Source organism: Silene latifolia, chromosome 11 (assembly GCF_048544455.1).
Source record: "Silene latifolia isolate original U9 population chromosome 11, ASM4854445v1, whole genome shotgun sequence".
Taxonomy (NCBI): domain Eukaryota; kingdom Viridiplantae; phylum Streptophyta; class Magnoliopsida; order Caryophyllales; family Caryophyllaceae; genus Silene; species Silene latifolia.
This window is the reverse complement of record NC_133536.1, coordinates 200,756,687-200,878,789: the sequence shown is the minus strand read 5'-3', so window position 1 is coordinate 200,878,789 and position 122,103 is coordinate 200,756,687. Positions and strand designations below refer to the sequence as shown.

Below are 122,103 nucleotides of genomic sequence, written 5' to 3'. Positions count from 1 at the left end.
CTTGTACTGAATACTGATTGATAAACTTATTATTTACATATCTAGTATACATCAGATCAAGGTGTAAACAACTCAAAAAAAAACGAGTATACAAACTATATATTAATATATAAGATCTTACTAAATGTTACAAAGACCATGTAATTGCTATCCTTTAGGAATGAGAAGTGATCATTACCATAACAATGATATCAGTCACAAAATCTTATTATAGACGGCAACTATTCGTCTATAACTAAAGACGGGCCAAGTAACATACCATATTGCGCATAAGACAAACAACAACTTGCGTGGTGGGGCCCAAAAATGGCACCACTTTATGGGTATTTGACCCATCTCTTACTATAGACGGATATATCTGTCTATAGCAAGACTTGCTGAACATCAGTAAGCATTATAGTGCAACACCAAACATTATGAAAATCTGAAACTAATAATAAGAATTTGGAATAATTCAAGGAGATCTGAAAATGAAGAGCGTAGTAATAACTAAGCACCGGCGAGGACGACAGTTTCGAAGTTCATGCTCTTAGCGAGGAACGCTGGTAGGCGAGAGAGGGGAAAATATCCGGTGTGGCGCGGCGTTGCGAGTCGTGGCCTTGTGGGAGTTGAGGGAGAGAGTGGTCGAGATTTGTGTTTGATGATTATTGTTGAGAGTATTCGGCGCTCCTTGTTAACAACAGTGATTTGACGGTTTTTCAAAGAAACCGGTTTTAACGTTAACACATTTCTTATATTTTGATAAGAAACCAGTTTTAAAAAATAAACGGATTCTTACTCTAAGAAACCGGTTTACGAGTAGAACCGCTTTCTTATAAATGGTCTCTTAGAGGTTTTTTGTAGTAGTGACATATGGTATAAATTGAGAGAATGAGATATAGTATAAAATTGCAAGCTAGTGGCTTTATCACTGGAGTTGTCTATATAGATCAGCTTTGCTCAAATGGACCCACAAAATTTTTGAGCTGAGCTACTTGGTCACATGAAAAATATAACCAATAGGAAAATAGTAATCTCATTAATAAAATTTGAATTTTATGTTGGATATTTGAAAATTGAATAAATAAATAAAGGAGTGTTTTAAGCGACCCCAATCAAGCCAGTGTAAGTTGGTTAAACCATTAAATTATAGCATGACATTTTTTTAGCTTAAGAAAATGATGTGGCAAATAACTTCGTGTATGTTTATTAAGCGGGGATGTAGTAAATTACCCACATAACTTATGTACAATGTGCAAATCAAGCCTTTAAGTTTCACTTGTAACAAATTAGCCCCATAAGTTTTTAAAAATGTGCAATTAAGCACAAATCGAGTTTTCTACCATTTTTTAACTAACCTATTATTTTCATTTATAAAACCATTTTAAATATATCAATTAAAAATTAAATGCAATATTTACATATTCAACGAAAAATGTGAACCAAACTTAATATAAACAAAAATTTGGTCTTGTAACATTTCATTATAATTTCACTAAAAATTCTCATATTATGAATATTTTTTCACCGAAATAAATTATAAAAAAAAAATATTTGAACATGCTTCTAATAATTAGGAATTTAATGATTAATATTTGATCAATAATTTTGACTTTCAATAATACTAAAATATTTAATTTAATAAATTATCCCACACAGTACATACTTTACCTTTTTTTTCCATCACTACTCTTCATTTAAAAAAAAATAAAAAAAAAGTTGGTTATCTTATGTGTAACACCCCAAGACATTGAGAGAGAAGTTGTCCCACATCGGGAAAATAAGAGGCTTGAGATATGTTTATAAGGAATTCCATGCACCACTTAGTAACATGGCCTTGTGCTTTTGGGCTTAAGTGAGGACAAATAATGGGCTCAAAGGTACACATCCCATCTTATTGGGATTGTGTTAGGACAGTGGCGGGTCGGGTTGTTATAAATGGTATTAGAGCAACTCTGCGACCGTGTGGTGAGCCTGTAGTTAGGAGTACCCGGGTCACCCACCTAGCGGGAGAGGATTCTGGTCTTGGCTGCGGTCAGCCTCCGGGGACGTTGTGTTATTTAAGTGGGGGAGTTTGTAACACCCCAAGACAATGAGAGAGAAGTTGTCCCACATCGGGAAAATAAGAGGCTTGAGATATGTTTATAAGGTATTTCATCCACCACTTAGTAACAAGGCCTTGTGCTTTTGGGCTTAAGTGAGGACAAATAATGGGCCCAAAGGTACACATCCCATCTTATTGGGGTTGTGTTACGACAGTGGCGGGTCGAGTTGTTATATTATGTCTCAAATTTGGATCGAAGTTTAAGTTGGTTATCTTAAACTAAAACCTATTATTTGTAGTGTGTAATATTTTGACGACATGGTTTTGGGGAGGGATGGTTCGATGGTGCGAGGGTTGGTTGTCGGGGATGGCGGACGGGTTGGGTCATCATTGTTGTGAGTCAGTATCAACATATATGTTATTTTATGTCTCAATTTTAAATTGAATTTTAAGTGAAAACATTTAAAATGAATGTCAAAATGATTTTATTTTGAGCAATTATTAAACAATTTTACCATTGGTTTATCTATTAGTTGGTTCTATTGGGATAAATAAGGATGATATTAGCTACCGTTGGAACCTCGGGTTGAGTCAGCTCCTCAATTCTCGGGTTTAATTGAGCTGGGTTTCGGGTGATTCAGAGTTTGGTCAACTTTTGTCAGCTTTACTTTGACTCTTAAAACTCTCCCTCACTCCAATACCACCATCGACACCTCTCCTTGTCCCCTTATCCACGATTCGCCTTCCCACCCTCTTTGCCTTGTCGAAACCTAGTCACACGCCTCAGCCACCAAAATTGCCACCCTACTCTAAAACCAATCTCACCCACTCCTATATATTTATCCCAGTGTTTAGGATAAGTAACATGTTCGTTTATTACGGTTTAGTTTCAACGAGGAGAAATAATAGGAGGGGGCGGGTGTGTCCTTAGCAAGCTAGTAGGCACAGGCATAGGCGGGCCGCACTGTTGAATAAGATTTTTCACATGTAACAATTTCTAATACGATTTTATTGTTAAAAAATAATTTATTTATTAGCATTAAATAAATATTGTGAGACTGTCTCACACTATAATTTGTGTTATTTCATACATTTAAAAATATGTAATGTGGTGGTCTTTGGCATGCAAAAATAGAAGGGTTGACCCATTATTACTTGTTATTCTGTTAATGACACGGAATTTAAGGGCAATGTACAAATCCAAAAAATTTATGGGTATGCTAAATAATCCACTGGGTTGTATTTAAACATTAAATACCTTCTAAATTGGGTATTAATTTAGGAATTAAGAATAAATTACACATTAATCAATACAATTAATGTATATATCAAAAATTTATTTCCTCTTTTGGTTTCTTAAATACAACCCAGTGGGTTGTATGACCAAGGATCCTCTCCAATTCTAGAAGGTTCGGTACCAATTCAAGGGACGTAAATGAAAAATTACATATAGGTTGCTCTGAGTGTATGAAGGATAACTAGTTCTTTTACCCGTGAAATTCACGGATCGTTTCACTTATTTTTATGCAAGTGTGTCATTGCTTCAATCTTCTTATGCGGTAGTATAATAGGCAAGGATAGTACATATTTCTTTGCAATTGTTACCAATAAACAAAGTAGAGTATGTAGTAAAATAACATTTTTTATGCACTTGTCAATGAGCTCCACTAAAATATAGAGCCAATAGTAATAGTAACTCTGCTTTTAAGCGTTAATCCGTCTTAAGGAATGAGACAGACTAATGTCACCATGACACAATCAATTTCTTCCGACTACTCAGGTTCTTAATACTCAATTGTAGCCAATGTGGCTTAAACTCTTATGAAGCAAAATGTATCGCATTTCAGATCCACTATTAAACTAAGATGCACTTTTGTCATTTATTCTAAAGTTGCAGTAGCAGTAAGCAGAAATGTGTCAAGAAAATCAGTTCAGTAAAAGCAATGCAAACAACCCAAGCATTTAGTTTTGACTATATGGTGTATACTTATATTAGAAACATAACCGAAAAGAAAAGTCAGTTTTCGGAAGAACTGATCGTATTATGCTTGCTTCATTACAATCTTGTTATTCACACAAACATATGTTTGGACGGATACTTGTCATTCCGAGTAATGGCCTAAGACCAATGGATAACTAATAACTTAAATTTCGTATAATTAATGAAAATAAGCATAAACACATCCTTTTGTTCGACAAATTAGAGGAGTAAAAATTGCAAGACAAACCAATTCGGTCTCTTGTAATTGATCGACCATACTTTCATCATATGTTTATTGCTCCTGTGTAATGCTCAAGTAGTCAAAAAACATATATGTGTATGTCGGTTTATCAAACTAAGTATAGTTTTCACCCATTTAGCAAAGAAATTGTAGCATGTAGATGAATAATATCTTGAAGGGTACCCGTGGTTCAAATATTTATCACAAGGACTTTCGCCTTTAATGGGGTGATCCTGCTGAACTGTTGTACCTGTAAAATTATCCTCTGTATTGTAAAGTTAGTATTAAGAAATAAGCTATAACACGTTTAAATTGGTTGGTTCCTATGCGAAAACTGTGTTATTTCCTCATTATAGGCCAATCATTAAATTGACCTATTCTTCCATTCCTTTGATATATTTTTCCATGTCGACTTTTTTTGCTGTTTCAGTGACCTCTGAATGCTTCATATCCATGACACATCCCCCTGTCTTGATTTCTTTAATTTCCTAGCTTCAAGTTAATTTGGCTTAGAAAAAATGGCAAAATACTACCTATTAAAGTGCGAAATTTTTATTTTACTACATATTATGCTTAAGTATGCAAACTACTACCTACAATACTGCAAATATACTCAGTTTACTACCTACTCGACGGAAAACACAACTAATTGTACCAATCTCAGGTAAGACTGGCTTTGTTCCAATTTTTTTTTTTTTTTTGCAATTACTTTATACCCATATTGCTCCTTCTTAATTCAACATCAACATAAGTATTCAAAACCATAACCTCCCTCCATTATCATCTTCTTCTTCAACCCATCTTTTCCCTCATCCATTAAAGGTAAGTTTTCTCTCTCTTAAACTTTACTCTTGTCTCCATTAATTAGTCTCTCTCTTCTCTACCATTATCCTGCTCCATTCTCAACAATTAACCGGTCGTTTTTTTTTTTTTGAAATTTTCCGGGTTTTGTTGTAATAGATCTGGAATTTGATGTCTTCGAGAAACTCTCACTCATATGGCTCAAGTCCATTGACATGATTGTGGTTTACAGTACTATGAGAGGAGTTATGATTAGATTAGAGAGGTTGAGTGGCAAATGTGAGAGTGTGAGGTGGGTAATTGGGGGGGGGGGGGGGGGGGAGTGTGTTAAGTAAGGGTAGAGTTGTCATTTTACATGCTCCGGCAACTTATTAGTACCAAATTTGCACTTTCCGTCAAAAAAGTAGTACTTATAATATATTTAGCTGTAGTGTTTTGGGTGGTATTTTGCAGAAATAGACTTATTAGGTAGTATTTTGAAAATTCCGGACTTTAATAGGTAGTAGTATGCAAATTGGCCTTTGGCTTACAACAAACATAATATGTGTCTCATTTCTCTTTTATTTCTTCTCTGATGTATTCAATGATATGCCATCGGCTTCAGGCCCTAGGTGCTAAGTTGTGTCTTGGTTCTTTTATTTTCCCATGAGTGCTCACTTCTTTATGATACCAATACTTGTGCACCTCAATTCAAAAATTACCATGGCTGGAAACAGATACTACAATAGTATCGAGCAACAAAATGAAAACTCAGTTTCAAGGTTACATTGCACATAAGATATACGGAGTAAGATATGCTAAAAATATTATCAATCATTATGTAAAGATCACCATGTTCATTCTTGTCAATATTTTCAAAAAAGGTGGATCCAAATCCCAGATGTCAATTCTGTACGCTACAACTTAGTTCCATAAATTAAACAACCAAAAGAATTACAATATAAAACTGTTGAAAGTATTGGAAGTGAAAGTATCCACCGTCGCCAGATTTGTAAAAGAAACCAAAAAAAAGTCATTGATAAACCAACTATATAGAGTACAACTGAAAGAAATATGAGATCTTTGACAGGGTAGCCGTACTTTTTGTATTGGTCTTATAATCTTGTGCAATAACAATAAAGGAAATGAGTTTGAAGAATTATCTGCCTCTTAAGGAGCAATGCAGAATTGCAGAAGTGTGCCTTTACTTTACTTGTCTTATGTTCCCCAATTCTAAAGGCATGCGTGTGGTTCAAAATTTGGATAGCGTACACTATAAGAAGGTGCCTGTAGCCCTATTTACCAACCTAAGCAAACACCCGGAAATTAATGAATAGGTCCGAGCAGCAAATTGCCTGGCTGGTTTTTTATGTACCGACTGGATACTACAGTCTAGTGATCGGTATATTTGGTCAAAAAATAGACTTATTTCCAAACAAATTTGTGTCTAAATGTTTTGGCTGAAAAATTGGCCAGTAATTTCTCCTGGATAATGGCTAAACTTCGGACTGTAAAACAAAGTATTAAAAAAATTGGCTTAAAATGATTACCCTTAATTCTCTAACTAAAGACAATTTACCAGTAAAGAGAGATATATTAAATCTATGTGTACTTGAATTTCACTCTAATGATGAAGTTTAGCACAGTCCCGAAATCATTAAACCCTAGGTTATAAATAGAATAATGAAACTCAACAAAAATAAACAAATATAGAAATGATTCGGTATGCATTACCAAATTCGAGGGAGTAGTTAAATCTATAAAAAAAACCATTACAATTTGATATGCAATATCATGAAATGAATCAAATCATGTGAATGGAACCATACCTGCTTGTTGACCTCGACCGCAACACAATATCAGCCTTCAGGACGTAAGTCGGATTCCGTCAGGATGTGGTAGATATTCGTAGCTGGTTTTATGAGAAAAGAGTATGTTGTCAATATGAATGGCTAAACAACCAAAAGTATGAGTGTTTACGAATGAAACCATGACTCAAAGCAATTTCAGCAAATGTGAAATGAAGTGGTGGTCTGTATTCTAGACGTGTATAGAATTGACTCCATTTCACTCATTGCATATGTGTCATTTCATACAAAAGTAGCTAAAAGTCATAACAACTCCAACTGTATCAAACTATCATGCATCCAATTAAGATATCATCATATGTGGCCATTCATTTTGCCCGTTTGTTTCCTTTTTGAATGATATTAATACAACAAACATTAACAGTAGCTGCAACAACATCAACCGTATTAGCAGCTAATAAACATCAACCATATTTTGCGGGGAAGCGGTAAGTTTTGCTAGGTGAAATTGTAGGTCCGGGCACTTGCCGTGATTATACGGGAAGAATTTGTACACCGCGAAGCCTAGGCTTTAGTCCGTGGAGCCCAAAACCTGCAAAATTCGACTTAAATCGTAAATCGAAATATACATAAACAAACTCAATCAAGTCTTAGCTTCAGACGAACACAAACAAACCATAAATTAAGTTAGAGCGTATACATTTCGGCGGCACCAATAGAAACCAAAAACCAAACAGAAACGCAGGTTTGAAGGTGCAAGTTGAACTTACCGGCGGCGGCGTAGGTCAGTGAAGCAGCAGTCGGAAGTCGTAGTTAAATAGCAATCTGAGTTAAATAGGAAAATTGATTGCCATTGGTAGCCGGTTGGAGAAACGTATGAAGATTATGAGCAGGTTATAATTGATATAGTAATTGAATCATTGATTTGTGATATACGTAGTAATTGATCATTCATAAACTTTGATTTGGGTTAAATGAGTTTAGCATTGATTTGTGGAACGGATTAGGTTAGGAAGATGAAGGGTTTTTATTTTATTTATTTTTTTCCATTTTTACGTCTATTGTAGGGTGATTTTAGAATGTGTGATTTTTAGTCTTTGAAAGCCATTTAGATATGCCACGTAGGATTTTCTAATTACCCCTCAACTAACCTTTTTATATTATTGTATAAATTATTGTTTTTAATGCAAAAATATTTACACTCTCTCTTAGCCTTTAGATTTAACAACAAACACTTCTTGTCCTTTAGATTTGAGGTAATGGACCCTTCACTAGTTTTTGGGTAGGAAAAGGATCCCTGCTCATAAGTTTCGCGATGTTATTAAAACAAAAGGTCTTCATTTAGATGGCTAGTTTGTTTGAAAGTTTTAGACTGTTTTATGTGACATGGTTAGTTGTGATCATTTTTAAAAGGTAACATTTTACCATACAAATATTATCATTTTAATGTTGTTGCATCTCACTATAAAAATGATTAATAATCATTATATATACTCCCTCCTATTCAGAATAACTGTCCCATTTGCCATTTCCGTCTATTCACAGAACTGTCCCATTTGCCATATTTGGACATGTTTTTTGACTTTCCTACCATTGGCTATTTTCTTTATTTACCACCCCAACTACCCCTAAACCATCACATTCAATACTTTTCATTATTTAACTCCTATATTCTTACCCTTATACAATATTTTTCATTATTTTAACTTCATTCCTTAATTTTTGTGCCATTGTACAAATGGGACAGTTATTCCGAATAGAAGGGAGTATAAAAGAATACTCTTTTCCTGCTGATGTGGCAACATGTGGAATAAGAAAAAGAGGTTTCAAGCATTAACGGGACAAAATTGTCCAAAAAATTAAACAACCTATTATGCTCTATAAAATTGAAGGGCAAAATCGTAAATATATTTTCATCCACTTGCAGTGCCATTTCCATTTCCAAAAAAAAATTGGCACGTTGGACAAACAACTCGAACCTTTTACAATTACCAAGATACTGCACCATTCTTACATGAACAAATCAAATCATCTCCTCATCAACACCACCACTGTTACTAAGACCATCCCCAAGCAAAGGTCGCGCTAACAAGGTCACGACCCGATTTTACTCTTAATCCCACCTTATTAATATTGACTCATTTTCACCCTCCCAAGCAGAAGGTCGCGACTTAGGTCATTAACCCACTCATTATCCACTTTACAACATTCTCAATCATTTCTCACCTTCTCTACACCACTTTTCTCTCTCTTACTTTTACAAATATTTTTCCTAACATTTTATAAATCTATTTATTTTTCTATTATTTTAAATATCTTAATAAAATAAAAACTACTCCAATACTTTACGACTATATTAATCTTATGGACGTACTTTACAGGAAAAAATTTAAATAACAACGTTATAATTTTGAAAAATGATTAGTCGATTTCATTAACAATTAAAAAAATTTATTGAAAAACATAATTCGACATATAAAATACCGCATACATGATTAAAAAAATTTGTTCATTTGAATTTGTTCATTTGAATTGTTCATTTCTCACCTTCAAAAAATTTAACTCATCACCACCGATTCACCACCTCGAAAATGAATTGTTCATTTGAATTACTTCGGGTGGTAGTGTGTTGATGGGTTGCTTTCGTGTAACCGTGATTCTTCGTCTGTGATTATGTTTACGGTTTTATTTCAAGCATGGAAAAACAATTTTTATGTGGTTGAATTATTGTTAGAAAAACTTTTGCGGTTGGAATGAAATGGTTAATTGTTTGCCATGTTTGATTCTTTCTCTGTTATTGGGTTTCTGGGTGTGAATATGAGTTAATTCGTTTACTCTTATAGTCTTATCAATTAAATTGATTAACATTAAATGTTAGTTTGCCAGCTTGATCAACGAATTGGGTTCATTATTGCCTCCTTCGGTTTTGTACCCTTATAATTTGCATAGTCTCATTTTTGCGATTTAATTGTTTTTTTTTTTCCCGAAAATATCAGTCCAAGTCAAAAGTCTAACATATCATTTAGATTTTGTTCGTCTCATCATATGGGACTGATACCCAAGTGGAGAAAATGGTAGGTATGCAATGATTTGTTCGTCGAACCAAAACAGGAGCATGAAACCTCATTTGTGCTGAAAAAAATAAGGGTTTGACGTCTCATCGATCATATAGGACTGGTATCCAAGTCAAGCTTCCTGGACCTTCTTGTGCTCATCTAACTCCATACGGCGGGAACAGGGTTGAATGTACGCGAATGAATTAGCACCGGTATCAATGAGTTTGCTTATGGAGTTAAGTACGATACAATGAAACTATATAAGCCGTGTACTTAATTATTAATGCAATATAAGCTCTTTTCACATTGCCTATTACACTAATACCTGCAGAATTTATGTTGGTAGTAAAGAGTCCCAATTGTTAAACCTTTATTTCGCTTTTTAAGTGAATTTCTGTTTCGATGGGAGTTCTGCATGCCCGTTATTTGATACTTCCTTTGTGGTAATTTGAAAATCATTGATAATCTATTACCTTTCACATCCGCAAGGATGTTATAGATTGATCGAAGATCAATCTATTTTTCCTTACCTTATAAAAAAAAAAAAAAACTTTATTTCGCTTAAGTTATACTTCGTAGTATGTTAATAGTTTGATTATATGTATGTCCGGTTTAATTAATTCATTTTTCGATGTTTATAATGTGTTACTACCTTTGTCCCAATTATTTGTCTGCCTTTTTTATTTTGTGTGAGGGGGTATTTTAATCAAAGGCAACGAAGGAAGTACTTATTAGGCCCTGTTCTTTTGGACTGAAACGGATCTGATCTGAACTGAACTTATAGGATATGAACTGAACTTATAGGATTTAAACTGAACTGAACTTATTGGATCTGAACTCAACTTACACGATCCAAATTTAAATTAACTTAAATTAATTTAACTTTCTTCTTCTTCTTCTTCTTCTTCTTCTTCTTCTTCTTATTATTATTATTATTATTATTATTATTATTATTATTATTATTATTATTATTATTATTATTATTATTATTATTATTATTATTATTATTATTACTACTACTACTACTACTACTATAAAAATAAACACAAACTTTTATTGAGATTAAATAAATTTTTTACAATAAATTAGTGGGCAGCCAAGAGAGAACACTGATAAGAAAATATAGTCTAAAATACAAGGTAAGATAATAAAAAATTTCCACTTTATATACATTGGTTTGTTCATACATAATACCACAGTTATATTACGATAAAAAAATAATGAGAAGAGCGATAAATAATAATGTATATATGTATCGAATAATTAGTAATGTCAAATGTTTTTGCGTCGATTTTTAAAAATAATACTCTGTATATAACTTTTCCCAACTGAATTTATAGGATATGAACTTATAAGATCTGAACTGAACTAATAGGATCTGAACTAAACTTATAGAATCTGAATTGAACTGAACTTATAGGATCTGGCCTGAACTTATAGGATCTGTACTAAACTGAACTTATAGGATCTAAACTAAACTGAACTTATAGGATTTGAACTGAACTTATAGGATCTGATCTGAACTAAACTAAACTTATAGGATCTGAAGTGAACTTAAATTAAGTGACTTTAAGGCCCTATTCTTTTGGACTTAATTTCAGTTCTTATAAATTCAGTTTAGTTCAGTTCAGCTCTATTAAGTTCAATTCAGTTCAGTTCAGATCAATTCAGTTTATTTCAACATTAATAATATTATTCTTATTTTATATTCTTACGGTTATCATTATTGTTATATTAATCTATTTAATATTTTTATTATTATATTAATATATATTTTATATTTATTATATTACTATTATTATTTTTGTTATTATTTTTGTTATTATTTTATTTATATTTAATATATTTATTTATTATTATATTATTATGACTAATATCAATATTAGTAGTATAAAGTATTATTATTGTTATTATTATTATTATTATTATTATTATTATTATTATTATTATTATTACTACTACTACTACTACTACTACTACTACTACTACTACTACTACTACTACTACTATTATTATTATTTATTAATATATTCATTTTGATTAATATTATTAATAATATATTTATTATTATTACTATTATTATTAATTGTTAAAATTATTTATAATATTTATATTATAATATACTTATCATATTTATTTTTTAGTTATTATAATTAATATGTTGTATTATTTAATATTATATTATTATTATTAATGTTATCATTTATATTATTAATATATTATTGTTATTATTATTACTATATTTATTATTATATTACTCCCTCTTATTCAATGTTTTCTTCCCTATTTCATTAAACGGATTATTCGGGGTTTTTTTTCTCCTTTCTTATTTTGAAAACTTTTTACTCTTATTTTATTCATTCATTTCTCTTATCACCAAACCCCACCTAACTTTTACTCTTATTTTATTCATCCCTATCTCCTATCATCATACCCCACATAACTGACAGTTTCTTATTTAATTTCCAATTATTCATTTCTCTCTCCAATCCACAAACTCCACTATCTTTATTTATTCATTCTTTAACTCCCTCCTTAATTCTTGTGCCCCAAAACAAAGGGAAGAAAACACTGAATTGGATGGAGTACTATTTTATATTATATTATATTATATTATATTATATTATATTATATTATATTATATTATATTATATTATATTATGTTATATTATGTTATATTATATTATATTATATTATATTATATTATATTATTAATAATAATAATGAATAATATTGTTATTGGAATGAATGTGGCAACCGAGATTTTTGAACCAAGCAGCCGGTTTCCAAGGTGAAAAGATGAGCACAAATTGCAAAGATTCCATTCGAAAGCGACATCAAATGGTCCCCTTTTGTACAAGCAAAATGCCAAGCAAGGAAGTAACTATAAACATCAATATGACAACCCTTTGTCACGGTTTTTAACAGTCCAATGAGCTGTCCATTTAGCCTTGTTCTTTGTATTTTGTCAACTTTGTATCTTTTGTTTTGTTCCTCTTTTATTTGTAGCCTTTAGATTAAGTCTTAGATGGATGGCTATGATTTAGTTGTTTCTCTTTAATTTATGGCCTTAGGATCTAATGTTAGATGGATGGCCTAGATGCTTTGTGAGTCTCTATAAAAGAAGCTTATTTGCCTTGTAACAAATCAGATTTTGAGAATGAAAATTTCAGAGGTTTGAAAACCCTTAAGTCCTTTGCTAAGGATAATGCTAAGGATTATCTGAGAAACCTTGCAAAAAAGAGCTGTTCTGGTGAAGGCATAAGGAGGACTCTGACCATGAAGATTATGTGTGGGTTTAGGGTGAGTGTCGAGGATGTGGAGATGATGGATTCTAGTGAATCATCCTCAGCTCCTGTCCAGGGAAATGTTGTTGATCCGATTGGCTTTGCGGAGGTTGGGCCTGCATAACCTCCTTTTTCACCATGATGGGTTTATTTTGGAATTGTAGGGGTCTCAATAATAAGCTCTCCCCTACAATTCCTAAGCTAAGGGCGTTATTAGGTAGTAAGTATTTGATTTTCTGTTTTTAATTGAGACTAAGTGTAATGCTAGTAGTATCTTCCCTAGGTTTATATCTTTCGGGTTTGTGAAACATTTTGGCGTGGATGCCATTGGATCATCAGGTGGCATTTTGGGTGGGATGGAAGAAGGAGGCTAGAATGAGCCTCGTAATGGCATGTAAGAATTACATCATCCTTTTGGTTGAGAAATATAATGGTCTCTTATGGTATCTTGTGCTTTTTTATGGTGCACCTTGTTTACAATTACGAAATACCGTCCTCATGGATTTGGAAAAATGGATGAAAAATAGCAATTACCCTTTTCTTATTGTCTTAGATTAACTTAGTGTAACAACCGCAAAGGAGATGAAATAGTGTATGAGAGGATTGACAAGGTTTTGGGCTCCCGAAATTGGTTGACTTTTTTTCCCAGACACTGGCATTAAACACTACCCCATTCAAATTTCTGATCATGCACCAATTGAAGTAAACTTACAACTGATTAGGAATGAAGGAAAACGGCCATATAAATTAGATGCATGGGCGCTGGATTATGAGGATTGCCTGCAAGAGGTGCGTTCTGCGTGGGTGCAACAAGACGTAGGGTCACCAAGTTTTCAGGTAGCACGGAAATTGGCACGGGTAAGGTCAAACGTAAAGAAATGGTCCGTTGATAAAAGAGGGGAGTGGAATGCAAAATGGGAGGATTTTGACAAAATACTAGAAGAGGGTATGAACATGGCTATTGATGGGGAGGAAGATGATTTCTATGGTAAGGTAAATGATGAAGTTAGGGAATTCTCAAAAGCAGCTGCTGTGTTTTGGAAACAAAGGACTAAAGTTCAATGGATGGTGGAAGGTGATACATGTACAAAGTTTTATTTCAATTGGGGTAAAGGTAGGGCGAGGAGAATTTTTATTCATGGAATAAAGGGTGATGATGGGGATTGGATCTATGACCCGACCCGGGTTAATAATGAATTCCAAGGTATGTTTAAGAGTCTCTACAAGGAGGGAAAAAAATACCTGGGATCGATCTGAGGATCGAAGTGAGGATTATAACTTTGAGAACATTCTTAAGTATGTGAAAAATAAGATCGCACCGGATAAAGTAGATTTCCTAAAAAAACCTTTTACTGCAAAAGAGGTACGTAGTGCTGTTTTTCAAATGGGTGGGTTGAAATCACCAGGACCTGACGGTATACCAGCTTACGTTTTTCATAAATGTTGGTTTTTCATCAAAAAAGATTTTACTGCGGCTGTTTTATCCACCCTTAACTCGGGAAGAATTTTAAGGGAATTAAATAGGACATTTATCGCCCTTATTCTTAAGACGGACAACCCGGAGGGGATCTCTGATTACAGGCCTATAAGTCTATGTAATGTGTTCATGCGTATTGTGTCAAAATGTATTATAAATAGGATTTCCAACGTCATGGGAACGCTGGCTAGTGATTCTCAAAATGCGTTTCTCCCAGGAAGGCACATTAGCGACAACATTCTATTGGCCCATGAGGCGATCCATTATATCACAAATAAAAATATAGGTAAACATGGTAAGTGTGCTTTCAAAGCAGATATGAGTAAGGCTTATGATAGAATTAGATGGGACTTTTTGGAAGCAGTTCTGGTAAAGTTTGGTTTTCCTGAGAATATCGTAACACTCATAATGAATTGTGTCACGATGGTGAACTATGGGGTTCTTTTTAATGGGTCACCATTGCCTCAATTCAAACCACAGTGTGGGTTACGACAAGGTGACCCTTTATCTCCTTTTCTCTTTATTCTGTGTATGGAGGTGCTGGCTGGGTCCATTGAGAATGTTGTGGAGTTGGGAAGAATTAAGGGTATTGAACTTTGTAGAGGAATTAGACCCCTATCCCATGTTTTCTTTGTAGATGACTCGATTTTCTTTTTCCATGATAAGGATGACTCAGCTTTTCATCTAAAAAGTAACATTGATAGTTATTGTGAAGCATCGGGGCAGATGTTGAATTTGGAAAAATCTGGTATTCTATTTAGCCCAAGCACAACCTTAGCAAAGGCGCAGCGGATTATGGGAATTTGTGGGGTAAGAAATGGTAAGGGTATTGGGAAGTATCTGGGAATACCGGTTGAATTCCAGGCTTCTAAACACGGGATCTTTAGGTCTCTTTTGGAGTATGTTACAAGGCGTATTTCTTCTTCGAATGGCATTTTCCTATCACCAGCTGGGAGGTTAACCCTTATTTCTCAGTTCTATCAAATTTATCAAATTAATTTCTATCGGTTGTCAAAATACTGCACTAGTAGAAAAAGTCCTATTAACATCGCCATAAAGACATCGGTTTTATTTGAAACGATGTAAATGTTTATAAATAACATCGGTTATTACAAAACCGATGCAAAACCGATGTAATATGTGTACAACCGTTTTCCCCTTACATCAATTATTCTTAAAAAACGATGTATAAAAATGTTAGGGACATCGGTTTTAACATAAACGATGTAAATAGGGTATCACTAACATCGGTTTTAAATGACTGATGTAAACATTTTATGTTTACTGCAAAAGATTAGCCCTAGAGTCTCTTGTTCACACGACCCTTCACTTTCCCTTACCATCCACAGTATCCTTCATCTCTCACAAGTTACAATCCCTCTATTTTTCTATTTACTTGCCTCGCTCTTTTCTACTGTCTTCACCAATAACGCCTGCCGCTAATTTCCGTCTCATTTGTTTGTCCGTCTCTCTCTCCCGTCAAACATGCATCATGCCTGTATTTTTTTATATCATCGAAGAGGTTTAATATGCAGGAAGACCAGATTTCATCTCATCCTCTATCCATTTTTAAATCGTTAGGGAATTAGCTCCTCCAAGCACAATCGGGATCTCCGATTTCGATGTGATGCGATACCACCCGTTGTGTATTCTTACCATATTTCCTCGTCTTTTTCTATTTTGGATGGATTTTTCAGGTGAGTTGTCCTTTTATTTTTATGTTATTTCTTTGATTCAATTAATTTTGAGCCATCTTCTTTCGATAGCTGATTCTGATGACGGTGTCGATACCACCCGTTCCCATTTGTTTTTGATCAGTTATTTCCGATTCAATTCAGTTGTTAAGTTTGAGTTTCGATTTTAATTATGTCAGTAGTTGTTGTTGTTGTTGTTATCCGATTTCATATCTTCATATTTACTTGATTTTCTTTCTAATTTCGTCTATGAAGCTAATTGATTTCTCTACCAGTTAGGGTTTTATTTCGAACAACTCCTTTCATCATTCTCAGTATTCTACACTTTTCTTTAGTTTGTTCCATTTACTTTAGATTTTGTTTAATAATAAGGGTTTATTAAATGGTCATAAGATAAGGCAATGAGAAAGACTAACCTGTACATTGAACAACTCTACATTCAAATTTGACAAGACTTGCTATCCAACATTTCGTGATTTTAATTATTTATGGTTCGTGAGTTGAAGTCAACTACTCACTCAATTGTGGCATGCATGTTGTTTCGATATACGTGGTTACTGGACAAATTTTCCATGAAGTTTCAGTTTATTCTGTAATATACTTTTATCTGTAGTCCATGCAAAGCTTATGATTCATTTGATATTCTAGCCAAAATTCTAATCTGAAGGTTGTCACAAATGTTTCAAAAGTCTATCCTAAGGACGAGGAAGCTCCAGCTGGAGGTGTTGATGACATGACAAAGCTTGCAGACTTTCATGAACCAGGAGTCCTTTCTAACTTAGCCATTAGATATTCAATAAATGAGATATATGTAAGCCGACATTAGTGGGTTTTGAGACAACAAGTCTTTATATAGGTGGTGTGTGCCCATGTTCTTGAATAACCAGGTTTCATGTCAATTGCAGACATACACAGGAAGTATTTTTATTGCAGTTAATCCATTTCAAAGATTACCTAATTTGTATGATATTCACATGATGGATCAATATAAAGGAGCACAATTCGGGGAGCTCAGTCCCCATGTTTTCGCAATAGCATATACTTAATACAGGTGACATCTACTGTCAATATTTTAATTTCTCCCCCTTTTTATAGCATCCTAATCTTCCATGGCTGACACATCTGTTGCAACAAGGGCGATGATTACTGAAGGAAAGAGTAATTCAATCCTGGTTAGTGAAAAAAGTGGTGCTGGTAAGACTGAGACAACAAAGATGCTTATGAGATATCTTGCATACTTGGGGAACGAACTGGTGTGGAAGGTCGTACAGTTGAGCAACAAGTTCTCGAAGTAAGGAGCTCTAACCTCTGATTTTTTATAGGTGATACGAGTATTGTATTTATTCAGCCACCCTGACAAGGTTATGCTATTAATATTATTAATCCCTCTATTCATTTTAATTCACTAGATTTTCGTTTTCTGGACTTTTAAATTAATTCACTACATTCCATTTTTGGGTAAGAAATAACACAAAAAACACTTTCAAATGAGTGTGGGCCTCATTCTTCTCTCAAGTATTCTCCATCTTAAGTTTGTTGAAAAAATGCAGTTTGAAAATAATGCTGCACTGTTTTGTCTAATATTGGATATCTATTCTGTTTTAGTCTTCTAGAAAGAGAAGAAATAGCAAGTTGATTCCTGTTTGGTCATGTGACAGTCCAATCCGGTTCTTGAAGCATTTGGCAATGCCAAAACCTTAAGAAACAACAATTCAAGGTCAGTATGAATCATTTCCCGAGTGTCCTATATAAATATCTGGCTTATGTTTTTGTCCTAAATCTAGTCATAATCGTGTTTTTTCCTTCAAAAAGTGTACTAAAAAGCTGATTGTTTTTCTGCATTCCCGAGTGTCCTTTATAAACACTTACAAAAAGTTGTTATCGCTATCTATTGAAATATTGGTCAAAGTCAGACATTATTTAGCCACCACCATCAATTTTAGACATTATTTAGCCACCCCTTCTATAATTGCATCTATATTTTAATTTTCTAAATTTCTCTCATGGTTTGAAATCCATTACAATGTCATAAGATATGTATTTGTATGGCAGGGAAGGACATGTAAGTCATAAGTCATAACGCACTAGTTTTGTACAGGTAATGCAGAGACACTTGGAACGGAGCTTCTGGAGAGTTTGCTAAAGATGGCTCCTACCAAGGAAGAAGAACGCAAGCTGATGGAATATAAGGATGATTCACCTGTCAAGCTTGGACATGCCGAGAAGTTTCTGAAGGCAGTGATTGAAATACCTTTCGCATTCAAAAGGGTCGAAGCAATGTTGTATATTGCCAATTTTGAGTCCGAGGTTAAGTACTTGAAGAAGTCTTTTGAGACATTAGAGGTAACTGCCCTCCTTCCCCTTTTTAAGACCTTAGATGAATTAGTGACCCTCCTCCCTCCTTCCGCTACTTTGCCAGTTGTATTAAAATTCTTGCGTCACGATATATAATTTCCTGCAACAAAGAAAGAGCGACACTTTAATGAACTGTACTGAACAATGAACATCATCAGCATACCTATTTAGCAGACTTGGCAAACAGGTCCTTCAGGTTGTTTATGGGGATTTTCACTTCGGGTAGGGTCACATGGCTGTGTGCCCGTTTCAGGTGCTATTATCAAGTCATCTTGGGTAGGCTAGTTCGAGTCAGGCCAGTTTTGACTAGTTTTTCTTCAGAAACGCTCGAGTGGATGGTATAGAAGTTTCAAGTTTCTAATAACGATCAACTAACTGTACACAAAATGGAAGTTTATAATAACAGTGTCACTACATGATTAAGATACGGAGTAGAAGATTTAGATGCTGATGTAGGTTGTCGTCTGCCTTAAAAAATTGGTAATCGTGCTTCTGTTTTACTATGACAGGTAGCATGTGACGAACTACGGAGCAGCAGACTATTCTTGAAACTTCTAGAAGCTGTACTAAAAACAGGAAACCGCAACATCGCTTATTGCAAGGTTAGCATATCTCTATAATGTTCATTTTTTAATACTAGGCTATAATTGTGAAGTTGCCCTGGTTCATTTAGTACCTACAGGTACTAAATTGTTGGGATGAATCTCAGGATTTTTTGTTCACTATCTTGTTGCAATGTGAACCTGTGTTAGGGGATTTTTGTCTTTTATGAGCTCTCCTGTTATCAAAAGACTGGGTTTTATTTTTTTTTTCCTCTTAATTATCTACTACTGATGTAATCCCATTGTTTTATGATTTTTTTTGGTTTGAAGCCTTAAAGAGTTGAAGGTTGTGTTAAGTTTCACTTTATTTGCCATACAGGTGATGGGTTGGGAGAAGGATATGGCATGCCTGGTCAAGGCGGAAGTGGTAAATTGCGTGTGTCGGTTTGTAGCTTGTAAAAGCTGCCAAGAAGTGGTAAAGCCGCCAAGCCATGAAGATTTAAGGATGAAAACTCGACACAATGTTGGTAGTTAGAAGGAGCTCAAATATATGGAACAAACAAGGAGTATTACACTATTATATTAGTTTTTTAATTTTCATTTTGTATCTTACTATCAATATTGTCATTATTTAGTCAGAGGTATTCTACAGGTATCTATTTATGTGTAAATCTAAGAATATTTATTTTCAAAACAATGTATATTTATACATTATGGGTTTTGGAAATGTAATTTTTTTTAATTGATTGAAGCTCTCATTTGAAGCGTTTTCCCCATTAAAAACGCCTCAAATGTATTTTTTTTAAATAATAAAAATACCTATTTACATCGGTTTAGTCAATAAATGATGTAAATAAGTTGATATTTACATCGGTTCTACACCAAAAACGATGTAAATTAGATGCTATTAACATCGGTTTTACTTAGAAACCGATGTAATTGAAACAAATTAACATCGGTTTTCACCTATAACCGATGTTAATTGTATACTATTTACATCGGTTCTAAAACCGATGTTAATGTAAAAATACTAAATACGTCGCCCTCAGAAACATCGCCACAAAAGCGATGTAAATGGGGTAAAATAACCGATGTCAATGAGACTTTTTCTACTAGTGCTGGTAAGTGTGGCAAGGAGGATTAACTCTCTCTTGTCGCAATTTTGGTGGGCTGTGAGTAATCTGGGTTAGAAAATCCACTGGTGTAGTAAGAATTTTCTGAGCATACCTAAGTGCAGGGGAGGGCTAGGAATTAGAAATGTGGAGCGCTTAAATAAGGCTCTTCTGGTAAAACATGGATGGAGACTTGTATCGGTGGAGGAGTCTTTCTTTAGTAAGGTTTTCCAAAAAAAATTGGTCAGGGGATTTGAGATAAAGGCAGGGATGTACCCAAAAAATACGAATGGGGTTTCATGGGGGAGCGAAGTGTTCTCTATGGTTTGGAACTTATCATGGAAAAGGTTGGGTGGAAACCAGGGATTGAGTCGAACCTTAACATATGGACTGCTAACTGGGTGAATGGCGTGTGGCCGGAGCCAAGGGATTGCCTTTAGGAACCTCAATTTCTTCACTTGGGAGACTTGCTAGTTAAGAATCAGTATACTTCAAATTGGAAATAAAATGTGTCCCTGGTTAACTTCCTTTTTAAAGAAGATTCTGCTAAAGAATTCTGGCATCACCCGTTGCTCGATCCCGGATTAAGGGTGAAGTGTTCTGGCCATTTACGGAGGATGGCACCTACACTTTAAAAGTGGGTATGGTATCATCCATGAAAAATATTTGGAAACCAAAGGGTCAGCGATGGACAGGTCGCGGATAAATGAGAATGGAAAAGACTTCTGTAGGGTGAGACTCTGGCGATTGCCATATCCTTCTATGTGGAAAATCTACTTATGGAAGATTATCACGAACACATTGCCTGTAGGTAACTAGGTAAGGAGTTTGAAAAACGAAAAATTGGCGAAAACTTTATGTGTAGTATGTGTGCAGATTGTGGTTCATGCATGGAGACTCTAGAGCACCTATTTAGGGACTGCAGCATCTCAGCTAGGATATGGGCAGGCTCGGAGCTGGGCATTAGAGGTGAAAGTGCTACAAGAATTAAGATTGGTGATTGGATAATCAGTTGGATACGTTTTCTTTTAAAGCTGGAAGGGGGAGAGAAGAGGATTCTCAAATTCATGGCTATTCTTTGGGGAATCTGGCTACTACGGAATAATATCATCTTTAAGGAAATGACAGTGGATCCTTTGTCACTTTTCAGGTTCCTTTCTATGAATATTGAGGTTAGTCTGAATGGTTTTCAGCAGGAAGAGGAACGACGGAAAGAAAGACAAAGTACTCATGGTTTGGGGTGTAATGCTTTGGAGAGTGACTTGGGGGCTTTGCGCGAAGGACATCCTTTTTTTGTTATTGGAAAGCCGGGACAATGTAGGGGTACGAGGTTGAAAGTGGACGCAAGCTGGAAAAAAAATCTTGATGCTGCTTGTGGATGGGTGGTCTATGACAGCTCGGGGATGGAGATTGTTAGAGGTTATAGTAAATTGAAAGCCGAATCGGCTTTACAGGCGGAAGCGGTGGGTGTACGAGAGGTTCTAATATGGGCAGGAATAGAGGCGAACTTCATCTGGAGGTGGTGACGGATTGCCTTAAGCTGATTAACCAGGTAGCGGGGTTAGAAAAGGAAAGTCACATCATTAAAAGCGTGATTGATGATTTACGATGTCTTTGTGTTTATTTTCATTGTGTAAGCTTTAGTTTTGTTCCTAGATATCTTAACCAGATAGCTCATGGTCTGGCACGCCAGGCCATGAGAATGTAGAATGTCGAACCTTTATTTACTCTTGCCAAAAAAAAAGTCCTTTGCTTAGTGTTAGGACAATCCTATCTTTGCTTAGTGTGAGAGAACCTCCATTTGCTTAGTGCTTTGGAGCGGAGTTGAGTCCTTGCTTCGTGATCTCGGGCAAAACTACTCCTAGGCTTAAACTTGCTTCGTGATCTCGTTTAAGTCATATCTTGTTTATCTCACGCCCATCAAACGGTATTTGTTGAATGCAAAATCGGGCTCATAGTGAGATGTTTTTCTTGTTCATTTCACGTCCATTCACACGGGTTTGTTGAATGCAAAACTGGGATCATAGTGAAATGTTTTCTTTTAATCTTTCATTTTATGTTCAAATAAATCCTCACAAAACAACCCAAAACCAAAACAATACAAATACACGAAAACAACCTGTTTCAATGAAGATTAAACAGTCCGTCTGACTGTTCGTTTTTTTATTTTTGCTCCTGTTTCGTGTCGATTGTTCACTGGGTTTGTTTTGGGTCGTGGCTCTTCATCCCTTTTTCATATGCTCATGCTAATGCGAGGGCGATAACAAGCCAAGCGGTTTCCAGGACCGTCCTATTCCTAGCCCGGTTTTAAATCTCTTTTTATGTTAATTTTGGGGTCATTTTCAAAGGTCTTAAATTTCTTTGCAATTGTTGTCCTTTTTGCTGTGTTTTTTTGGGCCTACTTTGGGTTGATTAAGGATCACCATCTCGTTTTACTCTAGTTATAATATTTATTATTATTATTATTGGTATTAGTTTTATTATTATTATAATCTTTTATTTTTATTTCAGTTTAGCTCTATTAAATTCAGTTCAGTTCAATTCAGTTCCATTAAGTTCAGTTCAGTTCAGTTCAGACAATTTCAGTCCAAAAGAACATTGCCTAAGTCCAAATGAACAAGGCCTTTTAGCTATATGAAATATATTGATGAACAAAAATGATAAATCATCAACTATGGACTCCGTATATATATTGATGTATCAACTATTATAACGATTAAATAAATATATGGAGTAAAATACATTTTCAAAATTTAATAAATAAATATAATTTCTTAAAATATAAAACAACCCCGTGAATTTTCACGGGTGTTACGATATCTCCCTTTTAAAGCCTTCAACGAAATAGCCAGTATGAAATGAGAATTATAGGCTGTTTGACCTAGCTTTACAAGTGCTCTTGTAATTGAAAAAGTAATAGTTAGGTCAAACACCATTTTTTAGAGAGTTTAAAACTACTTTAAAAAAGTTAAAAACAAATAACTACATCCCCAAGAAGTAGAACTGGCAAATTGGTGTTTCTACTTCTACTTTTGATTACACAAGAGTCTATCACATGTCAAAATCAAGTTAAATCAAGTTGTTCCGGGTGTAATTCCAGAGCAGTTTCTTGTTACCACCCGTGCTTGTAGAATGACGTCTTTGATTGAATCCTCCTTTCGGTCTCCTGAAACAATGAACAAACTGAGGGCTCGGCTTTGCGCCGAGCGAACTCACTCCGACGCTCAAGTCAGTAAACTTAAGAGGATTAAGTTGTTGTTACTTGGCGAAGTATATTTTGTAGAGAGATAAGGAAGATATTACCAGATGAATAGTGATTCTTAGGTTAAATTGTGTATATTCTCTCCTCAATGAGAGTTGAGGAGTATTTATAGACTTTCACCTTTTGTCACGTAGTGGCCAAGTGGCCAAGTGGCTAGCAGGTGGAAAGACTTATCTACCCTCGGCCGAGGGACCCATGGCAGGCCGGCGGGCCCTGTTGACTCGCCGCCGAGGGGTCTTGGATATGAGTTCGCGGATGTGTGCCCGGGCTAGTTGTCCCAGTAGGGACCCAAGAGACAGCCGACAGTGCGTCGATTAGGGTTTGTCTAAGTCGTTGACTTGCTTGTGGATATCTTTGACCTTGCTCAATGTGTTGACTCGGTCAGCGGGTGCAGAATATGCCCCATCAATTTGCCCCCAGCGTAGTCTATGCCGTGGTATGGGCTCCGATGTATGTTGAGCGTATATTCTGCGTAAGTAAAAATTTTCTTTCTCGGCCTCTTCTACCTCGGCTTGGTTCTGCATAGGCCGTACTATATCCCCCCTCCACATGGATGTGTAAAGGGCATCTGATGTGGAAAAGAGAGTGACGCTGGCCGAGACCAGGGTTGAGAGTGCCGGTTGTTTTCGATTGCCCCCGGCCGTGCTACCTAGCTTGGTTAATCATGTGGCGGCGGGAGAACAGATACTTAGGAATTTGTTGAGGAAGATGAATAGGCAGAGAGATATGAAGGGGCGTGTTGAAGACGGTTGGTCACTGTTGCATTGATTGACGTTCAACTGTTGCAACGATTGACATTCCGTGGTTGCATGTCTGACACGTGTCTGTTCGCCGATTGGTCGACGTTTCATGGGTCGTGTGCCCCGATTGGTCCTTCTTCATGGGCTTTCCCCTATAAATAGGGCAGTTAGTCCCTGAAATTGGCCACCAATTTCATTTTCTCTAAAATTTTCTTCTCTCTAAACTTTCAAGGGCTTCTTTCTCTTCTAATCTTCAGAGTCTACTTCGGCTAGTGCTTTTCTTCAAGGTAAACAAACAAATTTTTCTCAATCTCTTATTTTGTTAAGTAATTGTTGCTATCATGTCTTCTGCTGATGCCGTACCTAGTAACCGTGCGCCGAGGGGTTCCCCGTCGCGTCTTGATGAGGAGGAGATACTAGACGCCATCCCGATAAGGTCTGGGGGCCCTAGGTCTCCTTCTCCCGAAGTTGATCTGAAAGCTTTGGAGGGTTGGGAGGATGATGATGATGTTGATGATGACGATGATTATGCTGAAAGGGCTCGTCCTAATGAGGGGAGGCAAGACATCATGGATCACGGCGACGCTGTAAGGTCCGCCCGACCGAGCTTGGACCCATAAGTTCGCCGATTGTTCCGCGAAACACTTTTCGAGGGCCATTTCTATTTCGGCAGTGGGGTACAAAATTGTTATCCCCGAGGAGGGTCGGGCCGTCTGTTGCCCTCCCGGGTTGCACCGGCGTATACATCCGGCACTGGAGTACGGGCTCCGGTTTTTTGAATGAATACGTTATGGCCATCATTAGAGCCATGAACGTCGCCGTGGCCTGCACCGCACCCGTTGGCTATTAGGACCATAGTCGGCTTTGTCCGGCTCTGTCTCTTCAAGGGGAGGTCCCAACGGTTAATTTATTCCGTCGGCTTCACCACCTTCGGCCGTCGTTTCCTGGTCGCGTCGGATGGTACAGCGTGCAAATGGAGCCGGGTTACGTCTCCGTTGATAAGCTTTCCTCCTGCAAGGACTGGAAAGATCGGTGGGTGTACATTGAGGTGCCGGATGACTATCTCTGCCCGGTCCTTCCAAAGACAAGTTAATTTGCGGTGCGAGACTAAGGCGGAGCATGACAAATGGGTCACCCGGAATAAGCTTAAGATGGACGCCAGCAAGGTCCCTCTTAATGCGGATGAGAAGCTGGCGATGAGGCTTTTTGAGGCGGAGAAGAATGGGGTGCCGAAGAGATGGATTCCCCCGACACAGATCATTCTTCAGGATGAGCTGCTCTGCCATGTCGGCCTCATACCGACCCTAGCACAGGGTGAGTGGGGTCGGTGTGAGGCCCATCTCTGCTCTCAATGTTTCTGTTTCTTGAACTTCGATTTATTTCTTCTACTTAACTCTTGCTTTGTTTCCTTTGCAGACCACTTTGGACCGGACCTGTCTGAGGATATCCTCCGGAGAATGGGGCTTGCCAAGGACAAGACCGTTGCTGATTTGCATCCTAAGGCTCTAGCCCGTGATCGCAGAACGTCGCCGAATGATCTCATGGATCAGCAGCTGAAAGGCTTGAATGTGGAGGCGGCCCAGGCGAAGGTTGCTAGTAACACGCCGCGCCGAACGCGGAAAACAAAGTCCTCGGCGGCGACGGCGTCGACATCAGTTCCACCTCCCATCCCTTCAGTCCAGAAAGAGACGGTGGTGATCGTTGACATTACCAATGGGGGGGACGCCGATGCGGAGGGATCTCCCCTTGTCCGTAAGAGGAAAGAGCCTACCCCTGCCGCTAATGCTTGTGCTGCTACTGCTGCTACTGCTGCCGGCAAGGAAATGCGTCCTCCGCCCAAGAAGGCCAAGCATGGTACAAATCTATCCTGTGGCTCAGACTTAGCCGGTTCATTAGGCGTTCCTGATGACAGGCTCTCTGGTATGTCCATGTATGTTGACACGGATGCTTTAATTGAATTTTTTGTAGATCAACCGCTGCCGTCTACCGGTCACACTATTGAACGGCGTGCCGAGAAGAAAACTGCGCAGGCAAGTGGTCATGATGCCACCGTTGTCACCTCCCTCCCTCAGCCTTCCCCCTTACAGATTAAGTCGGAGGGCCTAAGTTTAGCCAGGTTGCTGTCAAAGTGGGCTGATACGGCCGGTGCTCTTATTGTGGAGCAAGAGAAGGCCATTCTTTGAAGCCGCCCACGCTCGAGCGGCTCGGCTTGAACTCGACGCCGCGAACAAAGAAGCCGAGAGGGCAGGGCCGAGGCCGAGGAGGCGTCCGTCTTGAGAGGAAACTCGGGGAGGACGCCGAAAGGAAGTCCTCGCCGAGAGAGCCAAGGCCGAGGCCGGCGGGCCGAAGCCGCTAAGCCGCCGGAGGGGCGTGACCAAGTTCGAAGCACGCCGACCTTTATGCTAAGCGAGAGGGACGAATGGAGGGGCATGTTTCGAGGCCCGGGGAAGGTGGTTCGGAACAAGGATGCTATCATCGCCCAAAGGGAGGAGGACATTGAGACGCTCCAAACCGTTATCCTCCCTAACATGTGCGCCCAATACCGGGACCTGGCCGAAGAAGCTGTCAGGGAAGTGATTGGGGAGCTCTTCCCTCTTGATGGTTCCTTTCCGTGGGACAAATTTGATGAGCTGTTTGATGACAAGCTCGAAGCTAAGGAGAAAGCCGCGGAGGAGAAGGCCAAGGAGGAGGTAAGGGTGAAGAAGGAGGAAGAGGTGGCCGCGGAGAAGGCAGCCCTTGCTGAGAAGACTAAGGCGGCCAAGGAGGAAGCCGAGAGGATAAAGGCAGCTGAGGCTGCTGAGGTTGAGGCTGCCAAGAAAGCCGAGGCCGAGGCCGCCGAGAAAGCCGAGATCGCCAAGACACGGGTCGCCCATCAAATATGATGCCGCTAACGCTCGCCGATGGCAAGCAAAGAACAGGCATAGGGAGACGGGCGGTCGTCACCAGGCTCACCCAGCGTCTCGGATAGCTTCAGCTGTTCGGGAGCCAATTATTAAGCCTTTCCTCCCTGCCATCTTTTGGCGCTTCAAATGATATGTCTGTAACCTTTTGCTTTTCTTTTCCTTGTTTTTGTAAAACTTTGGTAGGCTGCGTTTTGGCTTATCCCTATGGGGACGGCCGTCGTCTGTATTCTTCTCATTTGTAACCTGTTATCATTTTTAATAAGAGTTTGCTTATTTTGCCTCTGGCTCGGCCGAGGTCTTTTCTTGTCTTCTTGCGTTATTAGTTGAGAGCTTTTTTTTTCATTTTTACCTTCGGCTTGGCCGAGGCAGCTAGAATGCGCATCTCAACTATGTTTAACGTCTTTTTATTGAACATGTTAGCATGTTGGTCGCTTCCTCTTTCACTCTCGGTCTAGCCGAGGCGTCGGAATTGCGCTTCCCAACCGCCGTTGTGAACATGTTAGCGTATCGACCGTTGTGTCCTCTGTCACGCCTTCGGTTGACAGAGGCGACTAGAGGTTACGGCGCGACAGCGTATGTTAGCGTACCGTGGCGTCTACCTCCTGGTAGTGATTGCCGTGACGTCTGCTTCCTGATAGTGACTGCCGTGGCGTCTACCTCTTGGGGTGACTGCCGTGGCGTCTACTTCTTGATAGTGACTGCCGTGGCGTCTACCTCTTGGGGTGACTGCCGTGGCGTCTACTTCTTGATAGTGACTGCCGTGACTTCTACCTCTTGGGGTGACTGCCGTGGCGTCTACTTCTTGATAGTGACTGCCGTGGCGTCTACCTCTTGGGGTGACTGCCGTGGCGTCTACTTCTTGATAGTGACTGCCGTGGCGTCTACCTCTTGATAGTGACTGCCGTGGCGTCTACCTCTTGGGGTGACTGCCGTGGCGTCTACTTCTTGATAGTGACTGCCGTGGCGTCTACCTCTTGGGGTGACTGCCGTGGCGTCTACTTCTTGATAGTGACTGCCGTGGCGTCTACCTCTTGGGGTGACTGCCGTGGCGTCTACTTCTTGATAGTGACTATGGGGGGAAATGAACACTTTGATGGATAACTTGGACGATTCTTCATTAGATATAAACATGTGTCGGGGTGCCCACAGTTGTCTTGGGCACCTCCGCCGCTATACAAAGTATTTCCTGAGATTGTCAGTGTTCTAATGGCTCATCAAAGGCACACCCTCCATGTCTGTCAGCCAGTGTGTACCCAGCCTCATTTCTTCAACCACTTTGTAGGGGCCTTCCCAGTTAGCCGTCAGTTGCATCCATGAGGTCGCCCTCCTGTTGTAAGGATGGGCTTTTCCCCTTCTCTGACTTCTTTGCCACTTTAAGGGATTGCATGCTGCACCCTCTGGCAGATATCTGGATGTTGACCACCTCGTCCTTCTCGTCCTTGGAGACGAGCTTATGCGCTTCCCCCCGGTCCGAGACATAAATCAGTGTCAGGGCCCGGATGGACATCACTGCGTCGGCCTCGCTCAGAGTGACTCGGCCTATGAGAACGTTGTAGGCGGACGAGCCGTCAATGACCACGAACTCAGCTAGGATATTCTTAGCCGCATCCCCCTCGCCGAACATCACTGGCAGTCTGATCGACCCCAGGGGTACCAGGCGGCCCGGAAAAATCGTACAACGGATTGGTGCGGGGCTCAAGTCTTCAACCTTCGACCGAGGTTGAGAAAGCACTCCCGAACATGATGTTCGTGTAGGCGCCGTGTCAATCAGGCACCTCTTGACCAGGTGGTTGGATATGTCCAAGTGGACTACAAGTGGGTCGCTGTGAGGGGCGATGACTCCCTCGTAGTCCTTCTTCCCAATAGTCATATCGGGGACGTTGGAAGCGGGGATCGCTGTTTTGGGCACAAAGTTGATGGCCTGATACAGCTCGTTCAGGTGCCGTTTGTGCCCATGAGCGGACCCAGCGTTCTCGTTGCCCCCGATGACAACATGGATCACTCCTATCCGTTCAAAGACGGATTTCTTATTTGAACCGCCGGCATCAGTCTTTTGGCTTTTGGCAACATACTTGCCGAGGCTCCCCTTCCGGATCAGCTCTTCAATGGCATTCTTCAGATGCCGGCAATTGTCAGTAAGGTGACCGGTGTGGCCGTGGTACTCACAGTACTGGCTCGTGTCACCGTCCCCCTTCGGCCTGGGGGGCCTTTCCCACTTCTGGCCCTCGTTCTTGCTCAGGGCGAAGACCTCGGCGGCCGATACAACCAGGGGGGTGTGATCATTGTACCGCTTCTGGTAGTACGGTCCTGAACTCCCCCCGGCGCCCGCCGAGTTCTGTTTTCTGGCGGACCTGTCAGACCGTGACCTATTATTGTCACGGCGTCTTTCATCCGGGATGTCCTCCCGGCGGTTCTTGTTCTCTGAGTGCCCGGCCTCGCTGGGGCCTACCCAGGTTTTGTGGTAGTCCTCCGCCTTTATGGCTTGGTCGGCCATCATCCTGGCGGACTCCAGGTTCAGGCCGCCGCACTTGATGAGCTCATTTTTTAAGTCTCCTCTCGGGAGGCCTTTCATCGAGGCGAAGGCCGCGATTCATTATTCGCTCACGAATCGCCGAACCTTGGCGTCGAACCTCTTCACATAACTTCGGAGAGACTCGCCTCCCTCCTGCCTGATAGTCAGGAGGTCCGATGTCTCGACGGCCCTCCTCTTATTGCAAGAATATTGGGCTAAAAATATGTCCCTTAGGTCGGCGTAACAGTATACCGACCCATCGGGTAGCCCCTTGTACCAACTTGGTGCCATCCCATGCAGTGTCGTTGGGAAGACTCGGCACCAAACCTCATCGGGTTGCTCCCATACCTACATGTAAGACTCGAAAGCCTCGGCGTGGTCGGTTGGGTCACCTTCTCCTTTGTATGCTATGGGAGGTAACTTCAGCTTAGTCGGCACCGGGGTCTCTAGGACGTAGGCGCTGAGGGGCTGTCTGACCACGTGTCGAACGACACGCGGCGATCGGCTCCTCGCATCCCTAGTCCGGCTCCTCTCCCCGTGGCGGGAAGGGCTTCCTCTCCGACTCTGGTGAGTCGGGCTTCTTCTCCGACTCTGGTGAGTCGGACTTCTTTCACTCCTCTGGGGCATGCCTCGTCGGTGCTGCGGCGACGCCGTCCTCCCGCGAGTGCGGGAAGGACTCAGGTCTACCACTAGCACTCTGGGCTCCCCCGACGTCTTGACAGGGTCAGCTTCCCCTAGTGCTCCGTTCAAGTTTCTCGGAGTCACATTTTGGGCCCTGGTCTCCTGGACGGGTTCCGCCGCTCTTGTCAGTGTGACAGTGTGAGTCGGCGTACTACCAATTATGTCCAGGAGTAGCTTCGATTTTTTCGCATCAACCACATGTCCCATGATGGTGACCTGGTCGGCGGGCAGCGGTGTATCTTGTTCCTTTGGCATCCCGTTCGTCGTATCAGTGATACGGCCGGTGGGGGACTGCCCGATTTCTGAGTTGTGGAATGTGTCGTCTTGGTAGAATTCATTTTCCACCAGCACCTTCTCTGGTTGTTTCGACATCTTCTTAGCTTTTTGGGTGGGTTTTTGTTTTGTGTTGTTTTTTTTTTTGTTTGGGAATGAATGTGACTAGCTTCTAGTATCTGTTCCCCACAGACGGCGCCAATTGTTCCGGGTGTAATTCCAGAGCAGTTTCTTGTTACCACCCGTGCTTGTAGAATGACGTCTTTGATTGAATCCTCCTTTCGGTCGCCTGAAACAATGAACAAACTGAGGGCTCGGCTTTGCGCCGAGCGAACTCACTCCGACGCTCAAGTCAGTAAACTTAAGAGGATTAAGTTGTTGTTACTTGGCGAAGTATATTTTGTAGAGAGATAAGGAAGATATTACCAGATGAATAGTGATTCTTAGGTTAAATTGTGTATATTCTCTCCTCAATGAGAGTTGAGGAGTATTTATAGACTTTCACCTTTTGTCACGTAGTGGCCAAGTGGCCAAGTGGCTAGCAGGTGGAAAGACTTATCTACCCTCGGCCGAGGGACCCATGGCAGGCCGGCGGGCCCTGTTGACTCGCCGCCGAGGGGTCTTGGATATGAGTTCGCGGATGTGTGCCCGGTGGCTAGTTGTCCCAGTAGGGACCAAGAGACAGCCGACAGCCGCGCTTGCGCTAGGGTGTCTAAGTCGTTGACTTGCTTGTGGATATCTTTGACCTTGCTCAATGTGTTGACTCGGTCAGCGGGTGCAAAATATGCCCCATCACAAGTTATTAAAAAATTTGGCCAAACATATTAAACAAAACGAAAAATAGTTTTTTTTTTTTTTAAATTAAGCCAAATCATCACATTTTTTTCGAAAAATAATTTATACTCCCTCTATACAACACCAATGGTAACATTGACTTTTTCACATTTATCGAGACACGTTTTGCAAGGTAAATATCATTTGTTACACATTATTAAAATTATAAAAATTTGGTATTCTTATAACATTCATGACGATAAATCAAACAAGATCTCACATGACTATATTTTGTCTTATAGATTAAGAATAATATCAAAGATTCCCTACGACTATAAATAGTGGCAAAACGATCAATGTTACCATTTGTCTGGTATGGAAGTAATAAGAGAGTCGTTGCTCAAATCATGCACAAAAGAGCTGTTGCCTGCATGATCTTCATATCTTCCTATTTCCGGTAAATGATAGGAAAATATCTATATTTTCCTTGTATAGCTTATCTGTGAATATTGCTTATCTTAGCTTTATCTCTTGTATAAATTAGGAGCACACATTCTGTAAACATACATATTGAATCAACTAAAATAATATTCTCAATTCATTACCAATTCTATTATGGTATCAGGTTTTAGGTTTACTCGATCCTAATCCCTCGTAAACACCGTTCTGTTCTTCTTCTTTCACGATGACAAATCACGAAATTCCTCACGAATCGAAATCCGAATCAAAATCAACAACTTACTTCTCGATTGTTCCGGTCGAAAACCCCGGAGCAAACATCACTCAAACGTTTCTGACCAGAAAGAATTATGATGAATGGTATCGAACTTTTCGATTGGCCCTTCTCGCAAAAGGGAAACTCGATTATATCGACGGCACCATCTCCAAGCCACCACCATCGGACCCTGAATACAAATCCTGGCGCTCCGCAAATGCTTTGGTGTCTGCGTGGATTTACAATTCCATTATTCCGGATTTACGCACCTCCATCACTCTGCCGGAAGAAGCAACTCAACTTTGGAATGATATCAAACAACGCTTTACACTGGTAAATGACGCTCACATTTTTCAATTAGAAAGTGATATTATTGCTTGTAAGCAGGGTCCGACGGAGTCGATTATGGCCTACTACGGTCGTATCAAAAAATTGTGGGACGATCTCTTGGAAAGCGATGCCTTGCCTGATTGTCACTGCAACCCGTGTTCGTGCAATCTGCTGAAACATTTGGAACGCCGTCGGGATAAGAAACGGGTCCGCTCCTTCTTAATGGGTCTTGATGCGAGGTATGGTGTTCTTCGCTCCCATATTTTAGGAACTGATCCCTTACCCTCTTTAAATCAGATTTACAACCGTCTACAACATGAGGAAGGTATGCGTCATACTCTTGATAACCCGACCCCTGACTCACGCCCAGAACCTATGGCCTATGCCACGACTGTAACCAACTATGGGAGCAGGAATACAGGGGGGGTCTGACTGAAAACAGGGGTCCTAATCCCAACACTCAGGTTGATAATCTGCCTCCGTCAGTCCCGAAACCTACCTGTCTTGCTTGCAAACGACCCGGCCATAATTTTAAAACTTGCTTTCGGGTTACGGGAAAATTCCCGGATTGGTGGGGGAACAGACCCCGCGACCGTATAATTATTCCTCCCGACGCCACTGATCTCAGTCAGGCTATTTTTATCCCGGATGAACTGTTTAAGAACAAACGCCAGTCCAATCCTCCTCGGGCTCATATGGTAAGTCAGGGGGCGTCGAGTTCATCGCCCGTCACCTACTTTGATAACGTTGATTTAAATTCACTCAATCCGGAGGAGCTGGCTGTTCTCTCCAAGCTCTTACAGTCGCACAAATCAGCCGCAATGCCCGAGCAACTTAACGGTATCGTTCCTATCTCTTCTTGGATAATTGACACAGGGGCATCCCATCACATGTCGGGATGCCTTTCTCATTTTATTAATATACGCGCTATTTCTCCGTTATCCGTAGGTTTACTAAATGGAGATCGAACTCGCGCTACACAATGCGGAGACATTGTGCTCTCACCACGCCTTATTTTAAAAAATGTTCTTTTTGCCGCAAATTTACATTGTCATTTAATTTCCGTCTCTAGCTTACTTCTTGATGATAGTCTAACTATACAATTCTCTCAAAAATTATGTTTAATTCAGGACCGTTCCTCGAGACTAGTGATTGGTGCGGGTGAGCAACGCGAGAGACTATACTATTTGAAGGAGGTTCGAAACCATGAAGCTAACACTTTTATGGTGAGCTCTGTCGATGCCAACGAACTTTGGCATAGGAGGTTGGGTCATCCCTCCACCGAAATAACTCGTTTTTTACCGTCGTCTATTAATAATTCTCGTACTATTTCCTCTTTTCATAGTAAAACTTGTGAAATTTGCCTTCGAGCAAAACAAACACGGGCTTCTTTTCCTTTAAGTACGAATAATGCTATTTCTATTTTTGATTTAATTCATTGTGACCTTTGGGGTCCGTACTCCGAAAATGGGTCATGTGGCTCTACGTTTTTTTTAACTATAGTAGATGATTTTTCACGGTCTACTTGAGTTTATTTATTACGTCGTAAAAGTGAAACTCGTCAAAAAATAATTAATTTTTTCGCCATGATAGACCGTCAGTTTAGCAAGAAAATTAAATGTTTACGCACCGACAACGGAACTGAATTTTCTTGTCTTCAAAATTTCTTCGCTAAAAATGGGGTTCTTTTTCAAACATCAAATGTTGACACCCCTCAACAAAACGGGCGTGTTGAACGGAAGCACCGTCATATTTTAAATGTGGCTCGTGCTCTCTTATTTCAAGCCTCTTTACCTATTTTCTTTTGGGGCGAATGCGTTCTAACAGCCGTTTATTTAATAAATCGGACTCCGTCAAATCTTCTAAACGGCAAAACCCCCTACGAACTCTTATTTAACTCCCCTCCACCAATGGACCATATGCGCATTTTCGGTTGTCTCTGCTATGCCAAGACAATTAACCGAAGTCATGATAAATTTGCATCACGTAGTCGTAAATGCGTATTTATTGGGTACCCCTTTGGTAAGAAGGGTTGGCGTCTCTATGATCTTGACACGGGAACATATTTTGACTCAAGAGACGTTGTTTTTATGGAGGAAAACTTTCCTTATCAATCTATCCATCTTCACGACACCGATTCTCACGAATTTTTAAACGAAACCTCAACTCTCGATGACGTTCTTGTTGTTAATCAATCAACAATGATCTCTAGTGAGAGCACACCATCCACGCAATCCTCCACCGAGACTCCTTCCGTGAGCACCGAGACTCCATCATCCTCCACTGAGACTCCCATCGCACCAACCACCGAACCCACATCCACACCGGATGTTTCTACCGAACCAAACACCCACACAGTTCCCCCCAATCCCGACACCATGGGTCGCGGGCATCGAACAAAGTTCCCGAATTCGAACCTTAAAGATTTTGTTGTCAAAACCACTCGTCCCTCAACACACGTGCTCACCGCCACATCCCCGGTCTCAGGTACTCGCTATCCTATTGCAAACTATGTTAATTGCGACCGTTTTGCCCCTCACCATCAAGTTTTTTTGTCGGCCGTGACTAAAAGTCACGAGCCTCGGAGTTTTAATGAAGCTATGCAGGACGAGAACTGGAAGACCGCTATGCAACTCGAGATCAGTGCTCTTGAGAAAAACAATACTTGGACTCTCGAGGATTTACCACCCAATAAAAAGGCGATCGGCTCTAAATAATGGGTATACAAAATCAAATACAATGCCGACGGAAGTATTGAACGCTACAAGGCCCGCCTTGTAGTCATGGGTAATCGTCAAGTCGAAGGCGTCGACTACAACGAGACTTTCGCTCCTACCGTAAAACTTGTTACGGTCCGTACCTTACTTGCCATTGCTGCCGCCAAGCAATGGACACTTCATCAAATGGATGTCCATAATGCTTTTCTACACGGCGATTTGGCAGAAGAGGTGTATATGCGACCACCGTCGGGCTTCAGTTCCTCTACTACCGGGAAGGTATGCCGTCTCCAAAAATCTTTATATGGTCTTAAGCAAGCACCTCGGTGTTGGTACGCCAAACTCGCCGCTGCCCTCACCACTTATGGCTTCAAGCATTGCCCATATGACCATTCGTTGTTTTCTATCTCTACCACGACCACCGAAGTTCACGTCTTGGTCTACGTGGACGATCTCGTAATTTGCGGTAATGATCTCGCGATGATTACAAAGTTCAAACAATACTTATGTACCTGTTTTCACATGAAAGACCTTGGCAACCTCAATTACTTCCTTGGTCTCGAAATCGCTCGCAACCCCACCGGCCTGTTCGTCTCACAACGAAAATACGCTTTGGACATTATTAGTGAAGCAGGTCTCCTCGGTTCTCGGCCCAAACCCATTCCCATGGAACCTAACCACCAATTGGGTCTCTCTACCGCGCCATTGCTTAAAGATCCGCAACCATACCGTCGATTGGTTGGCCGCCTTGTCTATCTTATCATCACTCGCCCGGAACTCACTTACTCGGTTCACACGTTGGCTCAGTTTATGCATGCTCCTACCACCGAACATTGGAATGCCGCACTACAAGTAGTACGGTATCTTAAAAATTCCCCAGGGCAAGGTATTCTACTAAAATCCGACTCTAATTTATCTCTTAATGCATATTGCGACTCTGATTATGCTACATGTCCAACTACTCGTCGGTCTCTCACGGGATACTTAATTTATCTCGGCTCCTCACCTATTTCGTGGAAAACGAAAAAACAAACAACCGTCTCATTATCCTCCACAGAAGCTGAATATAGAGCTATGGCCTACACTACTTGTGAGCTCAAATGGCTCAAAGGGCTTATCGCGTTTCTTGGCATACCACAAACAAAGCCCATTACTCTCCTTTGTGACAATCAATCCGCTCTACACATTGCTCGAAATCCCGTTTTTCATGCAAGGACTAAACATATAGAGGTCGATTGTCACTTTGTTCGCGACGAGGTCCAAAAAGGCGCCATCATCACAGGTTATATACCTACCAAGAGTCAACTTGCTGATATCCTAACGAAAGCTCTCGCACGCACTCCATTTGAAGAACTTTTATCCAAGTTGGGCGTTACGGACCTACACGCACCAACTTGAGGGGGGTAATAAGAGAGCCGTTGCTCAAATCATGCACAAAAGAGCTGTTGCCTGCATGATCTTCATATCTTCCTATTTCCGGCAAATGATAGGAAAATATCTATATTTTCCTTGTATAGCTTATCTGTGAATATTGCTTATCTTAACTTTATCTCTTGTATAAATTAGGAGCACACATTCTGTAAACATACATATTGAATCAACTGAAATAATATTTTCAATTCATTACCAATTCTATTAGGAAGGAGTAAAAAAATTCGTTTTTAAAAGAATTTTTTTTATATAAATAAGATCAAACAGACACCTTAGTTTGGTGAAAAAAAAAAAAAAGTGCATGAGAATATAAACTTGGGAGACAAGTGTGGAAGTTGAAATGATGAAATAATGTTGAATAGTGGATGAGAACAAGGACGTGTTGAAGAGGTCCACCGTCCACCAATTCACCATCCATTATTATGAGAGAACGACAAAAGCCTCATATGGCATGCTACCAATCTACCATCACAAACACTGCATCTACCCATTTGCTACTGCACACGTGGTCTAATCATATTATTCACCGCTTTTTCTTTCCGCAAAATATTACAGCATTTCAGACCTATACTACTCAAACTCATTTAGAAGTATCCGACACGGGTGTGTGTCCAAGTGTCGGACTCGGCTATTTTTTTTTGAAAATAATGCACATTTTGGTCTAAAATGAAGTGTCTAAGTGTCATACTCATGTCCGAGTGTCGAGTGTCGGACACGGGTACGCAAGGAAATTAGAAGTGTCGGAATAACATAGTTCCAGACGGGTTATTCTGCTTGAAGCTTTCAGACTAATGTAATAATCCCTCCAATTCACAATAAACCTCCCTATTTCCTTTTTCGATTATTCACAATAACTTTCCTATTTCCTTTTTTGGTAAGTGTTTGTGTGGTTCAAATTTAATTGTATGGCGGGGTAGTGTATTTGTGTGGTCCAAATTTAATTATATGGCGAGGTAGTGTGTTTCCTTAATTTTTGTGCCAAAATGAAATGAGAGGTTTATTGTGAATTGGAGGGAGTAATTTTTATGGTTACAAATGGTCACATCTAACCAGACTTGGCAAAGTTGACTCGATTCGATAAGGCTGACCCAAGACCTGAAAATGACTCAAAATACATCACCCAAAAGTGACCCGACATACCCGAAAATGATCCGCTCAAAGTGACCCAATTTAAGTGACCCAAAATGGACCGAATGACCTAAAATGACACAAAATGGCTTAATTAAGGCAAAATCATGACCCGAAATTACCCAAACGACCCAGATTGACCCGATCCGAAGTGACCCGACCAAAAATGACTCAGTCCGAAAGTGACCCGATAAGTTACTGACCTGAAAATGACCCGACCCAATGTGACCTGACCCAAACCCGGCCCAAATGACCCATTTGCCAGGCCTACATCTAACCATAAAAGTGATCACATAAGCCTATCTAAAAGTTTCATATGGAATAACCCGTCTGAAATGAGACCTACCGTTCTAACGAAATTTTGAAACTCTTTTTATGCACGAGTACTTCAAAACGGCGTTATTTAAGGTTTTATAATGAAATTCAATTCAACTCTATTAAATTCAGTTTAGCTCCTTTTCTCTAGAAAAATATGAACTTATAACGAAGTGAATTTACTAACGACAATAAAATACCTAGAGTTGTTCATGGACGGGATGACGCATTAAGCCATCCCGTTTGACCCGCTAACAAAGCGGACTTGGACAATATATTTTCCAAAATTTACAAAGGCCCGTCACCCACAAACCCGCCCAAAAACCACTAACCCGCATATCCATGGGCCAAAAACGTCATACTAGCCCGCCTCGCATCCATCCAAGCCCGTATTTAACCACCTCTAAAAATATCTCCAATTTTTTATCTAGGATAAATTCAACAGTAGGCGCCCATAGATTGGGTGACCATTAATTACATCATTTAATCATTAAATTTAATCATAATCATAATCTTATCCTAAAAACCCCACACAAATGATCTAATATTCTAATCCCACCCTCTTCCTATAAATACCCCTCACTTTCCTCCTTCCCATCCTTATCCATATCCTTCAATCATTCACTCATCCACTTCCTCCTCACTACTCCACTCTCCTCTAAAATATCTACCCCTCACCTTCCTTGCCCCCCAAAAAAATCAACAATAATTAATTTTTAATTAAAAAATGGGTGTGATCCACTACAACCAAGCTGAATCACCACCGTCGAAACTCAACCCCAATGCTCCGATCTTCATCCCTATGAAATCGTATCTCACGGTCGAGGATTTCTCCGATGAGTGGTGGGACCTAGTTCACTCCTCTCCGTTTTTCCGTGATTATTGGCTACAAGATTGTTACGATGACGATTCTACCCCTACTTTTCCTGATGATGACGATTTTGCCCTCCCTGATTTTGACGATTTCTTCGATTCCTACCTCCCTAATCAAGAACCTCGTACGCTTTCTCACTTAATAATTTTATTCATGTTTTTTATTACTCCCTTTGTTCCGATCAAAATCGGATGAGTTTAATCTGATTGATTTGATTTTTAATGTGCAGAAGAAGTTGAAGAAGAAAAGGAGAAGATCGAGAAGGAGTTGATCTCATTAGCAGCATTAAAATGGAGCAAATCATCAGCGAAAGCGGAGCCGAGAAGCTTCGAGAAAGTTCCGAAGATAGTGAAGAATGTTCGAGTTAATCCAAGGACGATTCACCAGCCTAGGTAGACTCAGTTACGTACTGAGTTGGTGAGTCGGGGTACCGAGTTAGTGAAGAGGACTGACTGTGTTGCTTCTAGCAATTTCGATTTCTTTAGGCGTTTTTTATTAAAAGAAAAAAAAAACTTGTATAGGAGAAATGTTTCTGACTTTGTTTAGTCATTTGCTTTGTAATTAAAGGTGCAGTCCTCTGTAATTTCGTCTTCTGCTAATGTTGAGTATAATAAAGTTGGTTAACTTCATTCTGATTGTTAATTGTGATCAAGTTTAATAATCTTGTTAATTCGTTTAATTTTTTTGTTACTGAAATACCGAGGTTTTATATAGGTATCAATAATTTGTTCAAATATTAGTACCAAAAAAAAATGTTCAAATATGAAAATAATATTATGAAATTAAACTTTTAAAAATATGATTAGAACAATACGGACTCGTCACGTACTTCTTTCGATTTCATTAATTGCTTTCGAATTTTAAACCAAATTGGACTCGATGGTGAAGTGAACTAGATTGAGCTTTGCAATGATCAACTAAGTGTAGAACTACTCTGCTTAAGTGGTGTTCAGTTATTTGTTTACTTTTTTATATTTGAGAATTATTTTCGGTGAATAAATTGATTATCAACCTTGTCTATTGTTATTCTCGTCACCAAATAACGATATAAATAATTAGGCGTTCGTTTATTCTCGAATCGTACAACACCATATGGTTGTATTGAAGATTAGCCCACTGAATGTGAACAAAATCATATTGCACCAAATATGATACAAATCCACTGTGTAAATATTCTATTGTATACTAACTCAAATAGATATGAAATATGCATATAATAGTTCAACGCTTACAATCAAGTCCGAATAACAAAAATCTACGAGTCTGAATAACATAGATCTTCGAGTCTAAACACCGTTTGTTTGTTGATGATCATTCCATGGAGTTGCAGTCTTCCCGATTTTATGGATCACTCTCATCACTTGCTCTTCTGTCACATTTCCCGTTACTGTCACCTTGTTTAGACCGGTCTCTATGTTGTATGTTTCAATATCTGATGATCAAAATCCAAAGAACAAATTAGTTGTGAAGAATTATTCATTACTCAATAGTATCATAAAATCGCGATGACAATTTGTTTTACCTTGAATCTTTTTTATGGCCTTTAAGATCTTCTTGATGCATTCATCACAATGTAAACTAACTTTTAGCTCAACCACCTGTTTATTTCAACGCTCAAAAATTAGTATCTTTTTTGGCTGGCCAGCTTCTTTCCGATATATTTTGGGATTAGCTAACATGAACCGTCAATAAAAGTTAAAAAAAAAAAACACAGACAATTATACGAAGATTAAAAATTACATATTACAAAAACTTACATTTGTCATTTTGTTGAATTATAAGGAAGTTACAGGAAACCCGAAAGGAATTCTAATGTTTTTAAGGTTTTAAAGAAATACACAAGAATGGCTAGATATAGACATGAAGTTGGGCTCAAGGTGGGTATCCGATTCTTGTTTTGTGGAGGTAGAAACTGGAAACTAGTGCATTGTGATAACATAATAAATAATACTCGTATTCAACTTTAGGCAAAGGTGAAAGCTGTAGACAAACAATTCCTGCTTTTTGGACTTTTTAAAGTTTGGGTACCAATGATTTCATACGCGTTTGATGCGTTTTGTCATGGAGATGTAGCACAATGGCAAAATCGTCGCAATGGACACACATAATGTCGCTATTAATATAGTCGCGTTATTCTATTATGTTACTTTAATCCTACACTCGCGTATATTAGATGGTGCGATTATTTTTAAAGTGACGTTATCACTCCCTTTAGCATTTGGAGGATTGATAGTCTTAAACCACTCATCTAGTTATACATGCTGAAACGGCGGCCAAGCTGAGACTTTAGGTATTTGAAAAACAATGAGATGGCTCTGGACTTCGGCTTCTTTCATACTTTTGTCCTAAAGATTGCCTTCAAGTTATCATGCATGTCTTGGGCGTGCTTCTGGAAGCCATTATGTCCGAGATGTACAGAACAGACTTCATCACCAAGCCCATAATGGTCATAAAGGTAACAAAATTCGACGTAAACAAGTCCGAAAATCTGATAAATGACGCACCAAAAATTTCCGATACTTGTATCAAGAATTAAAGAGAGTTTAGCTGATCCCATAAGGATAAAGGAATGATGGAAGCATTAATTAGTTCCCAGGAAACAAAGTACGCGGATTTTATCCGAGAAAGATAGGGTACACTACAGTTACGTGCAGGCAACCAGAGACTAGAATCAGCTTAGGCTCCTTTATTTTAGTCGGCTCATAAAATACAAAACTCAATTCAGAACCCAGGCTGCCCTTCTATATGATCTTTGAAACTGTCAAGTCGAATATATTCTGGGTGGAACTAACCAATAATGGCATGGCTGTCTTGTTGATCACTCATAATTCAAGTCTTGGAACCGTTTCAGTAAAACTGACTTGTAAAGTATGATGTCTTGATCCTCAACCGCGTCTGGGATGGATCTAATGACTGATATTGCTCCATGTTGATGTAGCACTCCTGCAGCTCCCTCTGCAAACATTACCCATTTACTTTATTAAAACTTCCTAGTCGTTATCTTAATCACGTCTAATTTGCAAGCCTAACCGCTTCACGAGCGGGAAAGAGAATACGGAGCACATCTCAATAGTATATCAGCAAATTCATGTCTATCAAGATATCAAGATCAACCCAAATTTCCTCGAGTAATGTTTTCTCACTTTCTTGGAGTTCCTGCAGCCCCCGTATAAACTATGTCTCCACACACAGAGCACACCTGAAGTCCGCTTCGTGGGCTTTTGTATATGGTTCGACATGAAGTATTGTAGCCTAGCCCATGGAAATATGACAGTTTTATGCTAACTAACCTTAATGCCAGACACACCCCACGTTTTATGAGTTTACCCCTATCTAAACTGATCTTAAAAGAAGCTGGAGTTATAACTCGTGTATCATTGACTTTAAGAACAATACACTTTCGGCCTTGTTTTGATATGAAAATGGAGGGAAACGGAGGGGAGGGGAAAGAGGGAAGGGAAGGGGGCCAACGCCTTCTTGTTATAGATTTAATAAGATACAGGCGGTTGCTTTTTCTACAAAACCTTTCCACTAATTTACTTTCTCACGGATTAGGACTGAATACAAAATTGCAAAGGTAACAAGACAAAGTCAACAGCACGATTCCCATGGTTGTCTTGTAAAACTTGCGCGGATAGGGTGACTTCATCAAATTAATGATGGTTAGCCTTTCAAGTCCAACACTAAAACTCCTACAAGAAGGCTACAACAGTAGGTAGTGGTTAGCTACACAGTTCCCACTACAAAGTGAATTCTCATGGTTAGCTAACGTAAACAGTTACCCTAGGGCCTGTGATGGGATATGACGGTTCAGATGTATGCAACCTTCCCATAGTACCCAAAGGTGGTTTTCAGGTCACCCATAATGAAAATTGGTCGTATAACATCAATATTCATAATACTAAAGGTATAGTGAGTTTAATGAAACATTTTGCTTTATTCAGTCATTCAAGAGTAAAGAAAAATAGTGAATAAATGGCCCCAACAAAAATGGAAACTAAATATTGTTTGGATATAAAGAAGAGGGAAAGGGATGTGAGGGAGATGAAATGAAGCAAGGGAACTTTCCCTCCAAAACTATCTGTAGACGACTTGGAAGGGATTAGAATTTGGCTTCTAGGAGGGAAAATGGACCCCTCGGTTACCCTCAAATCCAACCTGCTAACCAAATAAGGGAGTTTGTTCCCTTTAAATATCTAAATCCAAACGTCGTGTGAAAGGTCATCTAATAGAAGAAAGGAGAAACAAAAATCAGACAGGCTATGAATCTAACCGGAGCCTGATAACGCAGAGAGAGCCTTGAGTGCTTCTTTCCTTGTCTTGTCATCTTTTGCAGTGTTCAACATTTTCACGAGTTCTTCAGCACCACCGACCTCTAGAATTTTCTGCCTCCTTTCATCTACAGCACATGACGTACATGATAAGAACAACCATACGATTAATTTCATCCTCCACAAGTTGCTTGATATCTTTATCACCATGTTACTCCGACACTTCACTTAATCGGCTTATCCTGTCTGACACGCGTCTTGTGCCGACATGATATATGACACACGTCTGATACACCAATTTGAGACACGACACTGACTCTTCACTAATGTCGTCTGATTTGGTTTCAATTGTGTTAAAGAAGAGCGAGATGAGAAAAGAGTAATAGGAGAATGACATACTAATATAACCCAAAAGGGTTTTTTAATCTTTTGAACAATTGGCATTTAATTATTCAACTTTGTTTTTACTTTTCTTCTTCAGTTTCACCTTATAAAACATATCCGTAATTTGAAAGGTTTACATTTGAAAAAGCAATATGAAAACTTCTAACAAAAGTTAAGATACGTGTCGTATCCGTTTACCGAGTTCTCGTATCTCCAAATTTTAAAATTTACTATGTCACAACTCACACCCTCTGATACGTATCAGACATGAGTAACCTTGCTTATCAACCCGCACCCCTCCTCCCTCACCTTCCCAATCTTTTGCCAAAGAAAAAGAGTGCATAATCATGAATTGGCTAGCACAAGAAAGAAAAAGCAAAAAAGAAAAGGCACATAACTGTGACTCAAACCATGTTTCATTCCAAGATTACAACTTTCTTTTATGAACTAGCTATGAACTGCAATTAGCTAAGACAAAGAAATAACACAAGAACACTATTTAACATACAACCCAAAAAGTAAGGTAAGATAAACTACACTTCTTGACACGTAAAGTCCACACCGAACCATGTGTTGTAGGCCACATCCTCTATTAAATGAACCAAACCAATATTTTGGAAATCCTTTCCTTGTATAATTTCATCACACCTAAACTAATGTTTTCTTTAACAGCGCTAATTGCAAGGACACAACATAATATCCATGAGCAATGCCTTAATTTATAGTACATATGAAATGGTCAAAATTCTTCCATCTTCATGAACTCAAAATCACAATTCGAAACTCTCTCCCGCGTACAATCAAAAACAAGAACTTAACTTTTAAGATGAAGGCATAAGATTTACCATCGACAGCAAAACGTGCAAGCCTAGAAGCTCCCATTCTTTTGAACAAAGGATCCTTGACTTGTAACAATGACACTGACTGTTGTATCAAATTATCTCCTACACACAAATACAATGACAAAGAAATAAGCTTTAAACCAAAACCCGCAATTATTCCCTTTAAAACTCTAAGGGTGTGTTTGGATTGAGGGATTTGAAGGGAAAAGAAAGGGAGGGAGAGTAGGGGATTTAAAATCCCTTGTTTGGATAGCAAATGAGAATGGAGGGAAATGGAGGGGGAGAGATTTGGAGGGATCCAATTTCCCTCTTCCAAGTTTAATCAAAATCTTTCCACAATAGGCAAGATTTGGAGAGAAATTGTATCCAAACAACCACATCCCATTCTCCCTCCCCTTCCCTTCTCTCCCTTTCCCTTTCCTCCTTCCCCTTCCTTTCCTTCCAATTTTGCTATCCAAACAGACCCGAAGGATGTGTTTGAATTGAGAGATTTGGAGGGAAAAGAAAGGGAGGGAGGGTAGGGATTTAAAATCCCTTGTTTGGATAACAAATGAAGGTGGAGGGAAATGGAGGGGGAGTGATTTGGAGGGATTCAATTTCCCTCCTCCAAGCCTAATCAAAATCTCTTCAGAATAGGCAAGATTTGGAGGAAATTGTACCCAAACAACCACACTCCATTCCCCCTCCCCTTCCCTTCTCTCCCTTTCCCTTCCCTCCTTCTCCCTCCCCTCCCTTTCCCTCTACTTTTGCTATCCAAACACACCCTAAAGAAAACTTGACGAATGTAATACAAAAAAAACAAAAAACAAAATCACAATACCCATGTAAGGAAAAAGCTGGTAACCAACAGCAGTTGCAGTTCCAGCAAATATAAGCTTAAGTACCCATCCAACTTTCCTCTCAGCATCCTCTTCAAGACTTAAATCATCTATAAACATCAAAATTAACCAAATTTCAGCATCAAATTAATCCACAACAGCAACAACAATAACATTATCCCGTGCCTCAAAGGCTCCCGCAAATTTCAGGATAAGGGGGGTCAGATATACGCAGCATTACTCCTATGTTAGCAACACAAAGATGTTGTTTCCGAATGACCCAAAATGAAAATCGTGTAGAGACTTCGTATCAAATTAAATGCTACGGAGTACTTCACAATTGGGTTCAATCTAAAACTTCAGAAATTTGGGCTGACAATACAAAAACAAGAAGTTGAGGAATAAAGATAAAACCTTTGGGTCGAAAAGTAGAGGAATTGGTGGGAGACTTGAGATTTCCTGACTTAATTCTGCAAAGATACTTGATTTATGAAACCAAAATCAAATAAACATAAGAATCTTAATGTGCCCACAAACTGCAATGTATAAATATCATCAGGATACCAAAAAAAATTGAGACTTTCGGAGAAGAGAGTGCTTACACTGTAAACTTGAGCAGCTAATCCACGCATAGTTGCTCAGAAATTGGGAGAGAAAAGTATTTGATCTCTTTAAATTCAAAGGGGTTGATTTAATACAGTAATTAAGATGGAGAAATTTGTTGTAGAATGTGAAATTGATGAATCATGAAATGAAATTGAGCTGTGTTTTTTCTGGTTCAGTGCTTGGGAAATTAATCCGACCCAGCTCGGAATCGGGAGTTGGTGGGTAGTGACTTAGTGAGTGTGCAATCGGGGTGGTCGGGTCGGTTTAGATCATATCGTTTTTGGTAGGTCTTGCTTAAGATGGTTTTAAGTTAGAATTTTACACAATTAGGGATGTCATCGGGCACACGTACTCACCCAACAATACCATACCCGCCCCACCACCCATGGCGGGTACAAGTTTCCATACATGTACCCGCCTCATTGGGTGAAAACCTAGAGTGGTGATCGGAATTTTTATTGATACCTTTTTCAGTAAAATGTAGTTTAAACGCTACTAATTTAGTAATTTTCAAAAAAAATCATTTTATATTTCTAATTTTAAGATTTTCAATAAAAATATTAATATTGTTATAAAGCTCAAAATAATTTTGATTTTTTTTTTAAAAAAAATTGTTGAGTAGGCGGGTATAAAACAAAATCCACCCCCGTCCCACCACCCATTGAGTGTGAAATTTTTGTAACCGTACTCGCCCAACTGGGGCGGGTGCGATGCGGTACCCACTTGTACTCGCCCTAGTGACATCCCTACTCACAATCTCGTTTTCATTTTAACATAATTTAAATTGTTTGTTTGTGAGCACGTTTTAACTTAAGACCGTCTGGAACAAGAATTTTTGTATTGTTAGTTATGTGTGTTAAGAACCATCTTTGGGGTTTAGGGTTCGTCTTGGGTTATCATTGATTATGAATAATATGATCAACTGTAATTGTGATTGATGATAATTTAATTAGATTTCTTTTGGTTATTTATATGAACGATAATTTCAATTCTGGAACGTTGTTCAACAAATTTTGTAAGTCGGAGTAATAATACACTAAAGCTGGAAATCTTTATGTCATGCACTAATGCCTGTTTTAGATCAAATCAAGCAAGTTTTTAGTTATGTTAATAACACCCCCGAGGCCTGGTGTCATCTCGGGTTTGTTTCATTATTTGATCGCGTCAATTTAGATTTAGTTGATTTCTTATGAATTTAGGTCAATAACTTCTAAAATGTACTCAAGGGGAACAAAATTTTGCTAATTAATTGCTATGAAGGTGAGGCATGCATGTCTGAACGGGGACAAAACTATGCTAAATCAGTGTCCGATCATCAATCCGGTGAGGTGGTATCACCTCCGAGCTCCATCTCAGGATTGTCCGAATCAAACAACGTGTCACCAGTTACAGTTTGCTTTTTTTTTTTTCGGATTTTAGATTTCTTGTAATGTTGGTCAACATATTAAACTTAAATAATTGCCAACTGTTTCGAGAATTTATCCCCCATGAATAAAATCAACGATATATCACGAAGTTTTATGTACTCTGTAGTTTGTAAATAACAATCAAATGAGCTTAAATCCACATTCCACAAACAACAATAACAAAGAAAAAGGCAGATGCTTTTAAGGGAAGACCAAAAAAGAAGTAAAATTTTAAGAGGTCTTGAGCAGATAGAATTAAAGAGACTACAGGCGCAGAAACAATCTGCTCATTAGAATTGGATAAGCTATGGAATCAACTACAACGAGCTATAGTGAAATTACCGACAATAGATAAAAAGTTCTCGACTGTTGTAGCTTAGTGCTCAGCAAATTGAACAGCATAAGCTCATTACAGCTTTCGACAAATCAGCGACCGCTCTTGCATAACAACTTTGCTTAGTGGTGGCAAATTTATAGAGATGGATTACAAATTCCTGTAAACAAGATATCAATTACAAATTTATAGAGGTGGATTAAAGAGAGCAATTTTAGAAAAAAGGTGTATATATGCATTTAAGTATGTATACATAACTACTACTCCGTATAATAGACCCGACAATCTTGTCCGGATCAGATTTGGGTTGATCAGGATTCAAGTCATATCAATCAGGTCGGCTGGTTACCAGTCAGGTCACTCAGGTTGTAATGGGTCTCTGATTATAAACGTCTTTGACTCGCATTTACTCGCTTCAGGTGCTCAGGTATTTCTATTCAGGTCTATTTAGGGCTGTATTTTTTGGTTTATGTTGGGTCAATTTTAGGCGGGTCAGCTTTGCCAAATATAATCCTATAAAACAATGATTTAACATTCAACTGACCTGGTGCTGTTGGCTGTTGGGACGATCAATCCTCTCTTCTCCAAGCTCTTAAAGCGGTCCCTCGCTAGCGTGTAACAAGCCTTCAAAATGTAGACACCAATCCAATCACAAGTTTAGATAATATTCATGCTAGAAAGCAAAATCCAATAGAGGGAGAGAGAGTTTTATAATGACAGGGATAGAACCTTCAGCTTTCGGAGGGATCCAGTAATCTCTTCAGTTAGTAGGACTTGAACAGGAGCTGGCTCAAATCTGAGATTTACATTCATCAGCTTCGAAAAGAAAACGACACCCATACAGCAATTAACAAAATCAACCACAATCGAGATGCACGTCTGATTAATACAGCTATTGGTTTATTAAAAGAAAAAAACAGCAAAGCTTTGCACCTACAGAATGCAACCCGCGATGGGTTTGAGTTCGCTTGCCAGATTTTCAAGCCGAATCATCTATACTGGCAGGCGTATATTGGAGAAGCGGGTCGACATAGTTCTTTAACTTTGAGAACAGCTTAAAGTAGATAGCGTACAACAAACTCAAACCCGTTTTCTTAGCCAATCGAAGACCAAACCATGCAACATAATTCCCCCCTCCAAGAAAAACGGCATAAAAATCTAAATCTAATTTAAGATTGAGTATTCAGATATCCATAGTGTGCAGTTTCCATTTTCGGAAACAGTAATGACTGTACAGCCTCATCCTTATACCAAAGTAATGATGTCGATTGCAATTTTAGGATAAGTAGATAACCCATGTTTATTTACTTTGCATCTCTTTTGGCTGAAGTGACAAATTGACGATTATGGTCTACTTAGTAGTCCCAGTTTTATGTCAAATGGCCACAAAAAAATGTGTATTCCCTGTTTCCCTATCTGAAGAGACATAGGCTGAGAGATAGAGACAAAGAACAAGAAATATTAGAATTCATCTATAAACATACTTTCGTTTTCCCAAACGAGGAGGGCATGATTTTAACTTTTCTTCTTTTACTGTGAGTCTCCGGACATGCCGGTTCTGCTTTTCCTCTTCCTCTTGGGCTATCTCCTGAAGTATATCTGGTATGCTGCAGAAACAAAAGTAGGCTATAATGAGAAATGCAACCTATTAGCGCTACTCCCACAGCCACGTGTGAAATGATCATCTGAGACAATTTAGAGCCACCCAATCAAATTATTATCAAGCCGGTAAAGTCGGTTTTTCAAGTGAGCTATGTCACTCTGAATATTCACAATTTCACAGTACTTGATTTACCTGTGTGGCTGTGCCCCACACTTAACACTCAGATAAGTCAGATGTCACTATGGCAATAGGACACTTTACTATTTGCGACACTTGGATACACACAAATGCTGAGACGCATAATAAATACTTCTAACTAAGTCTGAGTAACAAAGCCAATCAGACAATCTGATGCTCACCAGATATTCCTTCACAGGAGAAAGCAAGCACCATATACGAGTTCTTGAAGAAGAAAGGAATAAAACAATACCTGTCAATTCCTTTTGAAATCTGCATGGCCTTTTTAGCTTCTGCTTCTGCTTTTTCTCGTTCCTTCCTTCTCAGTCTACGATTTAACTCAACTCTTGTTACCCGTTTTTCTTTTGATCTCCTGCAGCATATTTACAAAAGCCTTGATCAACCAACTTTTCAAGTAGCATAAACACAAACAAAGCAGGACTCTCTACATGAGATTAGAAAAGAACTAAATAGTAGTATGGTTTTCAGATAAAAAGAAAAGCTGATAGCTTAATCAGTAATTCGGAGTTACTATAACCATGTATCCATACTATACAGGACGTCAAGCTGCAACTTTGCATCAGATGTCATCTAGCACGGTCTTAACACTATTTTAAAAAAAAGTATTGAAGCTTGAAAGAAAATGGTACAGCGGTATAAGACAAATATGGGAAATTTTAAAGCTACTGTGGTCAATTTCACACTCTAACCTTGAGAATTTATCCAAACTACAAAAAACTGTTTCTTATACGAAGGAAAAATGCTGTCTCAAAGGACAGAAGCAACTTTTGGACTTAGGCGAGTCTGAATTAATGCAAAGAACACTGCCGTCACTGAGATCAATTTAGCTTGGTAGAAAAGAGCAATAACTCCACATTAGTGGTTCCAATAAGTTAATAGTATATTTATCCAACCACAAGTCCACAACAATAGCCAAAAGATTAGCAGCATTTCAATGTTCAAAGCACTTAAGCAGTTGAGATACAAGTTTTAAGTGTAGATAAATTCCTAGTTAAATATAAAAGAAAACTTGCAACCGAAACATCAAGTACAAACAAAAAGAACTACACAGTTAGATTTCAACTGGTTGATCTGTTCACCCTTGCTTTCTTCGTATAAAGAGCCTATAACTTGAGAGCTAAAGCCAAGAGATGGAGGAAATGGAGGGAATGGAGGGAGGGGGAAAGAGGGAAGGGAAGAGGAGGGAAATGAAGGGGAGGGGGAACCTCCAAATTTTTTCTTTGTTGGATCAAATTAAGTTAGCCTTGTAGCCTTGTAGGAGCTAAATGGAGGGATTCATTTTCGCTCCCTTCCAAATCCTTTCACCCCCATTTTGCTACCCAATCAAACGAAATTGTCTTCCTCCAAATCCTATTCTTCCAAGTTCTCCTATCCACACAAAGGGTTTGCAATCGATTTTTCTTCAAAACACGAAAATAAGAAAAGCACGTATCTTACCTCCTTTCCACTTCAGTATCCCCATTTACAGCTTTTTCTTCCTCTTCCATTTCTTCATCATCTGCATGGTCCACTTCAAGAAAATATTTCTGGCAAACACACACACACACATATTTAGTTTGATGTGTTGAAAGAGATATATGGGCACAGCAAGGGATTCTGAGCTAAGCACGACAATTCAATAAAAACTTACATCTTCTTCGCTAATTGCTTCTCCACGGATTACAAGAGGAATTGGTTGAGGCTCCAATTCACTTTTGTAGACTTTCTTCATTTCCTGTGCCACAGCTTGAGCCAAAGAATCCTATATTGCCAATCAATCAAACATTAGTGTCATCATCTAATTCGGTCGAATCCACAGGCACTACAATGCTTTAAGTGTTCTTTACCTTGTGAGACTCATTTTCCGGATTATATGAGCACCCATTAGGCTCAACTTCAACGGCTGGAATAGCTGAAGGTTTATGTTTCTAAACACAAAAAAATACATGTAAGAAATGAGGGTAAGGTGGGTGTGGCAAAATTTATGCAGACTCGTAACCAAGACAGATTGAAATGCAACAAATTAGTTAAACCAGGTAAATCTCTAATGTGATTGACAAGTATGGCAGTTGCAACTTGCAATTCAAATTGATTTAGATCCAGTAAGGAACCTAAATCTTTAACCAATATTCATGGGTTAATACTTGCTATAATTCCTAGGGTTATTTAATGAGAATACTCTGAAGTATTGGTGTGCTTCTCAAAATACTACAAACTATAATTTAACTACCATTACACCCAACTATTACTCTTTCTCTTTTAATAGAATTGTTCCTTTATTAACCTGTAACCCAACTATTACACTCTTTCTCTTTTAATAGAATTGTTCCTTTATTAACCTGTAATAGAAGGTAAAAGCAAGTATTGACCCCACAATTCTCCTACTAACTAAACTTCATCTTCCTCCTCCATTACAACATTAACCTGCAATTTTTTCCAGTTGACTCTCCCCCTGCTTCGTTATTAATCCTCTTTTTTTATAATTTCCTCCATCCTCCAATTAGTGATGCAACAATTAAGTACACACATAAATTTACAGCAGTAGAGAACCTTACCAACTCTATGGATGTATGTGAAATGAAAATCTGGAAATTAACCTTATAAAAACCCCAAAATAAGAACCCTAATTACAACTTTGAAAATGAAAATCAAGCATCACCCCAAAATATAACCACCATAAATCAACATTCAACAAAAACCCAGATAATTAATTCACAAATCAAGAAAACCCATTTTAAATAATATACGGAAAACATAAGAAATCACCTCAACAATTGTTCAATATTGGAAAACGTATAAATTGGGCGAATATAATTACTCCAAATAGCTTGTTTATTTAGATTTAGCTGAAGGATTATCAAATCAAACATTATTATGAATTTCCGCAAAAATGGGGAAAATTGCAAATATAAGTACATTTCTAACGAATCTGCCTAGCACCCACTGAGATTTGTGCCACTATACTCTAGTCCAATTTTTACATCAATAAATTAATGTAGTTTTAAATTGAACATCATAAAACATGTGAGTAAAGTTCACAATAATCGTTTTGACATGGCAACCATCTTCAATGGAAAATCCACATAAAAGAGTTCTTGAGCACGTTCCTTACTTTGCACAAAAATTAACACTAACGGATTCAAGCTTTATTCAAGAGAAAACAGAAACAAAAAGAAGCATTTGTCAAGAAAGAAGATTAAGGGCGCTTTAGAGAGTAATGGAGTTTTTTTAAGGGCGTTTTGGAGAGTAATGGAGTTTTTTTTTCTTAAGAATAATGGAGGTTCAGAGAGGAGTAATGAACTTCTGGAATTTAGAGGAAGTGTAATGGAGTTTGGGAGAAGAAAACAAAGGGTAAAAAAAAATTAGACCGGTGGAACCGGTAGCCCTTCCACCCGTTTTAGTGAGTGGGAAAGGGTATAATAGTTGGGTGTAATGCTAGTTAAAATATAGTTTGGAGTATTTTGAGAAACACTCAAATAGTTTGGAGTATTCTCGTTAAATAACCCTAATTCCTATTGTAATTTCAGGGGGTTTGACATATCCTACAGATACCGCTCAGCTCTTTTTTTTTTCAAAGAATGCTGATGAAATGCTAACACTGTTAGCTTCACAACAATCCAGGGTATTATTGTAAAATGGATGAATCCCGAATCAATGTTTGCACAGCGCAGTATAGGAACAAAGCAGAATGGACAAATTATACACAAACAGTTATTCTATTATCTATTTTACCGAGTAACCAACCTATCTATATTATTGTGGAATATGAGTTGGCGTCATGCATTTCAGAGTAATTCTACCGTCCTCCCGGAGGACGGTACTCCTCACACACAAGCCATTATAATATTCCACTTGGATGGATTGTGTTTGTGTGTGAGGAGTACCGTCCTCCGGGAGGATGGTAGAATTTTTGTGCATTTCAAGCTAGTACAGCTCTTTGTGGGGGTATACATGATGCATGCCAGAGGGTGAACCGAAACCCAATATCACTCAGTGGCACCATTCCCCTACTATTTTATATCTAGGAAACAATTAGGGTTCTTTATTATACCTCCTACAAAATAAGTCATCAGACATCATTAAGTACGATAAGTTCATTAGTAGCATACCTTCTTATGTTTGATATTGTCTGCACCTGCAAGAAAGCAAAGGAGAAACCTTTTTACACAACATTTCCAGCAACAAAAACTACCAATTCACTAAATAATAAATATACCAACGCATACCTTCATTGTCCCATAGATCATAGACACCGGGCTCCAAGCCTTTTCCATCCTGAAAAGCACAAATAAACACATAACACCAATTACTACAACAAGACGTCTGAACGATAATGTCATTAAATTCAATAAAATAGAATGAAAAGATGCTCACTTTGTTTTTAGAATCATCATCTGCCTTACGACCCTCAACAGCATCAACCTTCCTCTTCCTCTTAACCTTCCTAATCTTCGAAGAAGGCACAGGCTTAACAAAAGGGTTCGGTTGGAGTATACTCTCAAACCGCACAACTCTCTCTCTATTCTTCTCAATCTTACGCTTCACCGGTATATCTATACCACCATCCAAAATTCAAACTTTTAGAATTCCACAATTACAATTATCAACTACCCACAAAAAATGCAATTGCAATAAACTTAAATTCACCAAAATTAAACACCCAAATCGAACTAAACATGAACCCATCTTCATTTGCTTAGCCATACTCGCTTAAGCTTTAAAATATACTACTCTCTTCGTCCCATTCATTTATTTACTTATTTTTCTATTTGCGAGGAGTATTTTAATCAAAGATAAACAAATGATAGGGACGGGGAAGTACTGCCTAATTATTAATTTCGTCATTCTTTGGTTCTAGATTACGATGAAGTAAAGGCTGTTTTCAATGCAATTTTCATATTGGGTCATTCGGAAATAATCTCTTTGTGTAACTAAGACCGGGTAAGGCTGCGTACATCCGACCACCTTATTCTGCAATTAGCGATAACAAAACATGAAATAAATCAAAGAAGAAATAGTAATGAAATATATACCGGTAGATTTATCGAGAACAAAAAGAGAGGTATCAGGAGCAGAGGCAAGAGAACCGCCAGAGTTAGCATCACGAGTGGCTTGCTCGTTGAATTGATCAAAAGCTTCAGTGCTAATGTTTCTCCATGCTTTCTTGACTCTCTTCGCTTTCTTCTTCCCCATTGTAGTTGGTTTTAATGGCGGCAAGGGGACTATGGAGGCGTAGGGGTTTGGTTGAGGAATGAGGAGTGTGTTTTTGGAATACAGGTCGAGGGTTGGTTAATTAAGTGGACGGTCCAACACTCTAACCTAACGATGTGTATCCTCTCCATCTCGCGCATTTGTTTATCTATATTTAATTTCTCCCATTCATTCGTTTGCCTTTAAAAAAAACATTATTTATCCAATGACATTATTGTCTACTTATAAATTATAATCCATTAACTATAATAAAAAATGGTCTAATTCTCTGTTATTGAGTAAAGATGATGTTCTTAGTCGTGAGTTGTGACTCGAATGTGGTTAGAAGTGGCAAAAGTTGATCTGATATGAGAAATCGCCAGGCCCGACCTCAAAACCGACTTATATGAAAACCAAAAAGCTATTGAACAAAATCGACTCCTATTGGGCCTAAGATTAAACCAAATTTGCTTGTTTCAATTTGACCAAAACCTAAACGACTTGATTCCTAAAAAAAAAAAAACCTAATCGACTTGACGCAACCATGTGATCCAATAAAAACTCAACTAGACTAGTAACCCGAAATATGATGAAATATTAACTTTAAACTGTTCCAAATAACTCGGATTGCCAATTTTTAAAAAAAAGTTGCTTTAAAAATAGATAAATGCATCTAAGAATAACATTGGTATGAATTATTGGTCAAAAACTTGAAAAGATATGGTTAAATGTGAGTTTGATAAGTTGACTCAATACAATTCAAACTGAAATCGACTTTTCACTCGATAATGACCATACCTGATAGTGGATCGACATTAATCATACCTGGCTCACTTTAAGCTGGTCCATAACCAACCCGATCGAGTGACCCAATCGCCATCTCTAAAACTAATGCATATGGAATACTACCGTTTATCACAAGATCCACAGTTTATTTGGATTGTGCTCATTCGAAACTAAGATTTTACACTTTTTATTCCATTCTATTTGTGTTCTCCTTAGCGATTGGGTTTTAAATAGCCGACCAAAGCTCAAAAATGCATCACACATATAACACGGTTGTAACACCACTTATTATTGGGGTACCTTACAGGGCAATATATCCCGACTAATAGGTTGTGTTACAATCACGGCGTAACACGATATAATACTATCAAAACTTACAACAATATAAAATACTAAATAAATAAATAGATTACTAAAATTACACTATTTTTTAAACTCGAACCAAATACAAATCTAATTAACACGGAAAGTCGTACACTAATTATGTATACATTCTAGTTAGCTACAAACTCGAATACTTGATAAACTAAAGTGCTAGGGGTGCCAACGTTACTAAAGATCAAGCCCACGCTCGCCCGTGTGACTGAATAAATTAAACACCCACAACCAAAAGCAATAATCTCATAGCATATGTATGTAACATTGCTCCCCAATATGACCTGAAAGTATCATATGGATCATCACATCTCAACAAATTTAAAAGTTTCAAGATAGTGGACTACTACTTTCACTGAGGGCACATCCACTCTAGTAAAAAAAACAAATCATCAAATCATCAATAAATACCAAATGTGTGAGGTTCAGCTTTACACATTTTGGGTGATAGGAAAAGTCAAGATAAAATACATGATTATCAAGCAAGATTATCATTAATCGTCACTGACCCATAAAATTGAAATTACAAAACACTAACCTTAAACAAGAGAGTATACATACAAAAACAAATAGAAGAAGACGATTAGAGGAGTAAAATTCGCAAGAATAAATATAATAGGTTGATAATCGGAGAAATGCTATCAATCTTAAGCAGTAGAGCTTGAAGATGCACCAATGGAGCAAGATGAGGCTTGGGGCGAAATTATAGAATGAAAAAAAGATAAAGTAGGGAGTCAAGTTCCTCATAAAAGCTCGTAAGAGTCTGAATAAACTCGTCCCCTGAGAGTCTAAGTTGGGTTCCGCTTGAACTTAAGCTAGATGTGATATTTAGTAGCTAACTAGACCGACTCAAGGCCAATGAATCTAAATTAATGGTTAAAATAGCATTACCTAATCAAATAAAACCCCGAGAGTTTTATTGACAATGATAATTTATGTGATTATTGTTATAGGTAACCAAAACAAGAGTGTGCTTGCAAAACTTAAGGGAAAACGATTAGAGGAGTAAAATGTTGCAAGAATCAACATAATAGGTTGAGAAGCGGAGAAATAGTCACTCGGTCCCGTAAACTCCCAACATTTACCTCAACCCCTCGTTTTTTCTTCTCAATTTTACGAAATTAGCAATGGGGAACCATAAAACTGAAGATGGTGTTCCGTTTTCGTGTATTCCAGGCTATAACTATCTTTCTAAGACAAGAAACGGGATTCTCAAACACATCGCTTTATGTGAGGATTAATTCCGCGTATATGGGTTTCAATTGGGATTTTCTTTTTATAAATTGTTTCTAATCTTTTTCTTGTTTTTACTTTTTTAGAGAGCTCACGGAAAGCTGGAGATCAACGTATGCAAATATGCTTGGTGTAGTGGGGTCACTCCAGCCGAGGAGCACAAAGATCATAGGCAAAACTATTGGCTTGCTAAGGCCGTTTCAGGTTCTGGTACCACCGGCGTCGACTGAGTCTACTTGTGGCTTCTTCTAGTAAACATGATCGTGTCATGTATGAAACGTCTTCTTTCTTTTGATGCGTCTCTTTTTACTACTCCAATCATGACAGGATGTAATATTTACGTGCGACAAAGGAATAATCAGATGCAGAGACTGCAACAATGAGAAAAAAGAATGAAGGGGTCCGAGTTGATTTTACCCTGCAGGCATTGAAAATTTTTGATTCAATATATAAGAAAAAAAATTATGTCAATGGAAAACTTTTCTTGTTGCCAAAATTCATCTTCCCCACGAATTAGGATAAAGACTTGGCTAATAATCACTCTTGCCACAAAAATGCCACAATCGTTACGAAATTTATTTACCCACAAATTTATTCTGTGGCAAATATTTCTTTTAGCCCTCTCTGTTAATTCTCTACCAGCTCCATACCAAGCGAGCAGCTAGACTACAAGGTTGAAGACATACGAGACGAGCAAACGGGATGGCGTTGGGAGGTGTTTGCTGAATTTTTACCCTCTGAAATCTTATAAACAATAGTCTCTTTTGATGTTATCTCAGGGGAACGGAATGGGGATTAAGTTTATTGGACAAGAACTCCGTCTGGTTTCTTTTCGATTAAGTCAGCGGTGAAACTTATTCGTGGGAGCCCTGATAGAGAATAAGGTGACATTTGGAAGCTCACATGGAAAACATGGGCACCACAGAGAATGAGATTATTTCTTTGGTTGCTTATGCATGACCGTATAATGATTAACGTGAATCGTACTAAAAGGAATTTTACGATGATCCATGTTGTGGAGTTTGTGGAGATAGAGATGAGACGACTCTTCATCTCCTTCGTGACTGCACAAAAGCAAGAAGAGTTTGGAATTTGTTCTTTTTTGTCAAAAATCCAAAATTTCATGAATTTATGGACATTAAGGAAGAAGTAGTATTCAATCTAAAACATAAGGGTTGTGACGAGCTGCGTTCATGGGCTACAACTTTCATGGTGATAGTGTGGTGGTTTTGGCGATGGAGAAATTGTCGGGTGTTTGGTCGTGTTGAGGATGTCCCAGGTAATAGGTATACATTTATTATGCAGCGCTTATGGGAGGTTATTAACGCCAATGAAGTGACAGATTTGTGCCCCAAAACGAGAGAACAAATGGGCAGGGAGGTGTTTATTCGTTGGGTGGCTCCACCAATTGAATGAGTTGTCTTAAATATCGATGAATCATCAAAAGGAAACTCGGTTTTATCGGGGGCAGGTGGCATTTTCCAAAACTAGGCTGGTCAAATCATTGAGGCATATGCTTAAAAATTGGGGGTTGCGACGGTCACAAGAGCGAAGCTTATAGCTCGATGCTTGTTGCCAATATTGTGGAGATGGTCCAGTCATCCCTATCTTCACATTCACATTTGATGGAGATCTGCAAGCATTTATCAAGGATACAGTTTAGTGGGTTCGAATTCAACATGTGTATCGAGACGCAAACAATTGTGTTGATTGGATAACCAACCTTGGAGTTTAACAACCGCATAAGCTTTGTCGGGTTGATCATACTATTCTACCAACTAAGCTCCTTCAGCTAATCCAACAAGACAAGGGTGGAGTGGTTTGGTCTTGTTTCATTCCGTTATTTCCTTTCTAGTTTATTTTGCTTCTGTTTGTTTTTCCATTCTTAGTTAGTTTGGAAGTAATCCACTTCTCCTTATAAAAAAACAGTAACAATAATAATAATCCATTAATTTCTTGTAAAAATTTGTTTGATCTCACTAAAAGTTTGCGCTAAAAAAGGATTGATTTTCATTCTCACCACTGCTATTCTTGCTAATAACCAACTTTAATTTGAGTGTCCACTTCCACACTCCATAACCTCCCTTTTAGTTATAAGTAATCAAGACGATGTAGACAATGGTGTAATCAAAGAGCACAAAGCGGAGGCAGTAGGTAGTAAGGACAAAAGAAAAAAGGTGGAGGTTGGTGGGAGTTATGGTGGTTATGGGTGGGGTTATGGTGTTTGAGGTGAGATGTGTGTATCATGTTAAGTTAGTTTATAAGATAACATTAGTAAACGTTAACTATGTTGATACGATTCTGGATGTGCAAGAGGTAACTCAATTAGGACTCTTTGATTAGTTATCTAATATGATAAAATAAGACAGTTGGTATGCAATTCGAAATTTAATAGTTGATAGAATTAGGAATCTGGTTAAATTATTAGTTTTCCTACTATTAGATACGTAACTAACTAATATAAATAGGATTTTTGTATTTTGTTATTTTACATAATATTGATGATAAAAAGTTGAAAAACTGGTCAAGGCTTGATACAGATTTGAGACGATACTTCACATCTTTGATTTAAGAGAAATAGGTCTTTAACTTCATTCATCGCTTCAAGTTAAATAGATCTTTAACTTAAGCATCCATTGTTCAAAATATAGGTCTATTTCGAGCAAATATCTCGTTGACTCGAAATCTCGGCGTACTTTTAGTCAAACATCCCCACATAATCAAACATGTCCCTCTCTAACGAGTCAGGAGTTCGATCCGTACCACAACAATTGTTCGTTATTTTATTTCGCTTTTGCATTCATATCATATGTGATTAAATCAAAAAGGAAAGTTAAATAAGTAGCCATGTCATGAAATTTGTAAAATATCTCCCTTTAACTCTGCCTTGAAGGAAAAATGGCTTCTAGAGAGAGATGCTCTAACTTTTTTCTACGAAAATTAGGTTTTTAGGTTTTTCGACTGCAGCATGGCAAGATTTACCAAAAAATCAAAACATTCCCAGAAAAAAATTAAAAAAATTAGTAAGGCTCAACTTAAAATCTTTTTTAGTTCTAATAAAATTAATCATCGATTAGATAATTCTGATATCATGGATGGATAATCTTCACGATATGTTCGAGTAGGATGCCCAATGATAGGCTATCGGACACCTATGCAAAGATAATATTTATACCCTAGGTAACAAATTAATGTAGTACTTAGGGGTCGAACCCAAAGGAGACGGGATTTTATAATTTAGTTGTTATGGATTGAATTTTACCTTGGTAGATTAACGTTTGCTTTGGTTGATTGGTTTGATGTAATAAAAAAATAATAAATAAAATGTCTAGGGAGGTCGGGTCACACATGCCAATTACGTAAATATATGATTATGTTAAACTTGGTAATAATAATATTGTCAATTGTTTAGGCTTAAAGACACCCACCTTACGATATTAGTGTCAACCATAGACCGGGTCCTAGAGAAACTCTCGTCCATGACTAGGTCGTCCTACTACACATGTTTAGTCTAATTCAATTCCATGCCTCTCGACTTTTAGAACGAATGAACAAACTTAATCAATGAATAAGGCCTTTAAACAAAGATTAAACCTGATGTTGCAAACATGTGAGAAACAATTTATCAATATTAACTTAACCTCATTTTGACATTTATATATTACTTAATCATGCATGGTTTCCCTTGCTCCTTAGACAAATGCAACCACTCTAACATTGTGAAAATATAAACTAAACTAATGCTAAATGAAATGATAAATAACATAATTAAAATAAAGATAGAATTACCTTGAATGGAAATGGACTAGAAATGGAAGAACAATACTTGTAATATAATTAACTTGCAAATATAAATTGTTTTATAACTTGTAATATAAATAGGAAATGTAAATAACATAAAGTAAATCTAAACTAAACTAAACTAAGAGTTAATCTAAACTAACTACTAAATTTAGAGAGAATTATATGTAAAAGTGTGTAAGAATAGATGGTGTGTAGTAAAAAAAAAGGTTGAAGTCTACACCCTTTATATAGGAAATAAGGGGTGAAACTTAGAACAAATACAAGGGGTCAACCCCAAATATTTTCTCTTAATTTCTTGAGTAATTGCCTAGAGAATCCCATGTGAGCCATTAATCCCTTGTTTAATGGTGTGATTAAGAGCATTAAGGTGAGCATCTTAATAATTTTCAAGCATCCTAAGCTCTTCTTAGCATCCAATATTTTCCACCATAATTTGGACTTTGAATTTGGGCTTGACTTGCATATTGACCTTGCTTGCATTTTCATTTTGATCCAACACTTTATTCATGCAAAATCCATGCACTTCCAACACTTAGTCCAATCTTGCTCTCATACTTAGCTTTGCTTCTAGTGTTGGCATATTTTATAGTACTTTAGCTCATTTTCCTATAAAACACACTTGTACACGCAATTGCACTAGAAACACAATATTAGCTTAAAAACACTTTGATAAGTGCTAAATAATATGTAAAATCAAACTAATATAAGGGGTTAAAATATATAAAATATGCACTTATCAAACTCCCCCAAGCTAAGTCCTTGCTTGTCCTCAAGCAAGATCATCCCAACATTGCAAATCCCAAGTAGCTAACAAACAATTGATTCAAATCCCAAAACAACATGGGCATAAGGATAAGCAAAATCATGGATGAGATTTACATGGCGGCGTAGCGTAGAAGATTTCAAGTAAACTTTTCGGCTCTTGCATGATCTTTTGACTTTCGGACTCTCACGGTCCACTCATAACTCAATTTTGTGTAACGGACATTTATGTGAATAATCACTCAACTATCCTCGACTCATGAGAGTGTGCCCGCAATCTAATATGGTAATCAATCAAATCATAAGCCAAAACAACCAAATGCAAGCAAATAATGAAGCCAAAGGGTTAGAAGAAGGCTTTATTGTGATATGGGACATAAGGGGGACAAATGATTATGGATATGTGGAGCTAGTGTTAAGCTAGCAACAAAGCCATGAGAAAATGCTCATTCCAACCCAAAATAACCCAATTAGAAGATAAATGACTTCTTACATTACAAACCTTAAGAATTTCTCCAAAATATATAATTAACCATATGAGAAATCTTAACTTCTTCTTCTTCTACCACTTATTATTCACATCAACTTCATCAAACAAATATTTTCTTTTCTTTTTTTCTTTTCATTTTTTTTCTCATCCTTTTTTTCTCATTTTTTTATTTCTTTTTCTTTTTCTTTTTCTTTTTCTTCAACTCTAATTCTTTCTTTCATAGCACAACCGGAAAACAATGACATCCGGCAAACAAATTCACAATGACATAAATTTTAAAGAACATTCCAATTTTGAGCATCCCATCACCAAAAGACATAGCTACTAGCTTTAACAAGGGTAGGTTATTTTTAATGTAGCTAGGGAATAAGAACATGTGAAGGGGGCTAGAAAATGGGCAAATTTATTAATGTGAATTTGGCTTCAAAAATGCATAGCAAAATAAAAGTAATGCTTAAAAGAGATGAAAAGAAGACCATATTTGTGCGTTTTAATGTAACACACACCATAAGGAGACCTACCACTCACTTAAGTGAGACCAAATAAAGATGAAATGGCCTTTAAGGAGGTTCTACCTTACCAATTTTGTAGCTTGCCAAAAGTCAAGATCAAGCCTACTTGGTTTAATTTCCATCTTTCACCTACTATGTCAAGACATCCCCATACATGCTATATCCCGTCAAAAGTAGCGAATCAAGAGCTATCAAGCTAAACATAGGACAAACAAGAGGGTATAAGTAGGACAAGCGAAGAATTAGAGCAAAAACAACACAATTTTTTCAAAAATTCTCACTAAATCTACACTACATGCAAACTACACTATATGCAAATGCAATCTCCCCCCAAGCTAAACATAACATTGTCCTCAATGTGCCACAATTAAACTACCCAACGAAACCATAAAAATGGCTCAAAGCATAAAACAAGAAGGACTAGAGGTCATGTCTAATGGGTTGCGAGAAATTAAACTAAAATGCAAAGGAAATAAAACTTACTAGACTAACGAGCCTCCCCTAAGCTAGCATAAATATTGGGGGATTCCTCCACTTAGCATCTCATCAAGAAAAATGGGTCAAAATCCGGTGGGGACGAAGTCCTTGATGCTAATAGAGGTTTTCGGATGTGATTTGACTGAGAAATGAAGAAAAATAGAGAGAAGGAGTACCGTCCTTTGCTTTTGAAGCATATGGAAAATATTAGCATATCCCGTCTTTTATTAAAACGCGTAATAAGGAAGAAAGTCACGACCCCGATCGGGGTTAACCGTTGGCTTTTTTTAATTTTTTTTTTAAAATTTTTTTTTTTTTTGAAGAAACGGAAATGTTACGACCCCGAACGGGGTTACAACATGGGGTAGTATGCTATTCTTCAAAAGGCATCTTCTCCTCTTCCAACACCTACAAATCACAACTCAAAATAGCTAATTAGTCTATAATTTATTCCTAATTCTAATAAAACATGAAATTGCGAAAAAATTAAAACAAAACAAACTAGTTATTTTCTAATGAATCCTCCATCATCCTCTAAAAAGCTCGTCAATGCCCTTAGAAGTAAATCATATACCTGTGCATGAGCAACATGAAAACATATGTACGCAATTGATAAGATTAAAACATGAAAGATCAAGGGTAAAAATTTATAAATCTTATCGATGGGCGCAAGAGAGACTTCAAATATTACCACCGTATCAATCCACTCGTCAGCAAGAGATGGAACATCATGCTTAAGACCATAAAATAAATCGTTAGAACACAAATTATAATCATATATGGTCTCAAATGGGTGGCATAAAGAATAAAAGAGGAGAGGGTCATCAAAAATAGGGGGTTCATCCACTAGTAGAAAAAGTCTCATTGACATCGGTTATTTTACCCCATTTACATCGCTTTTGTGGCGATGTTTCTGGGGGCGACGTATTTAGCATTTTTACCTTAACATCGGTTTTAGAACCGATGTAAATAGTATAGAATTAACATCGGTTATAGGTGAAAACCGATGTTATTGTGTTTCAATTACATCGTTTTTGGTCTAAAACCGAAGTAAATAGTATATTATTAACATCAATTATAGGTGAAAAGCGATGTTAATAGTGTCTCAATTACACCGGTTTTGATCTGAAACTGATGTAAAGTAAATGACAATCCTATACTACACTATTCTACATCGGTTTTGGTCTCAATGACATCGGTTTTGATCTCAATTACATCGATTTTGGTCTGAAACTGATGTAGTATGAAACTAATGTAGTATGTTTCAGGTTCGCAAATGACGAGTTACTCATAACCTATTTGTGAATTTTTACACCCTGCATCTCATTCCTTCCAACAATTCAAACACAACTATATACTCCCTCCCAGTCGTCATAATGTTCCCCTTTGGTAATGGCACGATACTTAAGAAAAGTGAATATAAAAGAATAAAGGACAAAGGTGAGGTTTGTTGGTAGGAGAGAGAGAAGAATAGTTAGTAGTTAAATAATGTAATGATCTTTGGTAATTGTTCCCTCCAAAAGGTTAACACAAAACTGCACATGCTTAATTAAATTGCTAAACCGTCTTATCTATATTAAGACTAACAACTGATTATAGCTAATTATAGTACAAAACTTGGTTGTTTAACAACCATTACATACGGAGACATGCCTCCGTTTACCAATAATACTACGTACAGTATTAATAAAATCAAATTACACATGATTAGTACCTGATTACTAAACAAAATACAGAAATTTTTTTTTAAAAAAAAAAAAGACGAGAAGTAGGTGATCAAAGGACTTCAGTAATCAGTATGGATTTCTCCTATCTTGGCAGGCAATTAGGTTGTCCTTGAACCAAAAATCAAAGTGTCAAAGTCTTAATCCATCAAAGCAAGTTGCCTCACATATGAAAATTTGGCACCAAATTCAAATTAGGAGCCAAATATCACAAACATTTCAGTTTTGCGCCCAAATTTAGTCTAAAACAGTGTGCAAAGTTTATGGGTATATAATTGGAGAGGCTGAGATCATTTTGCCTCATTTATTTGTGTAGAGCCAAAACAATCCTTTCTAACAAAAAACATTCTCACTAAATTCTCAATAAAGACTGCAAAAAATGAAAAAACCAAATCTAGATAACTTGGAAAGAGAAAGAATCTGTCATCTTTTACTAGAAAAAACCAATGATGGAAAACTAAAACATGGGGCAATGAATGAAGTTGCAGCACAGTTTGGCGTATGCAGAAAAACAGTTACCAAACTTTGGAAACAGGCTAAGATGCAACATGCAGCAGGTCATGGGATCATTGTAAATAACAAGCTCAAAGGAAGACAAATGCCAAAAAGAAAGGTGTTTGACACGAACAAACTAGAGAGCATTGAGTTACTAAAGAGGACAACTCAGGAAGGAGTAAGCAAAGGGATGGGTGTTAGTCAATCAACAGTCAGCAGATGGGTCAAGGCAAATCTCATAGATTCACATACAAATGCAATCAAGCCTCTTTTATCAGATAAGAACAAACTTGAACGATTAATTTATTGTCTTTCACACCTTCATTATGATAAACACACAAAACAGTTTATTTTCAAGGATCAAAGTAATGTGATTCACATAGATGAAAAATGGTTTTTTATTACAAAACCAAGTCAAAGGTTTTATGTAGGAAAAAAAAGAAAGGAGACCTTTTAGATGTACCCAATCAAAAAGATTCATAACTAAGGTTATGTTTATGTGTGCGGTATCAAGACCTAAATATGGTGAAAATAAAGAAGTAATTTGTGATGGCAAAATTGGTATATGGCCATTTGTAATGGAGGTACCCACTAAGAGGAAATCAAAAAACAGCTGCAGCACATTAGAAACAAAGAATATAGAGTCAATAACTAAGAAAGTAACAAAAGAAATGTTGATTTCTAATGTCTTTTTTGCTATTAAGGCTAAATGGCAGGATAATACTAGTAAGAATGTTACGATACTGCAAGAGATAATGCAAGACCCCATATAACTAACATGGATGAAGATTTTAGAAGGCATGCTAATGAAGATGGGTGGAACATTCAACTAACTTGTCAGCCTCCAAATTCTCCAGACTTAAATGTTCTTGATTTGGGGTTTTTCAGAGCCATTCAGGCACTTCAGCAAAAGGAAAAAGCAAACACACTCCAGCAACTTGTTGACAATGTTATGCAAGCTTATGAACAGTTAGAAGCAATTAAACTTAACTATGTGTTCATTACTTTGCAGGCATGTATGATAGAGATAATGCAACTCAAAGGTGGGATTGACTATCCTATACCTCATATGCACAAATCAAAACTAGCAGCACAAGGTTTATTACCTGAATATCTAACTGCTAACACAGAACTGGTGAAAAATTGCATACAATATGTAACAAATCTTGGTCATGCAAGTAGTATAAGTGAACTGGTAGATGAAATTAATAGTGCAGAAAATGATTTGGAACTAACAGAGCATGCAGGTTGCAGTAATGACCCAACAGGCCAAACTGAAGTTGTTGGTAATATTATTGTAAATGAAGGGAACATTAGTGCAGAACCAAGAATGATAGACTGAAGGACAAAATACTCAGCTTTTTGAAGATAGGCAGATGAATGCATTCAGAGTAAACAACAAGGAATGATAAATCGAATCGGCAAGTCAACTTTTTGAAGACAACAAATGAATGCAATCAGAGTACAAGCATGTAGAGCGAGAAAAACAGGATGTATGCAGACATGCAATTTATGTACCCTTTTGAACTTTGCACAAGTTTTTAAATCCTTTCGGGCAGTTGATGTAAACTGAAGTAGTTAAATGGCAAATGTGCTATGGCAGTAAAACTTCAACATCATTGAGTTTCAAGTTAAGATAACCACAGATCACAATCCATGCATAGCCTGCATCACAATTTCTTATGGTGGCGTAATGCATGGATTGTCATCATTTAGCTCTCAAATTATCATTGAGCATCGAAAAAAAGGAGTTAATCTAATCCATAACAGTTTATTAACATCATTAGTCCATTAAACCAAATTTAAAAGATAAAAACAATAAATCAGGAGAAGAATGAGTGATAAAATTAGATCTCCCATCGTATTCGCCTTCCAAATCAGGCAGAAACATACTCGAAAACTGAGAATCAGGGACAGACGTATCAAGTTCCCCATAGGTGTCAGGAACAACATCACAAGAGTCGAAAATGGGTTGACTGTAACCACCAACATCAACAAAATCCTCATGCATGACTTCATCTCCCTTCACGCCCTCGTCATCTTCACTTTCAATGGCAAACATAGGATCAATTTTCGCCATCTGAGTCAAAACCAAACGACGGTACTCCGGGCTTTCACGCATTTCCCTCAAAATCTTCATCCTTCTCTCAACATCAACACTCATAAAGAATGCCATCACTTCCCTCCCTTTCTCAAACTCAGTCTTCCTCTTCTGACCCCCACAATCATCATCAATCTCAACAACATCAACGGAGTTGTTGAACAAACAAGGACCGTCATCAAAATCATCATCAACATACCTCAGATCTGGAGCACAGTTGAAAAAAAAAATTCAAATTTATGGCGATTTAGATAAAAATCCATTGACATATTGAATTATTGAGAGACGATTTTAATTGTAGATCAGAAGGGAGGATAAAAGATGAGAAACGAAGGATTTTAATGGAGATTGACAGAGAAGTAGATAGAGAAAGGGAAAAGAGAGTGGCGGAAGAGAGTGGCGGAAGAGAGAGAGGGTGAGATTAGGGTTTAGGTGATTAGGGCCTTAAATATGGCGGGTACAATTAGGGTTAGGGATAAATGGGTTGGATTAGTTAATGGGTTAGTATTAGTGTTAATTGGGTGGGTTAATAAGGTGGGTTAGTGTTTGGGTTAGGAAATAAAGTGTAGGTATAAATTGTAAAAATAAGAAAGAAAGAAGTAAGGATAGAATGGTAATTGTATAGATGAAAAAGTTACTAAAAAAGGAAAGGGGAACATTACCTGAATAATCCGTTTCAGGAAAGAGGGAACATTATAACGACTGGGAGGGAGTATTTATTATGCCAAAAAAAATATCATAGCGTATACAATTCCGTCCATTCAAAGTAGTTTAAAACGTACACTACAAGCTTTTACTAGGCATTCATGCATTAAAAGTAGTCTAAGACACTATACTACACCCTCCTACGACACAAAATGTGTGTTTTCAATTACAATTTCTAGAAATCTAGACCATACATACACTAGACGTTCTCTCCGCAATAAAGCGACCAAAGCTCTCGAACCTCGTTCATTTGTTCAATTGTCATTTTCGTACCTGAAACACACTACATAAAAGAGCAAGGATTATGATTAGGATTAGGAAGAGGTACACTTAAAAAATACAAACAATATCTATACATAAAAATTCAAAGGGCGTTATTACATAATACTGAGCTAGCCGCACTACGCACTACACACTACAAATTTTAAGGTTCAGTGTTTGGAGAAAAAAAAACAGTTCGACACAATAGATCAAGATACCTTTTCTATGTCGTCCTCCGATGATGCGTAATGTACGGTAATATCATACATCCACACCTAATAGAAAGTATTCTCAACCCATCAATTCATGATGGGGAGGCAGTTGAGAATACTTTCTATTAAGTGTGGATCTACTCCTAAGAGCACATGAATAATTGAAAACGACTATACCTGGTCCAAGATTGTAAATATGGTGCGTAATAACATCCAGATTATTGTTTTGTGCTTTGCTTAGAAATTCTAAAAACCAGTTTGTGTCAAAGAAACCTCCAGGAGCTATCATCAGAAGCTTATATTCACTGTCTTTATAATATATCCCTTTCAGCCTGTGATTTAGACTACTTAAATCACTAGCATACTGAGTTGCTGCAACTGTTGTTCCTACTCCACTGACACACAACTCATTTCCTGCAAACCAAACAAAGTGAATATAGAAGATGGCAGGTATGTTGTTGGGATGGTACCCAATTGACATGGCAAGACTGACCCGAAAGTTAAAAACTATCTGACGCGTATATGAACCAAAACCATTTAACAGTTACTTTGCTTGAACTTTCTGTATACAAGATTGACCGAGATCAAACCCGATTGACTAAAACCATACCGTTGATGTGGAAATGACCCAATCCGAACTAAGAATTTCCCAAAATGACTAAAAAATGGAGTCGAATCTAGGAAATTGATTGGATAAACGAGTATACCTAGCCCCCAGCCATGAGCAGGATAACCCTTTTCAGCCGAGTAGCGAATAAGAGATTCGACATTGAAAGGATCCCAAACACCTGAAGCAGACCCATCAGGGTTATAAACTCATCCATTAAATCGCATTTAATCCAAATAAAACAATGGCCTGTAATCAAAAACTACCTGCATCTACCATCTACTGAGACTCCAAAAGATACTCTAAATTAATTCCTAATCTTCACCTAACCCTAAATTAAATAAAAAAAATACTTTAAAACATAGGAATAAGGGTAAAAACTTTTTACCTACAACTAGTCGTGGACAACGGATTGGCAACTTGGAAACTAAGTGTCTGTCACAAATTCTTCCGTGGAATCTGGCCTGCACAAATAATTCAAATTAAAATTAGACCCACGCTAAGTTTTATGTATCAAGTATTACGTTCATGTGATACGTATATTTCATTGGCCACCTGAATGTCTACTATCTCTACCATGCTTTCCTACCAGTTTGTTCCATGTAAGTCAATTACATAGGCAATAAATTTATAATGGCTACCAAGAAGCCGCATTTAAATCTCTATATAACTCAAACTAACCTTCCAGAAGGCAAGTAAAATGAGAGAGATTTGATAAATGGCCAGGTCCAGCTCCACCATTGAGCCTACCTACATCTACATGGCACATACATAGGTAACATTACGCATGAATGACTAAACGCAACACACCTATCTAGAAATATAACCTTGGCTTTACAGTAGCATGACAGGATGATTAATAAAACATGAAATAAATGGCCAGTGCAGGTAATATAGAAACAAGTTTCACCAACTATAATAGGCATGTGTTGTGGAGATGAGATGATATCTCCTAAATGAGCTAAATTCAGAGAGAAGACGTTTAAATTTCATCGAAAAGATGTTTTAATTTCACTGCAAACAATGGTTAAGAAAGATGTATGTGCAAGCTCATATTATCAGTGATTTTGGTTAACCTAAACAAAGAAAAAAAGATGAAAAATGGATCAATAAATCTGTGCCAGCCTTTCAATCAACCTATGAAGCACAAAAATTTTTAAGTTAACGAATTTCCATCCTCAATCGCAAAGTTCACAATTGTAAAATCAAACCAGGCCTAAAACTACAACACAAATTAATTTTTTTATGAGACGACCTCCCATTTACAGTTAGTTTATCTTTATTTTTATTTGATTTTACACTTAGATGGAATGTCTCACACTATTTGTAATATGAGACGGTCTAGTACTCTAGTCCTCGCCTAACCCCAACTTAGCAAAATTCACCAGGAAAGCATACCCGGAATGACGCATCCCGTTCTTAAATCATGAAAGTGGAACCAATATGGTAAAAAGAATAGCTATTTGTAATTAGCTTACTAGCATTGAGAGAAATCAAAATATTGGCTTTATATAAACATGCTTGCATTGTCCTGGCGGTTGTTACAATTTTGAATCTAGGGTTGGTTTACATAAGTTAAAAATTGCCTTAAACTTATGCATGAGAAGAAAGGCAAGTAAAAATTTAAGGAGAAGATATCCTTAAAAGAAGCAGCAAACAACAATACAGCGGAATTGAAAATCCTCTAATTAGAGACAAAAATCAATGATACTTAAAACTAAAATGCTAGAAATGGAAATGGAAATGCAGAAACAACAAAGTATACTGTCCAATTACGAGTTTTTGCAACCGACGACCAACCGCATCAACATATAACAACTTAAAAGTTAATATTGCCAAAAAACAATATCAAACCAACAAATCAACCCTCATATGTCGCTCTTTCGCTGGAACCTCGATGTGATTCTTAGCCTTAACAATAGCCACATCCAAATCCTAAAAATAGACAACATAATTTACTTGGATATAAAAATAAAACCTAGAGAAGCGAAAAATAAGGGGTAAAAAAGAACATGTGAAAAGGAAACCTTGTAGTCATGGTTGATTTTGTGGTGGTCGGACTTGAGGATCAGTGGTGGTGCATCGGTCGTGAGAGTAGCGGCACTGTATGAGCGCTGAGAATGACGATCTTCTCAGTTAGAGGCATAAGGGTGACTGGTGAGAGGCGGTTTTAAACCTAATTTGGTGAATTAGGCAGACCTCGGATATTATAATACCTGGTGTCTATAAAAATTGGTTTAGATAGACATCGGTTCATAAATGAGTAACTAACCGATGTATTGTATATATCATCTTAATAGCTTAACATCGGTTTTATTGAAACCGATGCAACTTAAAAAAAAATTAACATCGGTTATGTTAACAACTGATGTAAATAATAATTAAAAAATAATTAACATCGTTTTTGTTTTCAAACCGATGTAAAGGGGAAAAAACTACACACATTTTACATCGGTTTTTGTAAGAACCGATGTTATTTATAAACATTTACATCGTTTCAACTAAAACCGATGTCTTTGTGGCGATGTCAATAGGACTTTTTCTACTAGTGATATCCCACTTAATTTCCATATCAAAATTGTTTATCCCTCTATCTTTCTCGAATAGATCAACAACATCCTCTACAAATGGATTGTCAAGCGGGTCAAAAGACTCGGGAAATACCTCATTAGAATCACAAGGAATCTCGACAAATTCATTTGTAGAAGGTGACTTATCTACTATGGGGTTAATGTCATCAACATGAGTCTCTACATTTTCTATTTGAATGACACTAGGGGGGATTTTAAAAGATAAAATCGGACCATCATCATCATCCAATAAATCAAAATCATTAGATTGAAAAGACTCACATTGGGGAGGTGAAAAAGCAAAATGAGAGAAGATAGGCTCACGTCGTCTCGGTTTCTCTTGAGAATTTTTTCCCAAATGAGCCTGTAACACTTTAAGCTCCTCTTCGATACACCAATAATGGAATTGGCATGCTAATTCCCGACATTCGGAAGCCATGAAATTTAAGAAATTCCAAAGTTCCGGCCCAATCATATTGTAGAGATTCCCATTACTCAATTTTAGAGCCAATCCACGGGTATCGGAATCCATGCCGCCAAGCACGAAATGACCCAAGTAATCCCCATCAAGGACATGTCCAAAGGAGATGAGACTATCGCAAAAGTAGTAGAATCGGTCAAGATAGTCAGGAAAAAGCTCATCTTGGAGTTGTGGGATGAATTCGTAACTTATTATGTAAGGCCAAGATTTATTACTTACAAAATAGGCGCTAAAACTACAAGAAAATAGTGAGATGAATCTCAAGGAACAAGTGTTCCTCGAGACAAAATAAAAAGATAAAATTCAACAACTAATTAGCAACCAAAACCGTCTCCCCGGCAACGGCGCCAAAATTTGATAGGCTATCGGACACCTATGCATAGATAATATTTATACCCTAGGTAACAAATTAATGTAGTACTTAGGAGTCGAACCCAAAGGAGACGGGAGTTTATAATTTAGTTGTTATGTATTGAATTTTACCTTGGTAGATTAACGTTTGCTTTGGTTGATTGGTTTGATGTAATAAAACAATAATAAATAAAATGTCTAGGGAGGTCGGGTCACACATGCCAATTACGTAAATATATGATTATGTTAAACTTGGTAATAATAATATTGTCAATTGTTTAGGCTTAAAGACACCCACCTTACGATATTAGTGTCAACCATAGACCGGGTCCTAGAGAAACTCTCGTCCATGACTAGGTCGTCCTACTACACATGTTTAGTCTAATTCAATTCCATGCCTCTCGACTTTTAGAACGAATGAAGAAACTTAATCAATGAATAAGGCCTTTAAACAAAGATTAAACGTGATGTTGCAAACATGTGAGAAACAATTTATCAATATTAACTTAACCTCATTTTGACATTTATATATTACTTAATCGTGCATGGTTTCCCTTACTCCTTAGACAAATGCAACAACTCTAACATTGTGAAAATATAAACTAAACTAATGCTAAATGAAATGATAAATAACATAATTAAAATAAAGATAGAATTACCTTGAATGGAAATGGACTAGTAATGGAAGAACAATACTTGTAATATAATTAACTTGCAAATATAAATTGTTTTATAACTTGTAATATAAATAGGAAATGTAAATAACATAAAGTAAATCTAAACTAAACTAAACTAAGAGCTAATCTAAACTAACTACTAAATTTAAAGAGAATAATATGTAAAAGTGTGTAAGAATAGATGGTGTGTAGTAAAAAAGGTTGAAGTTTACACCCTTTATATAGGAAATAAGGGGTGAAACTTAGAACAAATACAAGGGATCAACCCCAAATATTTTCTCTTAATTTCTTGAGTAATTGCCTAGAGAATCCCATGTGAGCCATTAATCCCTTGTTTAATGGTGTGATTAAGAGCATTAAGGTGAGCATCTTAATAATTTTCAAGCATCCTAAGCTCTTCTTAGCATCCAATATTTTCCACCATAATTTGGACTTTGAATTTGGGCTTGACTTGCATATTGACCTTGCTTGCATTTTCATTTTGATCCAACACTTTCTTCATGCAAAATCCATGCACTTCCAACACTTAGTCCAATCTTGCTCTCATACTTAGCTTTGCTTCTAGTGTTGGCACATTTTATAGTACTTTAGCTCATTTAGCTCATTTTCCTATAAAACACACTTGTACACGCAATTGCACTAGAAACACAATATTAGCTTAAAAACACTTTGATAAGTGCTAAATAATATGTAAAATCAAACTAATATAAGGGGTTAAAATGTATAAAATATGCACTTATCACCCAAGCTCAAGTAAGGCGAAGAACACGAAGAATGTCACTGATATAGTTCCTTCTCAATTTGGACTCGATCGTGGAAGATGATGTTTATAGAGAACCAGAAGTGGAAGAATTGGATGAGGAACAGGATACTGACTTGGAGAAGGAGAGTGTGGAACATCTGGATGATGAGGAAAGCTGGAAAACTGTCTCTGGTAAGAAACACACAAAATCTCTTTCACCTACTCCTGATGGACCTTGTTCTGTACAAATTACCATTGAGGATGTCGCTCCTGAAATAGAGTACTGGTCAACTGCGGTCATCTGCTATGTTTTGGGGGGAAATTCTCCGTGGGAAATTTTAACCAGGTTCATTAAGAGAATTTGGGGGATTTATAAGTATGATAAGATCTTGTTCCTTTCGAATGGAGTTTTCCTTGTTCGCTTCCCTACAATGGAATGTAAATCTATGGTGTTGCAACAAGAATTCCCTCCTTTTGATAATAAACCAATGGTTGTCAAAACATGGACTGAACACTTCTCCTTGACTAAAGAGAATGTGAAAGTTGTACCAAGTTGGGTGAGATTGTGTGGGTTAAGGTTAAAATATTGGGGACAGTCTATTCTCGAGAGAATTTCAACCTTAATTGGTTAATATGTCAGGCGTGATAGGCCTACAATGGAAAAAAACCAGATAGGGATATGATGTCCACCTTTTGATTGAAGTCCAGATTGATCAGCAATTTCCCTGATAAGATTTCGTTCAAAGATGAAAAGGGAGAGGATAACTGAATATTAGTTAAGTATGAATGGAAACCTATAATCTGTGCAGCCTGTAAGGGAATGAGGAATGCAGGAAGAAGACAAATATGCCTAAGCCACAACTGGTATGGAGACAAAAAAAAACCTATTATGGTAAGCACTCCAGCTGCCATGAATGTTCCCCAACTAGTAACCGTGGAGAAGCCTTTTGGGGGCTCTACTATACATAACTCTAACTAGATTACTCCATCTCCAGTGATTGTTAGAGTAAGGCAAGATAATCAGTTAAGTACTGTTCAGACTTATAGCAGAGTAGGTGGAAGGATGTCCTGATTCAAAACCTCCTGATCATGGATAGCTTTGGTTTTGGAACAGAAGGGGCTGAACAATCCTACCAAGCAGCTAGGTATTAGAAGGTTTTTATTCCAGAATAAGGTATTGCAAATGACCTAGTGATATGTGGTGTATCAACTTTAAGTTATCGTTTAGAATAGTAGTGACTTGTAAGGCAAATATGAGCTGATATTTGTTTTTAACTTATCAATGACCATAATTGTAACACCCCCATACTCCAAGTGCCTTACCAGGACCACTCAGGTATGGAGACATCACCATCTCGGTTGCCCGAGGTATGATAATCAAATAGACAAAACAGAAACAACATTTATTATAAGTAATTTAATGAATAAGTTACAATCCTCAAACCAACTGAAAGTACAATACATTATTCCAACTAACTGTTCTCAAATGAAATGTAAATAAAGACTAAACTACAGCGGAAGACTCTATCGTCATGTCGTGGCCATCCCCAGCTATCCAGTACCATCTCTATACCTGCTCAATATCTGCTCACCATCCCCAAATGGTGTAACACCCCCATACTCCAAGTGCCTTACCAGGACCACTCAGGTATGGAGACATCACCATCTCGGTTGCCCGAGGTATGATAATCAAATAGACAAAACAGAAACAACATTTATTATAAGTAATTTAATGAATAAGTTACAATCCTCAAACCAACTGAAAGTACAATACATTATTCCAACTAACTGTTCTCAAATGAAATGTAAATAAAGACTAAACTACAGCGGAAGACTCTATCGTCATGTCGTGGCCATCCCCTGACTATCAGTACCATCTCTATACGCTCAATATCGCTCACCATCCCCGAATGGATCACCGCAGTTTTACAAAAAACAACACCGGGTCGATTACTAATCACACAACCAAAATAGATAATAACAATAAGGCAAATGCAAATTTGAACGTCACACATACACACAACACCAACTCCCATCATCATCTCAACACCGATCGTCCACTTTGGACCCGCCCGATGGGGGACCGCAGCCGTTCCCACCTAAGCCCCGCTCATCGTACGAGCGATAACCCTGTATCATTAATGTGCACATCCCCTTTCGTGGCGGGTTCCACGAAGGGCGAAACTAGGGCGTGAGATCACTCCCGCAAGTGACCCCACTCAGCCGAGAACGCATCTCGAGAACCATCACAACCAATCACAAACACAATCACAATCACAATCACAACCAAACGACTAACTACAAAGACATCACCAATATCCCATTATGGGACTAATACCGAGTAGGAAATCCTACCGGGGAAAGCAAATACGCAGACGATCTAAACAAATTTGTCTCAAAACGGCTCCTCTACGAATTCTCCTCCTATCATACATAACACATAAAGACTACTATTCAATTCCTACTCATAAAATCCCCAAACCCTAAATTAGGGTTTGACCAAAACTAGCAAAACATTATAAAAATTATGCTAGAAGCTTACCCTCGACGCAAGGAATCCAACAACACGAAAAACAACGAGAATCGACCGTCGAACTCCGGAATCGTTAAGGATGCGATTAGGAAGAAGGATGCCGCTTTCTCTCTTAAACAGGTTTTAGGTTTTGGTAAAAGTGTTTTAAAACAAAGACGAATTGGTTTAAATACCCTAATCGCATAATTAACAAAACCCGCGAAAACTCCCCGTAAACCGGGGCGCTCGATCGAGTACCCAAGGTACTCGATCGAGTACCCCACTACTCGATCGAGTGCCCCAGCTACTCGATCGAGTGCCCAACAGTCGAAACTATTTTTCTTTGCGACACTTACCCTTACTCGACAGAGTAAGGGCTACTCTATAGAGTACCCCCAAGACTATAAATACGGAGTATTACAGTCTTCCCTCCTTAAAAGGAACTTCGTCCCCGAAGTTCAAACCACTACTAAACAAAGGTACTCCCATAAGCCTCCCGACTCGAAGGTCAAACAAAACACGACGTAAAGCATGACACTAACCCAACTTATCCCGACAACATACCGACACAACATGAAAAAGAAGGGTGTAAAAGCTCTTAAAAACTCTCGCGATCCTCTCCTACCCCCCTAAAAGAAACAAGGTTACGTCCTCGTAACCATACATACCTGATCAAAGAGAAAAGGGTAACGCTCTTTCATGATATCTTCTGCCTCCCATGTAGCTTCCTCAGTCTCGTGGTTAGACCAAAGGATCTTAAGCAACACTGTCTCACCACTCCTGGTCTTCCTAACCTTCCGGTCTAGGATCTTCTTAGGCACCTCAAGGTATGATAGGGACTCATCCAACTCTAAGCTCTCTGCCTCTAACACATGTGACGGGTCGCTCACATACTTCCGCAGCTGCGATACATGAAACACATTGTGCACTCTCTCCAATGCATTTGTAACGCCAAACGATAAGCAACTTCCCCGACTCGCTCTAAGATCTCATAAGGCCCTATAAACTTCTGACTTAACTTGCCTTTCTTCCCAAATCTCATAACTCCACGCATCGGAGATACCTTCAGAAGAACCTTGTCCCCAACCTGAAACTCTATGTCCCGACGATGTAGATCTGCATAACTCTTTTGTCGATCCCTTTTGCTCTCATCCTTTCCCGATCATCTTAATCTGTTCTACCATCTCATGTACCATCTCTGGTCCTAAAACCCTTTGCCTCAAAGACACTATCGTCCCCAACAGATCGGACTCCTACATCTCCTCCCATACAAAGCCTCAAACGGTGCCATACCTATCTTTGGTGTGATAGTTTGTTGTTGTACGAAAACTCTATCAAATCCAACCTCTGCTCCCAGCTACCACCAAAATCCATCACACAAGCTCGCAACATATCCTCAAGGGTCTTGATTGTTCTCTCTGTCGCCCATCCGTCGCAGGATGAAATGTTGTACTCATCTTCAAAGTCGTTCCCAACGCTCCCGCAACTCTTTCCAAAACTTCGATATAAACCTCGCATCTCTGTCGGACACTATGTCCTTAGGGACTCCATGTAACTTAAGCACGTTCTTTCGATAGGCCATAGCCAATTGTGCCTTAGTCCATGTATCTTTCATTGGAACAAAGTGAGCCGACTTGGTCAAACGATCCACTATCACCCAAATCATATTGTTACCTTGTTGACTCCTCGGCAAACCCACAATGAAATCCATGGAAATGGATTCCCACTTCCACTCAGGCACCTCCAAAGACTGAATCTTACCTTGTGGTCTTCTCTGTTCCCCTTTAACTCTCTGGCATGTCAAACAACGGGACACAAACTCAGTTGTCTCTTTCTTCATCCCAGGCCACCAAAACGTGTTCTTCAAGTCCTTATATAGCTTGTCTCACACTGGATGAACTGAATATGGTGTGCAATGAGCCTCTGTCATGATTGTCTTTTTCAACTCCTCATCATTAGGCACACACCACCTACCATCAAACCTCAAACTACCATCTGTATGAATGGAAAATCGGGACACCTTTGTCCCTTTTCTACTCCACTCTCCACTCAACTATCTTAGGATCCAAAGCCCGCTTATCCCGAATGTCATCATAAAACTCCATATGTCTTTGTCATATCACCCATAGCATCTCCTTTCGCATCATATGAATCCCAAAACTCGCTACCTCCTCCCATGACCTCATCAAAGATAGAGTGTACATAAGGAATGCACACTCTTTCTACTTAAAGCATCAGCAACAACATTGGCCTTCCCTTCATGGTAGATGATTTCCATGTCATAATCTCCAATCAACTCCATCCACCTCCTCTGTCTCATGTTCAACTCCTTCTGCGTGAAGATGTACTTGAGACTCTTGTGATCCGAAAATACCTTAAAGATTGCTCCATAAAGGTAATGCCTCCAAATCTTGAGAGCAAACACCACTGCACCCAACTCCAGGTCATGAGTAGGGTAGTTCTCCTCATAAGGCTTCAACTGCCTAGAAGCATAGGCAATTACTTTGCCATTCTGCATCAACACACATCCCAACCCATTCTTCAAGCGTGCCTCGTATAAACCTCGAAATTCTCGCTCCCTTCGAGCAATGCTAGGACGGGAGAGCGTGGTCAAACGCTCCTTTAAGGTTTGGAACGCCTTTTCACAACTCTCATCCCAACGAAACCTGTTCTCTTTCCTCATCAATGCCGTCATCGGTCTAGCTATCTTAGAGAAATCTTTCACGAACCGTCTGTAATATCCAGCCAAACCCAAGAAACTCCTAACCTCAGCGACATTCTTCGGTGCTTCCCACTTTGTCACGACTTTAATCTTTTTAGGATCCACACTACTCCATCTTTAGAGATTACATGCCCTTAAAAGCAACTTCCTCTAACCAGAACTCGCACTTGGACAGCTTAGCATACAACTCATGATCTCTCAAGGTCTGCAACACGATCCTCAGATGCTCCTCATGCTCCTCCTTAGTCTTAGAGTAGACTAAGATGTCGTCGATAAACACTACTACGAACTGATCCAAGAACTGTCTGAAGATCCTATTCATCAAATCCATAAACACTGCCGGCGCATTAGACAATCCAAACGGCATCACCACATACTCATAGTGGCCATACCTCGACGTGAAAGCCGTCTTCGGTATATCCACATCTCTAATCTTCACCTGATGGTACCCCGACCTCAAATCAATCTTAGAGAAAACTGTTGCACCACTCAACTGATCAAACAGGTCATCTATTCTTGGCAAAGGATACTTGTTCTTTATCGTCACACGGTTCAGCTCCCTGTAATCTATGCACAGCCTCAAGCTCCCATCTTTCTTCTTCACGAACAGAACTGGTGCTCCCCAAGGCGATACACTCGGTCTAATGTACCCCTTTTCTATCAAATCGTCCAACTGTTTCCTAAGTTCCTCCATCTCTTTAGGACCCATACGGTACGGTGCCTTAGAGATTGGCCCCGTCCCTGGCTTCAACTCAACGGTGAAATCTATCTCCCTCTTCGGTGGCAACCCCGGAATCTCCTCCGGAAAGACATCTGCAAACTCTCCCACCACTGGTATCTCATCAACTGTTGGACTCGCTATCCGATCATCTCTCACATGGCACAGGATCAAAGGACATCCCTTCCTCGATAAGACTTCAAGGGTAATTTGCAGAATCAACTTAACCTTGGGTTTGACTAAAAACCCACGGTAAGACACACTAACACCCTTAGGACCTCTTAGGGACACTTTCTTTTGATGACAGTCTATCTTAGCCTTATACTTTCCTAACCAATCCATCCCAACTATCATCTCAAAACCATTAAAAGGAAACTCTAGCAAGTCTACAGGGAAATCGACTTGCCCAACTATTAAAGATACATCTCTAAACAACCTCCCACACGATACAGACTCACCTGAAGGTATGAAAACTTGCTCCTTAATGAGACTCATATACTCTCGGACCAACCGCTTTACATGACTCGAAGACACAAACGATTGAGAAGCCCCCGAATCGAACAAAACAAACGTAGGAATACCATTAACAAGGAATGTACCGGTGATAACATGCGCATCCTCCTCAGCTGCCTTCTTCTCCATCATGAACAACTTGCCACATCGGTCTTCCGCCCACCTCCCCGGACAAGATTAGGCGATGCGGTCGGCTTAGCACCCGACCCTTGATTGTTGTTGTTCGTCGGTGTCTTCTGATAAGAATTACCGCCGTTGCGGTTGCCTCCACTCGGTAGCTCGGCCTCCTCGGTTTGGCCATGATCCGGCCCCCGGCTTTGTTGCTCGCGAAGCTCCGTGCGAGTCTCTCGAAAAGATCTGGTGCACTCGTGCACTCATGCCTCTTGTGGCCTACGCCACCACACCCAAAGCGAGTCACTCCCCGGTGTTGCTCACACTCCCACGACCTCTCCCAAAGGAAGTTCCAAAGACTAAACCCGGATCGGAAGAAAACCCCTTAGATTGATTGTGGTTGCCTTTCTTGTAGTTAGATTGGCCACCACCCTCGCTCTCCGACTTCCTCTTCTCACCACCGGACCTCTCCTGAGCCATCTCCACTAGTCTCTCGGCTCTCCCGACCCTCTCATATGCTTCCTTCACATCGGTGAGGACTCCCACGGGTAACTTGTCCATAATCTTCGTGGTTAGTCCACTCTCAAACCTCAAAGCCAAATTCTCATCGCTCAAACCCATGTCCTCTGCATATCTAGATTTCTCATTGAACCGCTGTAGTACTCGGCCACGGACATCTCGGCGGTCATCTTAAACTTATCAAACTCCTCCCTCAACCTACTCCTCACATGTTCCAAGCACAAACTCCTTCCTCACAAACCCCCTACGAAACTCCTCCCAAGGTATAGCAGGTAACCCCTGGTTGGTATATATCTCCTTGGCACTTACTTTCTTTGAATCCCACCACTTGCCAGCTGCCTCCCTCAGATAGAATGCAGCCTGATCCACTCCCATCTCATCGGGACAGTGGACTAAATCTAGTATGTTCTCCATCTCCCTCAGCCAACTATCAAGACGGTTAGGCTCCTCAACTCCCTTGTACTCCTTCGGGTTAAACCTCGCAATATAGAGGCTGACTTTAGCATGGTCAACCTCCTTCTCCTTACTCTTATCCTTGTCCTCATTCACTCTCTTCAGGGTCTCAGTAAGAGCGTCCTGGTGCTCTAACATCTTAACGATGTCATCCGTAGTCATAAGCTCTGCTCTAGCGTACAAGGCATTTTTCTTGGGCGGCATCTTGAAACTAAACATATATAAGAAAGGGTAGATATGAACATACGTACTAAACTTCAAAACACGAAAACACGATGCCCAGAACCCACTCGATCGAGTACCCAAACTCCAGAACCAAACAGACTTTCTGGTCACTAACCCACTCGATCGAGTATATAGGCTACTCGATCGAGTGACCCCCTACTCGATCGAGTACCCCTAGTTACTCGATCGAGTGCCCCAAAACGCGATTCGGACTCAATTTCGCAAAAACCTATCCGATCGAGTCGGTCTTACTCGATCAAGTATTACTAATACGTAAAAGCTACCCGCATATTACGTCATATACTAACATGATAACTTTATAAAATCACATTACATCATAACATTCATGCTATTAATTGCCACGTTATAAAACATTTCATATGCTATCAACAATGTTTATATATATATCATCACCTTCCTTTCATCTCATCAACTTTCAATTTAAACATCCATCCATCATCACATTCCATCACATTGTTACACAAGTTACTAAGCACACACATGACTCAACACATATTTACCCCACGTGACCGGTTCAAAGCTGTAGGGCGACCCCTTGCGACTTTAGGACGTCTCCCAAGCCTTTGCGCTAGCTCCTACGACTTTTACCCCGGGTTCATTTTAATTGACTCCCTATGTTCATTAAGTTCATTGGTTACAGGTTTCAGGATCGTCGCTCTGATACCATTTGTAACACCCCCATACTCCAAGTGCCTTACCAGGACCACTCAGGTATGGAGACATCACCATCTCGGTTGCCCGAGGTATGATAATCAAATAGACAAAACAGAAACAACATTTATTATAAGTAATTTAATGAATAAGTTACAATCCTCAAACCAACTGAAAGTACAATACATTATTCCAACTAACTGTTCTCAAATGAAATGTAAATAAAGACTAAACTACAGCGGAAGACTCTATCGTCATGTCGTGGCCATCCCACTATCAGTACCATCTCTATACCGCTCAATATCCGCTCACCATCCCCGAATGGATCACCGCAGTTTTACAAAACAACACCGGGTCGTACTAATCACACCACCAAAATAGATAATAACAATAAGGCAACAGACAAATTTGAACTGAATCACACATACACACAACACCAACTCCCATCATCATCTCAACACCGATCGTCCACCTTTGGACCAGACCACCGCCGATGGGGGACCGCAGCCGTTCCCACCTAAGCCCCGCTCATCGTACGAGCGATAACCCCGTATCATTAATGTGCACATCCCCTTTCGTGGCGGGTTCCACGAAGGGCGAAACTAGGGCGTGAGATCACTCCCGCAAGTGACCCCACTCAACCGAGAACGCATCTCGAGAACCATCACAACCAATCACAAACACAATCACAATCACAATCACAATCAAACAAACTAACTACAAAGACATCACCAATATCCCATTATGGGACTAATACCGAGTAGGAAATCCTACCTGGAAAGCAAATACGCAGACGATCTAAACAATTTGTCTCAAAACGGCTCCTCTACGAATTCTCCTCCTATCATACATAACACATAAAGACTACTATTCAATTCCTACTCATAAAATCCCCAAACCCTAAATTAGGGTTTGACCAAAACTAGCAAAACATTATAAAAATTATGCTAGAAGCTTACCCTCGACGCAAGGAATCCAACAACACGAAAAACAACGAGAATCGACCGTCGAACTCCGGAATCGTTAAGGATGCGATTAGGAAGAAGGATCTGCCGCTTTCTCTCTTAAACAGTTTTAGGTTTTGGTAAAAGTGTTTTAAAACAAAGACGAATTGGTTTAAATACCCTAATCGCATAATTAACAAAACCCGCGAAAACTCCCCCAGTAAAACAGGGGCGCTCGATCGAGTACCCAAGGTACTCGATCGAGTACCCCCCTACTCGATCGAGTGCCCGAGCTACTCGATCGAGTGCCCAACAGGTCAGAAACTATTTTGCTGCGACACTTACCCTTACTCGACAGAGTAAGGGCTACTCTATAGAGTACCCCCAAGACTATAAATACGGAGTATTACAATAATATTATTCTTGTATTCGTGAAATGGCCTTCACAAATACGGAGGTTCTGATAGAGTGATAATTTAATGGATCTTAGGTTCTCTTAAGTGAGGCCGTGAGGGCTATTCTACTGAAAGAGTAGACAAAGAAACGGTCGACATTCTTAAGAGAAGATGCAATATATTGGATTTTGAAGTTGATTCTCTTAAATCTGTGACTGCAGATCACAAAACCAAGGCATCATTTTTTGACAAAGTAGTCAAGGAAGCTGCAGTAAGGTATCCATGCTCTTGAATTACTTCTTAGTTCTTAGTCATTGTTTTTCCATGTCAAATATCTCACGCTTCTTTAGTTTCTCCTTACAAAACATAGGGAGGGTCTTGTAGAAATCAGGGAAGAGTATATTGATGATGATGATGATGACGGAAAATGGCGGTGAAGAAGGTGTTTGAAGTAAGTATGTAACATTCAGGCAAGGAATTTTATTTCACATACATGTATTTCTTCCGTGGCGGATGGTGGCGATTTAATCTTATCACATTTTGGCTCCCATATTTTATAAGAATGTACACATTGTACAATAGGTCAATTGGGATAAAAGTTACCCTTGCGATTTGGGCCCTAGATTTTCATTTCATTTTGTTTATTACTTGTACAAGTCCGCTTAATAAGTTAGATGTACTCAAGGTTTAGTCTTATATGAATAGGTTGGTTAAGCCTTGGAATCTTGAATGTACGGGATTAGATTTCTGTAGAAGATCTTCCTTTTATGTCAAGTGGGATCCAACTTCTGACAGAAAGTACACCAGGTTACTCATCTGTTCTAAGTTGCTATATTTCTGTAATAAATAAAATTAGAATGTTGTATGTAGAGCTGGCAAGATTGACTCGACCCGAACCCGAGCAAACCCGATCTGACAGGACCCTAAAATATTGCAACCCAAAATCGACCCGACCCGACCCGTAACCCGACATGACCCGATTATCAGTGACCCGAACCTGACCCAGACCCGACCCGACCCGATATTGACCCGACCCGATGCTGACCCGATTAAATTGATGACCCGACAATTATTAAGCTTACTTGTGATCAAAATGAAAGTGATTTTGTATTTAGATTGATATGTTTGACTTAGTAATTAGGTAATTAAACCAAATAATAGGTTAAAAGCTAAATTTAATTGTAAAAAATTGTAGTAATGCGATTAAGTAACCGAATCCGATAATGAGCCGACCCAACCCGGCACATTATTTGACCCAAAATGACCCGACCGATAACGACCCGAACCCAATCCGACTCAACCCGAAATGGTATGCTGACCCGATATGACCCGAACCCGATATGACCCGAACCCGATATGACCCGGTCACCCGACCCGACGTGACCCGACTCGACTTACCCGATTGCCACCTCTAGTTGTATGGAGTGGAAATGTAGAATAGTGGACGGAAAAATAGATAACTTGTACGAGGGTGTAATCTTGATGTGAATTGGGGTTTATTTGTGCTATTCGAATGTTCGCTGCAGAGTGTCTTGGTCTTTGCTATAAGAACGGAAATGTACAAGTTTTTCAGGAACAACATTAATTTTGACCTTAAATATTTCCCGGAAAAGAACCAATGTTAATTTAAGCATGAAACGAAAACAATCAAGAAAACTCAGTAAACTGGTTTAAAAACGATTTAACAATAGTTTAAGATTAGTAACAATCAATATGTAAAAGATGTACGCTAGCATGCGCATGAACCGTCGTCGCTAAAAAACTATACTTATAAATTCAATTAATTTAAATTCACGTGGCATCTTCGAACTTTGCTATATTGCACATGGTATCTAACTTTTTAAGTTTGTGTACATTATACCCTCCATGTTTGATTTTCATGTACAACATATCTTTTTTGCCGTTGTAAAAAAACTCAATTGCGCATAACTCCTAGATTGGAATTCAGAATCAGCTAATTTTTTTGTTAAATGATTATCTCGTCATAATCTACAATTTTGAGAAAACAAATTGCCGACTGACATTTTATAGGGTTTTTTAACGAAAATATCAAATCAAATATATCTTGGATCTTAAATTTTCGAATGACCATTTTCGTCATATCAATTTATAGATCTCAAAGAGTTAATTAATTGAAAAAAAAAATTAGTCAATTTTGATTTTTAGTCTATAATTTATGCTCAATTGAAAATTTTAAAAACGATAAAGAGGGCATGTTGCGCTTGAAATCAAATTTCAAGGATATCATGTACAAAAACTTAAAAAATAGGGTACCACGTGAAAAATGACAAAGTTCGATGGTACCACGTGAATTTTCTGAAATATTATTATAGAACTTGTAAATTTTAAATGCTAAAAAAATACATATAAACTCAAGAACTAGAAGGGTATGAGGTAATACATCCGAGGCGTAGTCCTTTTTCTCTCAAAAACACGATATAAATACCAACCAACTTCCAAGCGTAAATCAAGTGACCCATCTAGGCAAGCGTATATTCATGTTCCCAATAAAGTTAGATACGAAATATTTACGAATGTGATCTTGTTTGCAATCGATTCGAACATCAAAAAATTACAAGAATTTCATTGTGACCGCCACTCAAAATGTATAGAAGAACCAAACCAAGTCAAGATTCGCTACTATGCATATGAAACATAAAAGATTAAAATAACTTGGGGGACGGCGCGCAACCAACTAGTGTTTCGAAAAGTAAAGAGGTACCTTATACTCTTATAGAAATCGCAAAAATATAAGGGTATTGTGTAGAAAATCTCAATCTTTAATAATGAATTTATTGGGGTGGCATAATTCATTCATGTTATTATCAAAAAACCATGGTGATTAGTCTGATTACTAGAATGAGTACTTAATAATTCATTGTTTTGATTTTAGAAAAAAATGATTCGTTTTCCGTCGATTAGTTTAAAGTTTTTTCGATTCATGGCAAATTTAAGGTTCTTCAATTGTTTGTTATTCGATATTAGTTGTTATTTTTGATTCATCTATTAAATTGTTTGTCAATAGTTTGATTAAAATATTTGGATTAGGAGGGGCGAATTAGGAAATTCATTACATATTATCGACGTTATTTAGTAATTTGTCGAATATCAACTTTGAAAATATACCGATTCGATTTTAGAAATCGAAACCGAACCAAAACCCAATTTGGTTGGACCATGCTCTTATTTAGAGGTTCATAAAGGATGGTTTTTAGGATCCCATAACTGTCTTGCTGTCCAAGCCTCACCCCAAAGTTTAATGGAAGGACCAATACTATTAGAAATTTTACCAACCTTGCGAAGACGGAGATGGATAATGAAGACGAATGAGTCGATGGAGATTGATTTTTCTTATTTTGATTTTTATTGTAATTCTCCAATCGTAAAGTTCGTACTACATACAACCTTTACGATTGCGGGAGGGTATTAGGATATTAGGCCCATTAGGATTTGCATAATTAGGGTTAGGTTTAATTAAGATGTGAATTATTATAAATAACTCTCACCATATCTTATGTAAGACAACCTACAACTCAATAATACAAGACTAGTTAGAAAGCCCGTGCGATGCACGGGGCTTCAATTAGAATTATCTTTAACAATGTGCATGTTGAATGTTCCAAGAATTTGTTGAACAACATATTGTAAACGTTGGTTTACATTGCCATGTTTGGTAGCAGAAGTCAACTAAACTAAATATAAAAAAAAGTCCAAATATTTTAAAAATTGGAACGTACAAAACTTCTGGTTAATTTAGTTGATTACTGCTGGATCTTCAGTCCCTGTAATGTAAAAGTTACTCTCTTTGGTATTAATTATATCAGTTGTATAACATCCAAAGAGACAGTTGCATTATTCAATTATGTAGTTACCTATTTTTATTGTTATAGGCACCATCAGTTTTTAGTTAACATAAAACGGTATTGCCAAATGTGGTTTAATTCTACCAAAATAAACATGTGATAATTGAAGCAAACCTTTATGTGATTCCCAAATTAGATTAACCTACAATATCTACCCATATATTCGACTATGTAAGCATAAGACGGTGTAAAAGCTGAATGAGGGTACGCTAAACAACATGTATCTCGATCATATATGTAGCATGTTTGGAGAATTTTTTATATCTTTAACTAATAGAATTTGTTTTCATAATTTACAATTAAGACTGATTATTTTCTATGAACTTCATGTAAACAATATCTTTCGTGTGGCATTGGTATACTTGTTCCCTATCATCAATGTAGAGCATTCATCCCTTGGTGATGTTTTTTTATGTTGTTACTTAAAGCTAACCACAACTAAAATCTGAGTTCATATAAATTTCAACATGATTAAGTGACTGCCCCATGCCTCTATTTATCGTCATGGCGTAGCATGACCTCAATGGATATTGTCTCTGGTTAAACACGAAATATATTATTGTATCTGAGAACCCATCATTATCCTCGTGTACATCTATGAAGATATGAGTCATTAAAGTTACATGTCTATTATATAGATGTATCTTTATATCTTAGAGAATAACTAACTACTCCAATAACTAAATACTCCATCTGTCTCAATAAAATGTTTACATATGCTCCATATACTCTCTCCTCCCGACCAATAGTTATCTATTTCCATTTTTGGGTGTATCATTGAATAGTTATCTATTTTCATTTTTGGCAACCTTTTGTGGCTCATGTGCATGTGGTCCAAATTCACTCATATTTATTTCCTTAATCTTTGTGCCAAAAGTAATAGATAACTATTGATCGGGACGGAGGAAATATATACATAAAGACCAAGGTACAAAGAGAGGGGAATTGGTTTTATATTTTTAAAAGATAAAGTAGAGAGTATAAAACATATCCAAAACAGAAACGTAAACTATTGACTAAAACACTCAAAAAGGGATAGTGTAAACTATTGACCAGGGAGGGAGTAAATGTTTAAATTTTTAGAGTCTAGGATAGATAGTATAGGTATTACTTGTAAATCCGGTTAGATCTATATTAGTTTTATTAAAAAATTTGATTATAGGATTAGTTAATTGGAAATATGATTTATATTAACTTCATTGTGCATGCACTTTATTGTGAAATTTTCAAGAGCAAATTTCGTCTTGCCGAGTCCAACTCAAATACCTAGTCAAAGTCGCGCATAATGAAAGTAAAAAATGACTCATTTAAAAGCAAGGATGTCATATGGAGAAAGGGCATGAACGATGGTGGAAACCATAACTACCTCAAGAGTTATGAAGATGTAAATATTAGCTTTATGTATCTCTTAACGGCCATAGTTGACACGATGTACAATTTAATACGACCTAATAAATCGTCATTTACATTCACTCCAACCAAAACAAATGCACTGATATAATTGAACACTTTTAATAGAGTTTGCTTTCTAATAAAAGTGATTTTCTTATTGTAGTGCTAACTATTCTAATATTTACGATAAATGATAACATTTATTATGAACCAATTGCTTATTTATTTTATTCATCACAATTATGGAATATATACATATGTTTCTCTGTATTAATCTACTAATAATGTTTACCACCATCATTATACAGCTCTGTTTGGCTATATGCCCATTTTTTTTAGAAAATATACAATGTCTAATTGGTTTTGATTTTGACTTCGCTTTTATAAGCGTTTTTTGTCAAAAATTATTAAACATTTCTCTCGTTTCCAATAAACTAAAGTACTTTGTATTTAAACATTTTTTTCCCCGACTATTTTAATTATTTACCAAAATTTTGTTATACCCTGCCAAATGCTGATTTTTTTCTGTGACTTGCTGAATATATTATTTTTGGTTACAAATTTAAGGTTGGCCGAAAGTTATCGAATCGTATCAATTCTTTTAAACATTAGAACTCACTCTGGTTCTCCTCTTCTATTATATACATCGTACTTAATAGTTTATCTTTCGAAATTTTAAGCGAATTGTGCATTTGGTATACTATTTCAATGCACTAATATAATTACCTTATTGGTATACATCAATAATGTAATAAAAGATTATTTATAGAATTAGGAGTCAATTTTGTATTATAGTCCACTTAAACTAAATTATATACGTAGTAGTAATAAGTCCTGACTTAGTAGTAGGACCAGATCAACGTCTAACATGATTAGGGCACTTCAAAATCATACCTCTACCCAAAACTCATATACGGGGTATTTATTTATAGTTTTATACTGTCATTTATGTTTAAGTAGTTTGCAGATATTGGTTTGCTAACATAACTTGAAAATGGTCGGCAAAAGTGGGATGTTATGCACATAAACGTCACTATAGTCTCATATGGAGCATTAAATAATCCACTCATTCTATTTTTATTGACCTTTTTTCTCCAAAATTTATCCCAAATCAACCATCCCCTGATAATGATAAAATCGATGGACTATTACTATTACCCCTAATCTTATACTATTACTCATTCTATTAAGATGACATTCTCCCCCTTCTTCTTAATTAAGGGATAGAGTAGTAATATCACCTATATTTCTTAAATTTTTCAAAATGAAAATAAAACAATAAAAATGGAATAAATAAACTATTATCTTACACTAAGTATACTCTAATTTTTTATTGCTTAGATAAGGTAACTATTTGATTTTCTTTGGACGTTCTAGTGAAAATTAATTTTGAAGCTCAAGCCATCATATTATAGTAGTTCAAGACCAGATAAAAATTTGTGTCACCGTACGATTACTTACGGAATATTTAAGATTGAAAAAGTACGTCTTGTTTAAGATGGAATATCCGTCTTAAATCTTAAAACGGGTCAAAGACTATCACATAGTGGTAATAAAGACAAAAAATTTGACATTTTCTAAGCAATTTGTCATGTGATTTGGTATATATTTGACCCGTTTTAAGCTTAAGATGGATAATGTTCATCTTAATTGAGAATTTGTGTAATTTTTTAAATGAACTAAACTTTAGTATGTAATTATTAACATGAATCTTGTACCTATAATCTAGATATACGAAATTATTTCAAGCTAATAATCATTTTTGTAGACTCTAAATAAGAACAATTGTCTGCATACATTATTACTCATTTACACACTTGTTTCATCAATATATATACTTTGAAGGAACAATTGATTTTATAGTACTCCGTATATGATAATGATAATGTGGGTCCTATTGATACAACAACTGGTCCTTGCTTTACCAGTCTTAACATAAAACAATGTAGAGTAGTCAAATAAACGTTTTAGAAACTCAAAATTTAAAGGTGTTTTCAATATTGTTAATCATACAAATCCTCTCCATATATTATTTTCTCCTACAAAAGAAATTCACTGGAAAAACACTATGCCAATATCACAAATAATCGTGGAATATAAAGTACTAAACTGCCTCATATAACACTTTAGTTCATTTTCAACTTAAGATAGAAAAAGAAGTTAAAATTACCATTACTTATAAGGATAAAATTAATCTACTTATAAAAGGATAAAATTAAATGAAATTTGTTTTCTACTTATATTAGGATAAAATTAAATAAAATTTTCTTTGTTTTTTTTTTTTATAAATCTACTTTTATTAGGATACATTGAATGACATTTTAGTTCATTTTCAACTTAAGATAAAATGAGAAGTTTTTACTCACAATTACATATAAATTTATAATCACTAAAATCTACATATATGTGCGTGATTTAATAAATTCCTAGGATATAAAATTAAATAATTTTTTTTTAAGAAATCTTGTCTTATTAGGATAATTTTATAAATTTAATATTTTTTTTTAGAAATCTACCCTTATTAGAATAATTTATTAAATTTTTCTTTAAATTATAGGATTTCTAAAAAAATTGGACTCTCTAATATCGTTCGAAAAGTTTCTGCTTTATATATATGTATTGATTGATTAGAATAATTTATTAAATTTTTCTTTAAATTATAGGATTTCTAAAAAAATTGGATTCTCTAATATCGTTCGAAAAGTTTCTGCTTTATATATATGTATTTTTTCTTTAAATTATAGGATTTCTAAAAATTGGACTCTCTAATATCGTTCGAAAAGTTTCTGCTTTATATATATGTATTGATTGATTGATTAATTAGGAAATCTACTTTTATTAGGATAATTTTATTAAATTTGTTTCGAAATCTACTCTTGTTAGAAATTCTAAAAAAGTTGGACTCTCTAATATCGCTTGAAAAGTTTCTGCTTTATATATATGTATTGATGATTCATGAAATAGTCTTCATCTTTATAATAAACTTAACAAATACCCACGGCCCAAGTAAGAGAGCTTCTAAGAATGGGCCAACCCTTTTTTACTATATATTCTTCTCGATGTTAGAGCCCAAGACAAAAGCTCAAGGAGAGAGACGGTTGGATATGTATGTATTTGATACTCCTATAAAATTATGAATGGCTTTGGATGCAAGGTAGGTATGGACCTATGGTCGATGAGAGATTAGTACAAAACATGTAAATAGATCATCTTAATCATTTATTTATTATTGATGTTTCATTCAAAATCGATCGATTGTAATAATAGTAAGATAAAATACTCTTCTTTTTCTATATCCTTGCATTTTGAGTTGTGCGATCACCCATAAATGGTTCTAAAAGACGATTCATATTTGCCGACCCAAAATCATTTTGGGATTAAGGCATTATTGTTGTTGTTGTTGTTGTAAAACAGGATATCCCTTGTCGACAACAACAGTGTATCCTCACCGTGTGTGCTCGAAAGTAATTCTAATCACACAATATGTACAATATAACATTGACCACACAAATTGACCTATACGTCCAACAGTGAATTGATGAAACACAAAATATGTCATCTCCTTTTCTTGATGCAAAACAAAGAGCATCTATCGCAGTACAAATAATCGATCTCTACCCAACTTTACAGTTTAAATTTGATTTGTTTTCATTTACAAAACATATATCTTCATGTGATTGTACTTTCCCTAAGTGAAACTCACGTGAGTTTATATTTTTCCTTACTACTAGTCACAGGAATCCTGATTTTTTCTATTTGACAATATAAGTGTGATGAAAGATACAAATTTATAAGAACTCATTTTTGGTTGTCTCCTACATCTTCTCATTATCAATTTAGGTTTTTAGGCCTTGTCACGAGAATTATATATGTTTCTCTATGTTATTATATCTACTTTGTGTTCTTTGTTTTTTGGAATTATTTCGTCTTGTGACTCGATTACTAATCTGAATATTATAGGCACATGTGAGAGTCCTACAGTAAGTAATTTCGTTTCTCATTCAGTGTACTGGCCATCATACCACGACACAATAACATTTAATCTCTAAGTATACTTCGCCCCTATAGTAACCCTATATTTCCAACATTTCATCATGCTCATAAGTTGTTGATCGATTCGAAAGTATTAAGCATGATATTATTAAGAGGCTATTATTTAAGCTAATCGCGACACCATTAGATAGACTTTTACAGTAATGCTAATCTTATAGCTTTGTGCATTTGCAGATGCCAGATTGCCAGCTAGCATAACTGGTAAAGTCATGAGTGGTGGTACTTATGACCTGGGTTCAATTCCCGTCAGCAACATATTTGCCCTTGTGACTCCCTTTACAACAAAAAAAAAACTTTCCGCATTATATTAATTAAGAGGCTGTTCATTAACCTAATCTCGACACGATTAGCATATTAGACTTTCACAGTAATGCTAATGCTAATCTTATAGCTTTTCCACATTTGATGTTTAATCATGGTGATAAGTACCTTGTTGATGTGCTCAGAAGTATTATATTAAGTGGTAATTAAGCTAATCTCGACACGATTAGTCGATTAGACTTTCACAGTAATGCTAATGCTAATCTTATAGCATTCCTTATATGCTTAAATCATTGTACAACATGTGACCTAGGGTAATAAAATCTGATGAGCTAGGAATCTTTTCAATTCTCCAACTTTTTTGCAACCACCACCTCCTATTTTGTAGGAGTTACCACTTTTATATATTACTACTTTTTATCATTTTTAATGAAGTTAGGTTAGTTTAGGTCATGGGTTAGTTAGCATACATAGTCTCTTAAGTCTTTAATTAATTAACTATAATTACAAGTTATTTAGACGAAATTGTAAGAAACTAATTGTGCATTTAAATGCAATTGTGGCCATATTTTTGGCTTGGAGGGGAAACTAAGGGGTTGTTTGATTCATATCAGAAAGGCGAATTTAACAAAAATAACCCAACCTTTGATTAGTCTTCCAAAAATAACCCGACCTTTTAACTTCAACATTAATAATCAACCTTTGTATTTTTGTCACAAAATATCCCGAAATCTCACCTAAACAAATTTCTACCAAATATTGATAAATGATATTTTGTAAAATAGTTTCATAAATCTTTAAAGTCTATTTTGTGATATCATATATAAAAAAATTTCATAATAAAAAAACTGGAAAAATTATAATTTCCTTAGTTTGTCAATGGAAAACTAATTAATAAAACAAATATAGGAGTATAATTTTTTGAAAAGAAATAAGATAGATTTTAAATTAGTGGAAGTAGTGATGAGAGATATATTTTTGATTTTTTAAACCCAAAATTTGAGGAAACAAAAATTTTTTTAAACCATATAATTTATGCCTTTTAGGATTTTGAACATTACCAGAATTTTTTTTCTATGTTTTTAAATTGTTCGTAAATTATTTTTTCGTAATTTTATATAATTACATTTGCAAATATATGGCCAATAAGTTAATACAACAACAACATCAGAGCTTTAATCCCAAAATGATTTGGGGTCGGCTGACATGAATCATCCTTTCGAACCGTCCATGGGTGAACGCACGCCTCAAAATGCGAATAAAAAAAGGGAAGATGAAAAACAAAAAGGGAGAACGAAAATGTAATGGAAAGTCAAGGTGAACTTAGGGGTTCTAAAATCGAATTCCGTCTTTCTTTTATAAAAATTTAAAATTTAAATCGAGAGAAAAGATTAAAACGATTTTTAAAAACCGAAATAGAGTTAAAGATCCGGAATGAACCAGGTAAAATCTATAAGAAAGTGGTTGTTGAAAAAGTGTGAAGTAAAGGAGAGAAAAATAAATAAATTAATTTCTTTAAATTAAATAAATAAAAAAACACTAAATTTGTCAAAAAAACATCAAATACTAAAAATCCACATGTATCCTTTCCCTCCATTGTGCCCTCTCCGTCACCATACTCTCCTCAAGCCCCAGAACTCTCATATCGTGCTCTATCACTTTCAACCATGTCTGTCTCGGTCTTCCTCTGCCTTTAGGGACCTTTTCTGTTTCTCCAAGTCTCCGGCCTCCTGGCGGGTGCGTCCATAGGTCTCCTTCTCACATGGCCAAACCATATTAGTCGGTTTTCCATCATCTTGTCCTCTATTGGCGCCACTTTTACCTTTTCCCTAATAACCTCATTCCATAACCGATCTTTCCTTGTATGTCCGCACATCCACCTCAACATGCGCATCTCCGCCACACTCATCTTTTGAATGTGACACTGTTTCACGGTCCAACACTCGGAGCCGTAAAGTAGGGCAGGCCTAATTGCCGTGCGATAAAATTTTCCCTTTAATCTTTGGGGCATATCTTTATCGCATAGAAACCCTGAAGCACTCTTCCATTTCAACCATCCCGCTTTAATTCTGTGAGCCACATCTCCGTCTAACTCCCCATCTTTTTGAATAATAGATCCTAGATATCTGAAGAAATCCGAACCCTCAACAACATTCCCATCGAAAATAATACTCCCCGCCTCTGTCTATCTCAACCCCGCCACCTTAGTGAACTGACACCTCAAATACTCAGTCTTACTCCTGCTCAGCCTGAACCCACGAGTCTCTAAAGCCTGCCTCCACAATTCCAACTTTCTCTCCACCCCCTCTTTTGTCTCATCAATCAACACAATATCATCATCAAACATCATACACCAAGGGATGTCGTCCTGAATATCCCTTGTCAACTCATCCATAACTATAGCAAAGAGAAAAGGACTAAGTGCGGAACCTTGATACACCCCGATGGTAATAGGAAATTCTTCCGTTCTCCCAACATTAGTGCGAACACTTGCACTAGCCCCCTCATACATGTCCTTTATGAGGTCAATATATTTTCGCGACACACCTTTCTCGCCAAAGCCCACCAAAGTACTTCTCTTGGTACCCTATCATATTCATTTTCCAAGTCAATAAAAACCATATGCAAATCCTTCTTCTTGTCCCGATGGTATTCCATTAACTGTCTCATGATAAAAATCGCACCCATAGTCGCTCTCCCAGGCATAAATCCAAATTGGTTTTCCGAGATGTCTACATATCTCCTAAGCCTTTGCTCGATTACCCGCTCCCATAACTTCATTGTATGACTCATAAATTTAATTCCCCGATAATTGGAACACTCTTGGACATCACCTTTGTTCTTGTACAAAGGGACAAGAGTGCTTTTCCTCCAAGCCGATGGCATCTTGTTGCTCCTCCAAATCTTGTTGAAGAGCATGGTTACCCATTCAATCCCTTTCTCCCCGAAGCACCTCCAAACTTCTATGGGTATACCATCCGGTCCCTCCGCTTTCTTTGACCCCATCTTCCTTAACGCCTTTCTAACTTCACTCTTTTGTATTCTACGCACAAATTCCCGATTAATCATGCTTGGTGTTACCTCTACATCCCCAAAACCTTGTTCCTGATGTCCATTGAATAAATTATCAAAGTAAGAACTCCATCTAGCCTTTATCTCGTTATCCCGAACAGTAACCTTGTCGTCCATATCTTTCACACACCTAACTCTCCCAATATCTCTCGTCTTTCGGTCTCTTATGCGAGCCAGTTTATAGATATCCTTCTCTCCTTCTCTCGTGTCCAACCTGGCATACACTTCTTGGTTAACTTTTGCCTTCGCATCCCGTACGGCCTTTTTAGCGGCTCGTCTAGCCTCCTTGTACTTCTCAAAGTTCTCATCACTCATGCATTTCCCCAGAACCTTATAACATTCACGTTTAGTCTTTATCGCTTGTCTCACCACATCGTTCCACCAAGATGTGTCCTTACTTGATGGTCTATTCCCTTTAGATTCCCCTAACACCTCCCTCGCCAAATCCTTTACAACATGCTCCAATTTATCCCACGCTGCATCAATATCTTTCTCCTCGCAATCCGACCAAATATCGCTACTTCCAACCTTATCCAAAAACGCTTGTTGGTTTCCCCCTTGTAGCTTCCACCACTTGATCCGTGCCTCACCGATTATCTTTCTCTTCCTGAAGTCTCTCTTACCCCGAAAATCAAGAACCACTAGTCTATGTTGTGTTGCTGCACTTTCCCCGGGTATGGCCAATAAGTTAATAGATTGATTAAATTATCATTTACGAAATATAAGTAAGATGTCGGGACATTTCTGTAACATAAAAGCAAACGTTGGATTATTCTTGTTAAAATCAAAAGGTTGGGTTATTTTCGGAATACTTAACAAACGTTGGGTTATTTTTGTTAAATTTGCCTATCAGAAATGAATTCACGTAGGAAGATAAAAATAAGAGTCTGACCGAACAACATATAATACAACTTAGTATTTATGATCGATTTACATTTACTTTTACCTCCTTGATCATATATCTTACTTTCTAAAGACTACGGAGTACTCCCTCCGTCCCGGTCATTTGTTGTTCTTTGGTTTTGGCACAAAGACCAAGGAAAGAGGAAGAGGCCAATTACTAAATGACAAGTGGAACAAATTGAGGGTGGATGATCAAATTGTTCATCAAGTTCATTTTTAAAATAGAAAAGACAACAACTCACTGAGATACCCCAATATGAAAAATGACAACAAATGACCGGGACAGAGGGAGTATTATTTGGGCATCCAAAGAATTAGGTACAATACAATCTGATTAAGCTATTAAGAACTAGTCTTTTTTTATCTTTTATATTTTTTTTCGTACTCCATTAAAAATAGAATGGAAGGGCGTCATTAGATAGTACCGAGTTCTGATTTAGCATGACGTTTTTTTTTTTCGTACAACTAAAACAGCGCTAGTAATAATGTGCCAAAAAAATTTCCCTCAATCCTGAATAATAATTATAGTAATTAGTGGTGAAGCTTGCTGGATCGCACACATCCAAAATGATTAGAATTATATGTAAAATACAAATGTTTTGGGGAATGCATTGAAAATTATAAGGGAAAATTGATGTGCTTACAGATGTATCAAGACAAAAATCTGGTTTGTATTCTTACCGTCGTGGTTACGATAAGCATCAAGTCACGCTCATCAACAAAATACTGAAATTTGAGTTTTTGTCAAATTCCTAATCATAATACTGTTCAGCTATTTTTGAATGTACGTTGTACGTACTTTTATTCTTTTACCAATATTATACGTAAAAAGTTAAGAAAATATGATCTCTTATGTTGCTGGATTGGGCCATAAGGCACATAGATAATATCGTTGGATCGAGTAATAAGACCATTAAGATGGTTTGAGTATGTCTTATGTTTGTTTTATCGAGTCATTTAAGAGTTGATGATCTAGAACTCGAGATAAGGTCATGTTTGGGCTCGTCTAATCGATTGTTGGTTGGGTCAGTTCTTCTTTGTTTGGTAATATATGTACACTTGTAACCTGCATGGGTAATGATTACTCGTTGGGTCAGTTTTACTAGGTCTTGTAATATATGTACACTTGTGACCAACATGGGTAATGGCTAGGTGTGATCTATACTTTATGTAGTACATATTATTGCTCATTAACTTGTTGTGATTGGATTAGAACATTCTCGAGTTTGAAATCATGTTTGTGTTCGCCTATATCAATTACTAGTTGGATCAGTTTTACTAGCTAGGTCTGGTAATATAAACACTTGTGACCTGCATGGATAATGATTAATGATCGAGTTAGTTTTACTAGGTCTGATAATATATATACACACTTGTGACCTGCATGGATAATGATTATGGTCGGGTCAGTTTTACTAGGACTGGTAATATATATACACTTGTGACCTGCATAGATAATGGTAAGGTATATTCTATGTGGTACACATGCTCAATAACCATATGAAGACATCACTATGATTGGATTCGAAGACTCTCGAGTTGATGGTCATGTTTGGGCTCATCTATTCAATTAGTGGTTGGGTCAGCTTTACTAGGTCTATTAATATATGTACACTTGTGACCAGCATGGGTAATGATTAGTGGTCGGGTTAGCTTTACTAGGTCTGGTAATATATATACACTTGTGACCTGCATGGGTAATGGCTAGGTGTGATCTATACTTCTATGTAGTACATATTATTGCTCATTAACTTGTACTGTTGTGATTGGATTAGAAGATTCTCGAGTTTGAGATCATGTTTGTGTTCGTCTATATCAATTACTAGTTGGATCAATTTTACTAGCTAGGTCTGGTAATATAAACACTTGTGACCTGCATGGATAATGATTACTGGTCGGGTTAGTTTTACTAGGTCTGGTAATATATATACACACTTGTGACCTGCATAGATAATGGTAAGGTATATTCTATGTGGTACACATGCTCAATAACCATATGAAGACATCACTATGATTGGATTCGAAGACTCTCGAGTTGATGGTCATGTTTGGGCTCATCTATTCGATTACTGGTTGGGTCAGCTTTACTAGGTCTAGTAATATATGTACACTTGTGACCTGCATGGGTAATGATTACTGGTTGGGTCAGCTTTACTAGGTCTGATAATATATACACTTGTGACCTGCATGGGTAATGGAAAGGCCGGTGTGTTGTATATAGTACACATTGTTGATTAACCATATGAAGACATGCATAGCTGTGATTGGATTCGAAGAGTCTCGAGTTGATGGCCTAGCTAGAACAAGTAGATAGTTAGTAGAAAAGATGAAATTAGAGGGTGAAATAGGTAGGTAAGTGAAGCTAGAATCTAAGTAGTAAGTGAGGTATAGCATTAGCATATTATGGAAGGCAAGGGACAAAGGTTGAGCAGGGTATGTGCATGGAGTTTATTGTTGTGTTGTGATGATTAATTGGCACACATGTGAATATGTGGGTACATTACATTTGTCCATGTGATATTCAGACAATTTTTCTCTTGGAGAAATACTATCTCTTCATACGTATTTGGAGTTTCGTTGCTCAAACTGTACTGTATTGAGCAAATAATTCAAGTATTTTCTGTTTGTTTTGAGTCTGGCCATTTTTGTTCTGAAACCCTTTGTCACAACTTGGCAACGAGTACCGAAACACAAGCGATATGGATTTGGATGCATATAGCGCGAATTCAGTGACTTAATAACCGAAACTTTGATCATTGATGGAATGGATGTTCGCTGGATGAATAATTTTATACAGAACATGAGTAGGTTTTAATGAGAATTATGAATAATAGCATTGTTTTCTAGCTAGGGTTGTTAATTTTTGTTCAGAAGTAATGTAAATTTGTGACAGAAATGGGAGGGAAGATATGGAGTGGGAGATGGCTAGCTGTGGTTGATGGCTGAGAGCAATAACAGTCAATTTGTGGGGTGCAAAGGAAAATATGCTTACACTTGTGATCTGAGTTTGTAATTTTCAATATTCTTTTTTCTGTTGTTGTACTCCATTCTTTGTATGTTGTACTCCGTAGAATTTTTCCCATTTTGCCTTATACTGTATGACTGTATGAGGGTGTATATTTTCGGGTGACATTATTCTGTAGGAGTATTTTGTTGTAAAGGGAGGTATTAGGGTGATTTAAATGCTAACAAAATTTGAATCAGATTATGAACATTGCCTATCACGATTTTACGTTTTTACCATCTAAGCTAGTTGAGATATAGACATTCATGCTATAGGAGTGATATTCTAGTGGATTGAGATGAACTTTGGTATTTATTTCCTATTACGCCCCTCATTCGAATGCCCATTGAGCTCGAAGGGTGGTTATTAATGCACATGCTCCCCCACTTAGGGGCGTCTTAAAGTAAATGGAGGCCCGGTGCACCACAAAAATATGAGACCCCAAATATGAATATACAAGTGTATTATATGTTGGAGTTTGTATTGAATTTCATCAATAAAGCTTATAAATTTAGTGGCCAAAACCGGAGGCCCGGTTCCGCCGCCCGTGGTTGCCCGTGGCTTTAGACACCCCTGCCCCCACTCGTGACCTTTGGTCACCGGCTCTGATACCATGATAGATGAACCATCTCAGCCAAAATCTTAAGGTGATGGTTGTGACCCAACTAATATATTTATTCCTATTACGCCCCCTCACTCGAATGACCATTAGGCTTGAAAAATGGTTAATGCACAGGCTCCCCAAACCATATGCTGAAATACCATTTTTTGAGTTATTGGAGGCGGCTAGGATTTGAACCCCCGTGACCTTTGGTCACACTGACTTTGATACCATGATAGATGAACCATCTCAACCAAAACTTAGAGTAAATTAGATTTTACTCCCTTTTAAAACCAATTTTTTTTAAAATTACTCCCTTTTGAAATCTTTTTTAAAAATTACTCCCTTAAGTTGTATTTTTGGTAAAATTACTCCCTTTAAGTTATATTTTTTGCTAAAATTACTCCCTTAAATTGCATTTTTTTTCCTAAAATTGATTCAAAACTCCAATTTAAGTTGACTTATTTTCTCTGTTTTTGAAATCCCCCTACATTTGTTTACATAGTTATGCCTCTCAAAATATATATTGACTAAGCCATAAACGGAATAAGTTCAAAAACAGACGAAATAAGTCACTTAAAGTAGAGTTTGGAGCAATTTTAACAAAAAATACAATTTAAGGGAGTAATTTTAGCAAAAAAAATTAAAAAGGGAGTAATTTTAAATATTTTGATTTTAAAAAGGAGTAAAAATTAATTTATTCCAAAACTTGAGGTAATAGTTGAGACCCAACTATTATATTTATTCCTATTACTATACGGGGTACTGTAATACTTCACTCTATATTGTACTCCTAGTACTAGTAATGATAGGGAGAAAATAACAATGAAAGCAAGGAATTCGAGAAGTAACTCAAGTGAGGGATAGAGTCCAAAACGGATTTACTCAAGGGTGGATAAATTGGGAGGAAAGACAACAAGAACAAAGTCAAAGAATTGGTCGCAAGTTATTAGGGTCTAAACTCTAATTGTGGAGTTAAGCAAGGTGGATGGTGGTGGTAGTGGAAGTGATAGTGGCGGTGGTGGTAGTGGTAGTGATGACAGTGACAGTGATAGCAATAATCGTGCCTCTTATTGTCACATATAACATAAATTACCACTGCTACTGCTACCACCACCTACCTTTAGATTTTAAAATGCGAACTATTTATCTTTGATATTGAATATTTGTCAATGAAGTCAAATCTTTCTTAAAATATTTTCTACAAGAAAATTTAACAGTGCGTACCATTTATCCTTGTTATTAACCTCTTGTAGTCAGAATTCAAAATCTTCCTATAGAAAATGAGTACATTGCTGGATTTCGATTTTTCATATGGTTAGATCGCAAGATTTTTCACAATTTAAATCCCACATCTAAATAACTCATTTTCAAATACTTAAATTCTTTCTAGTCACACATACATATCATAAAATACACATTTTTATTTTCAGAATACTCACACTCTGTATGATCTCACATAGAACATATATGACTTACACATTTCTATATATGTATGCGCGATCATACATATGTTATCGAGTGTTTATCATTCAAATTAGCCTACCTAGTGTCTAATTCGACATGGTATCGAATGTATGATGACATTCAAATTTTAAGCAATATAGGGTTATAGTCAATTAAGTGTCTTGACTAATTAAAGGCACATTGATACGTTTTTATGAAAGAATGCTTAGCCACGCTTCATGCACCAGAAGAGATCGGAAAAATTAATCCCTCTATTTATTTAAATCAGATTCTGTCACAATATGCTTTCTGAAAATGTTTGTTTTTTTCATTCTACCTTTTTTTTCCATCTTCTTCTCGTATTGGACACGGTTGAAATTTAGTTTTGAAATCAGACACGTATCTGGCCTTGTATATATACCGTCGGCCACGAGTCATATTAAACATGCAACACAACAGCTAAGTGAAGAGTTGAAATAACATAGGGTTAAACACGAAGACCCGGCACTGACCTACAATAAGGCACGTGTGGAGAGAGGACAAATCTCAAAGGGGATGAAGTAATAGTGAGAAGGAAGAATACAAGAGAAAGAGGGAGTCCATCCATCAACAAAAAAAAAAAAGGACCCCCGTGAGGAATGTTTGGAGGCATTCAAGAATCATAACCCAAAACTAAAACATCCCGTTTTGACGTTACCTTCACTGCTTTCGAGTTTCGATGGCTCCTTCACTACTGCCAACCCAACCCCAACCCCCCCAACTCTCCTCTCTTGCTTGATCACGAGTCTTTGATTCGATTCTCCCGACCTTTTTTTCTTCTTACTCCCCCCCCTACTTATCACCCAATCATTTCATTTTTCCTCTAAATTTTACTCGTGCACCTTCATTTTCCATGGACCGCCTTTCAAGACGAAGCTAGGTTTAAATTCTACCTAGAGCCAAAACATAAATCATACCTATATTCAAATCATACTTATATGTATTATATATTTTCTGAAAAACTCGTCAGCACGACGTGGTCAGCTGGTGCTTAGCTTCATCTCTGTCGCCCTTATTCTACACAAATTTTTATATGGGATGACGTTACGATATTATTATATGATCAACGGATCATTGTTCTTAAACTCCCGATCTGGATCGTAGGATCTTATGATTCTACGATCTAAATAAGTGGCGAACGATCCAGATCCTAGGTAGGATCTTAATTTTATAAGATCTTACGATTCAACATGTCTCAAATTTGTTTAAGGTAGAATCTTAACCCGATCACGATTATATGAACCGATCCTACATTATTAACATATCAATTTTTTCAACTACCAGAATTTTATATATGACTCTTAAGATAGAAAATTATTGTAAACGGGAATAATTTATGGGCACATGCTAAGATAATGGTGTTTTGAGATTTAAATATATTTTGATAACACAATTATGTATTTTAGTTAATTTGTGGTAGGATCTTACGATCCTACCGATTCAATCCTACTAAGCCCATCGATCCGAAATAGGATCCCGACCCTAACAACATTACAAGGGATACAACGTTAATCATCCAACTACTATATTATCAAATGTAAAATGTACCTAAGGGATTCGAATTCAAATTCTGATATAAGAGGATTTCACGAGTGCGTCTCAATTTTAATGCATATAATTAATTTATGGGGTTGATGCAAAGATTAATTATTTAGAATAGCCAAGATTCTATTATACTTCAACTATAGGTCATAGAATAGGGTGATGTAATTTCATTAAATATATTAAATTGTTACAAATAACAAGCTCTAATATTAGAGTTAAAGTAACATTTATAAAAATCAAGTTAGATCAACTTTAACTTTAATATGAGATTCAAAGTAAGTAACATTTGCAAAAATCAAGTTAGAGTTGGTTTTGAATCTATAAATCATTCAATTAGTCTTGCTGAAGACGGGTCGGAGCAAGTGACGGATAATGCCACTCACAAAACGGATAGGGGGGACAAGGTGGGGTACCCCCATATGCTTCCCTTTCTCCTCTATTTGGGTCATTTGTGAGGAAAAATGGTATCCGTCACTCCAAAGTGACGGATACGTGCCGTCACAAATGAGATTTTGTGATAAATCATTTTACATAGATGCATAAAAGTTATCTAATACAATGATGACATTATCTCATGTAAGACTACCTTAATTAATATTCTGTTTATTCAAATGAATTCTATACATTTGTTCAACATAATTGTGAAATACTCCCTCCTATTCAGGGTTTTCTTCCCTATTTCCTTATTCGGTTATTCGGGTTTTCTTCCCTATTTCCTTTTTTGGGTTGATTTGTGTGGTCCAAATTCAATGGCATGTGGGGTAGTGTATTTTGTGTGGTCCAAATTCACTGGTAAAAAGTAAAGGGGAAGAATATAGTGAATAGGAGGGAGTATATAATAGTTAAATGTATAAAATCAAATGATGTATTGCATACTTTTAATTATTAATTTGGACCTTTGAAGGAATGTTGTAATAAATACTTGAATACTTGATGTTACGATCTTAATTGTTGTCTTTACATAAAAAAAATCTTCTTAAACATGATTTGGGCAGTCTAAAAGATTAGGTCGGTGTCCAATTACAACGAGGATAACGAAAGTGATTTATCAAACCAACATTTTTAGAATTATATTTAAGTTGAAATTATTATAGAAGATATTCTAAGTCCATATAGCAACGTAATACCCGTATTTACTTAATTATCGTAAAACATTTATAATCATAATATTTGGAGGCGTAGCCATGTATGTAGTTGATGGTGCAAAACATGTGCAACTTGAGGATTATAGTGTGATGGATTAAGACATTGATTTAGTTTAGTGAAATGATTTATAATTATTAAGTGTTTGATAATTCTTTTGATTCTATACAATTCACCTTACCACTATTTAATCATTTGGGTACATTTTACATTTTGATGCAATGGAGAATGTTGTAGATATTACATTTTAGTCAATGACACGTTTGTCCTTTTTAAATAATGATGGAATACCAAGTGGTGTTAGTCCAGTGGTAATCAGGTTAAACCTTAAAGCTTGCAGAAATGCAGGAGTTGAGAGGTCACGGGTTTGACTATCAGCTGGAGCGATGATCACTTGACCACTGCAGTCCCCGAAGGGGGTGGCTTACATGGTCTATGTGGTGGTGCGGGAATGCATGGGCCCGGGGAGATTCAACCCCCTTGTCCTAAAAAAAAAAATAATGATGGAAGACCTCTGATAAGTGGCAGAACAAGGGATTGACTCGATCGGGAGCGAAAAATCTCAGTGAAATTAAAGCGAACGGGTAATGGTTTAAGGGAAACTGGAAAAAGTTAAAAATTTTCAACTAAAAATTTTGAAATTTCCGATCATCAGCGGGGAAGAGCGCCTCTGCTAACCCCTTAGATCCATCATTGCCTGGCCTCTGATAGAAATTAATTCAGTCATTATTTTTGTACAAGACGTGTTTAGGAGAAATCTCGGAAATATGTGATAGCTTATAAATCACGCTTAATACATTATCCATTTATTTATCATGATAATAAATTAAAAAACCACGCATACCAGGTTATCCATTTATTTATCATATGATAATAAACTCGAAGTCTAGAAGAGTAGAAGCTATAGTTTGAGGTTATTATTTTACAACTCATACAAGATTGAGTAAACGAAATTTGTGATAAAAGTTTGACAAATTATCGCCAAAAAATCAATAGATTATGCATAAACTAATCAATTAGTCAAAGGATCGACCCAAAATCCTGGCATTTTAAGCCGCCAAAAAATTTTTTTTTTTATTAAGTTTAGGAATATCAATTATGGTTTCAAAAGATGAGGGTACCACGTAAAAATCGAAAAAACACGAGAATATCACGTAAAAAAACCCTAAAAACATATACTCCGACAAATGGTTAAATTGTCTTTCTTTTATTTATATGCACTACCTATTATCCTTAAATAACCGAAACAATTTCACATAGAATAAACGTAAAGGGCAGTCTCGTAAATCACTCTAGTTAGTAATTTAAATACGGGGTTTTTTGTCCAAAACTACCTTATATTTAAGGGTATTTGTAAAAAAACTACCTTATATTATTTTTCTTGTTTTAAACTACCTTTGTTTTCTCTTTTCTTGGTCAAAAACTACCTAAGCTCACGGTATGAAGAGATTTGATCGATTTAGCGACATTAACCTATCTCACATGACTCTATTAACATCAAACAACAATGATCAACCGCATAAAAACCATAACTTAACTTCAGCTGGTCAAGATTTATATTTTTCACATTTCAATAATAACTATGAGCATCTACTAAAATTAAGCATAAGTACATCATGACTTTCCAAAATCCGATCTAGGCATTATTTAAACATTAAAGAGTCGTATGAGATAGTTTAAAGCCAAAAAACTAACCAAATTTGTCTATACTCTTACCATAGGTAGTTATTGACCAAAAATAAAGAAAATAAAGGTAGTTGAAAACAAAAAAATTAATATAAGGTAGTCTTTTTATAAATACCCCTAAATATAAGGTAGCTTTTGACAAAAAAACCCTTAAATACGATGTGATGAAACTGGGGCAGTCATTTGAGAAGCAAACAAATAAAGGTTGATCATATTGATATGAGAGCACATCCCCTTTAAAAATAAACCTCATCAGAAAGCTTGCAGAGTGCGTGATAGGGAGGAAAGGGATTGAATTCTTAAGCAAAAGAGAAGGAATTATAGTGAAATAAAATCATGGTTTCCAGGGAGCACATTAGAGCAGCAGCACTGCATGAGAAACTGCAGCTACTTCGTTCCATCACTAACTCTCATGCAGTAATCATATATAATTCTCTTTGCACATTGTTTTTCTTAGTCATTTTTCCGTCTCAGTCATCTATTTACCTTTTATATTCATTGTGAGAAACATTTTAATTAAATATAAAATAAATGATTGAGACGGAGTGAGTACATGTTCAATTTTAATACTCCCTGCTACCATAATCTTCTTGTTTGTCTTTCAGAAGTTAAAATTCTTTAAAACTATTACGAAGAAATGAAATTATACTTCATCGTGATATGATGATATTGAAATATACATATTTTCTACCAAAACATTCTTTTATGAAATTAGATTGTTAATTAGAAAACATCTATTATGCATATTTTCAAAACAACATATTAATATATGTTCCGAAACTAATAGAGAGCTTTTTGTAATAAATGGTATGTCAGGATAATGACGCTTCCATCATCGTCGATGCATCAAAATACATAGAAGAGCTTAAGGAGAAGGTTGAACGTCTGAATCAAGATATTGTGGATGGTACACAAAGTTCAAACAATCAAGAAACAATACCCTCGGTAATAATTTTCAAATTATTATTCCCTCCGTTCTGATCGTTTGTTTACATTTGATTAAAATACTCTCATAATGATTATAAAAAGTAAATAAATTATGAGACGGAAAGAGTATATGTGATGATGATCAATCACTATCTAGTATCTACTCATTATTTAAAATTCCTAATTTTTTTACTTTATGTCATTATCTCATTGGGCTTAGCTTGTGATATGCTAATAAATGTAATGCATACATTGTGCAGGTTACAGTGGAAACCCTAGAGAAAGGATTCCTTATAAATGTATATTCAGGGAAAAGTTGTCCAGGTCTACTGGTTTCTATTCTTGAAGCTTTTGAAGAACTTAATCTTAATGTAGTTGAAGCTAGTGCATCCTGTGCCGATAAATTCCAATTGGAAGCGATCAGCGTTGAAGTATGTCGTCTCCCGTTTCTATTGTATTTTTCCGTACCCTTTTATCTTGTCACGCGGTCTAGTATTCATTAACCCTCAAGACCTTGTGTCAAAATCGGAAGCACAACAATTGGCTGGAACTTAATTTGGTCGAGTCTGAGAAACATAGGTGGTAGGTTATTACTCATAAACTTATATTAAAGCCGGCCGTTATATGATGTTATTTCATTTTAATTCGTATCATAAAATTTCAATGAATTTGCTACGTAATTCTATCTTACCCAATTGCCTGGTTGTATTATTTTGTTTTATGCCCGTCAAAATAAATGTCATAATGGATTCTATGCAATTGAGTCGATTCTATGCCAGAATAATATAATCAACATTTCGAGCATCGATTTCATATTTCCTTATGTACCCGTGTCACACAATCGTATCGCTTGATTAATTGTAAAAACTTTTTAAGATTAACTTTGTAAATAACCTAAATATGTTGGTCATTTCTTGAACATTTCATCCCCAAAATTTAACCTTCACCTTACAAAATACACATACACACATGACATTTGCATACTTCGATCATATTGAAAATGCCAACAAAAGAAGCCCATATCTTTACCTTGATTATGATTTATGAGTATCATATGCCAAGACTAGGTTTTTGTTTTCCTCAAACAAAAGTTATGACATGTGAATATTCTTTGTTTTATACACATGGACCATGCACCGATGCTGGGGATTTTTTCCGTGACAAATTCTCATTTCAGACGGCTGTATTCATCTAAATTTAAGACGAACAAAATATGACCATTTTATGATAAAACGTGAACACTGCATGATCAGATTTTTATCATTAAATAATCACTTTTTATTATAAAATGATACTTAATATTTTTATGGTAAGTTAAGTTAAGACCGTACTTCAAATATTTACTTTACTTCTTTTTCACGTGAACTTATTTACTGAACACAAACTGAAAATTTATAACCCTAATTTGATCACATGTTTTCGGCAGGGTGATGATGGAGGCGGAGAAATCGTCGATGCACAAGTAGTAAGGCAAGCTGTACTACAGGCCATCGGAAATCGGCATCCAACGTCCGAACAAGACTAGTACACTACTTATTCACTCTCCGCCCTACATATTTTTATTTTCGCTATCCTTTGGCTTATAAGGTTTTATATTTATGCAAACCCTCGTCTTCTTGTTTGTAGGTAATTCATTTTATTTGTAATGAAGTTATTTAGGCTCGTATAAATGGAAAATCGAAGATTTTTCATGAGCTATATATATAATATCGTCTCATTAGTTCCAATTTTATCAGATGTCCTGAAAGTAATAATATCGCCTCATGATTGATGTGTACCACCCAATTGTTCTTTGACAAATATGAGTTGGACAGTAATATTTGGAGCAAAGAGAACTGTCAATAGAGATCAGAAAACTAGAATTGATAGAATTTACGGAGCGAATCTGAGTTCATAGTGGTTCATGATTAGAAATTGTACATTTTTGGTCCTAAAATTAGACTTATATGATGGCGACATGTGACTTGTAAGATATATACAACGTAAACGTACTTTTTTTTTTTATCCTTGTTGATGGAATCCATAATGCTATATATATGAGGCGAGGGACGAAATAACCTTTAGTTAGAGGTGGCAATCGAGTCACTCGGCTTGGTTAAGGGCCGGGTTAAAGTGGGTCGGGTCATATCGGGTATGGGTTGTGTTAGGCTCGGATTGGTTGTAGTTTATGTCAGGTCATCTTTGGGTCGAGTCATCAATTGGTGGCAAGCTAGGTCGGGTTATCAACGGGTCAATATCGGGTCACGTTATCAGCATATATTTTACGTGGTATCCTGTTTATTTCTTTAGTTTTTGACAGGTAATTTTATGTTTAAACAATATTAATGTGTAGTTGCATTAATTGTAGTTTCTAGTGAAAATAATTAAGATGAATGTCAATTTGGTCATATTTACGTCATAATTATTAGGCTAGTTTCATTATTATTTGGTCATTCATTGGGTTTAGTTAATATCGGGTCACGGGCCGGGTTGGATCGATTCAAGTCGCGTTCGGATTGGAAAAAATAACGATCTTTTCGGTTATCGGTTCAGGTCGGTCGATTTCGGTTCACCCGATTTTTTGGGTTATATCGGGTCGGATTTCAGGCGGGGCGGGTTGGATTTCGGGCGGGTCGGGCCGGATTCCTCGGGTCAAGTGAGCTTTTACCAGCTCAAGCTTTAACACATGAAGTTTCAAGGAGATAAATTTACCTTGATAAGGGTTAATTAATATCGATCCCTTAGAGTTAAGTTTCATTTGTTTTTGTTTTTTTGTTTTTTTAATGATAAGAAAAAGATGTATTCATACCATAGCTGATTTAGTCGTAATATGAGCAATCCTATTTAGATTCCTAGAATAATGACTAATTGAAAAATATTGAGCTAACACGACTAACTTATTGATAGAGTGAAGGATAGCCTTAACATTATTAGGATATTAGGCCCATTAGGGCCGACTATCATTAGGGTTAGATTACGAGCTACGACGGCTACCGTCTAGGGTTTAGAGTATGTCGTCTATTATATATATTGTCGATGTATTCTCATCAGATCAACTCAATAATACAATTCTCTTATGCATTCATCTCCCCTCTATAATCTTAACATGGTATCAGGTTCTAGGTTACGTTTCCGCGCCAAACCCTAATTTATTTTTTTCTCTGTTCTTTCTTTCTCTCTGTTTCGCCTTCTTTCGTCATCTTCCTCATAAAACAATGACGATTGGCGGCGACTCAACTGTTTCTACTACCACTAAAACTACAACCATTGATGCCTTGTCTCCGTTTTATCTTGGTAACAGTGATATCCCCGGTCTAGCCATTTCTCATGTTAAACTTCGTAGTGATAACTATGAGGAATGGAGCTGATCTACCAAAATGACTCTTAAATCCAAAAGAAAGTTTGGTTTTTGTGACGGTACTATCGAAAAACCGTCGGACAAATTGCTCTTGGAACAATGGGACGTTATCCACGCAACTATTGTTCAATGGATAATGCATTCCAATTATTCCTCAATAAAACATAGCATCTCTTATTTTGAAGACACTCGTCTTCTTCAATTTGATTTGGCGAACGTTTCTCATTTGTCGATGGGACTAAAATCCATTCCCTTAAATCTCAACTCCATGACCTGTCATCGGGCTAAGGGTGTGACCATCACTGACTATTACGGTCAGTTAAAAAATTTGTGGGATTCACTTGCTAACCATGAGCCTCCTTTTGCTTGCGCGTGTGGCCGCTGTTTGTGTAGCATCGAGAAATCTGCCATTGCTCGCCAGGATTCCGAGCGCTTGCACAAGTTTCTTATGGGCTTGGATCGCTCCCTTTACGGTAATCTCCCTTCCAATTTATTATCCATGGATCCTCTGCCTACACTCAATCGTGCATTTCAGTTGGCTCTGCAAGCGGAGCGTCTCTCTCAGGAAGGCGTGGTTCAACACGAGACTGTTGATATGGCTGCTTTTGCCATTCGTCCTGCTGCATCTTCCTCTTCGGTCCTTGACCGGCGTGTTCTCCGGGACCAAGAAAAGCAGGACCGCAGGAAGTTAAAATGCTCTCATTGTACGGGTTCAGGCCACGAGATAACATCTTGCTTCATTAAATCTGGTAATTTTCCTGATTGGTGGGGCGATCGCCCCCGGACCCTCGAAGAATTTCGTGCTAAGGCTCGTACTCGGTCAGGAGTTGCTGCCTCTACTTCCCTCCGGTTCCTGCTCGTGCTCATATGATGCACTCTGAGTCTGACCGTCTCTCTGGTATATTTTCCGATTGGATTATTGATACGGGTGCATCCCGTCATGTTACCGGTGATATTTCTTGGTTAAGCAACTCTCATTCCATTTCCTCTCATCCAATCACCCTTCCTAATGGGCATAATGTCACGGCTAATTTGGCTGGGACAGTGAAATTGAATGACTCCCTTATTTTATCTGATGTACTCTATATTCCGAGTCTCACTTGCAATTTACTGTCTGTCTCTCAATTAGTTGTTGCGACTGGCTGTACCTTTACTTTTACTAACGAGTCTTGTATCATTCAGGACCATTCTAAGAGGACGAGGATTGGAGTCGGTAAGCTCCACCGGCGGGATCCCGTAACCTATGCTTTACAAATTATTTCTTTAAAAAAAAAAATACTTTTCATTTGTTTTGCGTTCTTTAGAAGCCTGCTTTCTAGTTGTGTAGCAATTCTATTTTGCTATTGCAGCTTTCTTTTATGGCACACATGCAACCTTTGAAAAATCTTCATTTATTTTCCTGCGGATATATCAGTCCGTACAAGTATATTTTCCGAGGGATTCAGTGCATTCCCCTTAATTAAAAATCTTCAATTTTGTTCAAGGTGGTATAAAATTGACTGGCGAGTTACGCAACCGATTTGGAGTTCGAAAAAATTAATGTTGTCCATATCTTGAAGTTAACGGATAATTTTCCGTCTTGATAAAAATTTGTTTAGGTCTGATTAGAGTTCCTAACAAATTATTTGATATTCGACAAGTTCGAAAAAAAAACTTAACGTTCTTGTTCGAAGAAATTTCTAACGAGTCTTAATACTCGTTTATTTTATCAACCTTGCGAAGATGGGGATGGATAATGAAGGCGAAGAAGTCGATGAAGATTGATTTTTTTTCTTATTTTGATTTTATTGTAATTCTCCAATTGTAAAGTTCGTACTATGTACCTCCTTTACGATTGCGGGAGTGTATTAGGATATTAGGCCCATTAGGGTTTGCATAATTAGGGTTAGGATATTTTAATTTTATTTTGATTTTATTATAATTCTCCAATCGTAAAGTTCGTACTATGTACTGCCTTTACGATTGCGGGAGGGTATTAGGATATTAGGCCCATTAGGGCCGACTATCATTAGGGTTAGATTACGAGCTACGACGGCTACCGTCTAGGGTTTAGAGTATGTCGTCTATTATATATATTGTCGATGTATTCTCATCAGATCAACTCAATAATACAATTCTCTTATGCATTCATCTCCCCTCTATAATCTTAACAAACATCTTGGTCCATTTCACTAACCCTAGAAATTTGAAAGATGAGGTTCAAACGGTCAGTAGTTGCTTTGATATGCCTGTAACCATGGTTAATAGAGTCATAATGGCATGTTTTTTTTTTTTTTTTTTTTTTTTTTGGAAAAATCGAACATATATATGTTAAAACAGAGAGTTCAAGTACATCATGACGGAGGGTCGGGGGAAGAGGCGCACATGCCGAAATGTAGTCGATGTTACATAAGTCTAATACAAAGGGTGGGGCAGAATCTCAAACGAAATAACCGTTACATGAACTAATGTCTTTACTTGAAGCCTTAGCAATTTCATCCGTCACTTTGTTAGCCGACCTCTTCTCAAAAACAAGCTTCAAACGAGCATGCCCAACAAACATCCGATGATTATCGGACTACAATATGCTTAGGAATCGCTACGTTTAATCGACAGTTTGTATAACTATACGTCGGAAAACTCAAAACGATTTCGAAAACAAAACATTTTCAGAACTTTTCAAAAGTACCTGGGTTGTTTTATGCATGACGACGGGGTCGCAATGACAATAACTAGAGTCAAAACCGACACCGGACCAAAACCGACTCAAAATGTAAATCCCGATTCCAACAATGAGCCAAACCGAGTCAAACACAAAAAAAAAACATCACAAAGCTTCCATGTTAAGTATACACGGTATACTTGAATGGTCAAGTAAAAAAATCATGCCATCTAAAACCTAGGATATAACAAATCATGATTTCAATTGCGTGATAGTGACAAGACAGCTGGCAGACCCGCGAAATGGCTCGTGCCTCTTCGAGTAGCCCTTGCGGCCACGTCTCTCAAAACGCACACAACCACTCAATCCTCTATAAATACCCCTCAAATACCACCATTTGAAGGTACGCGAGTGTCCGCCCCCTCATTTCTCCCTTAAAATTCTAGACTCGACTTCTCAAGTCACAAACCGACACGTATTTTCGACCTATCGATCGAAAATACAAGCCATACACATTGTTTGGTACCGTCATCGTGCATTAAATCACTTGACCGACCATTTTGACCAACTACACAATCATTAAACTAATAAACACTATTTACATTGCTAGAACGGTTTTCAACCGATTTTTCCGACCTAACAAGTTTTTACACTTCCGTCGATTTCTTGTCTTCAACCTAACATGTAAGTATGAGGGTGTAATTAATCCTCTTCTTTCATGTCTTTTTATCTGTTTTTTATGACCTTAACATGCTAAAACATGCATAACATGGTCCAAAATACGGATCGAATGAGCCAAAACCGAGTTTTGTCCGGAAACAGAAGCCCCTAGTCACAACTAGGTGGCTCGCGCCTAAATGGGCTGCCCAAGTCAGAACTCAAACGTGTTTGAGTTCATTCTTTCCATTTTCAGTTCATTTTACAACCGGTTTTTACCATTTCAAATCATTTTTATGATAAACCTTTTTAACCATAAATCATGTTCACCCTTGGTTCCTGATATCATGACGGTTTAATCCGTGTTTCGGTGATAATATTTGGTTAATTACATTTTAAAAGGTATTTGGTTAATTACCTTTTGTTCATTTGTTTACATTTCAAAAACAACCATATTAGTCATACATGCATAATCATCCTTGGTTCCACATACCATGACGGTTTAAATCCGAGTACGATGATGAACATTGACTAATTACAAAACAATGAACTTAACACAATTAGTTTTAATAAATGTTTTTCAAAACTACTCATGTCAAGCTTGCAAAACCGAACCCGATATCGAATATCGTCAATACAATGATGATTATTCAAGTCTCAATCTTCACATTAACACAAAAGCGGTCTAAACGATCTTTTCAACGAAAACGGGTTCAAATACCTTTTTACAAACCATTTCACAAACATTTTCAATAGTCAGGAGATGCCCCTTTGGACCGTCTGCTACCTCGCGCCTAAACAGGCTTACTGATTTCCAGTTTTCAAACCTGGACAGGGCCCTATGCATCGCCCTAAGGCTCGCGCCTCAATAGGCTGCCTGATCAGGTCTTGCTTCCTTTCCAGCACTTGTCTAGGACGATCACGAATTCATTTAACTCGAATACAGGACGGATCAGATGACAAGCCTGCCCTTTTACTTTGTATTTGCAACACGCCTTTCTAAGACAAATGGATCACGTTATGCACCATAAACCTAACTCGGTAAATGAATGTTTAATTTCCGTCTTGCATGCAAATCAACTTTAAATCCAACTCGACATCAATTACTTGATATTTGGATAAACAACCGACATAAAAAGCTCACACGTTAGGTTTAAACTTGTGGATGCGCATTCATGCATTTACCCGTTTTATCAACTTTTGCATTTAACCAACTGATGGTTTCAAATTCAACCTCAGAAGTGCACGGTTGTCATCGCGCAAAATTGAGGATCGATCCCACAAGGAGCTAGGAAGATTACTAATCGTTTTAATTCTTAGGCTTAGCTAAGTCGATAATATTTAGTTGAGGTTTTTAAACTAACAACTAACCTAAACAAAATGAAATGCAAATTATCACGAAAAGAAAATTGAGCAAGAGAAGAATAAGTTGTAAATCAAATGATTAAAAGGCCTATAACTCAGTTCTCCCACAATAATTTGTAATTCCACGTCACGATTCCCTAGGCTAATTATTTGGGTAGACAAGCAAGGAGGAGATAGCTCTAAATCGCCTAAAACCCCTCTCTTGGGTTCGCAATAGGACACTAGCACTCCACACCAACCCCCCTCTCGGGTTCGAAGGTCGGAATCCTTAGCTTAATACCCGGCTACCCCAAAAACATGCATATTCCCAAGGTAGCCTAATATTGGCTAAGGTCATTAAGCCACCATCGAATTCCGAGTCATCCCACTCCTCCTCTCGAAGGTCGATTTCAATCACTAGCCTAGAGGTACCCTCCCTTGGTTCTCCCTTTCGGTCTCAACTTAGGTTAGCAATAAGACCAAATTTTCGGGTACCCGATTCCCGACCTAACCAACTTTCGTTGGTGGACAAGGGTCACAAACCAACTTTACTCAAAATTGGCCAAATAAACAAATCAATCCTCTAGTCTACCCTTACCAATCTCCCTCAACGATAAGCCCTTTGGTGAATCAATTAATGAAATTACTCATGTAATACCCGCCCTTTTAGGGACCCGTTGACCGACCTTTGGGGGCAGGTGAAGGTTCTTGGGAATGCGTGCCAGAGATGTCTAGTGTCTTGTTAGGATATGAGGATGAGTGGTACTCGATAGAGTAGAGGTTACTCGATCAAGTATCTTGGGTACTCGATCGCGTAGGGGCCACTCGATCGAGTAGGTTGGTTACTCGAGAGTAGCGTCTTTACGGCGAGAGTTTATAATCATGTTTTTTTAAAACCGCAAATCATTTCCGCCTCCTTTCTTCAGACCTATATGTCGCCTCCCTCCTTTCCTTTCACTAAATACCTTCCATGGGAGCCTTTGAGGATGCTAGTGCCTTGAGGATGAGTTGCTTGAGTCGGGTAGCAGTCTTAACGCCGTTGTGAGATGCGTAGGTATGTCATCATCATCGTCTTTGTCTTTGTTGTTCCTTGTAGGGTTGTAGTGGTAGTAATAGACTTGTATGCTGTTTGTATAGGGGTTTCGTGCTTGGTTGATGTCTTGTGGTTGATCGAGGAATTGCTGCGGTTGGCTTAAAGGTAGGTTCGCCTACTCAGTGTCTGTTGGTTGTCTAGTGTGTAGGTTGTTGTATCGTTAATGTATCGTTGTTGTGACCGTGTGGCTGATTGTGTATGGTAATCGGTTGGTGCGTGCTGTTTCATTAGTTGTTGTTATAGTGCAGCTGTCTGTGATTGATTGTCTTTGGTTCTCGAGGTGCGTCCTCGGCTGAGTGGAGTCGCTTACGGGAGTGGCTTCACGCCCTAGTTTCGCCCTCCGTGGAACCCGCTACTGGAGGGGATGTGCATATTAATGGGACAGGGTTTATCGCTCGGTATGATGAGCGGGGATTTGGTGGGTACGGCTGCGGTTCCCCACTGGCAGATCTGGTCCAGTGGACAGTCGGTGACGGTGATTGATTGGTGGAGATGTGGCTTGTGTTTATGTTGTTGTTCTGTCTTGTTATGCCTGTGGTTAGTGTGTCTCTTCAGTTACTGACCTTGTGTGGTTTGTCTTTTGTTTGTTTCTGTTGTGTCTGCCGTGATCCCTTATGGTGAGCAGTCAGTCCTAGCAGGTTTTGTCTTGGATGGTTGCTGGAGTCTTGACGGGATGAGTCTTCACGAGTAATGGCAAAAGTAGTTTAAATAGTTTTGACGAGTTGTACCTTTTGTTTTAGTAGTTTGTTTGTATCACTCGTAAAGTTATTTTAAATGTTCTTTTATTGACTTTTGATGATTACTTACCTCGGGCAACCGAGATGGTGATGCCCTTATATGCTAGGGAAGGTCTTGTTAAGGCTCCTTGGTATATGGGGGTGTCACAACTCATGTTGGGTTAAACCGAGTCCTGGTAAAAGATACTCACTAATCATGGTTGTCAAGTCAAAACAATTAATAAAGATGAATTCTTTAAGCATAAACATATTGGGAAAATAAATTCTACAACTAATCATGCAATAAACCAACAAAATTATGAGGAAAGGCAAATTAGTCTAAGATGGGTAAGGATTACCCCAAAAAGCAACGATCTTTGACTCAACAACTCAAAGGTTCAAGCTTTTGGGAAATGAACAACAATGGTGAATAAGAAAAGATGAACAAGAGAGAGAAAATAAGAATTTACCAACAAAGAGAGGAATTCAAGCATAAACAATTGAACAAAACTCAAAGGGAAAATAAAATGTAAATAAATCAAACAAAGGGAGAAAATTATGCCAATTCAATAGCAAAGAATGAAACTTGGATTGAAATAAGAAAGGAGAAATCTTCAATCTTGTTACAACCCAATTTCTAGCACTAATAATGAAGTAATTATTGAAGAACTTGTTCTAATTAAGATTAACAAACTAATTAGGAGAGATTCAAACTTGGTAAGGAAAACATAAATCTAGGGTTGTGTGTCAAAATAAATTAGGGGAGGGGTATTTATAGTTTACAAACAATTGGGCCGAAAATTACAAGGAAATAGAAATGCGGAGAAAAGGGGTCTCGGCCGGCCGCCAGTCCTGGACCGACTGGAAACCCACTAGAACTTTCAGCACAAATTGAGTTGCCAGGTATGATGAGTCGGCTAGCTGGCTGCCGTCTCTGAACGGACCCATAGGAGGGACTCTCCGCCGGCTGCCCGGCTGCCGGCCCACCGGCTGAGAGTCCTTTTTTTCGCCTTTCTTCAATCTTCTTTCCCGTACTTGTCTCGTGATGTTCTTAGCTAGCTTCTTTAGTCCTCTCGGGTTCCAAACCTGCATGAAAAGATATAAAACTTGTAGTACAGGACTAAAACTGCAAAATGCAAGCTAAAGAGGTCAAAATCGTCTAGATTTAGGACAAAATGTATAGGGAAGAAAAGGGAAAATGAGGCCAAATATGCACTCATCACCAACCAAGATCGATCACGAGAGGCTATTACCGCGGGCGGGATTGCGTGTCCGATTAAAGGGCTTCCTAATACGTACTTTCACCTCTTACTCAGAAACTTTGGATAGTGAACGACCTTATCTAAGGCGAACGAGAGTCATTCTAGAGATAGGATGCTAAAGAGGGACGACTCCTTATATTTAGTACCTATGTCAAACACCGCTTTTTGCCTTGGTTGACCTAGGTATAAAGTGGTTTCGAACGGTTTACAAGCATCCCACAATTGCTTGGTGGCGACTCTGAACCTCTCTTACATCGTTTCGAGACCCTTGCCGAGACGAAACCAACCGATCTAAAGCGATCCGGCCGAAAGCATTTTTACGCCCCGAGCGTGGCTTTCAGACTGCCGCACGTCCATAGATTGGCTTGGTGTTGTGGTGGCCTATGTCCACAGTCCGCAAGGAGGACCTCGCCTCAAAATAGCATTAATGGCATTAAAACAATCCGAAGCAACCAAAAAAAATTCCGTGGACCGAATTGTAAAATGTAAACCCTCCATAATGGCAAGAACTTCACATATGAAGGGGCTAGGGGCAACCAACCGAGAAGACCACCCACGAACCCAAGAACCATCACTAGTTCTAACAACACACCCAATACTAGCATACGAAGAGGAGGAAGAGAAGGCCGCGTCGACATTGACTTTAAGCCAGTCATGCGGAGGAGTGGCCCAGCTACTCGGGTAGTGAGATGTAGAAGGTCGGGACTCATAAGGAGGGGGTATGGAGGGATCACGATGATTGGCAGAAACCCAGGCTGAGGCTTGGGCAAAAATTCCATTACAGAGACGTGAAGGGGGAATGATAGGTTTAGGGAAAAAAATGAGGTCGCAGCGTCTCAGCCAAAGACGCCAGATAATGAAGGAGAAAAAGGTGTTCCAAGAGGTGTCAGATGATGTGCAGTTATCATGAAGCCAGGGTTGAAGATCAAGGGAGAAGAAAGCATGGTTAACGTTGAAGTGGGACCAGACATCACTTGCTGAGCTACAATCACAGAGGAGGTGAATGAAAGATTCATTAAGAGAAGGGCTATCGCACAACGTGCAATATAAGGATATGGGAGAATAGATCTTTTATGGAGAGCAAGATTATGTGGGAGTTTGTCCCACCAAGCAAGCCGTAAGAAAAGTTTGATCTTAGGCTAGGTGTGAAGGCCTCACAATCACAGAAGATCAACCGAGAAGGAGGGAGGGCGAGGGGAAAGATTAAAGAAGAACGCATAGGTGGAGCCAAGAGAGAATTTGTTTTTGGGGCAAGGGAGGTGGTAAGGACATCAGACTTAATGGGGGGGAGTTTAATGGCTCGGATGATATCAATAAAGCGGTCAGGGAGAATGAATTCAACGGACTCAAAGGACCATTGTCCATTGGAGATGATGGCGCTGAGTCTTGCTTCAGAAGAAAAGGGGTAGAGAGGGCCAGAGATAGTGTTCCTAAGAGTTCCAAGGCTAGACCAATGATCGTTTCAAAGAGAAATGGTGGAACCATCACCAATAGACCAGGTAAGGTGGCTCTTAAGAATTGGCCATCTAGTCCCAACATTGTTTCAGATGTGGGAACCGGACCTGAAAGGTGTTGAGAAGGTAGTCAAATATTTGCTCTTAATGGCAATAGAGGCCACGAAAGTGCTGTCAAAAACAACTTCCAGCATAATTTAGTAGAGAAAGCATCATTAAGAGGACGAGAGGCTTTGATTCCAAGTCCCCCTAGAGCAATTGGTTGGGTGACAAGATCCCACTTGGTGAGGTGGATTTTCTTAGAGAATTGGCCAGACCACAAGAAGGAGCGGGTAATCTTGTCAATATCTTTCAGAATAGAAGAAGAAAGACGAATGCAGTGCATAGAGTGGGAAGGGATAGCATTAATGGTGGATTTAAGAAGACAAACTCTTTCGACTTTAGAAAGAAAGTGGGTTTTCCAATTAGCAAGCTTGGATTGGATGGCATCAAGAATGGGCTGGAGCTCAGATCTCCTTGGTTTTTTCCACGTGAGCGGGAAACCAAGGTAAGTCCCAAGGCTTTTAGTGCATTTGATCCCAAGGGAGGCCTCAAACATATTAATTTCCTCTAAGGGAGTGTGTTCAGAGAAAACAATCTTACTCATAAGGCAATTGATTTTTTGGCCAAAAGAAGAGCAGAAGGAGAGGAGAATGTCTTGAAGGGCGCAGAGGTTCTGTTCGGAAGAACGTCCAAATAGGAGGATGTCGTCCGCAAACAGGAGGTGAGAGAAGGTAACCTCGCCTTTCCCCAGGGGGGACGCGGTCCAGTCTAGATCTAAGCAGGATTGGTGGATGAGGGGGAGAGGGCCTCCATGCAGATAATGAAGAGGTGGGGAGAGAGGGGGTCACCTTGCCTTATTCCTCGTGAAGGGTGAAAAGTAGGCGAGGGAGAACCATTGAATAGAACATGACTAGAAGACTGGAGATACAGCTCATAATGAGGGAGATGGTGTTAGGATCGATGCGAGCATGAATAAGAGAGGAGTTAATGAAGTCCCACTCCAATCGATCAAAGGCTTTTCAAGGTCAGGCTTAAGAGCGAACCATCATATTTTGCTTTTAGAGGAATGCATGGAATGAAGGATTTCAGAAGCAACGATGAAGTTATAGTCAGTGCCACGAACAAGGATTGAGCTCCCTTGGTTCGGAGAGATAATGGTGTGCATAAAGGGTTTGATACGGTTAACAATGATCTTGGTGATGATTTTGTAAGCGGTATTACATAAGCTAATAGGTCTAAAGTTGGAGATGGTTTGAGCTGAAGGAATTTTTGGGATGAGAGAAATGGAAGTTGAGTTTATAATCTGAGGGACGCATTTTGTCTCAAAGATGCTTTGGATAAAAGGAACGACATCGTGCATTGTATGTGCCAATAACGTTTAAAGAAACCCGCGTGAAACCCATCCCGTCTCGGAGCTTTGTTAGAGTCCAAGGAAAAAAGGGCCAGGCGAATCTCATCATCGTTGGGAATAAAGAAGGAAGTGATGGGAGGAAGGGTATAGGGGGAGGACGGTCCACGGTGCATTTCTCAGAAGAGTAGATCTTAGTGAAGAATCGGGTGATATGAGAGACAAGGTCATCCTAGCTCGTGATCATTTGCCCAACCTCATTAATAAAGGAAATAATGCGATTGAAACTACGGCGGAGAGTTACAGATTTTTAGAAAAAGGATGTGTTTTGGTCTCCGTCCATAAGCCAGTTAATACGAGCTCTATCTTTTCAGTAGGCATGTTCAAGGTCTAGGATACAGTTAAGGTCTCTAAGAAGTGAGTCATTAAGATTAAGAAGGAAATCAGATCGAGGGTGGGTGCAAAGTTGGCGTTGGGTGCCAA

The 122,103-nt window shown here is 37.8% G+C and overlaps 10 protein-coding genes and 1 long non-coding RNA gene across 13 annotated transcripts; 7 read left to right on the top strand and 4 right to left on the bottom strand.

The window, feature by feature from the left end:
* The first annotated feature begins 12,612 nt into the window (after positions 1–12,612).
* On the top strand, positions 12,613–17,393 carry LOC141614676 (uncharacterized). The gene is made up of 7 exons (XM_074433420.1): positions 12,613–12,680; positions 13,063–13,285; positions 13,516–13,570; positions 13,826–14,380; positions 14,583–15,609; positions 16,996–17,158; positions 17,253–17,393. Exons 1-7 carry the CDS (start codon positions 12,613–12,615, stop codon positions 17,391–17,393), a joined length of 2,232 nt encoding a protein of 743 aa, XP_074289521.1.
* Positions 17,394–18,310: 917 nt separating this feature from the next.
* LOC141614675 (formin-like protein 1) lies at positions 18,311–19,779 on the top strand. Its single transcript, XM_074433419.1, has 3 exons — positions 18,311–18,690; positions 19,212–19,304; positions 19,624–19,779. The coding sequence occupies exons 1-3, from the start codon at positions 18,493–18,495 to the stop codon at positions 19,777–19,779; spliced, it is 447 nt and encodes a 148-aa protein (XP_074289520.1). The 5' UTR covers positions 18,311–18,492.
* Positions 19,780–21,043: 1,264 nt separating this feature from the next.
* LOC141614674 (uncharacterized) lies at positions 21,044–21,882 on the top strand. The gene is made up of 2 exons (XM_074433417.1): positions 21,044–21,167; positions 21,233–21,882. Exons 1-2 carry the CDS (start codon positions 21,044–21,046, stop codon positions 21,880–21,882), a joined length of 774 nt encoding a protein of 257 aa, XP_074289518.1.
* Positions 21,883–32,186: 10,304 nt separating this feature from the next.
* LOC141614673 (uncharacterized) lies at positions 32,187–32,978 on the top strand. Its single transcript, XM_074433416.1, has one exon. It carries the CDS (start codon positions 32,187–32,189, stop codon positions 32,976–32,978), a length of 792 nt encoding a protein of 263 aa, XP_074289517.1.
* Positions 32,979–34,456: 1,478 nt separating this feature from the next.
* On the top strand, positions 34,457–35,263 carry LOC141614672 (uncharacterized). Its single transcript, XM_074433415.1, has one exon. The coding sequence runs from the start codon at positions 34,457–34,459 to the stop codon at positions 35,261–35,263; it is 807 nt and encodes a 268-aa protein (XP_074289516.1).
* Positions 35,264–38,730: 3,467 nt separating this feature from the next.
* On the top strand, positions 38,731–39,640 carry LOC141612316 (protein EARLY RESPONSIVE TO DEHYDRATION 15-like). The gene is made up of 2 exons (XM_074431057.1): positions 38,731–39,135; positions 39,241–39,640. The coding sequence occupies exons 1-2, from the start codon at positions 38,865–38,867 to the stop codon at positions 39,405–39,407; spliced, it is 438 nt and encodes a 145-aa protein (XP_074287158.1). The 5' UTR covers positions 38,731–38,864; the 3' UTR covers positions 39,408–39,640.
* A 467-nt stretch (positions 39,641–40,107) lies between these two features.
* LOC141615311 (heavy metal-associated isoprenylated plant protein 45) lies at positions 40,108–40,935 on the bottom strand. The gene is made up of 3 exons (XM_074433718.1): positions 40,769–40,935; positions 40,534–40,609; positions 40,108–40,443 (listed from the first exon to the last, which is right to left on the bottom strand). The coding sequence occupies exons 1-3, from the start codon at positions 40,775–40,777 to the stop codon at positions 40,298–40,300; spliced, it is 231 nt and encodes a 76-aa protein (XP_074289819.1). The 5' UTR covers positions 40,778–40,935; the 3' UTR covers positions 40,108–40,297.
* Positions 40,936–41,553: 618 nt separating this feature from the next.
* Positions 41,554–46,136, bottom strand: LOC141612315 (uncharacterized). The gene is made up of 6 exons (XM_074431056.1): positions 45,929–46,136; positions 45,741–45,807; positions 45,329–45,436; positions 44,512–44,610; positions 43,285–43,410; positions 41,554–41,966 (listed from the first exon to the last, which is right to left on the bottom strand). The coding sequence occupies exons 1-6, from the start codon at positions 45,956–45,958 to the stop codon at positions 41,830–41,832; spliced, it is 567 nt and encodes a 188-aa protein (XP_074287157.1). The 5' UTR covers positions 45,959–46,136; the 3' UTR covers positions 41,554–41,829.
* A 1,264-nt stretch (positions 46,137–47,400) lies between these two features.
* LOC141612314 (ribosome biogenesis protein NOP53) lies at positions 47,401–54,792 on the bottom strand. The gene is made up of 12 exons (XM_074431055.1): positions 54,486–54,792; positions 53,827–54,005; positions 53,679–53,727; positions 53,562–53,587; positions 51,300–51,380; positions 51,104–51,214; positions 50,911–50,999; positions 49,706–49,825; positions 49,157–49,279; positions 48,402–48,468; positions 48,217–48,296; positions 47,401–47,832 (listed from the first exon to the last, which is right to left on the bottom strand). The coding sequence occupies exons 1-12, from the start codon at positions 54,643–54,645 to the stop codon at positions 47,823–47,825; spliced, it is 1,095 nt and encodes a 364-aa protein (XP_074287156.1). The 5' UTR covers positions 54,646–54,792; the 3' UTR covers positions 47,401–47,822.
* Positions 54,793–68,133: 13,341 nt separating this feature from the next.
* LOC141615310 (uncharacterized) lies at positions 68,134–71,334 on the bottom strand. 3 transcript variants are annotated; one of them, XR_012529792.1, is made up of 4 exons: positions 71,214–71,334; positions 69,868–71,121; positions 68,757–69,650; positions 68,134–68,389 (listed from the first exon to the last, which is right to left on the bottom strand). It is a non-coding gene; the product is annotated as an uncharacterized LOC141615310 (long non-coding RNA). The 3 variants fall into 3 exon arrangements; XR_012529790.1 differs by having other exon boundaries at positions 68,134–69,650; XR_012529791.1 differs by having other exon boundaries at positions 68,134–69,650; positions 69,868–69,942.
* Positions 71,335–106,980: 35,646 nt separating this feature from the next.
* LOC141612313 (transcription factor BHLH3-like) lies at positions 106,981–109,456 on the top strand. The gene is made up of 4 exons (XM_074431054.1): positions 106,981–107,216; positions 107,616–107,744; positions 107,987–108,157; positions 109,153–109,456. Exons 1-4 carry the CDS (start codon positions 107,136–107,138, stop codon positions 109,249–109,251), a joined length of 480 nt encoding a protein of 159 aa, XP_074287155.1. The 5' UTR covers positions 106,981–107,135; the 3' UTR covers positions 109,252–109,456.
* Positions 109,457–122,103: the final 12,647 nt, after the last annotated feature.

Excerpts from the sequence above, each read along its gene's own strand:
- LOC141614676 (XM_074433420.1), top strand. The coding sequence starts at position 12,613 with ATGAATAATATTGTTATTGGAATGAATGTGGCAACCGAGATTTTTGAA. Across the intron at positions 13,286-13,515 it reads ATCCGATTGGCTTTGCGGAG|GTGGCATTTTGGGTGGGATG; the intron begins GTTGGGCCTGCA and ends TTGGATCATCAG. Across the intron at positions 15,610-16,995 it reads TTCCTATCACCAGCTGGGAG|CCAAAATTCTAATCTGAAGG; the intron begins GTTAACCCTTAT and ends TTGATATTCTAG.
- LOC141614675 (XM_074433419.1), top strand. The coding sequence starts at position 18,493 with ATGGCTCCTACCAAGGAAGAAGAACGCAAGCTGATGGAATATAAGGAT. Across the intron at positions 18,691-19,211 it reads AGTCTTTTGAGACATTAGAG|GTAGCATGTGACGAACTACG; the intron begins GTAACTGCCCTC and ends TTACTATGACAG. Across the intron at positions 19,305-19,623 it reads GCAACATCGCTTATTGCAAG|GTGATGGGTTGGGAGAAGGA; the intron begins GTTAGCATATCT and ends TTTGCCATACAG.
- LOC141614674 (XM_074433417.1), top strand. The coding sequence starts at position 21,044 with ATGGACAGGTCGCGGATAAATGAGAATGGAAAAGACTTCTGTAGGGTG. Across the intron at positions 21,168-21,232 it reads CACGAACACATTGCCTGTAG|ATTGTGGTTCATGCATGGAG; the intron begins GTAACTAGGTAA and ends GTATGTGTGCAG.
- LOC141614673 (XM_074433416.1), top strand. The coding sequence starts at position 32,187 with ATGACAAATCACGAAATTCCTCACGAATCGAAATCCGAATCAAAATCA.
- LOC141614672 (XM_074433415.1), top strand. The coding sequence starts at position 34,457 with ATGGACCATATGCGCATTTTCGGTTGTCTCTGCTATGCCAAGACAATT.
- LOC141612316 (XM_074431057.1), top strand. The coding sequence starts at position 38,865 with ATGGGTGTGATCCACTACAACCAAGCTGAATCACCACCGTCGAAACTC. Across the intron at positions 39,136-39,240 it reads CCTCCCTAATCAAGAACCTC|AAGAAGTTGAAGAAGAAAAG; the intron begins GTACGCTTTCTC and ends TTTAATGTGCAG.
- LOC141615311 (XM_074433718.1), bottom strand. Across the intron at positions 40,444-40,533 it reads GGCCATAAAAAAGATTCAAG|ATATTGAAACATACAACATA; the intron begins GTAAAACAAATT and ends TTTGATCATCAG.
- LOC141612315 (XM_074431056.1), bottom strand. The coding sequence starts at position 45,958 with ATGCGTGGATTAGCTGCTCAAGTTTACAGT. Across the intron at positions 45,437-45,740 it reads CTCTACTTTTCGACCCAAAG|ATGATTTAAGTCTTGAAGAG; the intron begins GTTTTATCTTTA and ends TGATGTTTATAG. Across the intron at positions 44,611-45,328 it reads CCAGCTTTTTCCTTACATGG|GAGATAATTTGATACAACAG; the intron begins GTATTGTGATTT and ends ATTTGTGTGTAG.
- LOC141612314 (XM_074431055.1), bottom strand. The coding sequence starts at position 54,645 with ATGGGGAAGAAGAAAGCGAAGAGAGTCAAGAAAGCATGGAGAAACATT. Across the intron at positions 54,006-54,485 it reads TGTTCTCGATAAATCTACCG|ATATACCGGTGAAGCGTAAG; the intron begins GTATATATTTCA and ends ATGGTGGTATAG. Across the intron at positions 48,297-48,401 it reads GATCCCTCCGAAAGCTGAAG|GCTTGTTACACGCTAGCGAG; the intron begins GTTCTATCCCTG and ends TACATTTTGAAG.
- LOC141612313 (XM_074431054.1), top strand. The coding sequence starts at position 107,136 with ATGGTTTCCAGGGAGCACATTAGAGCAGCAGCACTGCATGAGAAACTG. Across the intron at positions 107,745-107,986 it reads ATCAAGAAACAATACCCTCG|GTTACAGTGGAAACCCTAGA; the intron begins GTAATAATTTTC and ends TACATTGTGCAG. Across the intron at positions 108,158-109,152 it reads TGGAAGCGATCAGCGTTGAA|GGTGATGATGGAGGCGGAGA; the intron begins GTATGTCGTCTC and ends TGTTTTCGGCAG.